This window comes from Acanthopagrus latus, chromosome 23 (genome assembly GCF_904848185.1).
Source record: "Acanthopagrus latus isolate v.2019 chromosome 23, fAcaLat1.1, whole genome shotgun sequence".
Taxonomy (NCBI): Eukaryota; Metazoa; Chordata; class Actinopteri; order Spariformes; family Sparidae; genus Acanthopagrus; species Acanthopagrus latus.
Genome location: NC_051061.1, coordinates 7,787,485 through 7,926,485, shown reverse-complemented (window position 1 = coordinate 7,926,485; position 139,001 = coordinate 7,787,485). Strand labels below are relative to the sequence as shown.

The following is a 139,001-nucleotide window of genomic DNA, read 5'->3' as shown; positions in this document are numbered from 1 at the left end:
GGTTGCCAGGAGAACGGTACATTTCAGATTGCATTGTGCCAACTGTGAAATTTGGTGGAGGAGGAATTATGGTATGGGGTTGTTTTTCAGGAGCTGGGCTTGGCCCCTTAGTTCCAGTGAAAGGAACATTGAATGCTTCAGGATACCAAAACATTTTGGACAATTCCATGCTCCCAACCTTGTGGGAACAGTTTGGAGCGGGCCCCTTCCTCTTCCAACATGACTGTGCACCAGTGCACAAAGCAAGGTCCATAAAGACGTGGATGACAGAGTCTGGTGTGGATGAACTTGACTGGCCTGCACAGAGTCCTGACCTGAACCCGATAGAACACCTTTGGGATGAATTAGAGCGGAGACTGAGAGCCAGGCCTTCTCGACCAACATCAGTGTGTGACCTCACCAATGCGCTTTTGGAAGAATGGTCAAAAATTCCTATAAACACTCTCCTCAACCTTGTGGACAGTCTTCCCAGAAGAGTTGAAGCTGTAATAGCTGCAAAAGGTGGACCGACATCATATTGAATTCTATGAGTTAGGAATGGGATGGCACTTCAGTTCATAGAATGAGTAAAGGCAGGTGAGCGAATACTTTTGGTAATATAGTGTATATATGTATGTATGTGTGTGTATATATATATGTATATATATATATATATATATATATATATATATATATATATATATATATATATATATATATATATATATATATATATATATATATATATATATATATATATATATATATATATATATATATATATATATGTGTATATATATATATATATGTGTATATATATATATATATATGTGTATATATATATATATATATATATGTATGTATATGTATATATATATATATATAATATATATATATATATATATATATATTATATATATGTATAATATATATATATATATATATATATATATATATGTAATAATATATATATATATATGTATAATATATATATATAATATATATATATATATATATTATATATATATGTGTATATATATATATATATGTATGTATATATATATGTATATGTATATGTATATGTATGTGTATATTTATTTATTTATTTATTTTACTAATCTCTTCGCATGTCCGCACGTCATCTTTACTATCACAGTTGTTTCTTATTCATTTTGTTGTGTGTCCCTCCAGAGCTCCCACAGCAGCATGTCTGTAAGGAGGAGGAGGTTCTCACTGAGCAGCAGCTCTTAAACCAGGAGAGGAACTCCAGTCTGGACCAAGAGGACCCAGAGCCTCCACAGATTAAAGAGGAACAGCAGGAACTGTGCACCAGTCAGGAGGGAGAGCCGCTTGAACTGAAGCTGGAGACTGATGCCTTTATGTTGACTCCTGCTGATGAGGACAGTGTCCACAGTGAACCAGAACTACAAAGTGACCACCAGCTGCTCTCTGACAACTCTCATGTAGCTGAGAGTCAGGACCAGAGAGGAGGCAAGCATGGAGACTCAGGATCAACTAGAGATGCAGAGCCAGAACCAACGAAGAGACTTGACAGCAGTGAAAGTCACAGTGACAACGAGAACAACTTCAAATTGTCAGAGATTCAACAGAGTACTCTAACAGACATTAACTCTTTCAGATGTGACACTTGTGGAAAAGATTTTAAATACAAGAGCTATCTTAAGAAACACATGAGAGGTCATACAGGTGAGAAGCCATATTCATGTAAAACATGTGGAAAAAATTTCCGCGATGGCAGTGCATTTAAAGTTCATATGAGATTCCACACAGGGGAGAGACCATATACCTGCAAAGTATGTGAGAGTGGTTTTGTAACCAGTAGTGAGTTGACAAGGCACATGAGAGTCCACACCGGTGAGAAGCCGTACACATGCAAAACATGTGGAAAAAATTTCCGAGATTGCGGTGTGTTTAAAATTCATATGAGATTCCACACAGGTGACCGGCCATATACCTGCAAAGTATGTGCGAAGGGTTTTGTATCCAGTAGTGAGTTGACAAAGCACATGAGGGTCCACACAGGTGAGAAGCCGTATTCGTGTGGAATGTGTGGAAAAGATTTCAAAGGAGCCAGTACGTTTAAAATCCATATGCGATTCCACACCGGTGAGAGGCCGTATCCTTGCAAAGTGTGTGGGAAAGGCTGTATATCCAATAGTGAGTTTACAAAGCACATGAGAGGCCACACAGGTGAGAAGCCGTATACATGTGAGACGTGTGGAAAAGATTTCAAAGACGGCAGCACGTTTAAAATTCATATGAGATTCCACACAGGTGAGAGGCCGTATCCCTGCAAAGTATGTGGGAAAGGCTGTATATCCAGTAGTGAGTTGACAAAACACAAGAGAGTCCACGCACGTAAGAAGCCACAAATGTAGCTGGGCAAGCCTCTTGGGAGGACAGTGAAGTATACCGTTGAGGATTTGAATCATTAGTCATATGTACATGTTTTGACACATATGGTCCAAGGCTGTCCGCATATTCATGCAAAACATGTGGGAGAGTTTGCACATATAGCTTTGACATGAAAGTCCACATGGGAATCCACACAGGTGAGAAACTGTACATGTTTATGGAGAAACCAGCTAGTGTTCATCTACTGAATCAGTGATTTTTTGCAATGCAATGTTAGCAACAGTATTTCTCTGAAACTGCAATGTCCCAATTGGAGGAAACATGTCAGTCTGACAGTGCGAACTGAGTAGTTTCTGTCAGAGTTATGATGTAACATTGATGGTTGTACAAAATGTGGACTTTTGAAGCATTTCAGAATCACTTTTCGTGTCAAAGCCTTAAAATCAAACTGTGATAGTTCTGTATGTTGCATGTTTAAACAGAGTCAGATTTTGCACTTGATAGTGGCATCACTGTTCTATTTCACTATGTGAAGTTCTGTTAAATGTGGCCTTGATTTGTTTTTGCTGTTTGTACGCACAACCTCATTTCTGCATCCGAGTAACAGAATAAAAGATCATTTTTTTTGGATCAGTTTTGCTTTTTTCCTGTCATTACTTGTCAGACACCATAAAAAGTGAATTATTCCTATTTACGCTAATTATTGATTAACTATACCATTAAGTATTCATATGTGGTGTTAAATGTTCACTTTTTGTTCATTTTTTCTACTTCTCTGTAACAAACTCTTACATCATGCAATTATTATCATTAGCATTAGATCAACAAAATGTGGACATGCACACATTTTCCATTTGAAAGAGAGATTTACTTTAATGAATCATCTAAATTTGAGGGATGGATTGAAAACAATTTCATAAAAAAAATAAAAAAATATGTCCATCTGACGGTGGTGGCTCAACCTTGATGTTGTTGATGTATTCTGACCTTTGACCTTATATCAAATCAGTTCATTCACAGATTAGCTCATTATTATCTTTGCATAGTCTTCCTGATGCCTTACTCTACACATTTACATTTCGCTGCAGCGGAGAAGTGGAGAAATCTCACCCCCATATCACCTCCAAAATGAATAAACTCTGTTTATATTATTCTGACATTTGACCTTAAGTCAAATCAATTCCTTCAAAGGTCAGCTCATCATTTTCTTTGCAATCCAAGTGATTGTTTACTCTGATGTCCTCCTTAATGGTATTAAGCCCAATTATTCCCACTGTACCTGTCTGTTGAAATTTTACAATGGAACACTCTTCGTTCTGTAGGGGGTGTGCTGTTTCTCATATTTTATTTAGAGGGCTTCATATGGGTGGGCTTGTGGTTGGCAACTCCAAATAATTCATTAATGGTCAAAACCAAGTCAAAAGATCTCTATGTTATTCTGACTTTGACCTTTCACCAAACTAATTCCTTCATAGGTTAGTTCTTCATGATCATTCCATCTTCTTCCTGATGCCTTACTTTACCATAGGTTCACATTTGGTTACATTTCACTGCAGCAATGTGGAGAAAACTCATCTCAAGATTTGTGTGTGCCTGCAGATATAGTGTAAGTCACTGGGGTCACATTCATGTTGGGTATACATATGTAAGGCCTGTTTGTGTTGGAAATCAAAGAGAAATCAAATATATTAAATTACAGGAGCCACTTTGTTTTCTCGGCTGCTTGTTGTCTCTGGCTTCTATTAAGTAGAGTTGAACAGCAATTAAATTACATGTAACTATGTGGCACCAAAAGGGTCATTCTGCATAATGATTATTTTAATACTACTACTTATTTTATACCTATGTATTTATGTATGTATATACTTGTATATGTGTGTGTGTGTGTGTGTGTGTGTGTGTGTGTGTGTGTGTGTGTATATATATATATATAAACACAAACATATATGTATATATAATATATAATGACATAAAACACACACATTTGATTCTTGATTCTTGCACTAATTTCCTCGCATGTCTGCATGTCCTCTTTATCATCAAAGTCTAGGGTGACTGGATCCCAATAAGCCATAGGGCAAACAGTATGTGTGTGTGTGGGATAATGCTGGATTAATCACAATTAGGCTGATTGGCTGACAGCTGCTCCTAATTGTCAGCTGATGTCACAGCAACCGCTCTTGGTTACCCAAAACTAGTTTTTGGTCTATAAAATGTAGCTGAATCTGATCAAAAATGTTGATCAGTGTTTCCTGAAGCTCACAAACATGTTCTCACAAGCCTTGTTTTACCCAAAAGCCAGAAATATTCAGTTGACTATCAGAGAGGAGTAAATAAAACAGAAAACCTTCATATTTAAGAAAATTTAATCAGAAAATTATAACTATAAAAATAATCAGTTTCTCAATTATCGAAATAGTTAGTGATGAATCAATTATCGTTGCCGCTCTGTTTGCCAGCAACAGTCTCCATGCTATTTTCTAAAATGAACTGCCATCAAACAGCAAGCAATTTATAAAATCAGTTCATCCTCTAAATCATTCATGTGGCAAAACTGGGAAACAAAAAATGACTTTTATTCTGTTGGTCAGATATATAAATGAGGTTGTGTATACAAATAGCAAAAACAAGTCAAGTCCACATTTAATAGAACTTCTTATATAATAAAATAAAACAGTGATGTCTCTCTCAAAAGTAAAATCTGACTCTGTGCCAACATCTTTAGTCAGCTTCATACATAACTAACATAGACTGATTTTAAGTCCTTGTTAAACTTTAACTAAAAGTGACTCTGAGATGGTTCAAAAGTTGCCATTTGGTAAAACCATCTACACACACATCTCACACTGTGACCTTGACAGCCAACACTGAGCTCTCACTGTCAAACAAATATTTTTCCTCCATTTGGGAGATTACAGTTGTTTCAAAGAAATACTGTTGCTAACAGAAATATCAGCGAATCATAGAACATCACATCTCATCTTTATGGAAACATTTTACATTCAGTTACAGAGACGAAGCCATTGCAAAAGTGTCTATGATTCAGCAGATGAACACTCGATGGTTTCTCCTGTGTTTATGATACTCAGTTGTTTCTTCAAGTATGTGAATAGAATATACATTTTCCAACAAGTGCTGCAACTGTGTGGCTCCTCACCACAAACCACTGGAACCAACCGTCTCACCAAACTAGAAAATAGTCTTATCCCACACACTTGACAATGTAGGGCTTCTAAATTGTATGGGTTGTCATGTGGAATTTCCAGTTGAAGTTTTGTTTGAATCCTCTCCCACATGTGTTGCAAATGTACGGTTTCTCCCCCGAGTGAGATCTCAGGTGACTTTTAAACCCACTTGTAGATTGGAAGTCTTTTCCACATGTTTTGCACGAATACGGCTTCTCTCCGGTGTGACTTCTCATGTGTATTTTAAGATAGCTCCTGTATTTGAAATCTCTCCCACATGTCTTACATTTGAAGGACTTTTTGCCTGGGAGAGGATTATGTTGGATCTTTGGTTCTGGTTTGCCGTCATCGCTGGAATGAACTCTCATGTGGTCTTTTGAGTTACTGTTCATTTTAAAATCTCTCCCACATGTATTGTAAGTATACCACTTACTTATGTTGGTTTTCATATGAGTTTTCAGTTGTGAGTGAAATTGGGACTTACATTTTAAAGTTTTCCCAAAAGTGTCACATCTGAAAGACTTCTTGTCTGTAAGTGTACTCTGTTGAATCTCTGACAAGTTGGAGTTGTTCTCGTTGTCACTGTGACTTTCACTGCTGTCAGGTCTCTTCGTTGGTTCTGGCTCTGCATCTCTAGTTGATCCTGAGTCTCCATGCTTGCCTCCTCTCTGGTCCTGACTCTCAGCTACATGAGAGTTGTCAGAGAGCAGCTGGTGGTCACTTTGTAGTTCTGGTTCACTGTGGACACTGTCCTCATCAGCAGGAGTCAACATAAAGGCATCAGTCTCCAGCTTCAGTTCAAGCGGCTCTCCTTCATGACTGGTGCACAGTTCCTCCTGTTCCTCTTTAATCTGTGGAGGCTCTGGGTCCTCTTGGTCCAGACTGGAGTTCCTCTCCTGGTTTAAGAGCTGCTGCTCAGTGAGAACCTCCTCCTCCTTACAGACATGCTGCTGTGGGAGCTCTGGAGGGACACACAACAAAATGAATAAGATACAACTGTGATAGTAAAGATGACGTGCGGAGATGCGAAGAGATTAGTAAGAAATAAATACATCTAAGATTCAAATGTGTGTGTTTTGTGTCGTTAACAGAGTAAAGTTCACAAACCTATCCTGTGTAGCTTTATTTCAGGTTTCCAAACGATGTCCAGCAGTTTGCGCTGACGGTCGATCTCTTCCTCGTACTCGACGATAGTTTGTTTAAAAACTCTGAATATTTCTTCAGCAGCAGCTGTTAGTCGCTCGTTGACAAACTCTCTCAAACACTCAACTGAAGACATTGTTGTTTGTATGAAATTCAATAATTAGCTGCGCTTTCACTACAATATTTTCACCCAGCTCATTCACTGCATGGACGTAGCTAACGCTACTAGCGTTGGTTTTGTTTACTTCCGCTGGATGTCACGCTTTAAAGGTCCGACGGTGGAAGTGCGGCAGCTTTTTGTTCCGCTTTCAAGTGATATTTTATTCAAAACTTGTGATTAAAATCACCTGCTTATTTCACAAAGACATTTACGTCTCCTTGCTACACGGTAGATTCCTCATCATGTCAGAGACGTAACAGATCGGAAGTATTACTAAAATATATCTGAATCAAGAATTATTAAAATAATCACTATGCAGAAAATGACCCCTTTACTGCCACATAGTTGATTTTAACTACTGTTCAACTCTACTTAAAAGAAGCCAGAGGCAGCAAGCAACAGGGAAGAAACAATATGGCTCCTGCAATTCAATATATATGATTTCTCTTTGATTTCCTACACAAACAGGCCTTACATATGTATACCCAACATGAATGTGACCCCAGTGACTTACATTATAAATGTAGCACCATTTCATGGCCATGTTATAAAATATAAGCAAAATCTTTGTAATTAACTTCATAGTCACTAATTTTGATGTGAGATTTCTCCACATTGCTGCAGTGAAATGTAACCAAATGTGTACCTGGGATAGAGTAAGGCAACCAGGAAGAAGTATTAAAATAATCACTATGCAGAAAGTGCCACATAAATATATATTTGATGGAGCTCAGTTTCACAAATATCAGAGAGCTGAACAAAGCATCTTATTTTCTAATGTTTCAGGGTAACAATTTAACAGTACGTGCTCCTGAAAGTGGTGAAGAATTCATTCAAATATTGCTCACATGTTCATAATTATATGACTACAGAAGTGAAACTATTTTCACTTTTCAGTCTTGTTTCCTGTCAGTGAATCTGAATCTAGATCAGTCTGTCAGTGTGTGGTACTAACTGCACACTAGAACTACTGACAAGAACCACAAGACGCTGCTCTGTTAAAAAAAATGATCATTTATGACATTTGGAAAATGTTCTTATCTACACAATCTGTCATCCACATCTCACCAGCAGTTTGACAGACAGCACAGTGTGAGACATAGAGTTTTAAGACTGTGACTGTTCTGAGACATATTGCTCAAATATAAGTTAATATACAATATGTCAATACAAAAATGCACCAAGTGAAGTGAAGCGGAGGTGATAACAATAATTCTGATAGTTGATTCATTTGTCGACTATTTTCACAATTTATCAACCAGTTTTTGGTCTATAAAATGTCAGAAAATGGTGAAAAATGTTGATCAGTGTTTCCTGAAGCCCACAAACATGTTCTCACACCTTGTGTTGTCCCCCCAAACAAATAACCGAAACAGTTTCTTGATTATTATAACAGTTGATTAATCGCGTCGTTGCAACTGTCTGTCAGTAACATTCTCCATGCTATTCTTAAAAATGAACTGCCACCAAACAGTGAGCAGTCTGATCAGTGATTCCTGCTGTGTTTTGACCACAGACCACTAGAATTCAGTCCTCTCCAACATGGTCTGCCGACACAAAACAACCTGCCTGTATGTGATCTCATATGCCTTGCCAAACGAAGCTGGCCTTTTCCCACAGACTTTACAAAGGTACCTCTTCTAACTTAAATGGGTTGTCATGTGGAATTTCAAATTGAAGCTTTGTGTGAAGCCTCTCCCACATGTGTTACAAATGTACGGCTTTTCCCCTGAGTGAGATCTTGTGTGAACTTTCAACGCACTGCTGGATTGGAAATCTTTTCCACATAATTTGCACGAATATGGCTTCTCCCCTGTGTGTCTTCTCATGTGGCTTTTCAAACTGCCATTTTGTGCAAAACTTCTCCCACATGTTTTGCATGTATACGGCTTCTCGCCTGTGTGGATTCTCATGTGCATCAGCAAGTGACTGCTGGATACAAACCCTCTCCCACATATTTTACAAGAATATGGTTTCTCACCTGTGTGAACTCTCATATGAACTTTCAATGCACTGCCATATCGGAAGTCTTTTCCGCATGTCTTGCATGTATATGGCTTCTCCCCTGTGTGAATTCTCGTGTGCATCAACAATTGACTACTGGATGTACAACCTTTCCCACATATTTCACAAGGATATGGTTTCTCACCTGTGTGAACTCTCATGTGAACTTTCACTGCACTACTAGTTTGGAACTCTTTTCCACATGTTTTGCATGAATACGGCTTCTCTCCCGTGTGAATTCTCATGTGGACTTTCAAATTAAAGCTTTTTGTAAAAACTCCCCCACATATTTTGCAAGCAAATGTTCTCTGACAAGTGTGAATGCGCAGGTGTCTCTGCCATGGCAACCTCTGCTTAAAATATTTTCCACAACTGTCACATCTGAAAGACTTCTTGTCTGTAAGTGTACTCTGTTGAATCTCTGACAAGTTGAAGTTGTTCTCGTTGTCACTGTGACTTTCACTGCTGTCAGGTCTCTTCGTTGGTTCTGGCTCTGCATCTCTAGTTGATCCTGAGTCTCCATGCTTGCCTCCTCTCTGGTCCTGACTCTCAGCTACATGAGAGTTGTCAGAGAGCAGCTGGTGGTCACTTTGTAGTTCTGGTTCACTGTGGACACTGTCCTCATCAGCAGGAGTCAACATAAAGGCATCAGTCTCCAGCTTCAGTTCAAGCGGCTCTCCTTCATGACTGATGCACAGTTCCTGCTGTTCCTCTTTAATCTGTGGAGGCTCTGGGTCCTCTTGGTCCAGACTGGAGTTCCTCTCCTGGTTTAAGAGCTGCTGCTCAGTGAGAACCTCCTCCTCCTTACAGACATGCTGCTGTGGGAGCTCTGGAGGGACACACAACAAAATGAATAAGATACAACTGTGATAGTAAAGATGACGTGCGGACATGCGAAGAGATTAGTAAGAAATATACATCTAAGGATCAAATGTGTGTGTTTTGTGTCATTAACAGGACAAAGTTTCACAAACCTATCCTGTGTAGCTTTATTTCAGGTTTCCAAACGATGTCCAGCAGTTTGCGCTGACGGTCGATCTCTTCCTCGTACTCGACGATAGTTTGTTTAAAAACTCTGAATATTTCTTCAGCAGCAGCTGTTAGTCGCTCGTTGACAAACTCTCTCAAACACTCAACTGTAGACATCGTTATTTGTATGAAATTCAATAATAAGCTGCGCTTTCACTACAATATTTTCATCCAGCTCATTCACTGCATGGACGTAGCTAACGCTACTAGCGTTGGTTTTGTTTACTTCCGCTGGAGGTCACAGTGTAAAGGTCCGACAGTGGACGTGCGGCAGCTTTTGTTCCGCTTCCAACTGATGGCATTTTATTCAAAACTTGTGTTTAAAATCTGTGTTTAAAAAACGTATCTTTGCTACACGTTCATAATTATATGATTACAGAGGTGAAATTAGTTTCACTTTTCAGTCTTGTTTCCTGTCAGTGTGTTGAACTGACTGCACACTAGAACTAAGAACCACAAAACACTGCTCTGTCAAAAAATGATCATTCATGACATTTGGAAAATGTTCTTATCTACACAATCTGTCATCCACATTTAGGGTACCAATTTAACAGTACATGCTCCTAAAAGTGGCGAAGAATTCATTCAAATATTGCTCACATGTTGATAATTATATGATTACAGACGTGAAACTATTTTCACTTTTCAGTCTTGTTTCCTGTCAGTGAATCTGAATCTAGATCAGTCTGTCAGTGTGTTGAAATGACTGCACATTAGAACTAAGAACCACAAGACACTGCTCTGTTAAAAAAATGATCATTTATGACATTTGGAAAATGTTCTTATCTACACAATCTGTCATCCACATCTCACCAGCAGTTTGACAGACAGCACAGTGTGAGACAGAGATTTTTAAGATATACAAGACTGTGACTGTTCTGAGACATATTGCTCAAATACACTTAAATGTACAGTATGTCAATACAAAAATGCACCAATTAGAAACCCGTCAAGTTTTACGTTTGAAGTGAAGTGAAGCAGATGTGATAATAATTTTGATAGTTAATTTATTTGTTGACTATTTTCACAGTTTATCAACCAGTTTTTTGGACTATAAAATGTCATAAAATGGTGAAAAATGTTGATCAGTGTTTCCTGAAGCCCACAAACATGTTCTCACGTCTTGTCTTGTCCACAACCCAAACTTATTCACCTGACCGTCAGAGAGGAGTCAAGAAAGAAGAAAACGTTCATATTCAGGAAGATTGAATCAGAAAATGTTGCCCCCCCCCCAAATACTCAGAACAGTTTCTTAATTGTGAAAACAGTTGGTGATTAATCGCTTGTCGTTGCAACTGTCTGTCAGCAACAGTCTCCATGCTATTTTTAAAAATGAGCTGCCAATTCATCTTTTAATCATTAATTAAGGAAAATTGGCTACACAAAGACTTTTATTCTGTTGTCAGATATATAAATGAGGTTGTGTATACCAATAGCAAAAACAAGTCAAGTCCACATTTAATAAAATTTCTTTTATGATAAAACAGTGATGTCCCTCTCAAATGTAGATGTTACTTCAAGTATGTGATTTGAATAAAACTTTTCTAACAAGTGCTGCAAATATGTGGCTCCTCACCTCAGTGACTCCTGCTGTGTTTTGACCACAAACAACAAGAACTCAGTCCTCTCCAACATGGTCTGCTGATACAAGGCAACCTGCCTGTATGTGATCGCATATCTTATACTGCACATTTTACAGTGTATGGTTTCTAACATATGTGGGCTGTCATGTGTAATTTCCAATTGGAGCTTTGTGTGAATCCTCTCCGACACGGTTTACCAATGTACTACTTCTCCCCTGAGTGAGATCTCATCTGAACCTTCAACGCACTGGCATAATGAAAATCTTGTCAACATCATTTCCAAGAGTATGGCTTCTCCCCTGTGTGTCTTCTCATGTGGCTTTTTAAACCGCCATTTTGTACAAAACTTCTCCCACATGTGTTGCACCTTTATGGCTTCTCACACGTGCGTTTTCTCATGTGCATCAGCAAGTTACCGCTGGATATAAACCCTCTCCCACACATTTCACAACAATATGGTCTCTCACCTGTGTGAACTCTCATGTGAACTTTTAATGCGCTGCCATATCGGAAGTCTTCTCCACATATTTCGCATGAATACGGCTTCTCCCCCGTATGAATTCTCATGTGGACTTTCAAATTAAAGCTTTTTGTAAAACTTTTCCCACATGCTTTGCAAGCATATGTTCTCCCAAGAGTGTGAATGCGCAGGTGTCTCTGCCAAGGCAACCTCTGCTTAAAACCTCTCCCACAAATTTCACATCTGAAAGACTTATTTTCTTTAAAAGCACTCTGTCGAATCCCCGACAACTTGAAGTTGTTCTTGTTGTAACTGTGACGTTCACTGCTGTCAGGTCTCTTCGTTGGTTCTGGCTCTGCATCTCTAGTTGATCCTGAGTCTCCATGCTTGCCTCCTCTCTGGTCCTGACTCTCAGCTACATGAGAGTTGTCAGAGAGCAGCTGGTGGTCACTTTTTAGTTCTGGTTCACTGTGGACACTGTCCTCATCTGCAGGAGTCAACATAAAGGCATCAGTCTCCAGCTTCAGTTCAAGCGGCTCTCCCTCCTGACTGGTGCACAGTTCCTCCTGTTCCTCTTTGATCTGTGGAGGCTGCTGCTCAGTGAGAACCTCCTCCTCCTTACAGACATGCTGCTGTGGGAGCTCTGGAGGGACACACAACAAAATGAATAAGATACAACTGTGATAGTAAAGATGACGTGCGGACATGCGAAGAGATTAGTAAAAAAATATACATCTAAGAATCAAATGTGTCTTTTGTGTGATTAACAGAGTAACGTTTCACAAACCTATCCTGTGTAACTTTATGTCAGGTTTACAAATGTTATCCAGCAGTTTGCGCTGACGCCCCGCTGGAAAAACTAGCATAGACCAGCATTAAAACACACCATATGCTGGTCTTGCTACTGACTGGTCACCAGCAAGACCAGCATATGGTGTGTTTTGGTGCTGGTCTATGCTGTTTTTTTCCAGCAGGGGGTCGATCTCTTCCTCGTACTTGTCGATAGTTTGTTTAAAAACTCTGAATATTTCCTCAGCAGCAGCTGTTAGTCACTCGGTGACAAACACTCAACTGAAGACGTTGTTTATATGAAATTCAATACTTAGCTGCACCTTCACTACAATATCGTCATCTGGCTCATTCACAACACAGGGTGGTTTTCCATCTGGTTTTGTTGACTTCCACTGGAGGTCACAGTGTAAAGGTCCAACAGTGGACGTGCGGCTGCTTTTTGCTCTGCTTTCAACTGATGACATTTTATTCAAAACGTGTGTTTAAAATCAGCAGAAAAGATTTACACCTGCTTCATTTCACAAGGACATTTACTTCTCTTTTGTAAAAGATGGATTCCACATGTCAGAGACGTAACAGAGTGGAAGTACTGTTATCAGATTATATTTGAATTAAGTAGTATTAAAATATTCACTATGCAGAAAATGACGCTTTTGGTGCCACATACATATAAATTAGATTCTAATTACTGATGCCTAATGTGTAACATTTGTTTGAAGAACTGAGTGAAGATGGAGCTCAGTTGCACCTGTTTCAGAACCATCGCACAGCTGAACAAAGCATATTACTTCTTATCAGTGTTTTTAAAATAATTCATAGCTTGCAAAGCTGTTGTAAATTAAACTGTCATATGAATGTTTTGGGGTAACAATTTAACAGCACGTGCTCCTGAAAGTGGTGAAGAATTTGTTCAAATATTGCTCACATGTTCTTAATTATATGATTACAGACGTGAAACTATTTTCATTTTTCAGTCTTGTTTCATGTCAGTGCATCTGAATCTAGATCAGTCTGTCAGTGTGTTGAACTACTGACAAGAACCACAAGACACTGCTCTGTTAAAAAAAATGATCATTTATGACATTTGGAAAATGTTCTTATCTAAACAATCTGTCATCCACATCTCACCAGCAGTTTGACAGACAGCACAGTGTGAGACAGAGATTTTTAAGATATACAAGACTGTGACTGTTCTGAGACATATTGCTCAAATACACTTAAAAGTACAATATGTCAATACAAAAATGCACCAATTAGAAACCTGTTAAGATTTATGTTTGAAGTGAAGTGAAGCAGATGTGATAATAATTTTGATAGTTGATTCATTTGTTGACTATTTTCACAATTAACTGATTAGTTTTTGGGTCTATAAAATGTCATAACATGGTGAACAATGTTGATCAGTGTTTCCTGAAGCCAACAAACATGTTCTCACAAGTCTTGTTTTGTCCAAAACCCAAAAATATTCACTTGACTGTCAGAGAGGAGTCAAGAAAGAAAAAAACATTCATATTCAAGAAGATTGAATCAGAGAAGTTTGCAAACGTGTAGTCGGCTTCATTATGACTGATCACAGATTGATCCTCACGTGTTTCTTGTATGTTTTTTGTGTGTTTTGACCACAAACCACAAGTAAATCAGTTGCCTCCAACATGGTCTGCTGATACAAGGCAACCTGCCTGTATGTGATCTCATATCTTATACTGCACATTTTACAGTGTTTGGTTTCAAACTTATGTGGGCTGTCATGTGGAATTTCCAACTGAAGCTTTGTGTGAATCCTCCCCGACACGGTTTACCAATGTACTACTTCTCCCCTGAGTGAGATCTCGTCTGATTTTTTGACATAATTTCCAAGAGTATGGCTTCTCCCCTGTGTGTCTTCTCATGTGGCTTTTTAAACCGCCATTTTGTACAAAACTTCTACCACATGTGTTGCATGTATACGGCTTCTCACCTGTGTGGATTCTCATGTGCATCAGCAAGTTACCGCTGGATATAAACCCTCTCCCACACATTTCACAACAATATGGTCTCTCACCTGTGTGAACTCTCATGTGAACTTTTAATGCGCTGCCATATCGGAAGTCTTCTCCACATATTTCGCATGAATACGGCTTCTCCCCCGTATGAATTCTCATGTGGACTTTCAAATTAAAGCTTTTTGTAAAACTTTTCCCACATGCTTTGCAAGCATATGTTCTCCCAAGAGTGTGAATGCGCAGGTGTCTCTGCCAAGGCAACCTCTGCTTAAAACCTCTCCCACAAATTTCACATCTGAAAGACTTCTTTCCTTTAAGAGTACTCTGTCGAATCCCTGACAACTTGAAGTTCTTCTTGTTGTAACTGTGACTTTGACTGTTGTCAAGTCTCTTCGTTGGTTCTGGCTTCGCATATCTGGTTGATCTTGAGTCTCCATGCTTGCCTCCTCTCTGGTCCTGACTCTCAGCTACATGAGAGTTGTCAGAGAGCAGCTGGTGGTCACTTTTTAGTTCTGGTTCACTGTGGACACTGTCCTCATCAGCAGGAGTCAACATAAAGGCATCAGTCTCCAGCTTCAGTTCAAGCGGCTCTCCTTCATGACTGATGCACAGTTCCTGCTGTTCCTCTTTAATCTGTGGAGGCTCTGGGTCCTCTTGGTCCAGACTGGAGTTCCTCTCCTGGTTTAAGAGCTGCTGCTCAGCCAGAAACTCCTCCTCCATACAGACATGTTGCTGAGGGAGCTCTGGAGGGACACGCAAGAAAACGTTTAAGATAACTGTGATGGAAAGGAAGACATGCAGACATGTGAGGAGATAAGTACAAAATAAATACATCTAAGGATCAAATGCGTGTTTTGTGTCATTAACAGAGTAAAGAACTTAAGATGTTTAATGTGAAAGTTAAACTGTGGCTCAAGCAGCAGCAGAAATGTGCAACATTAACTTCTCTCGAGTCATTGTCCATACAACACTTTATTCTATGTTGAATGCTAAATTTAACTTGCGTTTTAATCTGAAATATATAACTGCAGCTGTGTTTATTTGTACCTATTCACTGTATCATCCACTGCCTTTGTATAATTGCATTTAATGTGTTCAGCATATTTTATTCTATTCTAAGCCTGACCAGGGACAAAGACTACAAATTAGCTGAAGCTAGACGTCTTACATGCATCACATTTTCCCAAAAATAAGTTTCACAAACCTATCCTGTGTAGCTTTATTTCAGGTTTCCAAACGATGTCCAGCAGTTTGCGCTGACGGTCGATCTCTTCCTCGTACTCGACGATAGTTTGTTTAAAAACTCTGAATATTTCTTCAGCAGCAGCTGTTAGTCGCTCGTTGACAAACTCTCTCAAACACTCAACTGAAGACATTGTTGGTTATATGAAATTCAAGCTGCGCTTTCACCACAATATCGAGTCCGGGCTCATTCACTGCACGGACGTATCTAACACTGCTAGCGCTGGTTGTTTATTTCCGCTGGAAGTCACACTTTAAAGGTCCGACAGTGCGGCAACTTTTCGTTCCGCTTCCAACTGATGGCATTTTATTCAAAGCTTGTGTTTAAAATCCGCAGTGAAGATTTATACCTGCGTCTTTTCACATTTACTTCTCACGTGGTGGATTCCACATATCAGAGGTGTAACAGAGCGGAAGTATTGTAATCAAAATATATCTGATGTAAGAAGTATTAAAAATAATCACAAGCGAGAAAAGGACCCTTTTACTGCCACATAAATATATATTTGATTTTAACTACTGACGCCATAATGTGTAACATTCGCACATAGTGCCGAGTGGAGATGGAGCTCATGTCTACCTGTTTTACATGGCTCGGAGAGTTGAACAATGCATCCTATTTTTTATCAATGTTTTAAATATATTAAACTGTTGTATCTTGCATAGCTGTTGTAACTGTAGCTGTCATAAATGTTTTGGGGTACAAAAAATAAGTATAAGGGAATGCGATATTATTGTGATTGTAAACACACACACACACACACACACACACACACACACACACACACACACACACACACACACACACACACACACACACACACACACACAGATCCTCAGCTTATTCCAAAGCAGAGTCCCCCCCTCTCTGATTTTAAACACACGTTTGGAATAAAATGTCATCATTTCAAAGCGGAACGAAATGCTGCCGCACCTTCGCTGTCGGACCTATGCATTGTGACCACCAGCGGAAGTAAACAAAACGAAGGAGCTCTAATACGATATTGTAGGGAAAGCGCAGCTAATTATTGAATTTCATACAAATAACAATGTCTTCAGTTGAGTGTTTGAGAGAGTTTGTCAACGAGCGACTAACAGCTGCTGCTGAAGAAATATTCAGAGTTTTTAAACAAACTATCGTCGAGTACGAGGAAGAGATCGACCGTCAGCGCAAACTGCTGGGTGTCATCAGGAAACATGAAATCAAGTTACACAGGATAGGTGTTTGAAAACTTCACTTACATACGTGTGTGTGTGTGTGTGTGTGTGTGTATGTATGTATTTGTGTATATATATATATATATATATATATATATATATATATATATATATATATATATATATATATATATGCGTGTGTTTATGTGTGTGGTTGTGTACACACCTTCTCATTCAGTGTTCAAATTATCATATTCTACATTGTAGATCAATACTGAAGACATAACTATGAAGGAACACATGGAATCATGCAGTAAACAAAAAAGTGTTAAACAACCCAGAATATGTTTTATATCTTATATTCTTCAAAGCAGCCACGTTTTGCTCTGATGATAGCTTTGCACACTCTTGGCATTCTTTCAGTAGACTCCTCATAAATCACACAGTCTTGAAGGAGTTCCCAGAGATGCTGAGCACTTGTTGGCCCTTTTGCCTTCACTCTGCGGTCCAACTCTCCCAAACCATCTCAGTTGGGTTTAGGTCGGGTGATTGTGGAAGCCAGGTCATCTGACGCAGCTCTCCTCACTCTCCTTCTTGGTCAGATAGCTGTTACAAAGCCTGGAGGTGTGTTTAGCATAATTATCCTGTTGTAAACCAGATCGGATGGCTTGTCGCCCCAGAATTCTGTGGTAGCCATGTTGGTTAAGTGTGCTTTGAATCTTGAATAAATCACCAGTGGTGTCATCAGCAAAGCACCCCCACGTCCTCACACCTCCTCCTCCATGCTTCACGGTGGGAATCACAATCAAAAACATTCGCTTACCTTTTCAGCGTCTCACAAATGATGAAATGGTGGGTGGAACCAAAAATCTCTAATTTGGACACATCAGACCAAAGTACAGATTCCCACTGGTCCAATGTGATTTCCTTGTGTTTTTGGGCCCAAGCACTTCTTTTTCTTTTAGTTCTTCCCCAGGAGTGGCTTCTTTGCAGCAATTCAACAATGAAGGCCTGATTTGTGCAGTCTCCTCTGAACAGTTGATGTTGAGATGTGTCTGCTACTGGAACTCATGAAGCATGTGAAGCATGCATGTGGGCTCTAATCTTAGGTGCTGTTAATTTGTGGTTTCTGAGTCTGGTAACTAATGAACTTATCCTCTGCAGCAGAGGGAACTCTCTGTCTTCCTTTCCTTGGGTGGTACTCGTGAGAGCCAACTTCATCGTGTGTTTGATGGTTTTCACGACTGCACTTGAGGATACATTCAACATATGTGTTCCTTCAAAGTTTAAAATGTCTTCAGTATTGATCAACAATGCAGAAAATAATAAAAAAGTAAGAACAACCACTGAATGAGGAACAAACATTTGATTGGTAGTGTATATATATGTAAATGTGTGTATATATGTACATATGTATTCATGTATTTATGTATGTATGTATGTATGTATGTTTTACTAATCTCTCCGCATCTCCGCACGTCATCTTTACTATCACAGTTGTATCTTAATCGTTTTGTTGTGTGTCCCTCCAGAGCTCCCACAGCAGCATGTCTGTAAGGAGGAGGAGGTTCTCACTGAGCAGCAGCTCTTAAACCAGGAGAGGAACTCCAGTCTGGACCAAGAGGACCCAGAGCCTCCACAGATTAAAGAGGAACAGCAGGAACTGTGCACCAGTCAGGAGGGAGAGCCGCTTGAACTGAAGCTGGAGACTGATGCCTTTATGTTGACTCCTGCTGATGAGGACAGTGTCCACAGTGAACCAGAACTAAAAAGTGACCACCAACTGCTCTCTGACAACTCTCATGTAGCTGAGAGTCAGGACCAGAGAGGAGGCAAGCATGGAGACTCAGGATCAACTAGAGATGCAGAGCCAGAACCAACGAAGAGACCTGACAGCAGTGAAAGTCACAGTGACAACGAGAACAACTCCAACTTGCCAGAGATTCAACAGAGTACACTTACAGACAAGAAGTCTTTCAGATGTGACACTTGTGGAAAAGATTTTAGGGCTAGATTGACATGGCGGAGACACCTAAGGACTCACACAGGGGAGAGGCCTTATTCATGCACAACATGTGGAAAAGATTTCCTAACTAGCACTGCGTTGAAAGTTCATACAAGAGTCCACACAGGTGAGAAACCATATACCTGCAAAGTATGTGGGAGAGGTTGCACAACCAGCAGTCAGCTGATGATACACATGAGAATCCACACAGGTGAGAAGCCGTATACATGCAAAACATGTGGAAGAGTTTTTACACAAAGCTTTCATTTGAAACTCCACATGCGGAGTCACACAGGTGAGAAGCCTCATTCTTGCAAGACATGTGGAAAAGATTACCGATCTAGCAGTGCCTTGCAAGTTCACATGAGAGTCCACACAGGTGAGAAGCCATATCCTTGTGAATTATGTGGTAGAGGCTTTGCATCCAGCAGTCACTTGCTGATGCACATGAGAGTCCACACAGGTGAGAAGCCCTATACATGCAAAACCTGTGAGAAGAGTTTTACACATAACAGCAGTTTGAAAGTCCACATGAGAAGTCACACAGGGGAGAAGCCGTATTCGTGCAAAACATGTGGGAAAGATTACCGAACGAGCAGTGCGTTGAAAGTTCATATGAAATGTCACACGGGAGAAGATGTACACTTGTGAAACATGTGCCAACCCATATAAGATAGGAGCCCTACATTGTAAAATATGCGGGATAAGACTATTTTCTAGTTTGGCGAGGCATATTAGATCACATACAGGCAGGTTGCCTTGTATCTGCAGATGATGTTGGAGACGATACAGTTCTAGTGGTTTCAATAATCAAAATCAAAAACATGTATAAATATAAGGCGCCAACAGAGGCCCTCCAGTGTAATGATCAATTTAATCTCATCAATTTTATCTCTTATTGTAAATTATTTTTCTTATACTATTGTATTTAAACCTTCATTAGGTTAATAACACAAAATTGTGCCTTTAATCCATCTCACTGTCCTGTAGATATGGTTTAAAGGCAGAATGGGAGGTCATAACCCTAACCCTGCAACAAGGAGGTGATGCTTACACCCACTGACATAACCGTGGAAGATTACATGAACTACAAGCAACAACAAACCATGTGGTAGCAGTGCACAACGTGATTGATTGATTTTTTTCAAATCTTCTGTATTCTAACAATCAAGCTTTGTAAGTGTTATATAAATGGAAGGTTATACCATGTACATGTGCTTATGAAGGTATTGATTTCTACCTTGAAAGTTTTCATTAAAATGTAACATTACCGGAAAGCAATTGTTCATAAGTGAAGACCCTTCTGTATCCCTTCAAGAATCATTGTGACTGATGTTTATAATAACAACTCTCACCAAAGTATTGCATTTATGTTTTTATTGAGTGTAAATTCCACAGATATGAAGTCTCTGATGCTTAAAATTTGTTGCGTGAGAACAGGATTAACTGAGCTAACTTTTTAATTTATTGTATTTAAGGTGAGCAAGGTAGTTTTGGTGAGCAGCTTAGCTAACAGCCATGCATATAGCTTGCCATGGACGTTTTATCTCAGACCAGATCAAGTGTGAAGACGAGTCCTTTGACGCTATTATCTGTTATTTCCTCCAACCATTTATCTTCACCGACTTATCTGGGGTTGGTTGCTGTGGCCCTGATCATTGTAGTGTTTTTTTCTGCTTGGGCTGATTCATTCTGACAGCAACATCATGGGTTAAACATAATCCACAATCTGTGTTTGTGTAAATGTTTTAACCTCACATATAATTGTTCCTCCCCCTTGTGTAGTATTCCTATTCTTTATACACTTTACCTATTGAACTACATTTTTACTTTGTATAGTATTAATCCCTTGTGTATGTGTGAATAGGACCTGATCTGAGAGACCCCAGCTGATTAACAGGAAACTGTGGGGGCACATACCCCTGTGTTGATTACATTCTCAGGATGCTCACCAGTCCTACATGGGTGCTGCGATACTTTAGAGGCTGTTGGGACATCTGGTGTTTCACTCCCCCGTTTTGTCTTGTCCTCCTAACATCAACTGTGACTTTCACTGTAGCTCTATGTCAGATTCTGACCTTCTGAAGCTGACCTTCCAGTTCAAATGGATTCACTTTGCTATTCTCTATTTTGCTATTGTACTATTATAGTAAATAATATGCAGACAATATTTTGTCAATTCATCTTTAATTGTTCACATCTCTACAAGAGAATTTCTAGCTCAGTTAGCAAAGCAGCTAGTGGTTCGGACTGGGAGCTCGGGATCAGGACTGGCTGGCGCTAGCTGGTTAGCGTGTTAACTTAAGAAGATTTATCTGCAACACAATACATGTCTCAATGTCCGAGATGCTGCTTATTCACATTCTGTTAATAATTATAGGGGATATTTGAACATTTTCAATTAGAATTCTTACATATTGCCCCCTTGTGATAAAGTTTTTCGCTTTCATGTACAATTCTGAAGTAAATACTGATTGCACAGTGTGATAGCTGTAGAAACATGACACCATTGATTGGTTTCCTATAAGCCTCACCTTCACAGGTGCCTCTCAGGTGGGCATCCCTGCACACCTTTATTCCTACCTTTATTCGGCTGTACAGCAGGGGAGGGTCAGTCACTTCTGACCCCTCCTACCGCCTCCATCCCTGCTGTCTAGCTGTTTGTGTTGCTGTCTCCAACGCTCCAAGGCACACTGACCAGAAAGTGCGGACTCCTAGCCAATGCTCCCTATTCACTCACGCACACACAAGCACAATAGCACCATTAAATATTCACAAGCATCTCTTTGGTCCAGGAGAGGGGGACTGAGTGGGAGTCTTTATGAGGGAGAGAGAGAGAGAGAGAGGGGCCATGAGTTGACACTGCTGGCTCTAATGATGCCTTAAAGATGTCCCGCCAGAGTGAACCGTGGATGGAGAGATTCTGCTTTGGAATAACCTGAAGAGGAGAGGAAGGATGGAGGGATAATACTGTGGAGAAAAAGAAGAAAACAAAAAAGGTACGGCCGACTGGGTGTGTATTGTGTGGTGCAGGCATGACACTTGATGCTGCTTGGCTCCATATGGCATGGCTAGGTGTGTGTGTGTGTGTGTGTGTGTGTGTGTGTGTGTGTGTTTGTGGTGCCAGGACACAGAAGCAAGAACAGGATGTTTGATCAGAGTCCTCATTTTCATGCAATTTGGTGCCTTGAGCATGTTTTTTTTTTTTTTTAAAGCTGGCGGTTGAATTTCTTTTTTTAAAGCAAACTACAACAAAATAATAATAATAATCTTCATTCAAATGCAAAGATTTCCTCCTTTTCTATGTTAACTGAATATCTTAGGGTTTTGCACTGTTAGTCGAAGAAGAGAAACCACAGAAGTGGAAAGACCTTAGACACTGCATGGACGATTGTCCCTTATTTAAGTGGACAGTCTCTGCTACTGTTGGGTTAAAGGTGAACTTTGTAAGAATTAAAGTTAAAAAGTTCAACACTTACTGTATATCACATTTTCCCCATGTGCAGTATGTACTGACTGCTGGATGATGAAGTATGGAGACCTGATAGATGATAAAATGAGGCCATATGACTTTAAGAGTCAGCAATGCCTCCATGACTTTTAAGTGCAGCCCCCTGTGGTTAACTGACCGTAACCTAAGAGCCCTTGTCCTTTTGTTTTAACACTAATGATTACATGTCAGTTACATGGTCTGTATCCTAAACCTATAATCCACTGGGACACGCTTATAGTAATTGATTCCCATCATGCATGACGTTTTGTCATGGTTTTGGGTTTAAGATAAGTTGTTACCTTTTAATTTTGAAGGCGTTATTTTCAAATGTCTTGCTCCTTTTTTGTACACTTCCTGTGTTTGTGTTTTTCCCTGTCGGTTGTTAGTCAACCCTGTCTAGTCTATCTAAACCTGTGTTAACATCCCTCCTCTCAAATGTCGATTGCTGCTTGTGCTCCTTATATGTTTCTGATTTGTACTCAATTTTGGGCTATTGCTCTTCAAATATGAGTAATTTAGTTGTCTTTCTCTTTCAGTTTTTAATCTGAGTTTTGCATTTGGGTCCTTATTTGTAAACTGTGACACATTTTTGTCAAAGTAAATATCAGTAATAAGCAGAGTTATAACATGTAAATAACACATTCGGGAGACTGTGAAATCAGTTTAAGAAACAGATTTTGATCAGAGGAACGAGGCACATAGATTTAATCCCTTCTTAAGTCATGTATTTAAACAATGCCACCACAGTACAAAATATAGCGACCATATTATCACTTATGAGTTATTTTACCTTAAAATGAGTATCTTTGCTGAGTACTTCTCTGTGCTCACTGGAAAACTATTGATAACTTCCCACTTTATAATCTCCTTTTTGCAGAATTAACATGAACAATTCAACATTTTCTGGCTGATAGAATAGAAATCAGTCAGAGTCAAACATCACCAGCACATGAGATGTATCAGGACTCTAAGTCTCTTCTGCCCTCTTCTGCTTCAGCCTGCTCATTACACAGAGCTGTTTACCAGAGTTGTAAATCAGGTTACCATCCAGTGTAGCCTGAGGAGTAAATGGATTCGTGGATGCATTTATACATCTGACCAACCCTCTGATTAGTGGACTACCTGCTAAGATATGTCAACAACTAACGATAGGAAGTAAATGTCTGATTTACCTTCAACTAACTGAAAATGATCTAAGAGATTTAAATGTCAAGAGTAAGAATTTAACGAGATAGAGCTGAACTGAAATTGCTGATGCATTCAGCTACCTCCTAGCTAACATTAATGTCTGCGAGACTACAATGTACACAGTACCTGAATGGTTAGGCTCCATTAGCTAACAGGTGTCAAATATGGTGATTTCATTTTGAAATATGTCCCGATTTCTTTCCAGATTTTTCACTGTATTACCATACAGCTGCTGACAAATCAGGAGGCAGTGAAATTATCACAATTCATCAGATTCTCCATGATTATATCATTTGCAACCTGGAACACAGCAACTTAACATCCCAGCATTCAAGCTTCTGTGATGCTGGAGGAAAATGTCTGCTATGTGAACGTGGCAAACCATAAATCCTTAGTGCTCAAAACGACTGGCTTCATGGTACACTTCTAATGATAATAATATCCCAGGAAGAATCTTTCAGACACAGTAACGCAGGTCTTGTCTGACTTTTAATTTGGTGCAATGTGGAGGGAGGATTTAATTTGCTGGGCCTGGTTCTCCTCTCCATCAAAATACGATTCATAGACAAAGAGCAGATTGTTTACTCAGCCTATTTACAAGAACACAGACATGTACCGAGCGTACAGTATATTCTGTAAGCAAACAAGGATTAATAGTCTTGATTGTGCTGTGTGGACAGAGCTCACGGCTGACTGACTTAGGTGTATACAGCATTTGCCTCTATGTTGAGCTAATCTCTTGTTAGGCCCTCAACAAATGTTCTCCTCCATTCTTATCCACTTTTTGTATTTAGGCAATACATAAGCCCATTGACATTAAGGAAGAAGCCGGGCTGTGCAGAGAAAACACTGATGCACCTATCTATCAGACATTCAGGTCTGAAGTGCAATCAGACACAAAAGAAGACGATTGGTTTATCACGAAACATCGAGACATAACCCGAAAACCAAACACGCATACATCATTTTCTGTCACATGCTTCTGTGAATATGCTGTGTGACAAATACAGTACTGTATTTGGTTACTGTAAAGTTATTAAAGGAGTTTATTAAGCTGTAAGGTTAACAAGAGGTGCACAAATTCTTCTTTAAAGGTGGACTATGTAGTTTTGGAGAAGATTACACATGTTTATATGTGGCGGACCCTGCCACCTTCCTAGCATCAAATATTAAAGTTTTAAAATTCAAGAGTGCCCTTCTAACGAGACTATACTTTTCTTTATTAACTTTGTAGGTTTCCCCCTGGGTTTTGTGATACTTTTTCCACATTAAATACATCCTGCCTCTATTTTCTTTTGCACAGCCAACTAAAACCTGCAAAAGTTGTAATTAGATAAAAATCTAATTAATCAGATCAATGCAAATTAGAACTAAAATTACTGCAGAGGAACACGGAGCAGTCAAATAATGTATGATGTATAATGCGAAATGGACGAACAGCATTAATTTAAGCATTTCGGCTAATCAGAACTAAGCTCTATCACAGGCTGTGTGCTTTTTGTGGTGTGTGTGTGTGTGTGTGTGTGTGTGTGTGTGTGTGTGTGTGTGTGTGTGTGTGTGCGTGTGTGTACTGATATCACTCCCCAACACACACAGAAATACAACCTATTGTCACTAAAGCGTCTTCTCCATAAATCTATCCTGAAGGCTCTGACGTTAGAAAGCCAATGTGGGATGATGATAGCGTGTGTGTATGTGTGTGTGTGTGTGTGTGTGTGTGTGTGTGTGTGTGTGTGTGTGTGTGTGTGTGTGTGTGTGTGTGTGCGTGTGTTTAATCCAGCAATTAACGCACAATGGATCTGCACAATTGTTTACTCTGGCACTTATACAGAGGGAGACATGGTTGCATCACACACACAACATGTTGTACAAGTGCTGTACGTATACAAAGAAACCTAATCGCTGCGCTACTAATGATGCATGGATCGATGTAAAGAGCCTTAAAGCTGAACAAGCTCTCTCTTTCTGTAGATGTACAGGTAATCACTGAAGCTTCACTGAAGTAACAGAGGGTGTGTTTACCATCGAAGGTCCATTGTGTTTGTCCAAATGGGCCGTGCAATTGAAGAAAAGGTTTGTTTTGTTTTGTGTGTGTGTGTGTGTGTTTGCGCGTGTGCAGAAGGCTATAAAAAAGGGTCCAGAAGAGGACCAGGAGTCTGACTTATATTTTGTGTTCATCAGGCATTTCAGTGCATTTATTTGGAACATAAGGGATCGGCAGCTCTAAAACACAGGCGAGGTAAGCTCACTGTGCTTATAGAAATAACGGATGTTGTCATGAGAGGGTGTGTCAGTTCACACACCCTCCAGATTTTGTCTGACTGCTGCTGAAGCTGTCTGCAGGTCTGTGCAGTCAGCTTTGCTCCATCTTTTCCCGGTTGACCTGCTTGTTGTCGCTCATGAGGGTTTTTATTACCACCAGTGATGTTGAAGCAGCCCAGCGGCCTTCTGGGGAAAAAGAGAAGGGGAGAGTCTTTATTGCTTTTGTTGCCAAGCGCCTCTGTCCTGGAGGACAGTATTGGCGAAATGACCACAAGTATCCTCTGTGTAGAAGTAGTTTTCGAGTCATCAAGAAATTGAAGGATGTGGCTCAGCTTTCTTGCCATTATTTTGCATTAGCCCACATATATTTTGTATTTGATTGTTAGATGTTGCCACTACACACTGGTGAATAAAGATTCACCTGTAACTGAGTCATTGTGTCTCGGACTGGAATCAACTCAATTCACAGTTTTCTTACCAGGGGAGAAGATATAAGGGGAGCTCGAAAGAAGGAAGTGTTTTGAATTGACAGTAAATGTATGGAGAGTCAGCGTGGTCTTGGAAGATAAAGAGTTGTTACTTCACTTGAAATGACTTGTCTGTGTTTTCAGTTCAGTTTTTCAGTTTTATTATAATCTGGCTGCAGTTATTGACAGATTAGAAGTGATGGGGAAGATGTTTGGGGGGATTGAGAAGAATTTAAGAACCACATAAGTTTTACATTAAGGTCCAAGTGAGCTTCTTATTTTCAGATCTATTAATAGCAGCCCCTCCAGAGAGTTTGATCCTGTGTGACAGGTCTTCACTCTGTCAGCAGCGTCTCTTCATTGTCAAGTCACACGGTAATCTGGCAGTAAAGGTTAAGACCTGAATGGGGCTTAAAGGCTTACAGGAAACCTGAGTCCAGCCTCCTCATCCCCCTGTCTCACCTTCTCTGTCTGGAAAGATGCTCTTTCTCCTCCGTCACTCAGTCTTTTGTTCTGTCTGTCATTTTCCTCCATATCTTACATATATTATTCATAATCAATCAAATGTTTCCAGGAGCTGTGTAATAGACAGTGACTGTGACCCTCATACCATATTATACATATAACTGTCAGTTAAAGCTTTTTGTCATGCTACTGGTATGACTCTCTGCAGTGGGAAAAAAAGTAACATATTACATTTAGTCAAGTCTGATAATATTGAGGTACTTTACTTGAGTATCTAAATTTTCTTTCAACTTGGAAATATTGTACGTTTTTAACCCATTTCATGTAGTTGGCAGTTTTTGCGACTAGTTTTTTATTTTATTTTAAGATTCAATTCATCTGTAATATCTAACATAAAACACTTTAGGCATCATGGAAGATTAAGCTGGTGTTTTCTCACCTTTCAGGCTTTGAAAACAGTGAGAAATTGTGGCGTCTCGTCCTACAGTGCTACAGGCAGGTCAAAGTTTGAATATTTCCTGTATGATATCCTTGTACCATTCTTGGAAGTTTATATAAAAGTATCCTAAACACTTATCCCAGTCTAGCCCAAAGTCAATTCAAAGCGTTTTTTGAACCATCTGGAGTACCAGTGTACCATTTTTCTCATCTAATTGTGTGAGCGTAAAAATATCATTGCAGATGACCTGGAACTGCCCCTATTAGCTGGCAAACACAATGGTTCCACATTATATAGTCTTACACGGGCCAAGTTCAAATTCAGTAACAATATCTATGTATAAATATAATAATATATAAAAAAGGAGTGGGTCAGCAAGTTTTTTTACGGCCTTATGTGACTTATTACTCATGGAATATTGTGTAGACTAAATATGTTATTAAAATGGATCGAATGAAAAATTATGAATAAGAGAGAACAGAACAGTTTTTGATAGAGTTTGATGAGCTTTTAACAGGATATGTTTAGTTGAAATTAGCGTGCTGACATGCTTAACTGAGATGGTGACCTGGTTAAATATTTACCTGCTAAACACGTTAGCATCGTGATTGTGAGCATGTTAGCTTGCTAACATTAACGTTAGGCTCAAAGCACCGCTGCACCTCCAGGCTACACAGTCTCCCAGAGCTGCCAACATGTATGGCTGTAGACTCTTGCTGAGTGTTAGCTGATGAGGCAGTGTTCTACCATAAACACTGACCGCATCAAGAGCAGTTGTCCTCATGGAGACCAAACACAGTTCTTAATGCAGCAAAATGGGATTTCTGAGGTCCTGGTTAAGTGTAGGCGTAAGGGTTGAACTGAGGTTTGGTCAAGGTTAGGCATGAATTGGTTAGGGTAAGGAGTTAAAGTTAGGCTGTGCATATAGATGGAAGTCAATGTAAGGTCTTAGCAAAGACTGTTGTGCAAAGCTGTGTGTGTGTGTGTGTGTGAGAGAGAGAGAGAGAGAGAGAGAGAGAGAGAGAGAGGGAGAGAGAGAGAGAGAGAGAGAGAGAGAGAGAGAGAGAGGGAGAGAGAGAGAGAGAGAGAGAAACTGCATAAAAACTGTTAAGCTGATGTTAAGTATATGACAGTATCTGGTCCTCACCCTGAGTGAGTGTGGTGTAACTGTATACATTGCCTACATGTGAATGTCCATCTCTTATGATTCAGAGTAGATCCTGCATTCAGTGATCGAATGCAATCTCCATTATGAGACCTGTATGTGTGTGTGTGTGTGTGTGTGTGTGTGTGTGTGTGTGTGTGTGTGTGTGTGTGCGGCCACGGTCATTAAATGAACCTGTTGGCGTGGCTCTGCTCAGGTGATCTCCTTTATTAGTCTCGTGTCGCTGAGTGCGTCTGCTGAAAGCATGTTGTCAATGATTGGCACGTAGATGAAGAGACTCTCCCCTTCCTCTCTCATTCTGTCACTCACTCTCCCGTGTCTATATCACTCACTCTCTCTGTCTTCTTTTCTCTTCTCTTCTTCTCTTTGCATCTTCTGTTTCTCCCTATAACCATCTCTTTCTGTCTCTCATTATTTCTTTTTTGTTTCTGTCGCTCCCCTGCCCTGCTTTCCCTCTTTAATTTCCTGTTGTCAGTTCCTCTTGCGGTTCATCTGGCTCTTCCTTTTCACTTCTTTTCAATCCCACTTCTCTCTGTTCATCTTTTCAGCATTTATGTAATCCGCGGTTCATTCATCAGCAGTTCATTGATGCACCTCTGTCTCCTTTTCCCTCCTTACCTTTGCCCAGCTCCCTCTCTTCTCTCTCCACCTCCTCCATCTCTGTCATCTGCGCTCTATTCATTACCAGTTCACTTAGTCAATGGACCACATCAGCCAGACAGCAGATACATATCACACATATCAAATAGATCTCTTTGTGCATCTCTTTACCTGTTAGGTGACCAACAACCTTCACCATGTGTGGACCTGATGAGCAGCAAGGAAGTTATGAACTTTCCTCTGTGCCCACACTCTGTCTGTATGCCCTTATCTCTGTCTGCAGTTAGATGATACCAACATCTGCTGTTGTTGTTATTGCTGTGTAGCCTGCAGGCTAGAGTTTTGTCATGCTCACTACCCCCCGGGGATACGTGATACAGATTTCTGCTCAGATCTTATCTCAGGTCAGGACTATTAGTCAGTCTACAGTGAGTGAAAATAAAACTTGGAGGTGAACCTGCTAACAGTAATTGAAAAAAGTGATAATTCTTCTCCTTCTGCCAACAAACTACTTAACTATTTCCGTATAAATACATGTGTAAATGTTAGTGTCTATTTTGTGGCGAGTTATCTGAGAATGTTTACTTTTCTTTCTTTTGCTATTTGCTCTCTATCCTCTGTCTGCACTGTGGTGTCTGGCTGTTAACCCCTGACACTAGCCCGTATGTATAATATATTGGCTGGTGAGCAGGCGAGGGTGGGGTTGACCCTTTGTGATATATTTAGAGCCGCTTGCGATGAATGTTTTATCCATGCTGCGTAGGCAGAACACAGGGCAGTCATTAATCATTCATATCTGCCACTGAGATGACCTCCTGGAATATCAGCCCGTCATCAATGAATTAGCATCAGGCCATCATCAATGAGCTGACATCAGACCATCCTCAGTGAACTGATCGTTTATGTAATGCTGTCACACCTCAAAACTTGAAGATGTGACTGTGTGTGTGTGTGTGTGTGTGTGTGTGTGCTTGATGAGGAGACAACTGAAAGTTTTTTTCTCCTGATTATCCGTTCAGTTATTAATTGAGGTTTAATTACTATGGCTATTTATAAGATGACGGCTTTAAATGGCCACATTACGATCATGAAGCATTATATCTAGAGGATCATGGCAGTGTGGAAGACAATCTTCAAATCAGATTTTAGTGTATCACATACTTTAATATTTAAACTCAGACTTTAATATATGAATTATCAGGGAATTTGTCTTACTGAATTGGAAAATTGCTGTAAATTGATAACTTTAAGGGGCACTATGTTGTTTTGGAGAGGACATTAAAACTTGGAATTTTAATATTTACAACATTAATGAGGTAATAATATGAACTCAGAAACATTTATCTTTTCCATAACTAATTAAACAAGCTGTTCTCAGAGGAAAATAAAGTCCCCAGAACACTGTTTGAAGCTAGTTATTTTATATTCTCCAAATAAAATTAAAACAGTATGAAACTTTATTCATTTTTATCTAATGTTTATTCAGTTTATTCTGTCATGGAAACAAAACAAGTTTATAAATTAAGTTTGTTTAGGTAAGATCTTTCTCTTATGATTAAAATTTCTTCCCCAGAAATACATAATGGACCTTTAACGCTATCAGAAACTATAGGTACAGCAGCTAATAATTAATTTTAAATCCCTGGTTTAATGGGATAAACAAAGTAAAGTTAACAGTGTATCTTCCTACGTGGACATTGTATAGACATTCTAGCATGCATCACTCTCAGCTGTGGTCTACGATGCTGCCGCTGGTGTGGTGTGTGTGTGTGTGTGTTTTGGCTCTGCATGGCTTCGCCTCTCAGACACAGTTTAGCAACAGCTCAGCCAGACTGCATTATTCATACAGGAGCGAGCCTGCAGATAGGGTTACCCCGAGGCAGTATAGGTGGTACATTAAGGTGCCCTTTGGAAATATAACTTGGGATACACTCACTGTGATGGATATACAAACACACAGACATGCTCTAAATATGCTCATATGTGTGTGCACATGCGTTGAGGACATGATGTGGCCTTTAACAAACAATGGATGGATGGAGTCACAGTAACCAGAGAGAGATGCAGAAGGTTGCAGGAGGTCACAAAGGCAAGCTGACGTGGATGTGGGAGGATACAACCACGATCGCAACACACATACGTACTCACTCTCAGACAAAGAGGAGGACACCCCTGAAGGCCGAGACTCACAAAGATGCACGCACATCGGCTCTCCTTGTTAGGGGGACGTCCTGCCAAAGTTGGTGCGGCGGCCAAGATGAGGATTCATTGCCGGACTCACAGGACGCACTAACAATAGGAGACACACAAAGGACTACACAGACTCTGTCACTGGGATAGCAGGGTCTTTTATTCATCGTGTGACCCTGGGAAGTTGCTTACAAACCTATAGAGAGGAACATGACCTGGAATTTAAAAGTATTTTTGCTATGGTGGATGGACTCAGTAAGCCAGAGGCAGCAAGTGGGTAAAACTGAGAGAGACTATAACCAGTAAGATGATTTTTCTTCATTTGTAACATTTTGAATCAGATAAAAAAAAAACACTCAAAGACAGATTTCTGTCTCTTTTTGCACCCAAAGAGACAACAGCTCCTTTGCAGAGGCTTGAAGACGTACTGTAATGCGAGCGAGCACTGATGGCTGAGATTCCGACTCCATTACTAGATCGTGTTTTGAAGGACTGTGGTTTCTGTTTGTCTCAGTGTGCATTATAGAACAACTGACGTGGGACAGAGTGTGCCACAGTGTGTTTTTCTGGGGTGTCACAGGGACGGATCAGATGGAGGAAAAAGGAGAGAAGACGTGAAAACAGCTGAGAATGAGAGGATGTTGCTGCTATTTGGACTCTTCTTCTCCTTCAAGAGTGCACATCAACATTGACATTAATACTGACGTGCTCTAGCACAATTCGGAAACATGTTCATCCTCACCTTGTTCTAGAATGATTTGAGTTAGGAGACATAATGCCACCTAAAAAAGGGGATGCAAAATCAGCTGCCAAGAAAGGCAAGACAGAGGAACCAAAGAAGAAGGATGATAAAAAGGGAGGAAAAGATGACAAGAAAGGGGGAAAGAAAGCTGAGGAGCCACCAGCTAAGGGAAAAGGGAAGGATGATGGGAAGAAGGGAAAGGGAAAGAAACCTGTCAGTGAGTCAGAGGAGGGGTCAGAGGAAGAAGAAGAGGAGGTGATGAGTGAGGAAGAAGAGTCTGCGGAGAGTGAGGAAGAGGTAGTTACCAAGAAGGGTGATAAAGGGAAAGGGAAAGCTGCTCTGAAAGGTGCATCCAAGGCCATGGCTGTGAAGGGTTTTAAACCTCCAAAACAGTCACCTACATCTGATGATGATGAGGAGGGGGGAACGAAGGGGAAGCCTCAAGTGAAGAAAGGGATGGGTGCAGTTAACCTGAAAAAAATGAGTGATGTCCACATCAAAGGAGCCTCCAAAGCCATGATGGGCTTTGCTGCAGAGGGACAGAAGAAGAACGTAGCTGCAGCAAAAGCACAAAAGACAGCAGATGCCAAGTCTCACCTCAAAGGAGCCTCCAAAGCTCTCACAGGTCTCACAGGGAAGGCCTCTCCTTTTGGCTTTCCCTCCAAACAGCCAGAGAAAGCAAAACCAAAGAGAAATCTTAAAAGCACCTCCCGTCTCTTTCTACGACTCTCCAAGAAAAAGAAACCTGCTATTGGTGGTAAACCACTTTTGGGTACTAGCAAGCTTTTTGCAGGGTTTGGGGGTAAATCACCTTCTGACAAAAAGCCAGGTCTGTCTGGCTTCAGCTTGTTTAATAAAGATAAAAAAGATACTGCAAAAGAAGCCACACCACCAAAAAAGACTATAAATCTATCAGGTTTAGGGGGCAAGGGAAAAATGGCAACAGAGGCAAAGGGACTCGGAGGGAAGTTCAAAGGTATGTTTGGGAAAAAGAAAGCAGGATCAGGGTTTAAGAGTAAAGGCTGGATGTTAGGAAGGATAGCTGCAGCCACTAATTGGTTGACTGGGAGGTTCCTGACTTCTAAGGGCCAAGGCCGGCTGGGGGGAAGAGCAGGAGGACGAAAGCGTCTGTCATTTGCTAATAGGAATGCTGGAGGGAGACAGACACATTATTACAATGAAGGCTATGAGTATGATGATGATGAATATGGATATGAGGAAGATTATTATCATAGGTCCAGACATAGAGGCTTCCAGAGACAACCCATGGCTTATGACCCATATGACCCTTATGGAGAGGAAATGGAGTACTATGAGGATGACGAGTGGGAAGATGAATACGGCTATTATGATGATGAGGGCAATTTTTATCATGATGATGAGTATTACTATGAGGATGACATGGATTATTACAGTTACCCTTATGGTTACTACGATGATGAGTATGAAGAGTACTATGATGATGAAGGGATGGAGTATTACTATGGTGAAGATGGCATGCTGTATGCAATGGAGCCAGAGCAATACAATGGTTTCTACAACCCATATGACCCTGAGCTGTATGGAGATTACTTTGACCACAATATGGGTTATAACTATGGAATGTCAGACACTTATGGCATGACGAGTACTGGTTATGATGTTGTTTCATACCTATATAATGATCCAATGTTGGGATACACAGACCCTGCTGCTATTTATAACCCCTATCAGCAACCTCTCTATATGGATGCTGGGATGGATCCAGCTGAGACAGCACAGATGTTTGGACAGGAGCAGCTGTCTTACCCTCTTGCTGAGCCATTTAGGGTTCCCAGGCCCCAGGTTAGGCTATTTGGAAAAGACAGAATAGAGGTGGAAACCCTGCCACCCCCTCCTCCTCATTCACTGTTCCCACAGTTTCCCCCTCCCTCCCCAGCTATTGCCCTCAACAATCTGGAAATGATGTCAGATTTCCAATATGAACAGCCCCTCCCAACATATCTTCCTACACAGCCCCATTACCCCATGGTCACGAACCAACAACAAATCCCCAGTCTTCCTCGACAAGCCCCCTCACCAACAGCTATGATGATTCAACAGGAGCATTACTCTCTCCCTCAGTCTTTTCACCCTCCTTTAGCTGTTCCTCCCAATCACTTGTCTCAATCTCCCCTTCAGCACCAACCACTTATCCAACAAGACCCAGTAATGTTCCAGATGGGGCAAATGCCCCAAATGGGCTCACCATTACAGCCACAAATGCCCCCATTGATGCATTCACCACTGGCCTCACCTAGGCCAGTGCGACGAATGAGTCCCCTTTCATCCCCACAACTATCACTAAGGCCAGGATCAGTAAGGGCAATGGCACCTCCATCACCCCGCTTCTCACCACATCAAATGGACTTCCAAACAGGGATCCAGCCAGACCCCTACCTCTCCCCTCACTTACGTAGAAGGGGGACAACTCACCGGGCCTCAATTGCAGGCCAAAGGCCGACCTCTATACGGAGACCACCAAGCCCCCCTTCTCTGCCACACCAAAGAAGAGGGATGTCAGTGAGAGCGCAGCCATCCCTGACAAGAGGAAGGGGGGGCATTGGGTTGCGTAGGGCTCCATCAACTGTTCGACCCCAATCACCACTTTCGAGCCCTCTAGCTTCACCCCGTGGATCAATGAGGAAGAGAGTGAGCCCGCCACCTTCTCCAAGACTATCTTTCAGACAGCATCCCCCTCCGGATGCAGTGCCGTTGCCAACCACCAGACCGCATTTGTTCAAAGGGAGAAAACAAACATCCAAAATGAGACATTCCCCCTCTCCTCCCCTACCATCACCACAAAGATGGAGCCCCCCTCTACCTGAGAGATCTCAGTCTCCTCCCCATACCTTCCGCCCCACCTCCCCCCATCGGCCTCCCTCCCCCTCCCCATCTCGTATCAGCAGTCGTCCCCTCCCCACCCGATCCTCTACTCGTAGGCTAAGAGGTGGTGCTGGAGGTCGCAGTCATGTGCCCATGGGAGCTGTGAAACCCTCTCCAGCTAACCCCTATTTACAGAGACGCAGTAGGCATGGGCCCCCTGTCACTCAGCATGTAGCCCCATTCAGGTCCTCTATCCATAGTGGCTCAGCTCCTCCCCCAGGACAGATAGGGAGTGTAGCTGGAACACCTATGTTAGCCAGGACAGGCTCCAGGCCTACAGGTGTAAGGGATTCAAAGAGAATTGGTACTCCCCAAGGAGGTTTCCACAGACCTGTAGGTAGGGGCCAGCCACTAGTCCGCATGCCCAGAACCCAGCCTTCTCTTCAATCTAGGCAGTCATTCAGAGCACCTCCCCTAGTCCCACCCCTCTCTCCACAGCCTTCTTTAAAACAGAGTGGCCCCCTTTCCCCACAACCATCAGTGCGTAGGCTGCAGAGTAGACCTCCATCTCCACAACCACTTCATCGTCGATCTCCTCTGCCTTCCCGCTCAGCCTCTCCCATGCACCATATATCTCACCCACCGTCCCCTTTTCCCAACAGGGCTATGAGTCCCCAGAGTCAAGGGCCAACATTTTTTCAACCTCCAGCACCTCATCCCGGTTATCCTCCTGTGACTTTGCCACCATCTCAGATTATCAACCAGTATGACTACACAATGATGGAGCCAGGCCCATCCCCAATGCTTACTAATGCTTTACCAAACCCTCAGATTGTAGGTGCTACCTTTCCTCCCTCTTCTCTTCCACGAACACTCCACAACCCTTATCTGCAGAATGCAAGCATCACCACACCTTTACAGAGAAGCCCTTCCCCTGTACCTGGAGGGCAGGGGGAGATACCCACTGATACACAAATGAGCCAAGAGACAAGCCCGTATGCCTCTCTTGGTTTATCCAATGCTTTGATGCAGAACTCCCACCTTCGCAGTGCCTCCTACTCATCTCCTCTACAGCGCAATGCTAACTTATATACAACAGTTCTCTCACCCACTGAAGTAGCAGCCCCTCCTGCCCCCTCTGTACCCTCCTCGCCGTACTTGTCCTCTGCTATGCTAAGCTCCCAGCTACGTAATGCTTCCTATGCCTCACCCCTTCAACGACATCTCTCCCCCATGTCCGCTGTTTCTGCCGCGCCTCCTACCACTGCTCCTCAACAGGAGACGATAAGAGGTACCTCTTCATTTCTCTCTGGTGGACTGCGGACTGCTCAAATCCAGGGATCCATGTTCAAGCTTCCGGGTGGCACTTTGACAATGTCCCAGCGCCCTGGTGAGCCTACAGTTAGCACTAGTGGTGGAGGTGGTGGGATGCTGTCACCCTCGATGCTCTCCAATGCTCTGCAGAACCCAGGTCTACGTCAGGCCACATATCGACTACCTGATGGCTCACTGGTCATCAGGACTGAACCTGCTGCTGAACCTTCTCCAGGTCCATCACCCCTCTCATCCTCTATGCTGTCCTCTGCCTTGCTCAATCCAAGTTTGCGACAGGCCACGTATCGTTTGCCTGATGGCTCATTGGTCACCAGGACTGAACCTTCTGCTGAACCTTCCCCAGGTCCATCACCCCTCTCATCCTCTATGCTGTCTTCTGCCTTACTCAATCCAAGTTTGCGACAGGCCACATATCGTTTGCCTGATGGCACTCTTGTTAGTAGGACAGAACCTGCACCCTCCCCTTCCTCATCAATGCTTTCCTCTGCACTGTTGAACTCCAATGTCCGTAAAGCTACATATAGGCTGCCGGATGGAACTTTGGTTACGAGAAATGAGCCAGCTCCTGAGCCTGCCACCCCTTCTATGCTCTCCTCTGCTCTTCTCAATCGAAATGTTCGTGGTGCCTCTTATCGATTACCAGATGGATCAATTCTAACAAAGCCCGGAGGTGAGACTCAGAATGCTGAATCATCACCAGGGCTATCTAGTGCCCTGATGAATGCTAACCTGCGTAAAGCAAAGTTTCAGCTTCCAGAAGGATCATCATTATTTGCTCGGAACCAACCCCAAACTCCCACCTCTCCTCTCATTTCTGGTGCCATGCTAAACACTGGCCTCCGCGGTGCCTCCTACAGACTCCCAGATACATCACTATTAAGGCAGCCTGGTTCTGCTGATGCCTCTGAGTCACGCTCTCTTGACCTTTCCAATGCACTCCGTAATAAGAACCTCCGATCTGCCAACTACCGTTTGCCTGATGGAACTCTGGTGACCCACTCTCAGCCCACTACTGCATCCAAAACACTCGACTTGTCTAATGCGCTATCAAAGAACCCAAACCTTCGTGGGGCAAAGTACCGTCTCCCTGATGGAAATATCATGACAAGACTTGGTGCTCCTAGCACCCCAGAACCTCGCTCACTAAACCTCTCTGGTGCCCTGCAGAACCCCAACCTCCGGGGTGCCTCTTTCCGCCTACCCTCATATGCAGTAGTGTCACCCCAGGTACAGGGATCTGGCCCTGATCAGCACTGGGCACAGGGCCATGGAGTAGAAGGTCTGGGACTGCAGCAAGATGTGGATGTGTGGGGTGCAGAGAGATTACTGCCTCATGGAACAGTGCAGAACCTCAATAAGTGGTCAATGTACAGAGATGGGGAGCTGCTGGATCCCCACAGTCTGATGGGGCAGGGACAAGTGGGACATGATCGAGGGGAGTGGAATCTCAGCAGGGAGGGGGAACCACAGGGACAATGGTATGACAAGGTAAAAGTTTTAAATATATCACGTTACAAGCTGGCACAGTTGGGCACTATACTGAAGTCTAAATGTTAATAAAGTCATCTTGCAGTTAGAAATGTAGTGAAAACCTGAAACAGTAGACAATTTTCAGTAGAGCGGAGTAATCGGAGGATACTTCTGTAACTTCATGATATGTTGATGCTTTTGAAAGAGCAGAATAATGAATAGGTAATGACACAATGAAACATATTTCTTTGGTGAGTTGAGGGGCTCTGGATACAATCAAGAAAAGAATAAGTTCTGTGTGAGTGTGTGCACGCTTCAGTGCATGATCCCGTTGTGCACCTGGCTATGTAAAAGCATCAATTCTTCATTTCTGAGTGAGTATGTGCATGTTTCAGATGTACTCTATCAGAAGCCTTCCCACTGTGGCTCAGCATGAGCAACGAGAGGAAGATGGAGTGGAAGACATGACACAGCTTGAGTGAGTCAAAGATCACATACACCTGAGTTAACACTGTGTCAGTGAGAGAACTACATTCGAGTGTGCGACATTAAAATGTGTAAAAGAAAAAAGTCACATTCAAGGCATTTCATCACTTTTCTTGCATATGGTTTATCATGATTCAAAGTAATAAACTGAAGTCATAATTGCCTTAACCAGAGAGGGGCAAAATATTATATCATGTTCTTGGTCTTACACACCAATGTTTTGAAGTTACAAACAATATTCTGGAAGGGCTCTTTAATTTGAAAGTTGTAGAGTTGCAATGACATGACAGGCCTTAAAGGGGTACTCTGGTGTAAGTTTAATCCATGGTCTAACACACCGTGACACCGAGTAAAACCCCCCCCCCCCCACTGCAGTCTATGCCTCCACCAAGAAACTGCCATCAAAAAGCTACTCATAGCCGCAAATAATTCTCAGAACAGCACCAAACTTTGGCAGCAGTACAAATAGGGTCCCAGCACATAGTTCGAGGCATTAAACATCTGCTATCTTTGCCAGGTTTCTATTGAAAGGAGAACACAACTCCTCCAGCAGCTTGCTTGTTGTAGGGAAGCCCTGACAACTCAAATACCAAGTGCAGTAGAGTTCCGCAGCTCAAGGATGAAAATGTATAAAATGTATTAGTCCATGGAAATACAATCAGAGTTTGTATGTGTCTTGCCTACCAGTTTCTAACAGTTATTGTCAAGAGCTGACAGGCAAAAGAACAGAATTGAGCATTTCTATTTAAACTTACGCTAGAATACCCCTTTAAGCTTAATCAACACAGTGCAAACATGCAAAAGTGGTCTAGATGGTGGATTTATTTTAGAAGTTCTCTATTCTTTGTCCTCAAATGCTACTGTTCTATCGCTTCTTTCAAGGGAAATGCATGAGGGGGCTGTCCTGCTGAACCTGAGGCAGAGATATGAGCGGGAGCTTATTTATGCAAGTATCTGAGCAAAACACACATCCAACATACAACCATCTACAGAATGAGTTCAACCTATTCATCTAAATGTTGTGTATGATTATGTGTTGATTTGAATAACCTATATATTTTTTTCTTTTTTTTTTTCCTTTATATTTTTCTCATTCCATGTGTTCTTTCAGACGTACATCGGTAGTATTCTGGTGTCTGTAAACCCCTACAAGATGTACAACATCTACGGGACGGACGTGGTGCTGCTGTACAAGGGTCGTGCTCTGGGAGAGAACCCTCCGTAAGTCATGTTCAAACTTAAACTTCAGGGACAGTGAACCAAAATCAATCTGAAGGTAGCAGAAGGGAGTCATTGTCTTTAAAATGAAAAAAAAACAATAGGTTAATTTCTGAAGTGTCATCTGTATTATGCTCTGTTTTTAAGCTTTTTGTTCATTGATTGCAATGAAAGAAAAATGAAAGGTAGGAAGGAAGCTGACATGTCAATAAAGCAAATGGAAGGAAGGAATGAAGCTGGTAAATAATTACAGCAGCAAAGCTGTGCTTATAGTTTCAGTTCACTGTTTTCACCCCTGTAGATCTCTCATAGTAGCTTCTCTTTCTGCTTTAGGCATTTGTTTGCCATAGCAAATGCTGCTTATTCCAAAATGATGGATGCCAAACACAACCAGGTCATAATAATCAGGTAAGAAGCTGAGCCTCTGTAGTCCATACTAAAACCCTCTGTCATTTTTTACCTGTAAATCTGACATTAAGGTTCATTCATTATTACACGATTTATCACTTCATATGTGATTGATGTATGGAGTTAAAGAAGGAACATTTATATTTTGAGCTTGTGAAATGATATTCAATTTGGCTTCCTCTGATTGGATGGTCAGTGTGCAACACGCTCAAAATTTTTGCTCATAACTTCAATGTCACACTTACAGAAAGCGTTTTGTGTCTGACCTCACTATTGAAAATATTCCTGGACAAATTTAAAGTACATGTGCACTAAACATTTGCAACAAAACTTTTTTCCAAATCCACAAACTTGAATTTGTTAATTTTCTTATTATTCATTATGTATTACACATGTTTTAGACATTTTTGAAATACAAAAACATTTGGTTGCATTTCATTAGTAACTTTCCAAAGTTTTGTAAAGGTGTAACCTTGGTGTACACAGTGTACATGAAGCTTCTTAGACAGTCAGGTTTCCATCTCCAGTTGAATTAGTGTTTGTAAATTCATGAGTGTCTGTCTGTGGTTTTCTGGCCAGCAGACTTAAGACACAGCCATCCTTCGCTCCTCCTCTGCTCCGCCTATCCGTCATAGGCGCCTCGCTCCGTGTCAAAACTGATCTCCATAGGCAAACACGCATACGTTCACTGAGCTCATTTACATCTAACTTGGATACACATGTGTTCAGTGCATCCATACACTTGCACAAGCGTGTGTGCTTTTAGACACGGCCAGAAACACGCATAGGAAATACACAAAACACCTCACGTGCACACCGTTGCACACACCTGGAACACTCTAGCCGTATTCGGAAGGAGACACCTGTAAGGAAAGCCCAGCCAGGTCTGGGCCAGGAGCAGATTATCTTTCAGGGGTTTGTGTGTCCAAGTGAACGTGTGCGAACCCTGTGTTCGTGTGGGAGTCACTGAGTGCGTGTTAACGGGTAACTGCGGTCTGGTGTACAGTGACCGGTAATGGCCCAGGTTTTTAGCTAACCAGCCCGTTAATTGAAACCTTATGCTGGAATGTGGTCAAGGTGCTGGTGTCCCTAAACACACACACACACACACACACACACACACACACACACACACACACACACACACACACACACACACACCTCTGTCCCCATGTGGTCAAGCCTACATAATGGTGGTATTTAGAGCTAATCTGTTGGCAGTGGTGAGGCGCAGTGTGTCTGTCTGCGTAAGAGCGTTTCAGGTGGTTTAGCGCAAAAGTGGAATGGAGGCCTTGCCGAATACGAGATTAGCCCGGCCTCACATCACTTAGTGAATTGAGTCAAATGCTCCACACACACACCAGAGGGAAGGTGAGAGGGATTGAATAATGGACGGTCTAAGTGATTAATAAAGCTGGGTGTAGTGGTGCTCAAAGTGAGGATAATGTTCACTCTTTGGCCTTGTCATCAAAATGACTGTTTTCCACTGTTTTATTTATTTATTTATTTATTTATTTTTAACCTTTTAGCAATTGAATTATCACAGCCCAGTATGCAAAATGAGAAAGTTCAACCTGCTCCCATTAAAGACAACTCAGTATTACCACTAATTTTGCCAAGGAATCCGTTAAATATGTGCATATAATTTTAAAAGTGAAAGAGTTAGAAAACGTATGTATTTGTTCCTTTTTTGTAGGAGTTTTTTATGCTACTTAGCCGGTGTGACTGGTGAGCCAAAATAGCTCATTTAGTGCTTGATGTTATCATAAGTGTGTAATTGTCATATTAAACGGTCCCATATTGGCTGTTTATCTGCGTCTTGTTGCTTTTATCAATACAGGTTCCAAAGGCACCATGTGAGTTACTGACAGATATAGTTCATTTTAAGGTATAAAACTTCAGTGGAAATAATAGAAAAAACAATGAACAATGATGATTAAAAGTGCTTATGAGAAAATTCTACACTCACAGGAGAAAAGACACCAGGCGATGTGAAAAAATGTAAATTCTGACTAAATGTACCTGCGCCATTCTGTTATTTTCCACATCAATAATTAGCAATGGGCAGTTATGTGGAGCACATCCTCTTCACATTTAGCTGGAGTGAAGGTGTGTGGTCATGTCAGGATTCTGAGCTAGAGAACCACATATCTGTTCATCCTTCCAATTTCCAACATATTTTCTCATATTTAACCACAATGCACTTGGGTAAAAATATAAATTATCACTTTATTTAACATTTTCTTAACAGTAGAGTTAAGAGAAATGCTGTGGCCTCATACATGGAGCACTGTGTCGACTGCTGAGTCATATCAATGTGTGATAGTGTATAGTAAAAATCTGACTGTGTTTCAGTGGGGAGAGCGGATCTGGGAAAACAGAGGCCACCAAACTAGTCCTTCGCTACCTTGCGGCAATAGATCACAAATGCAATCTTTCGCAACAGGTACACACACAAACACTCACACACACACACACACACACACACACACACACACACACACACACACACACACACACACACACACATACACGCTCACACACATCCTAACCAACACAAAATGCTGCTAAGACACACATGTTCCTGTCTTGAAGAATGACTAAGTCTGTGCGTCTTCTCTTTCCATGTTTCTCTGTCTCTGGCTCTTCGTGGCTGAAGATTGAGGTAGTGGGGTTCCCTGCATGACTTGTGCTTTACATTTTACACCTCATCTTCACATATGGCCATAAGAATAGCAGGTTGCTGTGTTTTGCTGTGGTGTGTGACACTATTCATTAGGGAAATTTTGTTTTCATGTGAATTTTCTCACCAAATATAATCTGTTTAACATCCTTTCACCAGTCTGATTGATCAGGATCTGAAGTAACTCATGTTTATTCAGAAACATTTTTTTTCTGCTATTTTGTTGAGAGCAAGAACTACAAAACAAGGAGCGTGTTTTGCTATAGACCAGCTAATACTGTCAGGTCAAGACATTTTGAGCATATTTGTCACCTAGCTGACAAAGGATGTTGATTTACTGTGTTTGAATGCCTGGCAGATACTCGAGGCAGCTCCTCTCCTGGAATCCTTTGGAAATGCCAAAACTGTACGGAACGATAATTCCAGTCGCTTTGGGAAATACATAGAGGTCTTTCTGGAAGAGTAAGTATGCAATCAAACAGACAAGTTCTAGTGTCATGCTGCCTCCTCTCTGATCGCTTGTATTTGTGTTTCTTCTTTCTCTTTTGCTCTGTGCCGTTTCTCTCTGTCTCTCCATCCAGTGGTGTAATCAGTGGTGCCATAACCTCTCAGTATCTACTGGAGAAGTCTCGTATCGTCTTCCAGGTGAGACTCACAGAAGATGACATGCCACGTTTTCACCCAAAGTACCCAAGATTGAATTTTCCATGTACTGAGGGGTTCCATCAGCCTGTTGATGTCTGCATTTACTGCAGACTTAAGACGTATGAAGATTAGGCAAATCAATCTGCTGACATACGAAAGAGCGGCAGCTGCCTTTCATGTTATTTTTACATGCGACTACACGACAACTATGACGATGTTACTGCTGCCACAGCTATAATGTTGTGTGCCTCCATCTTCATGTCCATGTCCATCAAAATGGTTGCTGAAATAAAATGCCACATCCCTCAACCAATCACAATTGTTCAACAATGCAAGGGGGGGGGGGCGTTAATTTTCACAGAACGTAATCTGGATTCTTTCTGCCATGTCTGAAACACACTGAGCTCCTCCAGAGGCTCCCAGTGTCTGAGGAAGGTTCCTGCGGTGGACACGCGGTCTTATACTTTCCTGTATCTCAAAATGTTAAGCTTATGTTTCCCCTTCAGGCCAAAGATGAGAGAAACTATCACATCTTCTACGAGATGCTGGCAGGTCTTCCCTCGCAGCAGAGGCAGGCTTTCTATCTCCAAGAGGCTGAGACCTACTATTACCTCAACCAGGTAGAACCACAAAGTGCAGCACGATCATGAGTCTTTTCTGGACTTTGAGGAACATTGTGTGGAGATACAGACCACATTTGGAAGTGTCTCTTTCTCCATGCAGGGAGGGGACTGTGGGATAACAGGAAAGAATGATGCAGATGACTTCCTGCGTCTGCTTGCTGCCATGGAGATCCTCCACTTCACCCCTGAAGACCAGTCGGCCATCTTTAGAGTTCTTTCTTCCATACTGCACCTGGGCAATGTCTACTTTCAGAGACATGAGGTAGAGATTCAGGCAATTCTTATAACAATGCACATTATGTGAAATACAGCATATTTGTTGTCTTTTTGGAATATTTTGGAGGAAATATAATTAAACAAATATAAGATATTAATTTAACTTCATCATGACAATATAGAATTTTCTCTTCCTGTGTTGCACTATAGGCTGATGGCCAGGAGGTGGCGTCAGTGGTGAGCGCTCAGGAGATCAGAGTTGTGGCAGAGCTGCTGCAGATCTCCCCGGAGGCACTACAGAAAGCCATCACCTACAAAGTCACAGTCAGTATCTCAGTGGGGAATTACTCCTTAATTACATTTGACATATTGTTGAAAATAATTAAAAACAAGAGCTGGTCCAGGATTATAACCAATCCTTCTCAGAATGGGTGGTTCTGTTCAGTACGTTTACAGTTGCGTTTGACCCCATGATGACAGGCAAGTAACATGGCAGTGTGCCAGTGCCTGTCTCTCTCACTTGCCTCTGTACACATACAGTACGTACTGACATTAAAGACATTGTATCGCCTCTCAGTGTCGTTTACCAAGGCATAAGGGGGGTACTCAGTTGATCCCACACACAGAGGGAGAGAAAGATGTACTGCTGTCACTGGTCTACTTGTGAAATTGTCTTGACGTGACTTGACCCTTGCTATCTCCATAAATGAAAGGTTTGTGTGATATTGGTCTCTTGGCAGTGTTACTTCATTTATAAGCAATCATCCACGTGGCCCCAGTAGATTAATAGCTATAGTGCCTCATGCTCACATATCTTGGTGGAGCCAGAGAGACCGCTAGAGTACACTGTGTTTCCATTTCACCAAATCTGAGTTAAGGGACGTTTGGGGCATCAAGTAGCAGTTTGTTTCAAAATCAAACCAGAGAAAGACTATTTGTATCAGTAGACAGTAAAAGGAGTAGCTAATTAAATGTCTGTTGTTGAGTATCTAATATTACATGAGAAAGCTGTAAATTTAAAATTATTGGTTCTTTTATTTTGTATATATTATATATATATATATATATATATATATATATATATATATATATATATATATATATATATATATATATATATATATATATATATATATATATATATATATATATATGCAGCAAGTGCAGCATGTCTCCTTAGCCCAACAGATGTGCCATATACTGTATAACTGATTGGTTGGAATAGGACATTTTGCAGATCCTGGCAGTGAACACTGCAGGAGCACCTCTCAGTCTGTTCAAGCATACAAACATAGTCTGTTGAACCACCTGTTTAAGCCCTATTCAGTGATGGCTTCCTGTCAATGCACCACTGGTGGCTGAGTTGGATCCTCAATATATTTGTGTGCAGATTTATTTCTTCGCTTGACTTGCTGAAAGGTAAATGAGGCTCAAGCTGCTTTTCTTCAGAATTGTGTCACCTGCTTCATGAAAACACCTTTCTCCACAGTTGGTGGAAAGCAAAGTCTTAAAAAGTTTGAGAAAAACAGAAAATAGATTTTTTAAAAATCTATAAGATGATCATCACCAATTGTAAAGTGTTCATTTATTTTTGTATATGCAAATAGACTTACAGTTTTGAGATTAAAGAGTCTTAGCGGTAAAGATTATTTACTACACTTAATTAATTCCATATTGCATCACTGTGTGTCTTTGTGCCTTTGACCTCTGACCTCCATGAGCCTTCATTCATTCATTCATTCATTTATTCATTCATTCATTCATTCATTCATTCATTCATCATGTTTTGAAACACAAATCTCAAATCAAATCTGTCCTCATGTCGATCGGCCGGATTAAGTTTCTATGTGGAAACAGAATCGCTAAACAATTAAAACATAGTGTGGCTATGGGTTTGTCTACGATTACAATGATGATCACTTTGTTCACTCGACACCTGTTGTGCAAAACACAGCAGGGTAAACACACGTGAACTCATCCTGCATTCTATGATAGGACGTCCAGTACTCAGACATAAATAGACACAAACAGTATATACACATGCTTTTGAGGCACTCTTTGTAGAGCCAAGCTTCAGGCAGAGAAAGCATCTCTTTTGTTTACAGTGTGTCATTTGGATGGCTCATATTTTTTATAAATAGCCACACTGAGCAGAAATGAGTGCGCTGTAGCTTGAGGGAAGAGAACCTTTCAGTTGAATTCTTTTGGTGGGATTTCAACTTAACCAGCTTGTTCCAAATATCACAGGATGAGTGTCCCGCTTTTTTTCTCCAAAAACGGCAGCTTTTTGTTTGCCTGAGCATTTCAAGTTCAAGTAAAAAAAAAAGGAAAAAAAAGAAATGAATACGAAAGACATCGCCTTGTCACACAGAGTTTGCTGGTGGTATCCAATGAGCTGTTGTTGTTAACAGGCGGGGTGTTGAGAGACGGACTTCCACAGGACTTGCATAAACAAAACAAGACAAAAAAGAACGGCATTTGAACAACTTTAATGTCCAATCCTGACTGCAACGTACCTTGCACCCCCTCTTATGACGCACATTCAGTCCTGAGCTATAATTTACCACAATATCCTTGAGCAAAAAAGGCACTGAATCCTTCCCAGCTCCATGCGCTTAACAGGAATGACCCCCGCTGGCATTAGTGCATCACAAACAGAAAAAGAAAGAAACTGGCTCTACAAAACAAAAGACTATTCTAGTTCTCCATCCACAGGATTTGCCCTGTCGCTCCATTTACAGTACATAAGCTCACAAAATGGATATATCCCGAAAAAAAATCCTTGTTCTCTTGGTAGATCTTTTGTTTTTTATCCACATTCTGTCATATTCCAGTCTCATGAAACATCCTGTTTTACTAACTAGTTTAAAAAAGCTGAAGTTGTCCTGAAGGGCTCGTGATGATTCCGACAGGGAGGAATACATTTACACAGGTACATCTGATCACGAGGCACCTTATGTCCTCCACACGTACTCGCTCTCATACAACACACTAAGAGCCTTGTGTATTATTGATTTTCTAATTACCGAGGTGGTTCCTATGGTTCCTATGTAACGGGAGAGGAGTCAGTGGTATCCACTAATTTCCTCTGGCTGGATGAGGTGTGTGTTTGCCTGTATGTTTGTGTGTGTGTGTGTGTGTGTGTGTGTGTGTGTGTGTGTGTGTGTGTGTGTGTGTGTGTGTGTGTGTGTGTGTGTTTGAGACGATCTAGTGCGTTTAAGGAAGACGTGTCAAGTTTCCAAGCATGCAGACCTGAAGTCCCATACATACTCACATCAATGAATAAGAGAATAGAGGACAGAAGAAGTAGAAAAGTGTGCAAATGGAATGAAAGGAGGGAAGCAAAGGAGAGGACGTCGGTGAGGGAGAAAAAGTAGGAGACGAATAAGAAGTGACTCACAGAGGAGGAGGTGAGGCAAAGGTTGGGTCAGGGGATCCTCACCTTGATTTGAAAAAATGCAACACCGTCTCCCTTAATATATATCTAATACAACCTCTTAAATCATAAAAACCTAAAGGTGAACTGTATAGTTTTGGAGAGGAACAAAGAAAAACAACTTCATTAACTGTTTTTTTTTCAATGCCAAAAAACAATCTAAACAGATGAACTGAATAAACTAATAAAAAAAACTGACCTTAAAGGACGACACAGTTTCAGACTGTACTTTGTTTATATGTGGCGGACCCTGCCACCTTTCCAGCTTCAAACTTTGCTCTAGGAACCTTATTTTCCTCTGCGAAAAAGCTTGTTTAATATTTATTATCTAATATTGTAAATATAAAAATTCTTGAATGTATTTCGTGGGGGAGATATGACAACAGGTAGGTTGAACATTGAGGTAAGAGTCACTTCACTGACAGGGGAGTGAAGGAGCTCTTAATCAAGCACACATCCATAGAGTCTCAATAAGACGTTGAATCAGGTAAAATAAGTGAAAACAGCTGTGTATAATACGGTCTTCAAATATTGACGTAGTTCAAATTTGGTATATGTTAGATTTGCCTTGAATTATGAAGCAGGTGCCAGGATATTTTTCCACCTTCACTCCTCGTAAATCGTGTTGCTTAAATCAACCTTTGTGTCGCCTCTACAGGAGACAATGAGGGACAAGATCTTCACGCCATTGACCGTGGAAAGTGCTGTTGATGCCAGGTGACAGATAACTACATACCCAACATGCACTGCTTTGTTCTTCCTCTAGATGCAATTCACATGAAGTTTTTTGAAAGGAAAATACTCACTGAATAAGCCATTTGTTCTGTTTAAGATCAGGGGGGAAAAATATTCAGATCCCTTATTTATGTAAAAGTATGTAAATATTTCCCTGTCAGTGTTTTACGGCTATATCTGACTAATGCTTTCACACAAACAATCTGTGTTCCCCAGAGATGCTGTTGCCAAGATCCTCTACTCGCTGCTCTTCCACTGGTTGACAGAGAGGATCAACGCTCAGGTGTACCCCCGCCAACACGCCCTCTCCATCTCCATCCTGGACATTTACGGATTCGAGGTGAGCGTCTCTTCTTTATCTTGCGTTGATCCTCTTTCGCACAGGATGGATGCAGACGGAGCATCTCATCCCGCCTCTCATTCCATTCTGTCGCATATCAGAGAGACTGCAGGATAATCACTCTTTAGACATGCAGATGAGACATAAAGAATTATACCAGATGTTTGTGCTAATGTGTGTGTGTGTGTGTGTGTGTGTGTGTGGGAACAACAGGATCTGGCCTTCAACAGCTTTGAGCAGCTTTGCATCAATTATGCAAACGAGTACCTGCAGTTCTTCTTCAACAGGATCGTGTTCAGGGAAGAACAGGTGAGTCAACATCACACCTGTAGGGTCCACTCAGGCCTTCCCTCCAAAATGTTCTGTACACACAACCTTAGCTTTTACAAAATATCTCTGTGCAAATGATTCCAAACGCTCAAATAAGCATGGAGCATCAAGTAGTAGGCCAGACAGTCAGCTATATGTCAAAATTGATTCAAAATTGTAGAAAGCTGCTGCAATTATAAGTTATAAACTTTTAATAACCTTGAGAGCTAAAAAATAACTTATATTGGTGCTTCTGAAGCATAAACAAAGCAGTAGTTCACTGCTGTTACTGTTTTAGTGCATGTTCATTATGCAGAACACTAGAAGGGGTGTGCAAATTGAGATGAGGATTGAAGTTCATGGAAGTTTTGACAAATTTTTTAATTTAGCAAAACATCTGTGTCGGTATATAACGAGGACAGCGACTTAATTACACGTATGCACACACATTCTTAACATTGCAAATCCATACACCTAATAAAACAGAATTTTTTAGACAAGGGTACGAAAAGCTCTCAGCAGTGATTTAATAAGTCTATATCTCGACAAAGTTGTGTGTTAAATTGTATCACGTGTGATTCCTGTGCAGGAGGAGTACAATCGGGAACAGATCCCCTGGCAGGACATCCCATTCAGTGACAACCAGCCCTGCATTGACCTCATTGCTGCTAAGCCTCATGGGATATTGAGGATTCTGGATGACCAGAGCTGTTTCCCACAGGTGGGGCAGGAGAAACCTGAGGAAGACATGAAGATACTGACTCATCCCTCATACATTAAATATATTCTTTCTTGTCTTAATTGTCTGTTGATTTGTTGCCAGGCGACAGACCACACTTTCCTCCAAAAGTGTCACTATCACCACGGCAACAACCCACTGTATCTGAAGCCAAAGATGCCCCTCCCAGAGTTCACCATCAAGCACTTTGCTGGTCGGGTCACCTATCAGGTACACAGTGATCAAGTGATTTCTGCGAGTTTTTAAAAAGATGTCAATGTCAACGATCCATCCTGTACTTTTCGGGACAAATCTCCTAATAATTTTTCATCTCACCGATGCAGGTTTACAAGTCCCTCGATAAGAACTATGACCAGGTTCGTCAGGATGTCCTGGACCTGTTCATTCAGAGCAAGAACAAGGTGAGAGGAGGGGGCGTCATCAAGTCAACATTTGTTTAGGGTCATGTATTCTAATTCATGTGAACACTGTTCATTTCTGTAAAAACGTGTGTATGTTGTGAATGTTTGTGTGCGTATGTGTGTGTGTCTAGATGGTGTCAAAACTGTTCCTGGTTCACGCAGAGGTGACGGGTCAGCAGCGAGGTCACATGAGGAAGAGCAGCACGGTCACGAGGAGATACCAAGCTCCCACCGTCAGCAACAAGTTCCAGCAGTCGCTGCTAGAGCTGGTGGAGAAGATGGAGAGGTTAAACTTAATAATAATAATGATAATAATAATTCATAGCACACAGTTGCTCCTTAAATCTCCTTAAATTAGAAACACATATGAGCTGATTACTGACTGATGTTCTTCTATTTCAGGTGCAACCCTTTTTTTGTTCGCTGCATTAAGCCAAATAATATGAAGGTAGGTTTTTAAACAATCTGTGTTCCTACTGATGATCACATTAGCATGCATTTGCACTCAGTTTCACTGTGCCCTGTAGGTCATGACAGCCATTGTTGCCTGAATGCGCTTACACATACATTTGCGTCTAGCAACCAGGTGTGTTTGAGGACGACCTGGTCAGCAGCCAGCTGAGACACTCAGGCGTCCTTGAGACCATTCGGATCCGTAGAGAGGGGTATCCTGTCAGAATGCCATTCTACGTCTTCCTGTTCAGGTACCAATCAATAGATGGTGGAAGGCACTTTGGTGGCTTTGTGACCATACAGCTCAAGATTGAACCAAAGTAATTTGGCAAATGGAAGTTGACACAGGGGGAGCTGTACGATTGGCCCTTTGTTTGTGTGTTTAATGCTAATTGGCAAAATGTTATCAGACTAACACACTAAATTAAGATAAATGAACACGATAAACATTGTACATGCAAAACACCAGCATGCTAACACTGATATGTCAGCATATGAGCATGCATTTACTGCTAACTGTTTCATCTGTTGTCTAAAATCCGAACAAGTATCTGGTAGATCTTAGTCAGAAAAATTCAGAGGAGTCACATTTTGATTTGCAGCAGAGGCATCAGCAGTTTGTGTGGTACAAGTAGCACAAGCAGCCGGTGGATGTTACTTCTTTAAAAAGTGAGACTTTTTGTGTGTGCTCGTGTGTCATCACCAGGTATAAGTCCCTGGTGGGCATACGAGAGCCTCCAGCGGCTAATGGAGAGAACTGTGTGATCATGCTCAGTAAACTCTGTCCTCTGAGACCAGGAGCCTTCCATGTCGGAGTCACAAAGGTGAGGTGATGTATTCTTGCTAACCCTCTAGCAATGCAACCCCTTTGATGGTGTTGAGTGACAGATGTTATGTTGGGCTGTACCTCTAACTACTGATGTTTTGTGTGTGTGTGTGTGTGTGTGTGAATGGCAGCTCTTTCTGAAGGAGGACATCTACCAGCTGTTGGAGTGTAAACGGGAGCGCACCCGTACACTTGCCGCCCTCACCCTGCAGCGTTACACCCGCATGTTCTTCGTGAGGAAACGCTTTATAGCCTTCCGCAAGAAGATCATCGGGCTGCAGGCGCAGTGCAGAGGCTTCCTCATGAGGTCAGCGTCTCTGCTCCTGCTGGCCCCATAAACATCAACTGATTTGTGTATTTTCTCAGCCCGATTTAACTGATGGACGAGCATTTATGTAAAGAAAACGCGGAGCTCAAAATGTGCAAAGACAATCCTGTCCATTTGCTTTTACTGTTTTCACTGTGGCAGTGTGAAAGACAGATTAAGGGTCTACACTGATGAAATAATTCAATAGGAACACAGAGATTTTAACATCATGGTGCATTATGGGAATATTCATATGTCCCATATTGCAGAAAGTTAGATTTCAGTGTGTAATGATTAAAAAGCAAGTGCCATATATATGAAATGTTTATATAGCACTCACTGGGTTAACAGTGAGATGTTTCATTCTGCCATTCAGGAAGCGCTATGTGAAGATGAGGGAGAGTCTGGTCCGGTTCCGCTCTCTTGTCCACATGTACGTCAACCGCAAGCGATACATCAAGGTACATGAGGTTGTATTTCAGTGGGCAACATACTGTATCTCCTTTCTTGTATATTTGATTTAACCTCTAATGCCTTACATCACTCGTGCATATTCCTGCATTAGCTGTGGATAAGTCTGTAAAAAGCTGGTCACGTTTGCTCCAGTATTATTTTAGAATCTTATTTCCCTGGACTGAAGTGAAAATGTTAAATGTGTGATATCTGTGATCTGCTTGCAGATGAAGTTTAATGCCCAGAGGAAGGCTGAAGAGGAAAGGAGGAGGAGAGAGATGGTAAGATCGGTGTAAAGACAGAATTTACATGGGAATTGAAAACACTTAACCATTATCACTTTTCCTTTGCTTACACTGATTTGATTAGAAACGTCATCATTACTCCGCAGATTGATTAAAAATACAGTACCTCTTTCAGGAGCTGACCAAGAGGGAGGTGGTGAATGTCACACACTTGGTGATCCCTGCAGAGCTGGGCGCATTACTGCAGACAGCAGGAGGTCTGTAAATGTCTTTTTTGAAGACAACATTAGTGTTCACCATACATATTCATGAACTAAATGGCTGAGTACTTCAGCTCTTTGAATTTGTGTCATCTCATCATTACCGACACTGACAGATCCAGATCCAGATCTAGATCCAGAAATGATGTGGATAATTCTGATACAATACCATCGACTAACTGAATGTTGTTTAGAATTCATTTCATACAACTTTATGGCATAAATATGTCTGCTTGGCTTCAACAGTAGTCATAAAAAAGTAGCACAGTATGCAACATTATTTTCTTTGAAAGACTCCCTGCTCCCACTGTACATTTATGCTGGTTGATTTTGCGTCTCTCTTTCGCTCATTCTAGTCAGGAGGGAGTTGCACTCGGACTGTTTGGCTCTGCTTCAGGCGCCTCACATCCAAGAAGACGCTCAGCTCACTCTGCCTCTGGACATCAACAACTACCCGTTCTACCGCTACGTACAGATCTACTTCAGGGTGAGCTGTGCATCATTTGCATAATCCTGCAAATTACAGTCAGCGTCCCTTTCTACAAAATGTGTTTTGCCTTTCTAAGTCAGGGACGACACCACTGTGTTGCAGTAAAGCACTTTGAAGTGGAAGTTGTTGCTGTGAGGATTCATTTCGCTCACCATGTTGCATCTTCCGTTGCTGCAGGAACCAAAGTTTGGGATGCTGATGGCACCTCTGGAGTCACCGCTGACCCGTGTAGAGGACGACCTGAGAGAAGAAGCTCTGGAGCTCTTCATCATGGTGGGCTGACTTTTCTATACACCAGATTTCAGTAACTTTTTTTTAAATATAAAAGTTATATCATTTTTAAGGTGATACAGAGTTAAATTATGATCAATAAAATAGTGGTAATGGTAATTTAATATAGCATGTAATAGATAAGGCCAGGATGTGGAAAATTACATTTTCACGGCATTTCTCGTCTGTCTTTACTTCTCCCAAAAAAATGTTGGCTGCAAGACACAATTTAAAGGACAGTGCAGTTGACTTAATTCTGCTTTCAGGTGTTACGATTCATGGGGGACCCTCACCTGAACGGAGCACAGGAGAACATGTTTGGGAATTACATCATCCAGAGGGGCCTGCTGTCTCCAGGGCTACGGGACGAGATCCTGGCTCAGGTTGTCAACCAGGTGTGGAGGAATGTGAACACTGACAACGCCGAGCGAGGCTGGCTGCTGCTGCTGGCCTGTGTCTGCAGCTTCGCCCCGTCGCCCAAGATGGACAAATATCTACTGAAGTAAGACAACCATTCCAAGACTTAAGTGGTACATTTCCAAGAAAAAAACGGAACTATTGTTGGAGATTATATGGTCATAAATTTGCTATGAAACAACTTAGAAATTCAGATATTTTTTATTGTATATTTGTGACTTTAACTGTTAAGAATTTGAGTTTATTATTTCACAAAAGTGAAATTGCTCATGTCATGTCAGTCAGGTTTCAGAATTCTATTTTGATTGATTGGTCACAACACACATGCATGAGCCAGTGGCTCTATCCACTACAAAGCAGCTGTGCAGAATCCGTTCTTATGTGCCAAACTAGCCTCTGGGCATCTATGATGCACATGTGCAACATGGTGACGTAGTGTGATGTCACAAAGTCACAGAATTAAAGGCGGGACGACTGAGGAGGCGTTTCAGGACCAGTGTTTTCTGTGGGAGAGAGGAGCTGCTTTCCATTTGTTTAGACTTTTTAACTTTCACATGCACAAGAACATATATAAAACATGACAGAAAGAATGAAAAGGCATAATAGGTCTCCTTTATGTTTCCATTAAGAGAAAAAAAGAAAAAATAATGAAATTGATTAGAATACATTGCAGGGTTTGGGTAATAACATGGTCCATGTTACAGTTTTAATTACACAGTAAGCATAACATAAAAAGTTGTTTTTTTTCTGTTTCATCATTTAATATAACCTCAGCTGTCTTCCCTCTCCAGGTTTGTATCGGACACCGGCCCTCCTGGCTGCCAGGCATTGCTGCAACACAGACTCATCCAAGCCAATCAGAAGATGCAGCTCGGCTCAGGCTCCGTCTCTGAGACTGCGCGGACCTATCCACTATCGCTGCTGGAGTGGACGGCTAACAGGAAAAAGGCTAACATGGTGTTGCACGTGCACTGTTTTGATGGTGAGATACAGCTATCCATATATCATTGCATTATGCAGTCTGAACCATCCTGGGGTGTAACATCAGTACAAATCAGAAATATTCACCAAATGTATTGGTTTTAATTTTTTCCTTCACGATCAGCTGAAAAACCTACCTCTCAATTTATTTTCAAATGAGCAAGGTGAAAAAAACAACTTGTAAGTGTCATGTAAGTCATCACTAGCAGTTTTAAATGAGCACATGCCTCAACATAAGTGCGTGGCAGGGACAGCTGGCATCGCTTTTATTGAGCGGGATCAATTACAGCCCTTGATCATTGATTATTAATTGCCAGTCAGGATCAGGTAATAGAACCATGCGGCTCTTGGGCCGAATTAATCGCCCAATTTATTGCATTTTGCTTGTTAACAGCCTAACAATCTGGCGGACAACATAAACAGTTAAAGATGCAGGTTTTTTTTATTGATTCATCTCTCTCTCTGAAGGAGGCTCCTTCCTGTGTCCGGTCCACTCCTGGACCAGTGGAGAGGATTTGGCTGGAAACATACTGCGCCACAGGTGCTTATATCTCATATAAGAAAAAAAAACAGTATTTACAAGGTACAGGCAGGTGTTTGAAGTGTGTGGTCTTGCTTGTAGGGGAGTGTCCGACGGGTGGAGGGGGAGTTCAGTCCTGATGAAGGAGCACGGCCAGTGGGTGGAGTTAGCGGGTCACGACTACGTGATGGACCTGATTTCAGACCTGGAGCTTCCGCCTGAATTCCCAAAGCAGAAGAGCTACTTTGTCATCAGCACCGACGACCCTTCCAAAGTCCGAGCTAACGCCAGCCTGTCAGTGCACAAAACACTCAAACACATGCACGTGCAACTGTATGAAATGCAGATATTTGCATCAAAGATATGTATTTAAATAAATTACTCAATTCCTCCTCTCCTCTCCTCTCCTCTCCTCTCCTCTCCTCTCCTCTCCTCTCTCAGTGCTTTGTTTGGCAGTGGTTTTGACTCAGATGAGGAGCTTCCTCACGCCTTACCTCTCAGTAGCAGCAGCAGACCAGCCTACAGTCTGCCTGACTCTGACGGCTACTTCAGCCACGGTACACACACATACTTACTGTACATACCGTATATGTGTAAATATACGTAAGTATAGTTCAGAGTCATGAATATGAAGTGTAACGGCCATGTGTAAAGTTACTCTGCTGCCTGTGTGTGTCCAGTAGAGTCGGATGCGTTCAGTGACGCTCAGAATCAGAGAGGGATGGACCGCTACCTGGACAGTCTGTTCGACCCTGTGCTGTCAGACAGCAGCATGGTGAGCACCGACACTGATTCATGAGAACAATCAGAAAACTGTCCCTGTCTTCTGCTTTGGAAGTACATTAGTATGATTAGTGAAGCATCACAAGCTGATGTAGGGACTGAATTTACTCACTTTCTTTGTGGTTTGCAGTGTTTTCATTCTTATCAGAACAACTTTATGCTTGCTGGCACACATATCAAAGCTTTAGTTATTCGTTCCTTTTCAGATGATATTTTCCATCTGTCTGTCACATAACTCCAGATTTGATGATTTTGAATTTGAATTTGTCTGATGAACGCGAGGATCAATTGCTCCTTTATGAGCTGAGAGAAGTCTCCTACTTTTTAAGATAACTTAACAATTTAAAAAGCCCGCTTAGAATAATTACACAATGCATCGTCACAAAGCTGAAGACAGTGTTTTTTACTGAGCTTACAATAAGTGATAGAAGATAAGATTCCACTATATTCCCATCGGATGTTTTACGTCCTGCAGTTTACTGGTTCCAGCTTCGAAGTTTTGTGAATTTGCTGTTTTTCTGTCTATTGCTCTGTTTTATTGCTTTGGTTTGTTTTATTGTTGACTGTACGTCCAGATTAACATAAGCAGTTTGTACGCCATACATTTGACATTTTATGACATTTTTATAGGCTCATCAATCAATCAAGCTCTGAAATGTATAGAACAGTCTCGTCACGCTCCGTCCACCTGACCTGCCATCACACTGGAGGGGAGCGTTGATGGACGGCTGGAACATGTGATCCACTGCTTCTGTTTGTGTATGAATGGGGCAGACAGGAGGGAGGATTAGGTTACCGAGCGACCTACCGTATTTGACTGTAACAGCGGGCAGCACACATGCACGGTTCTTTTGGGAGTACTGTCCCATTCACAATTCACTGTACTGCTTTAAAGTAAAACAGACCCAAAACAAGACATAAGGCCCCGTCACAGGGAGAAAACAGGAAGAAGGTCACTTCTCAAAGACACTAGTTCAAAATAAAACAACATAATATCTGTAGTTGGTATTTTGTGAGCAAGTGTGAAATTATGCATGTTGGACCTCATTCTTTAACTCATCTGCGCTGTAAAGCGGTTTTACCAGGGAAAACAAATATGTGGTTTCACTGTATTGAAATTTTTGAAATCCAGATTTTGTTGGAGGAGCATTCTCATGCTGGAGCTTCTCCTCCAGGGTGTACGGTACTCCCTGCAGAGTATTCAGTTCCCATCGCTCTACTGACGCACTCACAGAGGGTCTGAATCAACCAATACAATCCACTCCCCCTCTCCCATTCACGTTGACTACACACACACATGCACACACTTCTTACCCTCCTCTTCATGTCTCTCAAAGTCCACTTTCCCAGCATCTCTAGCTGTCCTTTTCCATTTGCTGAATATCTGCTGCCTGCTTCCTTCTGGCTACCAGGACATGGAAAAGACTGGAAGTTTGTCGGCCAGGATGAAGGGAGGAGGAGGTATAGGCATCACAGGAGAAGGAAGAGGAGAGGGGGAGAGTCATTCGGCCCCCAGTCGGCCTTATCCACCTGGAATACACCCCGGAGGTAAAACACTGAAACAAGTGTCTGTTTATCACGTTATGTTAAGAACAGTAGTTTTTCTTCAGATTTGTATTTTTGTTGTTTACTTTTGTGCGTTTCATGCAAGTCATGTCTTTGGTCATTTTGAAATGTTCCTGTCTTTCTTTTGTCCTGCCACTCAGGCCTCTCCTTCACTCTTTTCTTGTCATCACTGACATCAATAATTCATCTTGTTCTAAGTTGATTCTAAATCCTAGGCATTAGCCTCAGGTGGATAAACAGTTCACCCTCTTTCTCGCTTCTCAGCTTCCCCTGAACATTGAAGACACTGCCAAGTTTCAAAATTCAGTTCAGTTCAGTTTTGTTTTGGGATTTAAACCTTCATTTCCAAAGTGAATACATTTACTTTACATCAGCACATTAGTAAATAACCAACAGACAAACAGAAATAAAAAGGCAAGTAACTGGATACAGTTGAACACAGTTACTGACTAAGGAGGTGAAAATATATCACAACAAAAGATTATTAGTAATATACTGTATTTATCATCGTCTTTATTTGATTTTGTTTAAAATTGAGGGCTGAAGTGACATTGAACATGATGGAGGTGTAAAGGTTCAGGTGTACAGTTCACCAAGCTTAATCTGTCGCTTAGAGGCTGTAATGAGCAGTCTGCCCTCATAGATAATGCATAGAGGGCCGTTCACTGTAACCACAGATCACTCTTCCACCCTCTCTCTAGAAAGTTGTGTAAACTCTTATATCAAGAATTTCTTTGCTGATAAAATATTGGATACATGTTAATGTGTAGTTTCAGACACATTAATATTTTGAAAAAACAAAATGCCAAACAATAAATTGGCACCCCTGCTGTTACTCTAGAGACACCCTTGGAGTCCCAGACCCCCTGTTGAAGACTTATGGTCTAGATGATTATGTCTAAAATAAAAGTCAGTGGATCACATCATGTGGGGTTTTTAGTGTCTCCACAATATTTAATGCCAATCCATCTCATAGTTTTTGAGATAATTTTGTCTGGTCCAGAGGTCGTAGTTTGACCAACAGACAGACTTAACGTTTCCATCAGTAGGGGCGTACATGACAGCCTGGTCAAAATGAATAATTAAATAATGTGCTTTCTCAACCATAGCTCTGTTTAATGAGCAATGATATTGATATTATAAGGTATATAGTGTTAGAATATACATCTGTTATAAAATGTCAGAACTCGCCCATTCACTGTCTGCTCCTGCTTCCCTGGGACAAAGATACAAATTAAGTCTTTCCTGGAAGCAGCATTGTTCCCAACTCTGACCCTGTTACCTGCCTGTTGCCCTTCAAGCTGTGCCAGTGCTCCCAGTAGCAGGAGGAATGATGCCGCCCGTTCCTGCCATGCCAATCCCCTCCCACCACCACCATCACGAGCAACACCAACAACAACAGCAGCAGCAGCAACCTCAACAACCTCAACAACCTCAACCTCAACCGCAGCAGCAGCAACACTACCACCAATATAACCGCCCCACTCAGCCCTATCAGCAGCTGACTTCCTCCACCAGCCCCCCAGCCACACGTGTAGCTCCCACCCCGTCACCATCTCGCGCTCCCCCTGCTGCCCCCGCAGTCGACAGAGATGCTAATGTAGCCTCCCATGTCACAAGTGTCCCCGGCGTGCCCTCCCTCCCTATCACACCCGTGGTTCCAGGCTTGCCTGTGATGACAGGTGTGCCAGGTACAAACAAAATCGGGTGTGATTTAGGTTTTCCAGCATGTTTGGCCTGAGGCGTGTGGGCATGGTGGGGTTACAATAAATTAAGTTTTGAGAAAAAAAAGCCATGTCAAACTTTTTTTTACATTTGTTACATGGAACAATTTCTCCTTTGTGTGGTTGGTTTGAAGCAGAGTGTCTACGAGGTGTGTTGCGGTAAACTGTGTGTGATTCTACTGTTTTTCTACGACAAAATGATCTCATTTTACTGCATGGTAGTAATGTTTTATATGTGTGTACCTCTCTAGGATCAGAGCAGACTGTACTGACTCAGCAGCAACAGGCCATCATCAACCAGCAAGCGATCATTCTGGTTTGTCACATATCTTTCCCCTGAATAACTGATATTGATGCTATTATTGGTGTATTTATCTGTGTTGAAAATATACAATATAGTAATTAATCTGGCCTGTCAAAATGATAAAATGCATGTTAATGTGTGTGTGTGTGTGTGTGTGTGTGTGTGTGTGTGTGTGTGTGTGTGTGTGTGTGTGTTGGTTTGTGTTACAGGCCCAGCAGATGACCATGCAGGCCATTGCGATCCAGCAGCAGATGTTGTCATCCTTCCCCCCCGTCGCCCCGGCCCCCCAATCACCCCCCTCACAGCATCACCACCCACCCATCGCTGTGAGTTAACACACATATTTACAGTCAGGCATATCGGAGTTCCTGCCAGCATGTGTATAAATCAGAAGTCTTGTCTCGGTATAAAAACAGATTCACTTGTTATCACTTCCTGTCTTTTCCTGCAGACCAGAGATAGTGAGCAGTCGCCATACAAGCCTGCTGCTGCTCAACGAAAAATAAGTATGTTTTATACTCTCTGCTCAAATTAACCTGTAGGTTTGCTGTGGCAGGAATATCAAAACACAGTTTAAATGTGAACTATTTTTAGAAGTATCAACGCTATTCTAATTTAGTTAAATAATTGGTCATATGGTTGATGAAGCAAAATTTCACCCAACAGCTGCTGAGTTAAATAGTCAAACATCTGCACTTGATCGAATGAAAATGTGACATTCCAGGTCCGACACGTGGCCCCCCTCCTGATGATGTTGTCCGATCCAGTCCGACGAACACGGAGCGCCTGGATCCCAGCCATGACATCAAAGACACCATCAAAAAGCACCAGCCTGCCGCCGCGACAACTTCTTCGGGAGCTGCAGCGCAACGGTAACGCGCTCATTTCCCTAAAACTAAATATTGGTTCTCTCTGTCTGTTTATGTGCTTCTTATGGTGTGTGTTTATGTGTGTGTGCTTGTAGGAAAGGTGATGGAAAGATGTTTGCGAAGAAGCCAGACCCACATGATGAAGCAATGGAGATCCTTAAAGATCAGATGGCGAACCCACCACAACCGGTATGGTACCCAATCTCTGCACCGACCACGCACACACACACACACACACACACACACACACACACACACACACACACACACACACACACACACACACAAATAAAACACAATAACAAAACTAAAATAATTTCTGACCTCAATAATTTCATGTGTCAGAGTCAAAAGAAGCCTCAATCCTTCCATCTTAAAGAAGAAGGAGGACTCAAGGCCTCCAAGACCATCAAGTCTCGCCCTCCGGGGCCAAATAGCTCCAACATAAGCCCCGCCCCTCCTCCAGGTGAGCATTTCGCACATAAGGTGATAAAGTAATAAACACCAGGATGACAGAAAGCTTTTTACGCTTTTCACATTTGCATGTTTACATGTGTGTGCATGTGTGTTGCCAGTCTCCAGAGAGCTGCCTGTAGAGGAGGAGATCATTCAGACTCAACTCCACAGCAGGACCAGTGATGAATATTACACCTACTCCAACGTCCCCTGGAAGCTCTACATGAGGAAAGAGGTGTGTTTCATGAGCACGGCTAAACATAGATGGTCAAAAATAATTAATATTGCCCCAAAAAAGCACTGTAAGAATGTGTGTATTCTTCATAGTGTATTCTTCTTATAGTGAACATTGAACAACATTACAATGCTTTAATATCATCATATTGTATAACTACGACCCAAAATAAATATTTGTCTCTCAACAGGTTTTCTATCCCAAAGAGACCTTCAACAATCCATTGATCCTGGATCTGATCTTCAGACAGGTTGATGGTGTTTTCATTATTTATTAATACTTTAGTTTCTCTCTAGTTTTTTTATGTTAAGTTGATTTTAATTTTATATCTAAGTAAATCAGGTTTGGTTTTCAATCATAGCAAAGATTGTGATAACAATGCTAATTTTGAAGATGATTTATTAGGAACGAAAGGGTAAAAGTAGTGCTTTTGACAGAGATTATCTTTAAAGTGACAAAATACATCCAATATTACACTTGTAGGTCCGGGTACAGTGACTCCTACCAGCACATTGTTATTCCTGAATGTTTTTGTGTCCCGCAGATTGTACATGATACCTTCTCAGAGGCCTGCATCCGCATCACACAGGAGGAGAGACAGAAGATGAAAACTTTATTTGGTATTAAAAAGAAAACACATATCTCCGAATGACTTAACTCTGTGCCCATAGACCAACAGTTCTCCTCTTATAATTGTGTGGAAAAACGTTCAAACTCAGGATTTTATCACCTAAATTCCTTTCTTTCTTCGTTGACAGCTGAGAACCAGGTGGATCAGGTTTCAGGAACACATGATGAGAACGTGAAGAAGAAAGTGGCCGCCATGGCCAGAGACTCGTGGGACATTTACTTCTCTCGTCTCTTCCCAGCCTCTGTGAGTTCTTGTCTCTTTTTCTCTTGAAGAGGGGTTCAACCGAAACCCAAAGCAGCTTCCTTCCTCACTCGGATAAATAGACTTTTACTTACCTATTTTCACATGTGCCTGTACTCTGTTTCATGTGTTTGTTCCAGGGCAGTGTGGGGACCGGAGTGCAGGTGTTATCTGTGTCTCATAAAGGCATCAAGCTGCTGAAGATGGTGAGGAGCAGCTCTGCCGTTCCAGACTACTTCAGAGTTCTGAGGCCTTACAGGTGAGCCTGTGGAATATTTCCACCTTTGGACGCCTTCATGTCTTATAATTGCAACTTCAATTTAAAAAACCTGACAAGAAGTGTCTTTCCATTGATAGCTGTCAGAAAAGTCAGTCAAGTGACTTTTTACATTCTGTGGGGTGTCACAGTGGTTTGACAGGCACCGTTTTCTCTTTGTCCTGTCGACCTCCTGGTTTTTCATATCACTTCCTGCGCAGCTACTCGGACATCCTGTTTGTGTCGATCCCGTCCAAGAACATGCTGGAGTTCAACCTGACCAACGAGAAGCTGATCCTGTTCTCGGCCAAGGCCCCGCAGGTCAAACACATGATCGACCACTTCCTCACGGAGCTTAAGAAGGTGGGCGTCACTGTGACATTATCCAGGGTATTTATCCAGAGACACAGAGGACATTAAGCAGCTGTTTTCAGGACAGGTATTTATTTATAAAATTGGTCGGGTGCACTTCAGTTTTCTTTTTTAAAATCCATTTAAAGATGGCAACATGCAAGCATGATTGTTTAAGCTTGTATGGCTGCAACGTGAGCCCAATCTGTAAGTTGTGCACACAAAGTAACACCAGCAATCACATGAGTGTAAATTGTAAGTCGCGCAGACACAGAGGGTTATCAACTCCTCTGGGGATTTCGCAGCATGTCTGTGTCAAACATGTCACGTCTCTGTCAGGACTCAGAGTATATGGTGGCGGTGAGGAACTACATCACTGAAGATAGGAGTCTGCTCAACTTCCACAAAGGAGACATCATCAGGCTGCAGCACATGGACGGGCTGGAGGCCGGTGAGATGCACAGAAAAAAACAAAAGCTCACGCACATTGGACCTGCTGTCTGCTTCTCTGAACCATGCACTGTATGTCCCTGCTTCTGTGTGCTTCATGCCGTGTCTGTCGCGCTGTGTGTTCGTACATGTGTGTGTTCAGGCAAATATTACGGCTGCATAGTGAGGAAGAAGGTCATGCTTCTGGAGGAGCTGAAGAGAGACACTCCTGAGTTTGGTGGGTTTGACAGCGCGTGTCTGAGTGTGTGTTTGCTTTGCTGTTTGCTATTTAATTTGCTGGGTGGTTTGGACTTTAGGAAAAAAAAAAGTTTAGTAAATTTCCTGCTATTTTTTTTTAAGGAGGATTAAATATTGGCCTCTTTTCTTTGTCTTGAAGGCTGAAAAACATAAACTTGAAAAACATGAACTGTTTGTCACTGTTCTACATGAGACAGTTTGGTGTTTGTTTGTAACATCTTATATCTCTCTGTATGTGCATATGAACCTCTCAGTAACTGTATCCTCTGTCTGTGTGTGCAGGCTGGCGGTTCGGGGCCGTGTACGGAAAATCGGGAGTGTTTCCCAGCGAGTATGTCCGTCCCGTCGCTGCCCCTGACTTCCTGGTTCTCCCCGCCGAGCGCGTGGAGCCTCGAGACAGACAGGGACGAGTCGCTGCATCTGCTGCTGTCGCTGTGGCGATGGGCTCGGCCATAGCTGCCCATGAGCTTGACCTCTCCACAGAGGTGCAGATCAGAAAGTTGTTTCATTACATTACTGCAGTGTTTTTCCAAAAAAAACCCTGTCCAACAAAGATACACAATGCTTATTTCAGCCTCTACAGTACCTCAGGGAAACCATCAGGCCCAGAGTGAGAATAACATTGAGATTTCAGCATGAAGTACTGTATACCCCTATATTATAGTATCAGCTGCTGTTTGTACAGTATATGTTGGAATGTTTTGGTCAGCAGAAATGGAAATATTCTGTAGGTAATTACATCTCTGGTGTGTAAGTGGCGCTGATGCATAGCTTTTTTCTGCTGTGTGCGTGTGTTTATGTGTGTGTGTGTGTATCAGGTAGTACATGAAATGTATGGCGACAGTGTGAGCGTCGAACTGGATGAACTGCCCCTGCACGGCAGCCAGTACCACATGGCTGAGTTTGCCAAGAAGTACTTCAGAGAGGCACAGAGGAGCAGAAGGTCACACACACACACACACGCGCTTTTGTCAAAATGTGTCCACTTTAAATGTCAACAGCTCACGTTATTTGCAGACCGCCTCTCGTATTTTCTTCCACAGTGATCAGAAAGCCAAAAAGGGGAAGGAGGGGAGGGACCCCGTTGACATGGTCAAATTCTCTAAGGTAAAAAGTGGGATCAGAGTCAAACATGTCCATCTCTTTTGTATTGTTATCGTATGTTATCTCAGAGTCCCCTACAGTCAGAAAGTGGATGTTGTTTTTGTTTTTCTATGTTTGAGTTTAACTGTGTAGAAGATCCACGTGCAGAGTTTGACCCTAGAACGCTGCTTTCATATTTATTTGCTGGAAATGTAAATGTTTTGTGTGCTAATTAAAAATCTGATTTCAAGAGGCGGTTTTACCCACAATGTTGATTAGCCACTGAGTGACATCGGGCTATGGTCAGGCTGATCAGATTGCATGCAGCTTCCTCTGGAGCCACAAAAAGCTTTTTACTACTCTTTTCACATACACAAAAGTACTGCCCTGATGGCCTGTAAACACACGTTTCTTTTTTTTCTGCAAATAAAGGTGTCAGACACATTCATCATCATCACTTTTATGCAGCCCTTGAACACATTTGTGGAGGGATCTTTGATTGCTAATGATATTTATTGTTATTGTCTCTCCAGTCTCCGATCCAGGAGTCTCTGATCGACTTCTCCGACAGCGGGATGAACAGAGTGGCTGCTGACATCTTCTTAGGTGAGAGGAGAGGGAAAAGATAGGAGGTGGAAGAGAATGGTAGAGAAGTAATCAGTGGCTTAAGGTTATTTTACATGTATGCTCTGTTGTTGTTGAATAAAATACATGTCTTAAGATCAGATTCATAAAATCCTTCGGTTCCAGTGTTGACTGTGTTTTTTTGTTGTCCAGCCATAATGAAGTTCATGGGAGACTTCCCACTGAAGGGTCAGACTGAGCAGGATCTGGTTACAAATATACTGAAGGTACAGGCACATGTTTCATAGGTGTATAAAACAGTATGATGATGAGTGATTTACACTTGATGTAGTGAAGTTCAATTGTAGGGAAATTACAACAGCCTGAAGCAAACTTCAGTATTTGTGTATTTGACAAGCTTTTTTGAAATGTGCTCATCGATGTAGTTAAGTGGCGAGCACGGCCTCATAAAGGATGAAACCTACTGCCAGGTGATGAAGCAAGTCACTGCCAACACCAGCTCCAAACCGTAAGACTCCTCTAGATTTTAAATCAAATGCTGATTAAGGAGTTGATCAGGAATTGGGTCTTAATCTGGGTATATTTCTGTGCAGGGACAGTTGTCAGAGAGGCTGGAGGCTGTTGTACATCCTGACGGCTTTCCACCGCTGCTCCGACGTCATGAAGCCGTTTCTGTTGAAGTTTCTGCAGGACGCCTGTGAAAGCCCCGGGATGCAGTACCAAGGTGGCTGATCCAGAAGCAACCCAACAATTCACACTCATCAATTAATTACAACCAGTCAGACTCTGTTTTTAGTATCTGCTGATCAAGGTGTTGATTGGCTGCTGCTCTTAATTGACAGGTATTGCCAAGGCGTGTGAGCAGAATCTGAGGAGGACTTTTCAATATGGCGGACGCATACAGTATCCAAACAGCATGGAGCTCAAAGCGATGCTGGTCAGTGTCTAATTCAGCCACAAAGCCTTTTAATACGGTTCATATAAAGCTTGTTTAAAGTTCAAATACACACCAAACCAAGTTTAGTATTTACCTCTTATTATTTATTTTCTACTTTCTCTTTGAATCTGTACTTTTTTCCACCTTTGTGTTTCTGCAAGAATTGAATTTTCCCCTTCTGGGGATCAATACATGCTTATCTGATCTTATCTTACCTTATCTTAGAAAATGTAATAATTGCTGCATGATGGCATACTTTGTTAAATGTAAGAAAAATGTTCTCTGAATACATCAAACATGGAAATGGAAAAAAAGACATTTGTTAGACTGTGAAAATGATATAAATAATCTGTGATCTCAAGAAACCCGTTTAGGACTTCTATACAATTCAGTAGACGTTATCACAACTATGTCTTTATACTTTGAGTTGACTTTATCTTTTTTTCCTTTATAAGTCATTAGAAAATTGTGGCAATATAGCCAATCTATATTGTATTATACACTAAACAAGTGTTGTTGAAAGTCTGACTCTGTGAGCCTCCTGATCTCCTTTCAATAATGAATGTAATATTTTCCCCTTTCATTCACCAAACCTCTCTTAAAACCGCTGTGAGCCCCTGTGTACTCCTGCCTCCAACTTTGACCTCTGCGTGAGACACAAATGTTTAGAATGGGTTCAGGTTTAAGATTTGTGTTACTAATACTACAGTTGTCTTGATAGTTTCCTACTCAAGACATCTGTCATGTTAAAGTGTGGCTTTACTCAGTAGGTGCTGTCCAGCCCTCGGTAACAGCTGTATGTTCCATGAGGGTGTTAATTTCTGTGACGTTTCCCCTCTGATTGTTTTTTTGTGTGTGCAGGCTGGGCGGAGCTCCAAGAGACAGCTGTTCCTGCTGCCAGGTGGGATCGAAAGGCACTTGAAAATCAAGACATGCTCCGTGAGTTGCACTGACTGCGGCTTTTATTAAAACAAGACAAAAAAAACCCCCCAAAAACAGATGCTGCATTCAGGGGTGAACATGATAAAGATTTCTTTATTTCAGGTTGCTTTGGATGCCATCGAGGAGCTTTGCTATGAGATGGGGCTGCAAAGGGCGGAAGCTTTGGATGAATACGCCATCTTTTTGGTCACACACAGAGGTGACAAGGATCTAGCTTGATACAGCAAAGAACTACAATGAACACATTTTTGACACAAGGCAATACAGTACACAGGTCTAAACTGAATGTGTGTGTGTGTGTGTGTGTGTGTGTGTGTGTGTCTACATAGGTCAGAATGTTCGCCCCCTTAACAAGCGTGAGTACATCCTGGACATTGCGACAGAGGCAGAGCCGGTGGACACCAACTACAGTCTGTGGTTCAGGAGAGTCATATGGAGTCTGGCTCTCAAACTTGACAACGAACTCTATGTCACTATGCACTATAATCAGGTAGAGATCTGCTGTATGTTTATGCTGAAATTCTTTCAGTTTCTGATGTTTTGGCTAATAATCTGCTTTTATAGTAGATGTTACCTCAGTTGACCGTGGTGCAGGTCAGCTGCCTCTTGTTCCCACTCATAAGTGAAGTCCAGATCCACCTTCTTGTCTTTTCCAATTCATGGGTTTCTGAAGGGAAGCAGCTGAAACCTGCATCTGTGTGACAGCAGACTCAATTAGTCTGAGAAGGAAGATGTGTCAAGATTTTAAATGTCATGTCAAAAGACACACAGACTGAAACTGTTGAGACTTCTTTCTCTATAATTAGTTATTGCCTACTTTAAAGTTCCATTACGCAGGAACTCACACTTGTTAATCTTGATAATCTTCTCGTGGCTTGTTCCAAACAAACAAAAACGGGGGGTTCAGGGGGTTCAGTGTCTTGCTCAGAGATACCGCGACATGCAGCAAGGGGAGGGGGAGATTTGAAATCAGCATCCTTCAATTTACTGGATGACCCGCCCTACCTCCTGAGCTCATGTCTTTTTATTTTCTCCTAGTTCCTTCGTTGCAATTGCTTGCGGTTGAGAACTATTGCTCGACAGCGTTTTCATGCTACCGCCTGCACCTAATTCTGTTAATTGGCCAGGATGAACAAACCATTTGCTCTCGTATTTTCATTGCCAACCTTTCACCCGCAGGTGGCATTATTTTTTTCTAACATCAAAGCTAACAAAACTTAACCATGTACCTCTGCTCAAGGTGTTGCCGGACTACCTGAAGGCCTTGCTGAGCGTGGTTCCTCAGGGTAAGGCCAGTGACCAGCATCTGCAGCAGATTGCCAGACTGGCTGCCCTACAGCACCGTGCCAAGGACACCATCTACCTGCCTACCCTGTAAATATACACAGACATACAAACACTCTTCCACATTGGCCACTTACACAGAAAACACCAGCCTATGTATAACATGCAACTGCTGGTTCTGAGATTTGGTTGTCTGTGTGTGTGTGTGTGTGTGTGTGTGTGTGTGTGTGTGTGTGTGTGTGTGTGATTTTAGTCGTGAGGTGCAGGAGTGCGTCCCCCCACCGTTCTACGGTAAACAGGGCTCACAGCCGTGGCTGAATATGACGACTCAGCACATGCAGCAGGTGCAGCCTTTAAACCCACACCAGGCCCGCGCACAGTTCCTCGGTAAGACCACGCCTCTGTGCGAGTGTATGTGTGTGTGTATTTCAGAACGTGACTCACAGTGTGAATGTGTAACAGTGGCCTCTATAGACACCAATAACATTTGTCAGTATCCCAAAAGTAATTCAGTAACCACATTCATATCGTCTCATATCTGTTAAAGTAACTGTATGTGTGTTTCTGCCCAGGTCTGGTCAGTGCCTTTCCCATGTTCGGCTCCTCCTTCTTCTACATCCAGAGTTGTAGCTCCGCCTCCATCCAAGCTCCCTGCATCCTGGCTGTAAATCTGAATGGGCTGCACTTTCTCAACAAGGATACTCACGTACGTCACAGACACGCACTGAACTATGCAGTTCTTAGTCCACTCAAAGAGAGATCCAGACTGTGTAATGTTGCCTTACATTCCAGGACCAGCTTTTAGAATATGGCAATGGGCAGCTAAATGTGTCTAACAGTATGATGCAGGACATCTACTCATTTAACATTGATCTTTATCTGCAAATACATACAGTAACTATTTGAAAACAAGGAATTTGGCTCCCCCTGCTGGTTAAGAAAAGTTTGCTGTCTTCTGTCCATCCTTCCATTTTATCATCTAAAGAAAAGTAAAGAAATATAACATTATGTAGATATTAAATGTTCAATTTTGCATCTTATATGGTTCTTTTAATATCTGTTGGTCAGAATATGTGTGGGAGTATGTATTTTCATGGCTGTTTGCATGTGTATTCTTTCATATATTTAGTTTTGTGTGTGTGTCTGTGTGTCATTAGGAAGCCATGGTGCGTTTCCCCTTGAAGGAGGTCCAGTCAACTCGCACCCAGAGACCAACCTCAGGCTCCAGTTATCCATATGTGGAGATCATGATAGGAGACCTGCTCAACCAGCGCATCACACAGCTACAGCTGGAGCAGGTGTGTGTGTGTGTGTGTGTGTGTATGTGTGTGTATGTGAGGGAGAGACAGACAGGAAGAGTTGATCTATATGTAATTTTTTTCTGTGCATTTCACTAACTTACATGCTCTTTCTGTATATGTATGTGTGTGTGTGTGTGTTTGTGTGTTTTCCAGGGCCTGGAGCTATGCCGAGTCATTGCCATGCACATGGAGAACATGTTGTCAGTCAGAGAAAAGAGACTCACTTTGCCACCAAGTGAAATCACCCTGCTATAGCACAAACATGCACACACAGATAAATCCCACTTTATTAATGTACTGTATCTACCTCTATTTTAAAAGCAGAATATTTTCATATGTAAAGGTAATGTTTCTGTAATGTGATGAATGTATAGCGATGATGTTGATGACACAATTCGGGATGCATTTAGCGACAGTTATCTTCTTCATTAATTGTTTGGCCTATAAAATGTCAAGGAAGACGACAAAATCACACATTTCCCACAGCCAAGGTGTCATGTTCAAATTACTTTTGTTCAAACAATATCCCAAAACCCAAACATATTATAATAAAATAAGCAAATATTCACTATGTCAGTGCAGACCTGCACATGTGCATACAACACATACCACTGAACTTAATGCATTCATGTGACCATGATGCTATGTATGAGGAACCTGAGAATCAGATGTAAATAAATGTCCTTTCACAAGGAACTCATTAATATTTTGACCTTTTTAAGCCAAAACTGTTCAAGATCATGCATGCCATGGCTGCTTTACAGGGCCGGGACTATTATGCCTCTATAATTTACTTTAATTTTCCCAGATCAGAGGAATTCTGTGATTTGATCTTATGGCAACATTAAAAAATGCGGTCTTGCATTGAGGGTAGGAACCCCTGCTGTTGCTGGCTCTGTGCAAAGTGCGAAACTGAAATGAATATAGAGAAGATTTAACTATAAACTTATTGGCCCTGTAACATTAATAGATGCTTGTGGTTCAACATGTTAAATTGTTTTTCATTTGGCTTGGGCTTTCGTGCAAGAGTAGCCTAAATGAATTATTTGTGCACCCATTAGATTTCTTTTCAAATTAAGTATTATGACCGTTTAAAATGAAAAGAAGAAGAAAATAGCCACAAATTCAACTGATGTTCTTATGTTTCTCATGTGGTGAAGCTCAATCTGTTATCGGCCACATCACATCACCGAACACTTTGCACTAATTATGCTGATGGTTTATACAATGTATATATGTTTTATAAATAGCTATTGTACATAACTGATGCATGTGACTAAAGTTGTATATTAAAGTTTGTAGCGTAAAACATATTGTGTAAATTTGTTAATTACAAAAGGAAATGTATTAACAACACTAACAAACACGTGTACAAGCATGACTTCAAGTGCAGCAGAGAGATGTAGATAGAGTAAGTCAATGAATACAAAAGACGTTTTTGAAGACAATAATAGATAAATACAAAACAAATACTACTACTACTACTAATAATAATAATTATAATAATAATAGCAGTGAATGCGATGGGTTTTGAAACCGAATAAGGTCCATGGACAGTTTCGACAATTGTTTAAGCCTTTTTGTTTTCGATCAAATTCATGACAAAGGAAATAGAAAGATAAGGAATCATGGTCTTGTTTTCTGAAGTATGTGTGTTTCAAAACAATTCACCAAATAGCCTGTAATCACAGCACTTAGGATCAGTTCATGTCCCTTCTTTGGATGCTAAAGTGTTTTCCAAGAAACCTAGAAAACAACCAGCAATTAGCATCATCCCATAATGTTTTACTATAATTACAGTCGTAAATTATTCACGACTTTTCAACAAAAAGAAGGTGAACAAGTTCACTTGCATTGCCTTTATTAACTCTTACAAGCTATTTACTGTCTGACACTTGGATTTCATGTGAGGGACTCACCGCTTATCGCCTTGTATGAGCGGTTGCATGTGCGACGTTCACCCGGCGCGTCCTGTGTCACAAACCGAGCGCACCCCTCCAGGGCTCTTGGCTGTGTAGGCGTTTCTGTGTAATTGCTCGCAGATTTCTTCGCCCTCATTGGTTCACAGCAGCGGGGTCCGTGTGAACCGGGAAGAGGAGGGGGAGCTGTGGTCAAACCCTCCGCGACCTAAACAGCATCAGGAGGGAGAGAGGGGAGGAGAGCCGCAACCCGCAGCAGCAGCAGCAGCGTCGCAGCCCCGCTCTCAGCCTGCATGGGCTAGCTGGTCGATTAGCTAGCTTTAGCATCGTCCGACTACGCCGCACCGCCTCTCTCCTGCCGCCGAAAACCCCGGGGTTGTTATCTCCGTGTTTTCCTCTCCGTCCCCCCCGCCGGTCCTGCCTCCCCTCCCGCCCGGCTCCAAGATGATGAAGTTTAGGTTTCGTCGGCAGGGCACCGACCCGCAGAGGGAGAAGATAAAACAGGAGCTGTTCGCCTTCAACAAGGTAAAGTAACGGGACGGAGGAGAGCGAGGGAGACGGAGAGAGGGACTACCTCCTCTTCTTCTCTCCTCCTCTGCTGCTCCCTCAAAACTATCTCCTCTATCTCGAGACGGGACCATGTTTTAAGTCGAGCACTCCGCAGCGTCGCCCCGGCCGCTCCTCTAGACACACAGAGAAGAGCTGAGAACTGCAGCTGAGGGAGGATGGACTCTTTGTTGATGTGTGTTTTTCTGCTGTTTTCACGGCTTGTTTATTGGCTTTAACCCCAAACGAGGCCCGCGTTCAGAGCGACCCGAGGCAAACTTCTCCCCGCAGACCCAACATCGCTTTAATTAACCACCAACAACAGATTATGTCAGTGATAGGGATTATCAGGCGTCGCAGTAACGAGATTAGTTGTGTTGCGCTGCAGCACTTTGATGCTTCGTGTGTGTGTGTGTGTGAGTGAGTGTGAGTCGAGTGACCCATATTTTCATTCAGATATCGATCAAGATGGCTGTCAATGTGGTGACAGTCGGACCCCTCTCAGAGCCAGTGTCGGGTTTCATCCTGGCACCTCACACCTCCACATGTACAGTAAAAACCTCAACTTCCCGAAGCCTGACTGCACATGATCCGAGCTGCATGCTGTCACCCTGGCTGCTGGAAGCTGCAGTAACAGGGTCCACATGCCACACGGAGATGCAGGAGCCAGTTGAGCTCTGCTGTGGCCCTGAACCCAGGTTAGGTGAGGCTGCTGTGCTGTCTGTATGCACACTGTGTCACCACTCACAAAGTAGAGCAGAGTGTCCCAGGGGAGCAGGGCTGACCAAACTTTATGATGTTGGAAGCCACGATTTATCACGCACACCATGGATGACAAGGTGGACCTCGCTCTGCAGGATTACTCAGAAAGGCATAGCAGATGCATAGAAGAACATGAATTGACTGATTTCCCTAGGTTTGTGTCCTGTAGTTTCACTTCATCTTGGACCTGTGTACAAAAGGTTGGGAAAAGCTAATGCAGCTGAGAGATAAACAGCACGCTTAATGATATAACTTGCTTAGGAAGTCCACAGAGGATTAACTACAACCATTAGATCTGGCAAAAGCCATTTAGTTAGTTGTGATGCTCCGTGCATTGATCGAACATTTGCTTGCTGGACGGGTACTCTGAAATTCTAGTATCTGTTTCTAAACCATTGGTGCAAGTGAACCTAGAATTTTTTTTTTATTCAGTAAATTCTTCACTGAGAGTTGTGAAAACACACAAACTAGCGTGTGATGTCAGATCAGCTTGTCATGGCATGTAGGCTTGCAGTAACCTGGTTAATGAGTAAGGTCCATTCAAAACCTGAGGTTACTTGTGTATCCCCGGTTCTCTGATACCCCTTTTCCACCAACTTGGCAAGTATTCCATTCTGGTTTGCTTAATATTTGTTTTCATCAACAACCTTTTTTTAATGTCTTGCTGCCAAACCAATCACCCTTGACATCTAAAGTTGAAAGTTGTTAAAGTTTTTCCTTGACCTCATGGGCATGTCATCTTCTACAGGTTGTAAAAGAGGATGGAGAAGTCATACACATCTTCTATGTCTAATGGTAGTTGGTCCATGCTTGTTTTGGATTAAAAAAAAATAGCTGAAAAAAAACATGCAGGCAAGTAATGCAATCTGCCATCTTTCTACGACTGTTTACTTCCTGTGTTGTGCATCATGCAACACCCTCTGTTGATTACACATCCTTGATCACAGTGGTTCTGCTCAAAACGGATGGAAAGGCAGGCTGGCCTGCTCGATGGGCACTAGTATTCTAAGAATCCTGACCAGAACCAGAACTAATTTGGTTGAATAGTTGTATGAGTAACTAGTGAGATGTCACATTATTGACTGCATGTTAAAATGAGTGCTATGAAGGAAACACATTTTCAAGTTTGAACCTTCAAATGCAAAGATTTCTGTTGTTGTAAAAATGCAAGAAAAGTTACAGACCAGAGATAAAGGCACGATAAACTGTCAGTCTCATAATTATATATACTACACTATATTATGTACTATAATATACTATACTATGTTATTTTGTTTTAGTATGTGTTTCATTTTTAGAGAGATGGCAGAGAAGAAGAGGTTAGAAGGGTGCAAACTAAATAAGGTGGTCTCCTCTGGGAATAGACTGCAAACTAATTAAAATGTCCATCAGAAGTTTCCCAGAGGCCAGTGTGACATATTGAAAATAGTGTGTGTGTGAGTGAGAGAGAGAGATACTGTATATGATGAGGGAAACCACTGAATTCTTATATTTGTGAAGCTGTGAAAAGCAAATCTGTGGCTTTTTCAGCGTGAAATATTTTTAAGTTAATCAATAATCAACAGAGTCGTGGAGCCACATTTTTTTTTTCCAACTAACCACTGCAGCTCTGTATGAAGATATGAATTTATTAATTAGCTGAAAGAGAATTAATTGGCAACTATCATTTTTCAAGCAAAAATATCAAACATTGCTGGTATTAGCTTCTTAAATGCAAGGGTTTGATAAGTTTCTTTGTCATTTATCACGGAAAAGGCTTTGGGTACTCTGGGCACTTGTGATGAGCATTTTTCACAATTTTTCTGGCATTTGATAGGCGAAATGATTAAATGAATAATTGTGAAAATGATGGACATGTTAATTTGTAATGAGCTGTCCATGAACGCAGTGTGACAACCAGACATGTTCTCTTAAAGGTTTGGCACCAGCTGCAGCAATTATCACAGAGGTGGTCTCACAACAGGAGTGTTACTTTGATGTGTGAGATCAGACTGGTACTAAGAAACAAAGAGTTAATGTTTTACCTCGTATCTGAGCTCCAAACGAAATAAGTCATTGCCAAATTTCTCGATCACAGAGGCCGGTCAGAGTTTTTTGGCCACAAAACTTTAAAGACCCCCTCGACCTCTTTTAAAGTGGGTTAAGATATCTACAGAGTTTCTGTTCTGTTTTTCCCTCTGTCGATCTAAATACTTTCCCAGATGTCTCGCCTTCTCCCGACATGTGTGGAAGGAATAGCTGTGAATTGATGTTAATCCCATTTAACAAAGTCTGCAGAGCATTTTAATGAAGCAATGCTGCTGCCATCAGTGTTTTTTAAGAACTTTCCTCTTACTTTATTAAGGGGATCCTCCCTTTAAGACGCCTCACTGACTGTGCAGACACTCACACACAAAAACAGAGCGTGGAGTTAAAGGAAATAAAATAAATCTGAGTGTTTTTCATTGTCTTTCTTGTGTCTCTCCTCTATTTGCCTTTCCCTCATCTTTGCTCTGTCTGTTATTCTCTCTCAGACTGTGGAACATGGCTTCCCTCATCAGCCCAGTGCTTTGGCCTTTGACCCAAAGCTGCAACTCATGGCCATCGGGACAAAATCAGGAGCCATCAAAGTGTATCCTTTTTATTATCATTTTTTTATTTGCAACATCTGTCACAGTAAGACCAAGCAATAAATGCTATTTTTTGAGTTAACCACATTTTTCAGTGTTTTACATCATCTAGTCCAGTTCACATATCTAAAAGCTCTAAAAGTGGTTTTCAGAACACAAATGAGCCATGAAATATGGCAAACTAATTGTAAAAAGTTAAAACACATCATCACAGCTGACTATGCATCTCTCAAAATCCAGCCGACTACGACTTGCAAGACGAAATCAAAGAGAACCCTGAGCGGCGACTGGTAGGGTACACAAACAGTTTTTCTTCCACCGCTGTCAGTTCACATCTTTTGAAGTGCAGCGCTGTTTATCTGTACATCAGCTCTGCAGTGCAGCTACAGGCGGAACAGTGTTTCTTGCACCTGTCAGGCTCTTCAGTGTCATGTTATTGAGATTTTGTTTCCTGTGCGGGTTGTACTGCTCCTTTAAATGCCTGTCATTTGTAAAAAACAAAAAACGAAACAAAGGGTTACGTGTCTACACAAAGGGTCCATGCTATTTTTGTGCCTCTTAAAGCTAATTTAACTGTTTGCTTAAAGTCTGTGCTGCTTTTTTCTATGTTGCCGTTGGTTGTCTTGCTCTCACAATGCCTCGCTGTGCTTTTACGAATGTTGAGGAAATAACTGATCAGATGTTTCTGCAGCAGAGTTGTTTATATAACGTCACTTCAGCATGGCAGTGCATTGCTGTGTGTGCTGTCTGTCTCCGTGGGTAGCTGCACTGTCTGCAACCCTGAAGTGAAGAAGAGTGATCTGTTGTTTCCGTCTGAACTGACGATATTGGAGGAAAGTTTAATCATTCGTACGATCAGGGTTTTATTTTCATAGTTGTGGCCATCACTCTTTTGGGTCATAGCATTTTTCTCACCTCAGCTACTAAATGTCAGATATTTAAGAAATAAAATTATCACCCAAATGCTGATTACCGTTTGCCGCCTGACTTTCAATACTTACTGGAGGAGTAAGTACACACTTTCTCTCCGCAGATGATGTTTCAGGTGCACTCACTTTCAGTGTAATTTCAGTTTAAGTGCTTTAGATGATCTGGTCAAAGTGACGGTTTGTGTGACCACTTGTGCTCCTGCCGTATTTTACTCCATTGAAGCACTGTCACCGCCTCCAAACCACTGCAATTAACTTGGTGAGTAAAATATAATCGTAGCTGTGAAAATGACACTAAGTGAGAAAAACAAACCGGCACCATTACATACACTATCAGGCGCATATTTGTTAGAATAGCATAGATGCTTTTTTTTTTTTTATTTTTTTTTTATTTGCGCTTGCGGTCAGTTGGGAATCTAACCCCTGACCTATGACAGTGTCCGTGATTGAGCAACACAGAGTTAGTTTGGACACACAGAGTAAAGCTGTACTGGTTTGGCTTGTGAGAGGCATTGCAGCAAAACCATAATTTGGTTTAGAACGTCAGCAACTCGGAGGCTCATGCAGAGTCCACATGACGAAACTCTGACATATTATTGATCTCGCTCATCTCTCTATGGCTTCCAACTCTGTTATGTTCACTAAGACCGTTCTGTGGGTTAATAGCAGGCTGACATCAGTCTGTTGCGTAGTCGTTGGGTTGTTTACTGGTCAAGCACCATCATCTTTGGAAAATAAGGAGGTTAAGGGTGTTTTTGTTTTGCCTGTTTGCCTCACATGTTTCACGTTTGTCTTGCATGCTTCTTTGACGAGCTGCAGTGGAGAGCATATAACAGGATTTATCAACACAAACATGCCAGTGTTTATGTTGAGTGTAATCACCGCAACTGTTTATGGTTATTTTAACAGTATGTGCACATTTATCAGTGTGGTTGTGTGCAGATGCATCAGACCAGAGAATTGACTCTTTGAGATGCAGCTTTCAGAGAGAGCGCGAGAGAGAGGGAGAGAGAGAGAGAAAGAGGCTGGCGGTGCCAGGCACTTGCACCCCAGAGGGAGATGGATGGAGGGAGAAATGGAGGAGGGGAGAGATGGAGATAAATGGAGGCAGCGAAGACAAGGGAGTGTAAAAGAGATGGAAGAAGGAGGCAAAATAACTTCACTTCACGGTTATACCTATTTGAGCAAAGTGACTGATACCGCAAAGCTCAGTCATCCTGCTTTTTAACAAGCTCCCAGCTGCTGTTGGAATTTCTGGAAAGTCAGCATGTATACCCTCAGAGAATATCTGGGAAGTGTAGCAAGAGTCATGTTGCAGGAAAGAAAAGAAACACTGTATCTTTTTTTACACTGATTGCATTAGATCGGTGGTCTCTAACCCCCTGAGGGTCTGAAGGTAGCCTAGGTTGGGTGTAATTAAAGGGCAAAGAAAGAACATTAAAAATGAATTGACACAAATTATGTTAAATATTTTAATTTTCTCAGTTTTTCTTTATGAAAAACATTTGGATAAAAGTGTTCTCAGTAGATGTTGCTTTATTTGTCAGGAGGGTGAGGATCAAAAAGGTCTGAATAACTGCATAAAATCACCCTCTGGCTGGTTTCATGCACATTAAAAGCAAAATTAACTGTAAACCATCTTTAACGCAACACAAACCAGGCAGAGGGAGTAACCTTAGTTCATGATTTTCAACAAGTGATTACTTTCATTATCATTGATCAAATTCTGCAGATTATTATTATGTTTTAAATTGGTCGATTAAATTTCCCAAGACAGAGCTGAAAATCCTCAAATTTGCTGGTATCTGAAAAAATTAGTGCTGGAAAAAGTCCAGAAAAATAACTAAAATGATTGATCAGTTATCAAAGTAACTGCAGGTTATTTGTTTTTTGATTGATGCATTAATCATTTCAGCTGTAATGCCAGGGTGCTGAAGAGGACTCAGATTTGGTTTAAAAAAAACATTTCCGCGTCCAGATGTCCTGATAATCACACAGACTCACTGACTTGGGTTTGACCTGGACGTGCCTGCCAGCATACCTGCCTAGTACTGTAGAACACGCACACACTCCCAGGTTGTAATGCCAGATGTGCGCTTTGATTCTCACACACTGACGCCTGGGCAGCTCAGGAGTAAAAGACTGAACAGAAAGTTCGGCCGATCAGGGTTTATTGACTCAATTACAAGGATAGAGTGGAAAATTGCAATATTTGTGGAGTTTTTTCCCTTTTCTTTGAACTTCTGTTCTCCATCCTGGCATGATCTCCCGTCTTGTTCACATGCGCGCTTGTTCAGCCTCTCGCTCCAGTTTCTCACTTGTTCTCTCCTTCTTCCTCGCTCTCTCTCTCCCTGCGTGTTTAGAAAGGCAGAGTCATATTACGCCCTGAGAGTTTCTGCAATCGACCACAGACTGGGGCTCGGCAGAGGGAAGGGGACAATGTGGTGCGGACTTTTTTGTGTGTGTGTATGTGTGTCAAGAGAGATCATGTGTGGGGGTGGTGAGCCGATTCTTGGGGAGTCTGTCTCCTGTGAAGAATGCATGTTGGGCTGCCCTGGGTTAACCCTCCCTGTGTGTGTGTTCGTGTGTGTTTGTGCGTGTATTGGGTGAGTAAGAGCTTTGTTGCTGAGTCTAGTCTTAATAAAGGAAGCTTTTGAATCGGTTTCCAAGACAACCAGCGCAGTTGCTGGGGATGAGAAGTACTCGCAGACTGGAGGGTATTAAAAGTCTGCAGCTCAGCGCGTCAGACACCAGTTTGCTGGTAGAAATACATCAGTTATGGGTAAAAAGAAAAAGTCGAAGTACTGCACACAGTATCACTGTACCAGTATGAAACTGTCGGCTTATCTGTACAATCCAGTACGTGCTGAATCACACTGAAACTTTGTGACCAGTCTGTATTGACAGTCCTGCCGCAGAGGACAAGCTAATATTTACACACACATACACACACACACACACACACACACACACACACACACACACACACACACACACACACACACACACACACACACACACACACACACACACCGGCAGAGCTTTGATGTGTGTGTGTTTGTGGGTGTGCTCCTCCAGCTGTCATCTCTCCCTCTGTCTGTCTGGCATCCTGTTGGTCACACACACACACACACACACACACACACACACACACACACACACACACACGCTGCGTCATTGGATCTTGTTTCTTTTCCTGGCATTTCTTCATATTTAGAAGTAGGTGACCAACATTGTTTGCTGATGTCACAGGGTTACGGTTTGATTCTGTGTACGGGAATTCAGTGTTTTAACACTGAGTCACACGCTTTTGCAAGACATGGTGGAGACATGTATTACATTGAACATGAATAAAATTTACTTAGAACTTACTTCCTGTTGTGTAAACCAAATATAAGACAAGCGTTTTGTTTTTGCTCTGCTGTTTCAAAGCCTTGAGTTTGGTCTTATTGACTATTTTCCACTAAATGCTGTGCTGAATAAGACTTGAAACTAGTGATTGACACCATAAACTCATTAGTAAGCTGTTTACTGAGGTATTAAATGAAGTGTTGTTGTTCTCATAAGCTCGTATACAATTAGACTTCTTTTTGAAACCAGTCAAGTTGCCGCCTGCTGACCTTTTTAGGAATGAAGGTTTAAGCCACTTCTGCAGTGCCTTCACTTTTGAGATCTGGAAGCTCCGTCCATATTTTATGCTTCCTACACATTGTGGCATGAGACGTGGACTCTGACAGCTGTTTAAGCTCAATGCGAAGGAATACTGGCGTGTTAATCCATCCTTCAGGTCAACCAACTATTTTTGTAGTATGTGGTGAAAACGGTAAATTCACCATGTGCTTGTTTGTGCCACAGAATTTCCTTTTAATTTTTACACAGCTCCAGATTTTCCTGCCCCTTTTTATTGCCTGCTTTTTATTTGTATCAAGTCCCATTAATTTGTTTTTCATGTTTTGCTGCACATACTGTGGTTTGTGTAATCTGTGGAGAAAATACTACGTTATGTAACCTGTGTTCTTTTTAGGCGTTTGCGTTTAACAAATCAATAAGTTGAAGATGCGGACTCCCTTTAACATTCCTCCCACCCGTCACCTCCTCCTCCCTCTCACCCACACACTACCTACTCTCTGCTAACTGTCATTACTTTCTACCATATACAGTACAGTGCCTTTTTCGCTTGCAGTTCACTGACTTTTTCTCCTCCCATCATGTCTCTTTTGCATCGTTTCCCTCCCACCACTATCTCTCTGTTTCTCTTTTTGACTTGACTATAACTTGTTCCTCACTGATATTCCTGAAGAATGGCAGGACATTTAAACAGCCCCCCATTCTACTTTCTCTGTCTCACTCAACCTCTCCACCCTCCTCTGTCCTGGTCTTTTGTCTGTGCTGATCCTCCTCACCCCCACACCTATACAGATGAATGGACACACACACACACACTCACCCAGTTGGCAACAAGTTGGAGGGGGCCTGTCTGTAGGGATAAAGGGTGTGTGGTCTCACCGAGTGGAACAGAGTGCAGGAGTAAAAAAGAAAACATTTACCCGAACTGACAGATCAAAGTTGAATTATTGGGACGGGTGAATTAATTACAGTGAAGAAGAGAGAAAGAAGAAAGAGTGGCGAGTAGTGGTACTGTGTGTTAGTTTTGTATTTGCCAGCTGTATCTTCAAAAATTGTAATGCTATTGCCAGAATACTTCCCAACTCTATCGGCAATGGATAATGATAAGCCTAATAATCTTATGTTAAAGCAAATCAATATACTTGACAGGGACTTTGACTGAAATAAAAGATGTTTTGCTGGGATCTACCTTCTTCATAACCTCACATGCCAGATGGTCTGTTACACAGAACCATCTGGGATGAAACTGTTCGGAAACGTTCACAAAGTACTCTGCAGGCAACTGGACTAACCTTTCATGGACTATCACGGGCTAACTTCAGATTATTAGATCAACAATAACACAAACTCTTACCAAAGTCAGACAGGAGAAGACTAAAAATATCTTTTCGGTCGAGACAAGCCTTCAGTGCCATTCTTTGTTCCTCTTTCAATTAAATAACATCTTCAGTTCTGTTATGACTGATGCCAGCAGCATCTTTAGTAAACCCCTTACAGTAGTAATAGTAATGTGATGCTGATTGCTCCGAACCACTGTGGTTTGTTAGTGTGATAACATGCTAACATTTGCATAAACAGGAATGTTGAACAAATTCTACCTCCAAGTCGTACAGTGATTACAGTTCACATGAGGGGTGCGTGATTTCAGCGTGGCATTGATGAAAAATCATTGAAGTCAGTAGGATTCGTCCTCTGGGGATCATGAATGTTTGTAGTGTTGTAGTTAAAACTGTTTAAACTGTTCTGTTGCTGATTTGACAGTGAAGCATGTCTTCAGATTTCACTGCTGCTGTGTCAGGGGGAGCGTGCGGGACAAAAGAGGGGAGGTGTGGGAGGTGGAGAGGTACTAGCTGAGGCAGTGGATGCAAATGAGACAGGATTGTTTCAGTAGTGAGTGGGTGGAGTTGTTTGGCTTGTCTCGTTGTAGACTGCCTTTTGCCAGACATCTGAGGAGTTTGTGATTGTGTGTGTGTTTGTGTGTGTTGCTATGTGTGTAGGGAAGAAAGGGAGTTGAAGAAATTGCATGCAAATGATGCCTCCAGAAGTTGGGAACTAAAACAATTAGTTGGCTGAAGTCTGTCTGAAGTTTTCTTTTTAGCGTTTCAGAATGTTTTTGCTGGCATAGATGGTCTAATTCTCCTTTCTGCGTGTGGTCAACTTGCACATTCATCCTTGGGTCTAGCGATCCGTGCTTCCTGTCCATCCCTATCTTCTGTCACATTCGTGTGTATGTGTGTGTGTGTGTGTGTGAGAGAGAGTGTGCTGGCTGTTGTCTGTGTGTCCGCACGGAGGACAATGCCTTCTGTTTGTCTGTATTCAGACCGTGAAATCGCTTTATCCCTGCTAACGCTGTCTCTCTGCATCACCGGGCAGTCGTGTGTGTGTGTGTGTGTGTGTGTGTGTGTGTGTGTGTGTGTGTGTGTGAGAGACAGTGATTCAGTGATTATGAGTTACTGTAGGCCTCCATTGTGTGCATTTCAGGGTTCTCTGTCGAGCAATTGGGCAAATCTTTGCTTGCGCCACTCCTACCATGCAGTGCTGATGACCGGTTTCTTTGCACTGATCAGAACAGTGAAACCAGTACATCATTCAACAGGTTGCTCAAAGTTTGAAGTCTACCATGCTGAATTATTTTTCCTGAACCTTTGATGTAACTCTTAGACCATTTATACACAGCTTTTAGTGTCCCTTCATCTTGTCTCTATGCTTTTTATGAGTTTCTGTGGTTTATTTTATGAATGCTTTCGATTTCATATCCAAATTGGATTGCAGGGGCCTTTTGAATAACTGCTTTGAGTCAGTGTTTCCAGCTCTTTACCCAGTATTGACCTGATTGGTTTTACACCCTGGTGTATGTGTCTGTGTTTGGATTGTGGAGGACGCCTCTGATCTTCCATGTGAGGCATCCTGAGAATTTGTGGTAGCTTCTTTCATATCTCTCTCTGTCTCTCTCTGTCTCTCTCTCTGTCTCTCTCTCTCTCTATCTCTATCTCTATCTCTATCTCTATCTCTATCTCTATCTCTGTCTGTCTGTCTGTCTGTCTGTCTGTCTGTCTGTCTGTCTGTCTGTCTGTCTGTCTGTCTGTCTGTCTGTCTGTCTGTCTGTCTCTCTCTCTCTGTCTGTCTCTCTCTCTCTGTCTGTCTCTCTCTCTGTCTCTCTCTCTGTCTCTGTCTGTCCACATGATTCATCAGCCCTTGATGTTTATCACAAGTGTAATCGGAATAAGAGTTTTTAGTCACTCGGCGGCTTGGTTCCAGGAATGGTAATGTCGGTCGGTCCGCTGCATTGATCCAGACTGAAATGTCTCAACAACTATTGGATGGATTGTGGTTTTTAGTTTAATTTAGTACACACATTTGTATCCTACTCGGGATGAATTATACTTTGGTGATCCATTGACTTTTTCTCCAAATATCTGCAAAAACGATTAGGGCATTCAAAGACAAATTAGCTGCCAACTATTCTGTTAAGCAATTAATAATTCAGGTAATTTTTCAAGCAAAATGTCAACATTTGCTCATTGCAGCTTCTTAAATTAATGACTTTTCTACTTTTCTTTTCTAACCCTAACCTAACCCTCTACGTTAGTATATTAGGAGTCTAACCCTAACCGGACAAAAGAAGCAGTTTTATACGTCACTTTGGGCTGTGGCGATAAGCATTATAATTTTTAATGGCAGCCCAAGAGAGCATCCTAACATGCTAAATTAGACTGAGACTGCGTGTGTGTGTGTTCATGTGAATTTAACTTCTCAGCACACTTATGTATCTGTATTTAGCACAACAGCCTGGCTGCTGCAGAGGGAGGGAGGGTGACACATTTATTATCTGCCCACTACTATTGAGGGCTTGCAATATTGGCCAATGAGCAGATCCCATGGGGGGAGGGATTACTCAGAAACATATACACACATTTATAATGAGGTTACAGCAAGAGGGTCTACATCTACAGATGTCCCTAGTGAGGAGGTGATGACATCATCACCGGGAATCCCTCTACCAGCTGTCCTCTGACATCACCAGGACCAGGAAGTGTGTGTGTGATCTGTGAATCATGTGCCACAGTTGAGCCTTTTTTTACAGTTGTGATCACACTCTCTTTGTTTGTCCCTCCTCATAGCAGTAAGAACTTCTCTTATGCTTTACAGTACTTCATCTGCCTGTCGGACACATTTACTTGTGTCGAATGACAAGGTTTGAAATTGGAGATGGTAGAAGCCTGTCAGAGGTACTGCAGACCAGCCAAGTGTCAAGGCTCTGACACAGTCTCAAATAGTCATTAGTGGTTGTATTTTTCTCTCTCCTTGCACTGACAGCTTTCTGTGCAGTCTTATTTTGCACAGCCAGCTTAAATTTGTGTGAGATGATGTGCAGATCTGTGTGACGAATGAGCTGTGGTCATCGTCGCATACCTGGGATACACACGCAAACCACTGCCGTCCATCTGTCTTATACAACCGTGGAGCTCTGATTTTGTCTTCTGACAGTTTTCTCACAGCAGTCACAACTGTTTTCATCTCTGTTTCATCACCTTTCCTGTGCTGAAGTGTTTCCACTCAGTTTGCCGACCTTACTTTGCTCACCCTGTCTGCGTTTAACACAGCTATTTGACGTATTTTGCAGTTGCATGTTCACTCTCACTTCAACAGTCTTACTTTGGTTGCATGAGGCAGTGATTTCTTGCTGAGAATGAAGGCCCTGACACACTGACAATGCCCAACGGGCTGATGTCAGGGCTGTTGGTGACCATCTGTGTAATCTGTGACCAGTTGGTGCATTGTGTCTTGAGGCGTTGGCACTGGACAGCACTTGTTGGTAGTGATTGAGCCTGATAGATGAGATGTACCTTTAGTGATCCCCCGTAAGATAAATTCAATTGAAAGTGTTTTTGTGTAGCCCATAAACCACTCATTTTTACTCTCAAGCTTTTCTGGAAGGAAGTCACTGCACCTGGCCAAGTACCTAATGTAATTAGAGCCTGACTGATACTCAATTTTCAGGGACAGTATATATGTTAGGGAGTAAAATATTACAATGATTTTCCTGAGGATTTCAGATTTATGAATTACCCCTAGCATCATATACTGAGTAATAACATCTAAAACATTTGATTTTCATATCTGCAATCATGGGACAACATATCTTTTATAAGCCCATATTGGGTGATAATATCGGCCAACCGATGTATTGGTCCTGCTCTACATGTAACCTAACACAATGCTGCAACTGGACATTTTTGTTCTTCAGTTTTTGTACTTATTAAACAAATGATATGATGTGTCAAATGAGTTATCTTGGTGCTCATAGGCAGATTGTGAAACCTTTTGGACAGAGCCAGGCCAGCTGTTTCCACCTGTTTCCAATATTTATACTAAGCTAACCAGCTGCTGGCTGTAGCTTCAAATTAACCATACAAATATCAGAGTGTTATCAGTCTTTTCATCTTACACTCTGCAGGGAATTTAAAAATTAGGAGACTGTATGCATCTTTAATTGCGCATTTCTCTCACATAGTCTCTCTCACATAAACTCTGTCCTGGTCTCTCTGCCTCTTTCGTTTCTGGACTGGTGGTTCATGACCCAAGAGTGAATGTTCCTCTCACACCTCCACCTCCAGCTGTCTTAGGCATGTGTTATTGCAGCGAATAAAACCCAGGGACAGGAAGTGACAACACTGAAGGAATGCTAGTATAACACTCGGTCAGCCCTCTGGGGAATTTGGATAGGGAGGGAGCGAGAAAGGAGGGATTTATGCTGGAAGAAGTAAGAAGAGGGCAGGTACCTTTCTTTTTCTTTCTTTTTTTCCTTTTCTGAGCCTGAGAATCAGAGTAGAGCTGAGAGGAGTTAGAAGAAGACGGTTACCAAGAATTGAAGGAGGGAGAAAGGAGACAGTGGAGGAATGTTGGTATTAAAAGTCCACCGGACCCCCACAGGGAAAGCGAGTGGTTTAAGGCAGAGATGGGAAAGATGTTCAGAGGAAAGAAACAAATTGTAATGACCTTTCCTGTAATCAAAGAGCTAGAGAAGGAGCGGGTTAAAGCAAGTTAGGAATTGGGGATATATCATTTGTTTCTTGAATAGAACAGATGGGAGAGAAAGGAGGAGAGTAGAGATGAAGATATTGAATTTATACAGTTCTTCCTGGGCATGAAGGGAATATGACAAAAAAGACCTGTGCCAGTGGAGTAAAGATATGAACAGGAATGAAAAGAAGAGGATATTAAATGTATCTTGTTATGATATGGATCATATCTCACAAAAAGGATGGATAATATAAAACAGTGGTGGTAGGAATAGAGAAAAGCAGCTCAACTGCAAACATGAGAACTCCCCCGATTTCCTCCTATTTTTCTGCATTTTTAATCCACATTCCTACAGGCTTATGTAAGCAGTGTACTTAACTGTGTCAGTATTGCTCACAAGTGTGTATGTGTGTAGCTGCTAGAGTGTGTGTGTGTCTGTGAGTGTGTGTGTGCTAATTTGCAGTTTAGCCCAGTTTAGCCTAGTCCTGTCTACGGCGTCACAGTTCCTGAGTATAGCTTTTATTTTATCAGCTCTAGCTTCATTTACTGGACGAACAAAGATGGGGCTCTGTGTGAAGACTGTCGCTGATTACACACACATACAGAGTGTTGGTTTTGGGCATCTGCGTCATCTGGTGTTGGTAATTGCTATGAGCTTTGTTATAGCGTTCTAATTTCTCCCTTACTATTACACTTTACCAGAGTGTTTCTTCTGGTTTACAGCTCAGAATCGCTGGTTTAACTGTTCATGGCGTTGCACCCTGTCCTCCCAGTCACAGATTTTAATTCAGTCTCTATTTGAAAACTGTGAAACTATCCTAACTTGCAAGTAATGCATATTTGAATAACATTATTGTTGCTATTGTTTTTCTCTTTTGGATTCTATCTAATAAGCGGAGGTGGTGAGCACAGTGTGACAGTGGCTTGTATACAGTATTTACTGATATATAAATATTGATCCTAGGTCTGTAAGGTGCTGCATTTTGTTAATGTGTAAAATGAACAATAAATGCCTCCATCTTCTCACACATGATATTCACACATTGATTTCGATCTTTTTCTTATTGGACACCACATTATCAGAACTGATGTATTAGGCCAAAGATTGTATGATAATAGGCAATATTTCGATTATTATTTTATTTTTATTAAGTGTTGGCTTTTCCTGGTTTGAAAGGCTGCATTGCAGTAAAGTAATGTTATTTTCTTACATCCAGTCTTGTTCGTCCATGGGTTCTTGGACTGTGCATGAAATGACACTCAGTGGGAAAAACTGTAGTTGTACTACTGAGCACATCTTTCATACCTCCCTCCATGCTCTACACACCAGACCTAATGTGTTATACTTACCTCAAATCTCTTGAGCAGTATCTTGAATAATGCAAATAGTCTTTCAATAAAACTTGGCCAATATTCTGCTCATTCCTGCATAAAACTGTACAGCTCTTACATTTATATATTTATTGACTTTCTGTACTATGAAATTGTGTATACTTGTACTGTGTTTATTGTTACACACTGATATACCAGGGCAAATTCCTTGTATGCAAGAACCAACTTTGCAATAAAACGTATTCTGATTCTGGAACAACTACTCTTGTAGTGTAGAAGTAGTTTGACTAAGTTATTGCAAAAGAAAAAAACATTACATAGACAAGAATAAGCCCCCACTATCTGTGTTTGTTTCTGCCATGTGGCACATGTTGCTCTAGTGGTATGCTGGTTGTGGAGTCTTGTCAGTGTACACTGTAAAAGTCTGCTTTGGTATTTCCTTGACGGGACCCTTGCAGCTACGGAGCCCCTGGTGTGGAATTCACAGGACTACACAAAGATACCACTGCTGTCACACAGATCCATTTCCTGCCTGGACAGGTGAGCTCCATACCTATTAGGATTGATGATGAGTCAAAGATAAGAGTGATGTTGTGATGCTAATGTCTGCCTCACTCTGTGATAGGGCCGCCTCCTGTCCTTGCTGGACGACAACACGATTTACCTGTGGGAGCTGGTGGCTGGTGCCCCAAGAGAGGTGGGCGGAGTAAAGAAAGACGGCGTGGTCTGTCTACAGGAAGTGAGCAGCTACAGCCTTCCAGGACGACCTGGCATTGAGAGCTGCAGGTATATTAAAGCCTTTTAATTCTGTTTTTAGATTTTCATTATATTTTTGCTTCAAAGTAACTCTTCTTCCCTTTCTTCATCCTCTTCTTCTTCTTCTCAGTGCCACTCGGGTGACTGTCCTCCTCTTGCTGAGGTCATATGACCTGCTCTGCATTGGAACCGAGGGAGGGGGCGTGTACTTCCTGGAGTTGCCCAGTCTCACGTTGAAAGACAGCCAGACGCTGCTCCAGGATCAGATCACACAAAGGTGAGGCTGTCTTGTAAATGACTTCATAAAAAGCAAAGTTTAAATCATGACTAGAAAGGTGAAATAAAATAAAATATAGAGCCAGTTGGATTGAACGGTAACATTAAGGGCTTCCCTTTGTTAATCATGTGTGGTTTCTCCCTTTTTCTGAGCTAAAACTCTCTTCTTGACCCAGTCTTCTACCCTCCTCTCCATCCTTCACAGTATGTCTTCCTTTAAACATTAAACACTCCAGTTTCCTCCACTCACGGCTCCAGCTGAGCAGGTCGGGCACACACATTCATGAAGGAGTAAATATCCCTCTTGACCCCGGCAGCAGCAGCAGCAGGCATGTCAGGGTCATGTGGTTCAGGGACCATGAGAACGGTCAAATCTCCTGACCAGTGTTTGGAGAGTGGAGGAAAGACAGCAAGAGACATCACGTACTGTGAAACGGAAAAATTATATTCTCAGCGCAGTTTGACAAGTCACAATAAATAATAGAAGTTTTTGTATTTGGTTAGAGTGAGCAACACTGAATCAGTTGAAGATAATGGTGCTATTAACTGAAAATTGGCACAGAAAGCATTAGATATGTACAATAAATCTTGGTAAGAATTTGAACAGATGTTTTTGGGAGGAAAAACGGGTGGAGACGATAAAATACCGTTTAGTACAAGGCAGTAGATATCAGTGAAGTTGACCTTTAAAAAGCAGCATTGTCCTCACCTCTTTTCTGGCGTTGTTGCCATCTCGTTTGCAACAATGTTGACTTCTTTTAAGATATTTGAAAACCTATTTTCTTGATCAGATTCTTACTTAACGTGATGGGGCGCTATAGCTGTTTTGGTTCTTTCACATGAGAGATTTCTGTGGGATATTTATGTATTGTGCATCTGCTTTCTCTAGTGTGAAGTGGGCAGGGCTGAGTCGCATCGTTCAAGTTCATGTCACATATCTCTGTCCACCAGGATTTAGCAACATTTGACCAGAAATATGTTGATCGACATCAGGGCTGCCAATCTGATCAATACACACCCACACAGTCCTGAAGTAGGAAGAGTTTCAAACGTAATGAATAAGAGCTAATTATATTTTTTCTCCTTCAAACATTACCTTTTTTAGAATGTTTCTTGTTTAGAAATGAACATTAAATGTAATTTAAAGCAAGGCTAGTTTTAAAGAACCTTTCAAAGCAATTCAAAGTCCATAGAAATACACAAAACCAATTAAACAAGACACAAGCAATGTGATTTAGATGATTTGCATATGCTGAGATCAAAAAGAAATATATTTTAGAAAACAATAATGAACCCAAACATAAGTTTTAAAAACCTATGACTTTAAAATCTCAGAAGCTTTAAAGCTGATTCATGAGGCTTAATCTGAATCAATCAGCCGCCACTGTAAATACCTGCGGGAATTGCTGATGCAGCAGTTCTAAACAACCTTATATAATGAGGCAAAGGGGAATGGCTCATAATTCATAATAGTCCAAAACACTGGAAAACTACTTAAACAAAGAAGAGCTGTGGTAACAAATAGATCAGTATCAACATTGATTGAAAGATATGCAATTGTATTACTACAGTGTGGCGTTTCTGTTATTTTGTCCAGTCCCTCAACAATCGTGCAGTGTAGTGTGCAGCCATGTATGAGTTCAGCAGTGAACTGGAGCAAAACTCAGGGTGAGAAGAGACACAGATCTTTAGGACAAACTGCAGTTTTGTGTTCATTAATGTGATGACGACACATCACCATGATGATAAAATAATCTGCATGTAACAAACGTGCGCTCTGTAGCCTTTCTTTATTCTTCATGCTGCAGCCTTCTTCCTCTGCATTCCTGTGTCGACGCACTGGCAGAGCATCACAGAGCTGCTGTTGTATTGCTTTTTCGTTCCTCTGTGACTGTCTGACTGGTCGGCCAAACCCCTCATTAACTGGGCTTGTTTAGGGAAGTGGGCAGAACTGAGGCCTAACGAGAGCCCTGATAAGGCTTGTGTGTGTATGTGTATGTGTGTAAAAGAGGGGAGGTTTTAGACAGTGAGGCTTTGTACCGGCTGCCAAAACACGGTGTTCCGGTTGGGGAAGTGTTTCAGCTGAATCTCCAACGTGCACACACACAGACACACACACATAGACACAGACAAACACACACATAGAGGCTCATCACCAGGACTCAGTAGCAGGATGCTGGATTCCCTAAAAATACTTGTGAATGGAGAGATGGACACAATGGAATGCTTTGTCGGTGATGTTTCTGCCTCTGTGCTTCCGGAGAGGATCTTTCTCAGTCAAAGCAGCCAGAAGAGTGTGTGTCTGTGTGTGTGTGTCTGTGTGTGTGTGTGTGTGTGTGTGTGAGCTCGGCTATCAATTTTGGGACGATCTTTTTCTACCTCATCAGCAGCAAAGAGACCAGGAACTGCATACCCCTCTCTCCTCCATCATTCTTTGTTTGTTTTATATTTTCTCCATCTCTCTCTGCTGATTCCTCTCTTCTCTTCTTCTATCTTCACCCCCTCTTTTCCCTGTCCTTCATTGAGGGAATCCTCTGACATCTTGAGGGTGTGTCCTGCTCTACATTCCTCCGCTGCCTCAGAGGAATGTCTAGCAGCTCAGCTCCAGCTTGATGATGTTGTTGTTGTTGGAAGAGCAGCCTGTGGTGATATTATAGTTTATACAGATGGTTTGAGCTAGGTGTTGATTATATTATACATACGGTTAATCACTTTTGGAGTTTGGCTTTGGGTTGTTTTGTGTTTTGCCCTCCAGTCCCCATGTTCTTTTTATCAACTAGTATCAGTATGCACCGATTTTCCTTACACTTCTTGTATCATCTCTCTAACTATTCAAACAGTCTGAACGTGGGACTCCTAGTCCATGTCTAAACCAGGCATTTAAACAAACACGGCTAATTTGAACATTAAACGCACTACCTTAGTCATCACATGACCTAAAGTACGTATGTAACTTCGTTCTTTGTTCACATAATATCAGATGTAAATGGGGGGGGGGGGGTGATCATAAACAATGGTTCAAAGTGTTGCTCCACCTTCAGTCTGTTGGCATTAATAATTTTATGCCCCGTCGAGGTGACGGACCCCATTGCAGACAGTTCTTTCACCTCGCTCTGACCCACAGACAAGTGTAATTTATAGAATGCCGAGTTTCAAACAGGCTACAGATGTGGGATAATGGGTAGTGTTTTGTTTTCCCAGCCTGCCAGATGATTACAGATGTGGGAAATCCCTGGGGCCGGTGGAATCTCTACAGGAACATCCCCAGCAGCCAGGGAAGATTCTGATTGGCTACAGCCGGGGCCTGGTGGTCCTGTGGGATCTGAGCACACGTCAAGTTGAGCAGCTCTTCCTGGGCAAACAGGTACCTGGTTAACAGAGCAGAGTGTAGTTGCATGGTGATTTTTGATTTTGATTTTTCTGGTACTATGAAGAACTTTTGCAACCTGTTCTGATGTCTCCATATATACTTGTCTTTCTGTGTGTGTGTGTGTGTGTGTGTGCGCGCATTTGTGTGTCTGATTTCTCCCCCTGCAGCAGCTGGAGAGCCTGGTGTGGGAACGTTCAGGAAACTTGTTTGTCAGTTCTCATAACGATGGAAGCTACTCTGTGTGGGCTGTTACTAATGGCAACACCTGCAATCAGCAGCCAGTGTCCTCCACCATCCCATATGGTGAGAAGTGCATACATCACACACAGACACACGTCTTTTGTTCTTCCCAGCTGATGTCTGTTTGAGGCATGGTTAAGTATGGTGTCATTGAGGTCTGGTAGAGGTCGGAGTCTCCTCCACAATGACGGAACTCCATTGACTGACAATGGCTTAATGAGCCATGACTGCTGACATATTGTGACTCATAATAACTCGTTATTATGGCCAGAATTTGTGTGATTATGATGAGCCAGAATAAAGGTAGAAAAGTTGAAGCTTTAGACATTTCTGATTTAGATTTTTCTCTCTAATCTGCAATGGCCCTGTGTTTTGTGAAATGTTGTGTTTTGACCTTCAGGGCTTCCAAACTAAAGACTTGTTTTTCTTTTTCTTTGACCCTCTCATTTTAGTCTGACCAAAGTCTCTGTGATGTTTCTTGTTCATGCTTGTCTGTCACAGGTCCATTTCCCTGCAAGGCCATCAACAAGATCCTGTGGAGGACAACACAGACGGGGTGAGACATTGATTAATTTTGTCTTTTTCTGAATGCATTTGATTCTTTCATTTTGGATCACAGTGCTAATGAATACCAATGCTTGTCTTTTTTTCATTATTTGCAAGATGTAATTTTCACTGGGATTTTATGTACCAGGAAATTCAGAAGTTGTTGTGTGCTTTACAAAAAAGCTTCACTAAGCAATGTACTATTGAATTGATTAAAAAATGGCTTCTAATCAAGAACTCATTCATGTAGTAGTTTACAAAAGAAAATAAAGAGATTTTCTACTGCTAGTGGCATTTTTAGTGTCTAAATTTCATCCAGATTTTTTTATGATTGAAGTGTAGTCTTAAAAATAGACCATGAATATAGAAATGTTAAATTATGATTCATGATGTTCTGGATAAGATATAAAATTGACATGAATGAAAATATTTTTTGTGTGCCTCACTACAGATCTCCAGTGTTGTTATACAGTGGAGGGATGCCCAGAGCTAGCTATGGTGACCGCCATTGTCTGACCATCCAACAGGACAAGGAACATGTCACTCTCGACTTCACATCAAGAGTCATTGACTTCTTCACTGTCCACAGCATAGAGCAGGAGAAAGGTCAGTAGCTGGGCAACATTCATTATAGAATCTGACAGGGTTTTCTCTCTTTTTTCTCCCTAGCTCTTGTATGAAAGGTTTCATACACTCTAAATGTTTTAGGGGCACCAGCATTTCATATTCTGTCTTGTCTCTCTTTTTAAGAGTTCGATGAGCCGTCTGCTTTGGTTGTGCTACTGGAAGAGGAGCTGCTTGTGATAGACCTCCAGACCCCCGGTTGGCCCTCTCTGCCTACTCCTTACCTGGCTCCTCTCCACTCCTCAGCCATCACCTGCTCCTTCCACATCTCCAGCGTCCCTCCCAAACTCTGGGAGAGGTTGGTAAACGCTGGCAAAGCACAGCAGGGCCGACAACATGCACACGGGGTAAGAAGCAAGCTGCCATCACAGTTTAAATGTTTGATTAAATTCATTATTCTGTAGCTATTGGTTCTCTTTAAATATGTTTGAATCACTCTTTATTATTTATCATGAAATTTAACAATACAAAAAACACAAAACAATTAAAAGAGAATCATTAAGAACACACATACACACTACATCTTTGTTACAAGCTTCATCTGCACAAAATGTTGGAGAACTAAACAAAATGAGTTCTTCCAGACAAAGTAACACAATGTTAGGGTATTGACTCTAGCTAGAAACTAAAAATTAACCAAAGATACAATCGTTCTGAGTGAGTTGGGCAAATAAATCGAGTCTTGAGTGTAAAAGCATGTCCTCTAATATCTTTAAATCCATGGCACATTAAAAAATGGCTGTTTTTTGGGTGTCTCTTGCTTCTCAGCTGCAGCATCTCTTGATACCTTGTTAATGGTGGTCGATTGTTTGCAGGACACTTTGAACGACGAGATTATTCTGTAGATTGGTTTAGTCGTGCCAGTGGGTATATTTAATGGCAGGAAATCCAAGATTCGTCTAAGCAGCTTAACCTGAGAACAACTTAAACGGAGTATGGCCGCCAGGCTGCTGATGCTTTAAATGTAACACTATCAACTCTAATCAGCGTATACATACATACTGTACATAGCAAAACAGACATCTTCAGTGGCTGGAGTGTTTTATTTGGATATCTGTCAAATGCCTGTTAGGTGTCATATCATGGCTCAGCTGCTGCCTTCTATAAACTGTAAAATGAGTGATGTTTTCAAATTGATCCAAGTAAAGGATATTGCAGTTAAATGGGTGTTATTACTCACAGGCTGGCAGCTCAGAGGAGACCGACAGGAGTGTGACCATCAGCCTGCTGCTAGTGTTAACTTTAAGAGCAGGTGTAGGCAGTTAAAGGCTTTGCAAAGGCTTTGTAGCCTAGATCAGCTGTTTGATCAGTGGCAGATTAGACACACACACACACACACACACACACACACACACACACACAGTTGGCACACTCGTAAATCCTCTCTGTCTGTCTGTCTGTGTGTGTGAGGCCAGACCAGAGACACTGGCACTGCAACAGAGCAAAGCCAACAAAAGCGGGTGTAAGTCGAATGTGTACAGTCTTATCCACGAGGGCATGCCTTTGTGTCGGGGCCAGTAAACTTTAAGATGAGGTTATGATCAGATGGAAAGGGTTAGGGAAATGTTTCTCTCCGCGATGGAGTTCTAACTTCTCCCCAATATTGGTCTGGTTTGTGCAGAGTTGGCCCATATGCGGAGGGAAAAACCTGGCACCTCCACCCAGGCAACAAGAGCTGCTGTTGACAGGGTATCTGCACACACACACATTTATAAACACACACAGGCTGTGTCCACACTGCAGGTGGATCCAGTTATTTTTCTTTCATGACACAAACCTGGCACAAATCTGTTACTTTCTAGTAAGTGAAATGACTAAAAGCTTCAGCTTTCACCTCTGATGTGAGCTGCATGGATATCCTGTATGAAACTGGATCTGCTTGTGACTCGTTCTGAAACTGAAGCCAGAATTTGTCAGCATTGCCACGGAAGCAAGGAAATCCTGTGACAGTTGGCAGAATGTTGCCGTCTGCGGATGTTTAGCAGTGCTAGTGTTGGCACAGAACACAATAAGAAACAACAGTGTGAAGGAGGTGAAACAGCTGGATTGACTGGAGTTTGGGGACACAAAGTTTAAATCAAACTTTATAGAAGTTAAGCTGCTGTAAGTGACATTTTTATCAAAATAATATTTCTTTGAATTTTGCGTGTTTACAGGCATGAAGACGGCACTGTGCGTTTCTGGGATGCCTCAGGTGTCGCTCTTACCCCGCTGTACAAACTCGGCACGGCCAACGTCTTCCACACTGACTGTGACCCTTGTGACGATCCCCAGGATCCTAGCAACGACCCTGACATGCAACAGGAAGAGGAATGGCCACCCTTTAGGAAGGTGAGAAATGAAGAGGTGAAATGAAGTAAGAGTCTGTCCTCCAGACATCAGGCACAGGATCGTATTTTACAGGCTGTGGGAATTAAAACAATCTGTGTTTTACACACACGCACAGTCAGTCCTGTAACGGTACATCTGTGGCCTAATTTTCTCATCTGGTTGTTTTCATGTGTTTGGTTTGCAGACAGACCCACCCCATTGTTCCTGTTATTAAAACTTGACTCTGAAGTAACCACAGTCTGATTCTGTTGTAGCGGCCCATTTTCTGCACTGATTTAAATTTAAATGAACTGATTCAGTGGCACAATGTCACGTCAGGGGGAATCTGACTGAGTGGTTCGGCTTTGGTAGACTGCTGACAGGACGAAGAGATGTGTCACGAAAACGAAACACTCGATGAATATTTAAATCCATGGGATGACAAAGATAGGCTGGGATCAATTATGGATAAAATAAGGGAACCTAATCTTGAGTGATACCTTTAACAGAGAAAATTGATTAAATTAGCGTTGAGTCTCTCATTTTCTCCTCTTAAACGCGTCTTTTCCCTCTGTACACTCCTTTGCTCCCCCCACCTTTCCTCATGTCTCCTGTGGTAACAGAGCTGCATGTTCAGGAATGTGGCCCTCATATGGGATGAAGAGCCTTTCTCTTTTTTTTTTCTCTCTGTAATGAAAACCAGACCCATCAGCCCACTCTTTCTGTGCATATGTGTGTGTTAGTGACCAACTTCTCCTACTCCTTGTTCTGCCAAGACACAACTCCCATATGAGAGGGATTTCTATTGGCATTCCTGCTGTGTGTGAGAGACAGATTAATGCACATGTTTTGCTGAGTTGGGAAAGGGGGGATTGTCAGAGCGTAGAAGAGGGGGGGGGGGCGTGGGGGGGGCTTCAGCAGGGCATGTTGACATCAGTGTGCCTCGAAATCATTTGTTTGGTCAGTTGACTACAAGAAAATGAGACCATATCCTAGAGTGTTTCTCTTTATGTTTGTCTTTGCAGTATCATCTAATGTTTGTGTGTGTGTAGGTGGGCTGTTTTGACCCATACAGCGATGACCCCAGGCTTGGCATCCAGAAGATCAGTCTGTGCAAATACAGCAACAAGCTGGTGGTGGCTGGAACTGCTGGACAGGTAAAGATGTACACACAGCAGCACACAAGCAAATGAATTGAGCTTTGTCTTATGATACACCTTGGGTCATTTCTAAAAGAAACAATACACTTATTTATATGAGAAATGCTGTTTTATATTTGTAGGTTTTACATGTTTAAGAGTGCAAGGTGCAAAGGTGCAAGAATTAGCCAGCTGATGGAAGTAGAGGATCAGGCCTGACAGTGGTGCTAGAAGAAAAGTTAGGGGATCTGAAACATTAGCATTTATCTTCGGATGACCATGAATAGGGATGAATATCATCCATATTCATGTAATACTTGCCTTTCATGCACTACTGCACATTTAGGAAATCCCATAACTACTTCCTAGTAAGGGGATATGTACACTCTTTGAGCAGTATATAGAGCAAAAAGTACAGCTCACTGATAAATACATTTCCAGCTCTGACACTGTTATTTATATCCTCCTGTGTCTCTCCAGGTGATTGTTCTGGGTTTGAGCGACGAGCGTTCGGATCACATGGTGGACGTGTCAGTGGTTGATCTGCTGCAGGACAGGGAGGGCTTCACCTGGAAGGGCCACGACAGGCTTGAGCCGCGCCTTAAACCCGCCCCTTTCCCTCCAGGCTTCCAGCCATTGGTGCTGGTGCAGTGCCTTCCTCCGGCATCTGTCACTGCGGTGGCGCTGCATGCCGAGTGGAACCTGATCTCCTTTGGGACGAGTCATGGATTCGGCTTGTTTGACTACCACAGACGAAATGCTGTGCTTGCCAGGTTATTTATTCATTTATTTATTTATTTATTTATTCATTCATTTTTTTGTTGTATACAAGACAAAGAATTAAGGTTTTTGGAACAGAGTATACACATTAGTATATGAAACCCCTGCTACTAGCTTTTTCACTGGCACAAATAATCCTAATCCTAAAAGCGTCACCTTGCTGCTATTTATGTCCCTCTAGGTGTACCCTGCACCCAAATGATTCCCTGGCAATGGAGGGTCCCCTGTCCAGAGTCAAGTCCTTGAAAAAGTCCTTACGACAGAGCTTCAGACGCATCCGGAAGAGCAGGGTGTCAGGGAAGAAACGCACCATCACCACACCCACCAGCAAGGTCAGTGACGGTCTCTCTTTGGCAGTAAGAGCTCCATACAGAACATCCAGACTGAATTAAGTTGTGTGTTTGTGACTGTGTTATGTGCAGGTTCAGGAGGCCAACGCTGCACTAGCAGAGCAGGAGGATGTGGCACCGGTACAGCGGAGGATTGAACCGCGGTCAGCTGACGACTCGCTGTCGGGAGTGGTCCGATGCCTCTGCTTCGCTGACACCTTTTTACGTGACGGTGTGTTTACTGACTCATGAGAATATCAAATAAAAGTGGAAAAATGCTACCTTGATTCAGCATTTTCCACAGCATTAACTCCATTCTCTGTATTTTTTGTATCCACCAGGTACGCACCACGGCCCCACGCTTTGGGCGGGCACCAACTCGGGCAGTGTGTACGCCTACGCTCTGGAAGTGCCTGGTGTAGGATCGGGACGTGCATGCGAGCGTGGCGGAGCTGGCGAGAGCAGCGTGTGTGTGGAGGCGGTGCTGGGTAAAGAAATCCAGCTGATGCACAGGGCCCCCGTGGTGTCCATCTGTGTGTTGGACGGCCGGGGGAAGCCGCTACCAGACCCATACGAAGCTTCCCAGGACCTCGCCATCGCGCCAGACATGACCAATGCTCACTCTGTGCTAATCGCCTCAGAGGAGCAGCTAAAGGTAAAGATAACCTGTATTATAATGTATGTTTCTTCATTTTACATCCTACATCTACTGACTGATGATATCACAGATCTAAATCTTTCCACTCTGCTTTTTCTCCAGGTGTTCTCTCTTCCGAAGGTGAGCGCCAAGACCAAGTTCAAGCTAACGGCACACGAAGGCTGTCGGGTGAGGAAAGTGGCCCTGGTGGCCTTCAGCTCCACGGCTCAGGAAGACTACAGCGAACACACACTGGTCTGTCTGACCAACCTGGGCGACATGCACCTCTTTAACATACCTCCCCTGCGACCACAGGTAAGGTTCATGTGCATGTGTGTGTTGGGAAAGTCGAATCTGGATGGTATTTGTTATTTTTTAAGTGATCTTTCATGATATATTGGGAATTAACATCTGTTTTGTGTGTGTAGGTACGCTACGACTGCATCCGTAAAGAAGACATCAGCGGCATTGCATCCTGCGTCTTCACCAAGAACGGACAGGGTGAGGAAAGCATTCTTGGAAATGTGCTGAAAATTTCCCATATGGCACTTAAAGTCACAGCAAGACAGTTTGATATTTTAACTGTCTAAATCTCTTGTTTTCCCACACAGGTTTTTACCTGATCTCTCCTTCAGAGTACGAGAGGTTCTCCCTGTCTGCCAAGGTCATCACTGAACCGCTCTGTTCTGTTCAGCTGGACCGGCCGCTAGAGCCCACACCTGCCAGGTAACACACACTCACACACCTTACATCATATAATATCAAGTTGATTGGACATTTTATTAAAACACATCTTCCGTTCCTCCATAAAGATTACAAGTAGCTGCAAGTAACTCCTGTGCTTATTGCCCACTACAGGGACATAGATTGCTTGATGTGAGGAGACAAATAGAGATAAAAGTGTAAACAAAGTTATGCGATATCGTTATAATCCTCCATCACAATATATGGAGTAAAATAAATCTGTTGTTGGCTAATCTAGTCAAATAAATGCCTTAAAAATCAATTAACTTGATCATATTGATTCAAAATCATATAAGACCAGGTTTGGCTCAGGGCTCACTGATATGCCACATTTTCCAAAGACCCACTGTAAGCTTGTCAAGGACTGTTGGTGGTCCCTGGACCCCATGTTGGAAACCACTAAACCTACTGTTCATAACGCCGTCTCCAGGGAAACCCCCGGCTTGAGGCCCTAGGCAGCTTGTGAAACCAGAGAAATGATACTTTCACTGTTATTGCTTTAATATTACTCCAACTACTGCCAAAGCAAATGGTGCATGCTCGTATGTTTCCTCAGTGATGGTACGACGACACAGCCACAGGCCAACGGAACCCACAAGAACCAGATGGGTCAGGCTGAGGGTAGGTCTCAACACATACACATGTAGACACACACACACACACACACACACACACACACTCCTCCCCTTCACTTGTTATTTCTCCCCCTGTCTATTCTTCCTCTTCATCACTCTCTCGTCTCCCTCTGAACCTCTTAAACTGTGAGGAGGCCTTGCAGGGGTCCCCCCTCTGGTCTCCATGGTAACCATTCAGTATGCCCCAGTTGCCTCTCCTGCCCAGCACCTCCTTCCCTGGCAGGAAACGATGGTTGTTGTGGAGACCAGAGTAGGGTTTGTTTATGTCCTATTGGGCCATTCACCTGACGCTTGCTTTGATGACTTCTCATGAAGAAAACACAGAATGTTTTTTTTCCATGTTTTCATTTTAGAATATTAATATGATATAAACATTAATGCACCATCAATAATGTCTGTAGGAGAAAACCCAGATTTCAAAGACTTACAATACGCCTCCTTTGATCGTTAATATTTATTTATATTTTCAAGTTGTTGGGTTCAACAGAAGGGAATTCATAGACAAGATTTGTGCTGACTACTTTTGAAAATGTGTTTTTAAAAGATTCATATTCCTTTAGCTCTCCTGTTTCAGATAACAAAACAACACGTAATACAGTGCTACTATGCATGTGTATAGAGTTGCATTAAGCCTGGCTCCAGAAGGAGCTGTAGTGAATCTGATGAATTGCTTCTAGGTGTCCACCAACTCCTGAGGGTAAAAGTCTGAGTGTTTAGCTGCAGAAGTTTCACCAGCAAGTTTCTCACTTCGCTTGTCTGCAGTTTGCTGAGCAGGTAGTGTATAGTTGGGGGAAAAAAATGTACCTGTGAAAGCCATGAGAGTGAAGTGCAGAATTAGGTGATCCTTTTCCGTAGGTTTGTCACTACAACCTTTTGACCTATTATTGATACAAGTATTGTTTTAAAGCAACTATAAGTGATCGAAACAGGATTTTTTAGGAACAGGCTAATGCAAGACATGTGGACTCTTGAACTATGAGAGCAGATGAAAACTACAGAGAGATTTCAGTCTTCTTTATTTGTTCTCCATGTGCAGCTCAACTCTTTGCTTTTGTTCATTTTTATTACATTCAGATACAATGTTTGGGAGTGAAAGATGGCTCCGCTGAATCCTCTGTCTAATTAAATTGTGATGAAGTGTTTTGAGACTGCCTTGCCAACATTGTATTCACTCAGTCCCACATTATTTGGAAATATTATTTGGAAACTTTTCAGAGCCAATTAGCCGAACAGTCAGTCACTCAGATGTAGAGGCCTGCTGCAGCCGCTCACTCTGTGGCTTTCTCCCCCTCACAGGGCAAACAGAAGAGCCTCCCAGCGCCCTGTCCTCTCCCATCCTGGACACCCCGCTGGACTCCCCCCTCAGCTGTGCTGACCTCACCCTCGACTCCACCGGAGAACTGACTGTGGAGGACGTCAGGGATTTTCTAACGTAGGCACAACACTTTTTAAAAATGTCTCGAATATACTCCCCGCCTTGTTAGACAAGAATTAACCTGTGGTTCGTGTGTGTGCGCCGTGCAGCACTGTGGACGAGGCAGAGAACAACCTAAAGAACATTAAAGAGGAGGAGGGACGCTCGACCGGCATCCTCATCAACTGAGCAGGTGAGAAACACGCACACAAACACAGGTGAGGGACTTGAAACTGTTCGAATAGTGTATAATTCTTCTGAAGCAGCACAAACACACCAGTATGAGCAGATGCAGGCACTCAAACACACACCTGTTTCCAATGGAGCGGGTCCAGAGTGTGCAAACATCAAAGAGTTGTTCTGTGTTAGCGCTGCATTCCAATAATGAGCCCTCGGCTCTGTGAGTGCGAGCCTTCTCCATCGAGGCCGTCTCAACAGGCTGTCTTACATTTCTTTGTAATTCACTGCGATGACCCAGGTTAATTTGAGTCATCTCTTTATCCACTGAACAAGTTTTAATTCTTCAAATTCACGTCTTATGTTATTCTGTTTCTTTTAACAAGCTGTCACTGACCCCGATGTAGCACGGGCTACTTAATTTTTCAAAACTTGGAGCAGAGTTAACCTTTACTGCGAGGTTTGATACAGATCATAGCTTTTACACAGCACATGTAACCAGCGTGCTCTCTTCATAAAAGAGTTGTTCAAGAAAAAGAGAACAGGACAACTGGGGAAAAAAGGAGATTATCATCACAGATGTAGCTTGGTTTTGAGACAAAAACCAAGGAAGTATCAATCATTAAATGCAGTGAAATGTGGGAGATTTACTCTGCGTGCAGTTATAAGTTTGTGGTGCTCTGCTCTAAGTGCTCTCATCCATTTAGCTGCATGACTGTCTGAACTCACAGCAGTCATAAATCAGGAGGTAGTGGTTGCTGGTGTCTCTGCTGCTCCGTCTGTTTGTCAACACCTTCAGTTCCACAACTCTCTGCTGCTCTCTGCTGGAACCATCTGGAACTATAGATAATACACTTCTTCTGCACATTCTGTACTTCTACTTCATTGTGCTAAGTGTTAGCATAAAGCTACAGTCGGATCAGGGTGATTCTGGTGTCACTGTTCACCTACTACCTGCTTTGCTCTCTCTGACACTCTGTGTTTTTTCTCTTTTTCCTCATCCTGTCCTCTGATTGCAGTATCACAGGGAGGGGCTCAGGTGGTCTGGATGGACTGGATTTCAGTGCTGGACCACAAACATCTCTGTGCCATCTGCCCACTGTGGAGCCCCCCAGCCAATCCCTCTGCACTCTCCTGTCAGCCCGGCACAAACCTAGAGGACAGAATACAACAGCAAAGACTCTGGTTGTGATTCCTCCCGCTGGAGGAACAAAATCTTCGTCTCCTATAACCACTTTGGAAACATGACGTTGCCTCCCACTCGGAGACAGAGACAGCCTACTGAGCACAGCGTAGCGCCTGGATGGACCTGAACTGAAATTTCTGTCATCTGGCTCAACGCTCCCATGAGATCGTTCCTCCTCGGCCCCCCCCCCCTCTACATTCTGCGAAGGAGACTCCCCGTGACGTTTCTGTGGGTTTTTTTTTTTTTTTTTTTTACAATTCTATCCACAGATTTGTGGCGCACTGGGATCGGTCTGAGGTTTCCACACAGTTGGAACTGGAAGCGGCAGTCGCCAAATGTGCTCGGTGATTCCTCTCGTGGATGTGCTGGATTGTTCCACCACAGCCCTGCGAGTGAGCTGTGTTTATGAACCGAGGAGATCCAGCAGAGACTGAAAGGAAGCATTCTAGAGAGTAAATGAAGTATTTTGAGTATTGAAGGCTGTAGCATTTGTAACCCTTCTCCCTTGTAGGTGCCATTAAAGGCAGTTGAATCGCCTTACCCAGCCTCCTGTGCGAGGCGGTGCGTAAATCAACTGTTTTCAAAAATAAGTGAGGCAAAACAAGCACATCAAGAAGCTCTCTGTTTAAACTCTTGGTAAAGAAGAAAAAAAAACTGAGTGCTGGGATAATGAAGGTGCTTTATTAAAATATGTTTTGTATGGCTTTTGAAGAAAGTAAAAGATGTTTTACAAATGGAACAGGGGGACACAAGAGGAGAATTCACTTGATTTTTAAAAGGGACCCAGCTGGTGAAGAGGGGAGGCGAAGGTGGTACTGTGTATTTAGGACTAGAGCAGGTAGAGAGGTATTTTTGACACTTTTTTGAGAGATGTTTATTGCTGAATGCATGGCCTAGGTTGGGAGTACATCCATAAACTCTTAATTCTGTTTCCATCACACACACACAAAAATGCAAAACTGGGCCTTGCGTGACGTGAGGAGGAGGTGGGAGTGGAACACGGAGGTCTAATGGTACGACGCACCTGTAGTGAATTTAGATAAGCGTTTTGGCATCAAAGTTAGATTTTATCCTTGTTTTGTGCTCTAGTCTGGTTAAATCAGAGCAGATGAGGAGAGGAATAAGTGGATGAAGGTGAGGGATGTGGTGAAATGACAAGTGGTTAAATCCTCCCTCCTCTGTTAACGTCACATCATCTCACACAGACATTTGTTTTGGCGGAACTCAGGGAAGTGTGGCAAGGGAAGCAAAAGTGAATCTGAATGGTGAAGTGTAATGTACTGTGTACTACGATGCACCCAGGAGAGATGTCTTATTTTTTTTTTGGGGGGGGGGGGTCTGTGAATTGGTGCATTCTGGGTAATATTGGTTAGACGCAGAGCTTTCTCATCACCAGTGTTTTTAACCCCTTTTTTAAAAAAAGTTTTACTGTGTAAAAACAAAACTATATACAGTTATCTATACCTAGGTTTACAGCAGACAGGTTTACAACAGCGAGCCGATGATAGTACAACGGTAGAAGTAGAACCTGTCGTAGCCTAAAAACTGCTCAGTATTCAAGCTTTTTCCGATCACCTCACATAAAAACAAAATATATAAGAAAAAAGGGACCTCACTATTAACTAATGTAGCTCAACAGGTAGGAAACATGTTAATGCTTTTTTACTTTTGTGTTAGCTTCTTTTTGGTGCTCTGGTTGACACACAGATAATTAACCCTTTGATGCTACAGCTGGCACAATTTACCTTTTTAATTCCACAATTAAGATGAATTTGTTTCTACTTTGTCGTTCAGTTGTGTGTAGGATTTTAATCGGGTCGTTTAGCGTTTTTGGCTGATGAAGAATTGTGAATGTTAATAAAATTATTTACTCTCTCTATTGGGACTTGGCTGCTGTGTGGTTTGGATTGAGAGTCGAGGGAACTCCAGTGACGTAGCATCGCACTCATATTAATTGTTTACCATGGGTATCATGGAAATACTTCAGGAACATGACAGACTGTGTGATCCTGGTGCTCTTCTACGACTACACAAGAATGGATCTAAGAAGGGTCAGACTGCATTACCCACAATTCATACCAGAGACAATTCATAGAGACATCCCCCTTAAAATGCTGAATTGTTTTCACACTCAGGGCTTTGTACTGCAGAGTTATTAGGTGTAATATGCAAGACTCATCACAAAGCTTCAACAACTATAAATGAAAATGTAGTTGAAGGTTTTTGTTTTACAGTAGTGTTTACATATTGTTCTAGATTGCCATCTCGTTACGTCCTGTTAGGGCGGGACATCGTCCTCCTTCTATCAGTATAGTGGATTAATATATTGAGTCTGGTGATGCTCCACTGCAGCTCAACACCAAAAACCCAAAGTGTGTTTGGAGTACCTTAACATGTAAAATGGCAAAAGAGTGAAAAGAGTCCAGGTGACAGAACGTGTGATGTGAAATTTTATTTTTATATAAAATACATAAATAAAGCATCTGCAGGTGGCATCAGGAGCATGTGCACATATTCATATACACACATACATTATGCGTGTAGGATTCAGACACTCTACCAGGCATACGATTCACCCCACAAAATAAAGTATGAAGAAACAAAATGATGGCAGTTGTTGCAGCCGTTTGAGAACACGCAGATATCTTGGACTGATGCCTGCACGCCGCACAGGTCATGTGATCACAAGAAGTCCTGCAGCAGTCCTGTTGAACTGATCCACCACTGGTTAAACATAACTCATCTGTCAACCACGCAAACACACGACTGATATCAGATCAGTGGAACCAGAGGTCACAATATTTATTACGTCTCTCGTATGGTGCAAAAGATCTCCCATTAAAATTTGCTGATAAAGAATTTTCTTCCAAAACAGGAAACGTATTCAAAAAAGAAGGCGACACTTTAAAACTCAACATCCAAACTAAAAATGTCTCATTTTAAACGTCATGCGTTCACTCGTTCAAGGATGGTTACACCACATTTTGGAAAGAGACTTCTAGAAAAGCAAAAATAAACATTTTGACTAGTTGAATGCAGCCTGTAATGTAGAAGCACAGTCATATTTAGTTCCTGTATCTCCTGGGCTCTGCTGATTGCACATTTAAAACATCCGTCCTTAAACTTTAACATAAAAAAAAAACAAACAAAAAAAACTGTCTCACAAGCTCCCCCACCCCGACCTCCGCTCAAGAGTTCTTTGGCCAAACGCAACTAACGTTAAACTTTCACATGGCAAAGCAATTGCTAAACAAAGCGTCTTTGTATGACAATCATATCATGTTAGATTGAAACAGAAAGGTTTCTCTTTGCACCCGATCAGCAGCCGAGTTAGAGGAGGTGAGCACAGTGACTGAACAGACAGTAAAGGGGAAGCCCCCGGTTCAATGTAGGCGCATGGGGGAGAACACACAAACATACCACGTAGAATCGACAGAAAAATATATGTATAAACCGACATTCCTCAGAAAAACAATTATAGTGCTGTTCAGTCCCTCAATGATGAAAAGAAAATGATACAAACTGTAAAATTAAACTTGTATCCGACTCGAAATGCTTCAGATGAGCTGCGCAAAATGGCACCAAGCATGGAGGAGCGCCGGCTGCAGTAATGAGCGCTTAACCCTCCTCCACTGAATATTACTGACCATGCAGCGCAAGCCACGTGAAAGCAGCAGAGCAGATCGATATGTTGGGGGATTCACCTCCCTTTGGGTATTTTTTATAAAGCCTCTGTACACCATAGTCATATTTCATCGCAAAACATAATTCTCTTCTTTCATCCAGCTTTGTAGAAAAAGGCGATAATTTACTGATGACAGGAAAACGGCCAACAGCTTCTTGACCAGAAGAGCGTTCACCCATTGTAAGATATCTGTCCAGGTTTTTCTGTTTTTGCAGGCAGACTGACAGTAACATGTTGGTCAAGAGGCTGTTGAGCAGCAGCGGCGAGCGGGATGAGGGGAAGGGATTGAAGCTCAGGTAAAGCCGAGTTAGGCAAAGACATCATCATCATCTGACTGGTAGAAACTTATATGGCAGCGAGTACATTTGACGTATCTGTGAGCATTTCTGTGCGTTTGTCTATGCGGGGGGAGTTTTGAAAGCGCCCCAGGCGTGGAAGCAGCGTGTGAAGCAGTGAGGCTCGTTTCCCTTGCGCACCAGTCGAAGCTTCCTGGGGTGTTCGGCGTCCTTGGAGCGCATGTGCTGGATGTAAACCTGCAGAGGGATGAGTAAGATGTGGAGGTAAGTATATCACATCAAAACGCACAGACACGTACACACAAACGGTGGTTGCCAACTAACCTGACAGGCTTTGAGACTGAGTTTGATCTCCACCTGGCTGGTCTGAGTACCGACCCACATGTACACCTGAGGGGAAACAAGGAAGCACAAAAAAGTCATTAATAAAATCATATCTGTCTGATTCCACCGTCTCTGTTGGAACAAGTCTGTGATCGGTTAGTACCTCGTGGCCGTTGTCCAGCAACATGATGTCATCATCGGCCAAGTCGTCCTGACAGAAGTCTGAGCACTTCTCTGACACGGAGAAATAACCCTTCTCATTGGAACACCTGAGGGAGAGAGAGGCAGGAGGAGGAAGTGAACATGTGGACAAAGAGGAGAGGAGGACAGACGGGTTCAACACGACGAGTCGCACTACAGTGACTTCACTCACCTGAAGAGCCGAGCGTGTTTCATGTAATCTGCATCTTCGTCGTACTGCTTCTGAGAACCAATCCCCACCCAGAAGAAGTTCTCTGGCTCCTCCCCCTCGTTAATCACCTAGGCGACAAAGGTGATCAGTTTGACGAAATACATTTCATGCAAAAAAAGCAACTGCGCAGATGCTTCATCTGATCATATACACTCTTTATAGAGAGGATAGTGGCCAGTGCCCTTGTTTTTTGCTCGGCGTTTCAACTTATCAGTGCAGCTACTTGAAAAATGCTCCCTAATACACTTTAGTGGAATAGCTGAAGTAGTAGTTATAAACGCATTTGTTAATAATTCAAGTTGCACTCAGACTGAGAAAAGTAAAAATAGACATGAATGTTAGAATATTACTACAAAAAGATGCACATTTACCTGTTTACTGTACGTGTCATCGAACATGCAGTTCATGATGTCCTCGGCCAGTTTGGCTTCGTCGGGGTCGGCAGCTCTGCCCACCCAGGTGTACACGATGCCCTGATTGTCTGTGCTCTCAAACGGTACCTGCAGAACACACACACAGTTACAGAGATCAAAAAGAGAAGACTCTTAATAAAAGTAGAACGAGACAGGAGGAAATCTGTGGTGGGACAAATTACTGTTATCTTGTGTAAAACATAATAAGCACAACCTTGAGGATGAAGCAAAACTCTGAGTTGAGATTGCTGGAGTCTGTTCCGATCTGGATGGTCCTAAAAGAGAGATGAAAGATAAAACAAATGTTTCAAAAAAAAGGTACTGGGGGAGGGGGGAACACTGAGACTTCTCTGGAGGAAAGAAAGCTACACTGGTGTGTTTTATAAGAGAACTATATCTACCTGGTGCAAAGTGCGCTGCCATTGGTGCGTATGTGGTAGAGCGAGGGCTGAGCGGCGTCGGTCTTCTGTTTCCTCTTCCCTTTGTGGATGATGAACTTCCTCTTGAAATGGGACAGGAACTTGAGGTTCTCCTGCTGCTGGGTCATACGTACCACCTAAGAGCGAGAAAGAAGTGTTCAGGCTCATACTGCGATGACAGCATGTATATCGAGGGTCAAATAATGTGTGCAGACTCTCCCCGTACCTTCAGTTTTCCAGGGAACAGACTCTCGAACTTCTTCTGCAGGGAGAAGGTGAAGGTGAGCCAGCCCATGTTGGAGGCCTGCCTGCCCTGCCAGAAGTACACCACGCACTGGAAGTCCTCCTCGGGCTGTTTGTCATCCTCCTCGTCTGCTGCTCCTCCCCCTCCGCCTCCGCCTCCGCCTCTGCCTCCGCCCTCCTTCTTCTCCTTCTCCTCGTCCTCATACTCCACAGGCACCCAGTATCTATGAAAGCAGAGTGAGATTAGAGGACGACGGTGACTCTCTTTGACACAAAGACATCAATCAAACGGAGCCCCGTCTCTCCTGTAAGAGGTCTGGAGAGCGTCCCCCACCTGCAGAGGAAGACGTAGCAGTCCTGAGTGTGGAAGTGTCCGAACTCCTCCTCAGGCAGGCGGGCAAACTTCTTCCCCTCCAACACGAATCCTTCCATACCATCCAGATCCTCATTCCACTCCTCCATCAGCTGTTCAGCCTAGACAGAACAGATCCATAATGTAAGAGGTGAAGGCTGAAAGCAGATTTAGTTTTTCAGTGAGTGTAGAGGAAAAGAGTAACTGTGTGTGTTGTTACCTCAGTGAGAGGCATGGGGGGCTGCCTGGGAAGGAAGAGAGCCGTGAGGTCGGCTTTCATCTGGTCCTTCTGCTCCGCGTCTTTCTTCACCTGGGAGAGAAAATGCAGATGTTTGCTTTCGTGTGGCCTCCAGACCGACTTGTTATCTGACATTTCTGGTCTGGAAAAAATGCAGCTGATAATCCTATCTTCAAACGCACGAATACTTTGAGAACAATGCCCCCTTTTTGTGAACGTTTGGACTCATTTCAGGTGTCTCGGACAATTTGACTGGTAGCCCGCTATCAGAGTGTCAACAGTGAGATTTTTGTCTGGAACAAAAACACACACACAAACACACACACACACACACACACACACACACACACACACACACACACACACACACACACGTATCACTGACCTTGCCCTGTAGGTTGTCCTTCTGTTGTACAGTCTCAGCTGCTCTGGTGTAGTCCACCTTCAACACATCGTCCCAGTTCTTAAACTTGGACTTAAACACCTGAGGAAGAGAGAGCGAGTTACACTGTGTCTTTCCCGCTGCACTGGATTTGATATACACAATAAAATTTGTTTCACTGAGAGTAAAATAAACAATTTATATGGCAACTTTACACTGAGTACATTGTTTTTGTTTTCCCCTTCCTGCAGAATTGTCCACAAGTGTCTCTGTCTGTACGTCCAGCCTATTCGCGAGGCTGCAAATGGCCAGTTAAATGTATTTATATATCCCCAGAAGACAGATCGTTACAAGAGAGCAGGTAAAGCAAGTCGACGTTATTGATTTTTAAAATTGATTTTGCTGTCCTAACCTTTTTCTGCCCACAGCAAACAGTCAAATGGGAGTGCAAGCATCGTTTATCTTTCTTTTCTCTCTCTGCATTAAAAAGGGGCACTAAAGTATGCTAAATTTTAATATTAATAAGGTAATAATACAAACTCAGACATATTTATTTTTTCCATAACTGTATAAACAAGCTTTTCTCAGAGTTCCCCAGAACACTGTTAGAAGCTAGAAAAGTGGCAAATGTAAACAAAGTAAACCAGTATGAAACTGTGTTGTCCTTTAAGGTCAGTTTGTTAATTCAGTCATGAACATTACTGTTCGTTTATTTAGTTAGGTCAGGCATTGAAAATAAATAAATAAATAAATGAATAAATACAAAAAAAGATTGTGTCTGTCAAAGATTTTTCTCTTTCGATTGAAATTTCTTTACAAAAACTACAGACTGCACCTTTAATAAAATAACTTTGACATATTAGTGAGGAATGGCAACACTGAATCGAGTACTCATGACATCCCTTATCTGAAGCAATGGTATTTAAAATGCTACCTGGCACTCGGTGCCCTCCAGGTTGCGGGTGACGAGGGCGTGTTTGGGCCGGTGCAGCATGGAGCAGATCTCCTGACCCAGTTTTAAGGCGGCGGCTCGAACGAGACGCGGAGACTTCCTCCCGATCCAGATGAACACATCAGACCAGCAGTCCAGGATATAAACGCACTTTGTGTCCAGTAGGGTCTGCAGCTGAGGGGAGGGATGGAAATATGTTGAAGTGAGGCAGGAAACAGGGCGGTGAGACGGATGTAGGTTCAGCTGATAAACGTACCAGTCTCATCTCTGGCAGGGTGTCCAGTTTGACCTTGTGGTCCTTGTGCTCGACTGACAGCTTGTAGTTGATCTGTGGCAGCTCCAGGTAGCCCAGACCCAAACCCACCTGCAGGACAATGAGAAGACTTAAATGAATTGTGATTTCCTGTTTGACGCTGCTTTCTGTTATAACATTTTACAGTGGAATTCATTGTAGCAGTTGAGGCTGTCAACTAATTTAACCTGTGTGATCCAGTTACTTATAAGTCATCAAATGCTTTTAGCCTATCCCACATACAGCCCATGATTACAGGTCATTTACAAAAAAAAAAAAACAAGCTCAACATCCAACACACCTCCTACGACATGCACCAATCTACATTACACCTACACCACAGTATTCAGAAACATTCACATCGTGCTGAGGTCAGGTACAGAGCGTAGGACGAGATAAAGATTATTAAATAGAATCACCTTGTAGAGTTTCGGTCTGACAGGAGAGAAGTCATCTGGTACATGTTTCTTGATCTCCTCTGGCTGTCCTCCCAGTGACTCCCAGAAACCTGGAGGCTCCTGGTTCTGCATGATGGTTGTGATCTCTGCCTTCCCTTTACGCTCATTCTTATTGATCTTTTCTGCGAACAACCTGAAAGATGGAAAAACAACGTGCATGCAACACCGATTCAAATCGCTATATTTGTCAGCCCGAATCGGCAACAAGTTTGTTTTCTACTAGTGGCAGAAATAAAGTGTGTAAGTTCTCACCGGGCCTTTGTGGTGCCGCTCAGGGTGGCGTTGCCTCCCCTCCACACAAAGATTTCCAGCCCTGTGTCCAACAGGAAGACATAGCTACCAGAGAGAAAGACAGGATGTTATGGACCAAGTCTGACACTAAATGAGACACAGTGTACATATCCAACAAGCAGTAGGAACAAATGAGCAACAAATCAGCCTCAGGGCCAAAGTAAAGGCAGTGACTGTGTCAAACAGAGAGATGGAAAGCAGCAGAAATCTGTGAGTCTGGTGGTGTGTGGGATTTACCGAGGGTCGAGGGAGGAGGCCTTCGCAGGTACAGACTCCAGTCTGATGTTTTTCTTGCCGTAAACTCTGTATAACCTGATGAACACACAAAAAGATTTCAGACCAACACGTATGCAATAGCTTATCACACAGATTGTTTAATTAAGGTGCAAGAAGCGGACAACATTTTGAAAAACATCACATAAACTTAACCAGCTTTTCAAAACAAAATTGTCAACATGAAAAAAGCAAAATATAAAAAATATTCAATTAGAAATAGGTCTCAAAGGGATAATGAAAAATAATGGAAATGCAACAAGATGTGTTTTGTAAAAAGGGTTCCTTTCAGCCAACCTGAGAGCATAGTTTGTGTCCTCCACAGTGTAGAATCCGCTGGCTGTTCCTCCCTCAATGTACGAGATCTCATTGTTAAACACCTGCACGCAAAACAAAAACCGCCAATTGCAACAGCATGTAGAGGAAGATTATTCAGATGTAGTATGTTAAGTATGTAGATATTTTTTTTTGTGCTGCATCCAATAAAATAATACCCATTTTGAATCACTGTGAATTTACCTTACACCAACATTAGATAAAGTATCAAAAACATTTTTTCCCCCTTACTGTAAGTATGTATACCAAGTACAATTGCTTGTATGAACAGTGTGTTTCTACATACGGCACTGAACTCCTCGCTTTCGTCTCCCATCTCTTCCCGTATGGTCCTGCACTCCGCACCGAGGAAATTCCTGAGGTTGACGGCGTGAATAGCAGCACCGGCCTTCTTGTCCAGAGTGGCCTCCTGGCCAATCCAGTAGTAGATCTGCCAGTTCAGGGCACTGTTGTCGTCCAGGAAGGTCTGCAGATGCACAAAGAGGAGTGCGGGAAAGATGAGAGGAGTACAGATTTTCACATACAGATTGTACAGTCATAGCCAGAAATCAAATTTGTGTTAGGACAGTGTATGTAATGACTGTCTCCTGACAGTTTTTAACTTTGATGTGTTACCTTAAGGACGATGTAGCAATCAGCCTCATAGAACTTGCCGTGGAAAGTTTCATCCACTTGGATGGGAATAAAGTTTTCTATCTGATATACTGATATACCTGGAACCTGCAGGAAGGAGAAATACAAAAGATACATTTGTATAAATGATCTTCCAAAAAAAAGATTTTTAACACGTGCACTTTATTTATTTTTAGTTTTAGCTGAGAAGGGACAAAGTGCACGCACAAATAAGCACACGCGCACACACATTACCTGCCCTACGTCCTCCATAAAGTACTCCGAGTAGTCCAGCTGAGGTTTCTCCAGGCTTTTGTCCCAGCGTCGGATCTTTAAATCAGCATATTTCAAATCTCCATTCTCCTGCAGAATTAGCAGATTTCTTGGTCAACAGAAAACAAACCAGCCCTGTTTTATTCTTCCTGCCTGCATGGCTATTATCACTTCTCATATTTTGCCTCACCTCCATATTCTTCTTCTCCTGTGCGACGTCACTCATGCCCTTCAGCACCTGCTTGGCCTGATCGTCCTGAGAACAGTCCTTCCGCCTTCTTAGCCTCATCTTCCTCGCCAGGGGATCTCGGGGGCTGGCTCCTGGACACATCGACACATATAAGACAGTGTGACTCCTTCAAATAGTACACAAGTTGTACTGACGGCAACAAAAAGGCACCAAAAGGGTATCTCCCACTACAGCCCTGTGCAGAGTTCACACAGTTACACATACACACCTCCTCCAGCAGCAGCTACAGTGGCAGGTGAGGCCCCGGCCAGCCGGAGCTGGTTCTGCAGGGAAAAGTCGATGTTGTACCACTCTGCTCCTCTGTCCACTGGTTTAGGAGGCATCACCAGGTTGGGGTTCTCACGCACATCTAAAACCTATAAAAATATCCATTCATGGGTAAAAGTTGTTGGGTTTATAACAACAATATTAAATCAAGTATATGCATTAAATGAAAGATTATAATGTTACGGAACCCTACCTTTTAATTGTTTGCATTATCATTATATAATATTCCTACAGAGACTTGCATGTAATTTAAATCTTTTTTCTTGTTTTACTGTTTACTAACTATTTACACTATAACTTTTCTTTCTCTCTTTCCCATATTTTTGGTGAAAATTTTATCTAACCCTAATCTAATTTCTACCCTTTATCACACATCAAATTTAGGATAAAATAATTTGCGTTTTAGTCATATGCGTTCTCTCTAGCCATGACGGAGGTTATACCAAGGTTACTTTCTTTTTTCACACTTCTGCAAAGCAATCAAACCTACATTAATCCACTATTTACCTACTATAAATGCTGTTTGAGTGCAGTATTATGTGTATACAAAAGTTATTATTTCAGTGATCATTGTACCTCTAAATCAGTCAAGAAGTGGATGGCCTCCGGCAGCGTTACCAGGCGGTTTTTGTTCAGCACCAGCTTCTTCAACTTGCCACACCTTGACGACAACAACAACACAAAACCACATATTCACATTGTATGGTTACAAAATACAGCCCAGCCTTGAAGAAAAGCACATTTGATGACAGAATCAGGAACTGAGATGTAAAAAAATTCAAATTATTAGTGATGCACCGAGTATCAAGACTTATCAAGAAAGACAATATGTTATGAACATACAATTGAGTTTTACACTAAAGGCTACAAAAAATGTTGGTGTATGTTGTCAATTACAGTTCCTTTAAGAAATCAAGATTAGGCAGGTAATCAGAAAATAAAAAAAATGCAATTGATGCATCTCAAAACAGTTTCAGACTAGCAAATCTGCCCTGAATGTCAATTATATGATTTTGGCTGGTGGCTCATCCATCACAATATCATGAATCTGTAAGTTTACTCATGTGTTACCTGCAGAGTCCCTCGGGGATGAGTTCCAGGTTGTTGTTAGCCGCCATGAACTCAGTGAGGCTGGACAGTTTGCCGACACCTGGTGGAACCCCGTCAAAGTCCAGTTTGTTTGAGTTTACATATAGCTTCTTCAGTTTGGAAAGCTTACAGATTGCAGACTGGAAGAAAAAAAAAACACCACCCAATGTTAAAGATCTTAAAGATTTAAGAAAATACATCAAAACAACTACTTGAAGAACAACACATAAGTCAAGCAAGAAATTTGATCAGCTGCACATATTATCTGGGTTTCTGAGATGAAGATAGTTTTGTTCTCAATAGCCAATGTTTTGAGATATTCATCTCAGATTTGTGACACAACTTTAATAGAATTTCATGTTGACAGTTCACATTGCAACAGCTCGAGCTACAAAACTTTGTCAATAATGGAAATGAAAAAGAGATTTATTCGGGTCCTTACAGGCAGTGAGGTGAGCTGGTTGCGGCTCAGGTTCAGTGTCTCCAGCTGAGTCCACTGGTCGATGCAGAGGGACAGCTCTGAGATCTGATTACTGCTCAGGTTGAGTCTCTTCAAACTGCCTAGTGAATAGAGGCACTCTGGCACCCGAGTCAGGTCATTACATGACAGGTCGACATCTGGCGCAGACAGGAGGGACAGAGGTAACGTGAGTTTGTAAAAAGTACGAGTCCCCAGACAGAGAGTTTGAGGATTTGAACAAAGTGACACATTTATACAAAATGTATCACAGGTCTGAGTGCCAGAGGTAACAGTAAAAGGAAAATGTGTCAGGTCCCTGGATGAGTGGTGGGTGTGTGTGCTACCTGCTAAATGTGTCAGTCCCTCCAGACTGGTAGGCATGTTGCTCTGGGTCCTCTGGGTGTTCCTCAGGTGTAGAGTCTGTAATGCAACCATAGCTGGCAGCTGGCTGCTCACACACACAGGCGACAACAACAGTTAGAGCAGAGTTACAGTAACTAAATGCTGTTTTCTGTTCAATATAAACGTACCACCTCGATTGATGCCTGACAAAACTGTATCTTCTTACCGCAGCTGGGCATGCATCAGCGGGTTGTTGTTCAGTATGAGTGTCTGCAGGTGAACCAGGCGTCTCATCTGCGGCGGCAGGCTGTCCAGCTTGTTGTCACTCAGGTCCAGGTACAGCAGGTCCGTCAGGTTGATGAACAGCTGGTTGGGGATGGAGTCGATGCTGTTGTGGCTCAGATTCAGCACCAGCATGTTCCTGCTGTTCTCCAGGTCCCTTGGGATCTCTGACAGCTGATTGTAGCTCAGGTCCTAAAAGGAGATGAAGGAGGAAGTGTTCAGAAAAATAGGATCTGTTTTTTGTCACAAATACTGTATACTCCAACCAACTGTGCTTTTTGGGACAAACAAGTTTCCTAAGGTGATTGGGGTGGGGATCTGTTGCGATTCAGTTCCAACTCAGACAGTTACAATGTGACTATAAAATGTTTTTCAATGCATACTGATGCAACAACAATTTAGATTTCTACATATAATTTGCTTTTAATGCCATCCAATTGGTTCAGCCGCAAGGCAAATACAGCTTGTTCTTACAAAAAGGTTCCATGCGATCATAATGTTGACAGTTGGGTTTTGGATGTCAGATTATTGACTTTTTGGCATCAAGACATTGTCTTAAGAGAGTGAAAAACGCATGTAAATACACATTTACAAGAAAGCCTTCATGAGTGTAATAAGCAGAGGAGAGACTGCTTAAGATTATTAGGTACCAGCACAGAGAGGTCATCTAGCTGAAAAATGTCATCTGGGACTCCAGAGTTCTTCAAGTTGTTGGCTCTGGCCACCACCGCCTGCACACATATTGAAACAAATTCAGGACATTAATACCACACACTGGTTTCAATAGAAGCTGATCATAAAACTCATGTGAATTAGTCGAAGCAGTCCACTGAAATCAAAAGTACTAACAAACAATTTAGCATTGCCGTTGCTCATGTGTGGTCTGCATGGGCTTTCTATGCATTTTCTCACACATGTGGGTGTCACTTACCCGTAGGTTTGGTAAACTGGACAGCTCTCCATGTAAAGTGGTCAGGCTGTTGTGACTCACTGAAAGATGTTCCTAAAGCAGGAAAAAAACACAATCATCTTTAATCTCATAAAGATGCCCTACAAGGTCATGCAGTGTACTGCTTGCACTAATACCCAGTTGTGTATAAATAGAATAATCTAACTACAAACAGGATCAAATGAAAGCAGGTTTCAATTTAACACTTCCCAGACGCTGTGGCTCCTTGCCATAACAGCAGACTAATCTTATTTACCTACACCTGTTAAGCTCAAGCAATGCTGGCACAGATCATCTTCTTGCCGTGACCTGCTCACTACACCTTTTGATGTTAGGAACAGATAATCCCATCACAGATATTGAGAATAACAGAAGGGCTTTTAATCAGGGGAGGTTTCACCAGTAAAGTGCACCAATCAGCAGATGTGATAATCTCTGCTTCCCACACATCGAGTTAAAGCAAATAGTAAACAATGACTCATCGGCGATTAGCACAAATGCAATAACAGGTAGCAGACACAAGTGTTATGAAATTACCTACCACCATTACTACTGACAATAAAGATAATAATACCACTACTATGATGGTAGGCTTGAGGACAACAAAGCAACATTCGAGAAGAAAAATAACACGCATGCTGAGTAACAGCAACATTTATGTCAGATTAAATTCCTTCATATTTGGAGGTGTGAGGACAGCCTAATAATTGAGTGTCTCACCAGCTTCTGCAGAGAGGCCAGCTCCTCTGGGAGGTAACATAGTCCTGTCCTGTTCAGTTTCAGCCATCGCAGACTGCTCATACACTTGACATGCTCTGGGAAGTATCCACCCTGGAAAAGACAATGGGTGGTTAGAGCTGGGAGAAAAGGAAGAAGAAAATGAGAGAAACTTCTGGCATCAGTAATACCCATGCTGACTTTATTCATCTATACTCTCATTTTATAATACCATTAAATTTCAATGGAGTTGGTGGAGGGTATAAATAAAACTCATCTGGCATTGCCTGTAAAACGTAAAAAAGAAATTGGAGGGTGTCACGATTTCAAAGATCCTTGTTTGAGGAAAATGTTTTCTCAGATAGATATGAGAAACCAAATTTTGAAAATAACTTAATCTATCTTTCTCTAATCTATTTTTTTTTTTATAGTTGCATCAGTGAATGGTGTTTTTTTCTGTTGCAATTTAAGGCAAATATTATTTGACCTAACCCCAACATGCAAAATCCACCCAGATAAAGCTGAGCCATTGTTGTACAACACCCCTATCTATAATTATCTGCTGATATCATCGACTCCATATGTGACAGTCCAACAACAGCATAGCCATTGGTGTTGAAAAAAAGGTTTAAAATGGATTGCACTGTGCCTTAAATCAAAAGTCAAAATGAATATGGGTTTGGAGAATTGCGACACCTAAAAAATAAGATCATTTGAGCAGAAATGTCAAAATACAATCTTACATGTAGGTTTACAATACATCTGTTCTGTGATATGTTTGACTGCAACCAGCAGAAATCAGTAAATACAAGACCAGCAAATCAATTACAACAGTTCTGTCCCTACAGCCAGTGAGGTGAGCGGTTTTGTCTCTGAACATTATAAGTATGGAAAAGCAGTAATACACACAACATTAAAAGTTGTCAACACTGGTTGGGTTGGTTTCATTGTTATTGTGTGTGGGTGGAACAGCACAAATCAGACAACTTCTGTCATGTACAAATCAGCTCCATGAGAGAATGCAGCAGTAATCTGGCCAGCTGTTAAGTCCGGTCTATGAGCTCACAGCCATTATGATTTGGGGAACAACTGAGCAGAGGAAATGATGTCATCCCCACATTAGCTGAAATTAGATTTGAATCACAAGCCATTCACCAACTAACATAAACAAGATATTCCCAGGGAGTTTATCTGAACTACTTTCATACCCCCATTCCAATAAGCGATAAGCACACAAATAGTCTGCCAGTTCAAATACTTGTCAGATTTTCCCTGCTGTCACGACTGCCAGCCGGGCTGCTTCTCCAGCCTCTCAAAATAAGCTCGAAAAGTGTGTCAACCCCTACAAGTACGACAACACTGGATTTCAATTACCATTCAACACACCTCTGACTAAAACATTACAATAGGCTGTTGCTTTTGGTCGGGGCCTTTCCTAACTTAAACGCTGACATGTTCTGGCGCAGGGCTTATGTCTCTGACCCAGACAGCCAGAGTTAACTTAGCCGACAGAGAAGCTAAATTAGCTAGCTAACGTGACGTTTGAAATAAGAGCTGGCTACGTTATCCCAAACAACCCGGAATAACGTGACCGCTAACAAGCAAAAGAAGTACTCTTCAGTCCCATAAACAGAATTATATTAACCGCCTGCCACGACGTTTGTGGCCGACCCAAGACTGTTACTTTGTCCATGTCAAACATCTGACAACTGGCTAACGCCCAGTGCTAGCAACGCTGAGCTAAGCTAGTGTTCAAGCTTTAGCCGTTATGCTCTTGGGATCCAACTTGGATTTGCTTTAGCTAGCTAACGAGCTAACGTGTTAGTTGCTCAACAGCAACGGATCCAAAATCAAATAATATTGCTTTAATTCCTTACTTTGAAGTCGTTTCCACTCAGGTCTACCCCCCTTATGAAGGGAAGGACTCCGGTGGCAGCCATTTCTGGTTGATGTCAGCTGCTCAGCCTTCAACTGTCTATTTTGGTCCAGCAGAAGGAGGGTTGTGGCTGCTAGGTAGCTGCTCTTCTTCTTCGTTTTGAATGGAGGTTGGTTACCAGCGTTTCAAGTGCATCACCGCCACTCTCTGCTTCGGAATATGAAGTAGTGATTACAATTATCTGTTAGCGCCATCCAGTGGCCATCATCAGGGATTACAACACATCCATAAATGTGGGAGTCTCACTTTTGAATAAAGGCTCGCTAAATTAATTATATCTGTCGCAATATTTAAGGTTTTATACAATATGACCTTCATTCAATCAAATGTTTTCTTTCTCTTCTTCTTCTTCCACTGCACTGAACTGCGGGGCATTAGATTGATAACATTATAGTCTTGTGCACACAAAGACTTTGTCTTAGCTGATTATGTCATGAGTTGCTAGTTTCTCCGTCAAAAGCTCTTCGGTCGTGACACACAAACCAACCAACGAAATTGTGTCAAGTCATTTAGAGATAGCGGGTGATACCGGAAAAGATACAACGTTTCTTTCAAAATAAGGCCATCTCCGAGGGAGGCGTACGATGTACCGCGCGCTCGTTTCGCACTAAACATTTTATTTTGAAGGCGGTGGAGGCGGAAATGTTTTACGTGTATCTCAACGCGATGACATCATTTGTAGAACCGCCCAGTCAGCTGTGCCGTTAAGTGTCCCTAGCTTAGCCAGCCGACAGAAAAATAAAACACAAGCTATTTTTGGTTTTACATTATGGATAAGAGCGCCACGCGATACAATGTACAGCTATATATTTATGATTTATCGCGAGGAATGGCCCGCAGCCTCAGTCCTATCATGTTGGGTAAGTACAGGTAGAAAAAATCCGATGCAGTCTGGCCTCGGGGACAAATAAGTAATAACAACAAATACCGGGTGGTGATGCCTTCTCTGGCTTGTGACATTTTACAGCCGCCTTTATACAGTTGTAACAGTATAGAATACTGATATATGACTAAGTTATTCAGATCCTAGCTGTTATTATAATCATTTATTTTGCAAATAAACTATAAAGCGAGTGTGATTTATGTCCTAAGGAGCAGCTCAAAGGTCGTTATTGGGGTAGATCATCTTGTACCTCCTACCATCTTCTCACTACTCTTTACCTTCTTGTTACAGGAAAGCAGCTGGACGGTATCTGGTATGAATCTTTTTTTTTTTTTTTTGCTTTTATTTTGACAGATGTATTGCCTGTGACCTAAAAGTCAGACCTCCTTAGTCATGAAAACATAGTTTCTCATGTAAGTGTATGTGTGGGTCCAGCAGGTGTAGGCCTGTGACCTATTTCTGGTCCCAGAGCAGTTAACACAGGCATTAAATATCATCTTCAAAGGGGCACTATGACGTTTTGGAGATGAATTTCAAACTCAGCTGTTATTGTTATTATTATTAATGAGGTAGTATTACAAACTCAGAAATACTTATCTTATCATCAATGGGTAAACAAGCTGTTCTCAGAGGAAAATAAGGTCCCCAGAACACTGTTTGAAGCTAGAAAGGTGGCAGGGTCCGCCACATATAACCAAAGGGGAACATTATGAAACTGTGTTGTCAGTTTGTTTATTCAGCTGATTCAGTCATGAGTTTGTTTATTTGAAATGAAGATCTTTCTCCACTGATTAAAATCTCTTCCCCCAAACTACAAAGAGCACCTTTAAAACATAGGAAACGACCGAAGACAGCTGCCAGCTGAGTGTCTAATTCTGTCTAGATTTAGCTGCTTTGATTTGTTTTGTTTTTTAAAGTGATTTCAGAAACACAAAAATTAATGAATACTTAATACTTAATATAATTAGACAAAGGGACTTGTAGGATAGTGGATACTCCAAAAAAGTAAATAGCAACATTCTGCTTTAAAATAAAACATCAGATATAAACTGACAAATCTATGGCTCAGATACAATTCATGCTTGATTAAGAGCATTTAATATATTATTACTGTAATAATGTAGTCCTATAGTTCGCCAACTGATTTGGGACTTGTTATTTGGCAGAGGCACTGAGTTCCATTTTTTAAATAAATCTGAGAAACACTGAGTTGTTCTGACCTGAATTTACCCCTGTGATAATTTTGGGCTTTTTTCTCCCCCTGCAGGCACACAGCTATAGTGGCATACGGTGATGAATTCTTCTTCGGAGGGGAGGGGATCTCCAGCTGTTCACCGGTAAGTCTGTAACAAGCAGACCGACTTTCACGAGTCTCGTCAAACAAGCCCGTGAAGGAAATGCCTGCAAACCGAGCATTAGCGCAGAGAGGCCTTTAAATACCTGAACACTTCTCCCGGTTTGAGATTATGTGTTCCAGCTGTCAGTGCGCCATCCTGCCTCAGCTAAATCTCTAAAAATTCAAATGGGTTTGTGTGTTTATGAAAGCCTCATTAGAATGTTGCCATGTGCAAGACATGGTGTCAGGTTTCTAGTTCATTCCTTTGAGATGTTGCCATATACTGAGGCCTCTCAGCATATCACAGAATTAGTGATTCACATGCTCTGACATGCTCCCACGGGCTGTTTTGTGATGACGGTTTAAATTTGCCTGAATTACGCCTGCCTTAGTTTATGTGGTTTTTAAGGTTGGTGTTCTAAAGATCGCATCAAAAGATCAAAACCTACCATGTGTCTGTCACCACTTTTTGACTCCCCCCCCTTGTCTGTGTTACAAATATGTACAATAAGGAAAAGCAAAAAAAATTGCTGGGCATTAACATTTTCATCGAATGCAAAAAAGAGCAAATAGTCATTTTTGTATGCAATTTGCAGCCATGATTTAATGGTGAAATATTGGAGAATTTTATATAAAGACATTCAAAAAAGAAATAAAATCAGATTTTTAATCAGAAGGAGAAATAATAGTTTTGACGTTATACGTATTGTGATTCAGAAATATCTGCTGAATTTAGCATGCTAACCAGCTAGTCTTCCATCCTGGTCCACAGCTCCTGTCTCAGAGGTTTAAACATCAGTTTGCACCGCTAGCTGCATGGCTAATGGGGCTAAGTAGCTATTGAGAGCCACAGTTAGAAACAGTTAGCAGTTACTCTGCTGATATACAGCTTCATATTTGTTTTTTCCATTGTGACAGGTGGCCACTGTTAACAATTTGTCCCTTTGATAAGCTGGGATGAGTAGTTCTAGCAGCAGTATGGTGTGGATGCAGAGTTAACTTGAAAAAAACTTCAGCTCCATGTTCATGATAATGAATTAACTCATGTGTGTTTAAGGATTCCTTGTCCAACAATAGAGCTCTGTGGCACAGAGGAGTGATAGATCAGGTTTGGTTACACAGAATAAACTTATTTCATATATTGATGTTAGTTATAGAATAAATGCATGGTTGGTTTTGGTCTTTTGAATCAAGATAGATCAAAATGATGTACTGTACTTTAACAATCAGTGCTTACTAAAGTAGAACAGGCAGCAATGAAATGTAAGAAAACTGCCAAATTAACCTCTGACATTCATTTCTTTCTACATGATATTTGCAAAACAGCAGCTCTGCAAAGCCATCGCTCTGACATTCAGACAGACTGATAAAACCTGCTGTTTGATGTTTGAGATAGCTGAACATGTTTGAGCTGCCAAACGCCATTCCAACTGTGCTGCAAGTTTGCCCGATCACAGGGTGCAAATCAGCTCATTCTCAGACATATGAGGCTCCTTCTCACCTCTTCAGAGACGGTAATTGGAGAAACGAAACGTCACAGATTAGCTAGCTCATATATAACGGTCAGGTCTGCTGTGATTGTCAGGGTGGGACGATGCTCGGCCCTCCAGACACAGTGGTAGAGCTGGGAGAGACGGAAGTGTCAGAGGAGATCTTCATGGATTACCTCTCTTCCCTGGGAGAAAGCACATACAGGTTGAGTAGCTGTCATCAATTCCCTTTTTCACTTCCCCTTCCTTCATATAGGAAATCTAGCAGTTGTTTATACACTCAATAAGATGTCCTAAAACAGACACATGTGTTAAAATCATTAATCCATCTAATCGTTAGGATTTGTTGTTGTTGTCAAAATGCATAAAGGCTGTTATCTGATGCACCAACTCCTTCCGTTCTTCCCTGGTTCAGAGGTGACAGGTATCGTCTGTTTGAGCACAATTGCAACACCTTCACCAACGAGGTGGCTCAGTTCCTGACGGGCAGGTCCATCCCCTCCTACATCACCGACCTTCCATCCGAGGTCCTCTCAACGTGAGTGCGCCAAGCGGTGAACTGTTATGAAGTAGGCACACTGAGGTCTTTGTAGCCGTCACATGGAAGACACGAGTTCTGCCACAGAGTCAGTGCGACTTTGCTGCTTTTAAGAGAAAACAGCCACCAGTAGTTGTTGCTGTAATAACGACAAGGCCTGGAATTTATACTGTAGCTGCCGAGATATGTGTCCAAACCTGCCTTCAAAAGTTTTTTCCTCGATCCAAAAGTAGGCATACTTGGCACATGCCATATAAGCTAAACTATATACCAAATTAAATTCATGAGTATAATGATAATAATGTGGCCAAAAAAAATACAGCCTGCCTCAAGTAATCTGTCCATGTAATCCGGCCCTAGACACACCAGTGTATGGGATGTATTGTGGGTAATGTGGGCTCTGGGTTTTGAAAAGCAGTCCACTGGTAGATAGCGTTGCACTCCTAGAACTCTATTGCATTCATCAGAAGAACCAGAGATACAGCCTTTTTTATTCCACGCATCCTTATTCCTTTTCAAAATTGGGCGCCTAGATTACCCACAATGCAGCATCCAGTGAGTGACATCACTCAAGGAGGAAAGGGAGGAAATAAGTTGTAAAGAGAAAAAATATACAGTATGTTAATATGCAGTAGAATATGACTAGGGTTTCAAAATACAGTCCAGGCCTAAATAAACGTGAAATCATTGTGTCAGGATTCAGTTTACAATATCAGATCTCCTCCCTCTGCCTCCAGACCGTTCGGCCAGATTCTGCGGCCCATCCTGGACTCGATCCACATCGCCCCTCCTGGAGGTAACGTCATCAATGGAGGCAGGAACGTCTAACCCCGAGGGGGCAGCAGAGTCGCCGAGTGTTCGCAAAGGTCACTTCCATTGTAGTCTTTCTTTGTTTTATTTCTGTACATAAGTAACACACAAGCACTGAAGCTGATGGTGTTTGTAAGCTATGACTGATATCTGATCCGTTAGTCCTGAAAATTCCTAATTTAAATATAATTTCCTGCTTAAAATCCAGTTGGTTTATGAATACTATTCAGCTGACTTAAATGAATGTTGCCTTCTTAGAAATACATCTATGTAAAGTCATATATCCATTTAAAGGGGCACTATGAAGTTTTGGTAATATTTACAATATTAATGAAGTAATGATACAAACTCAAAAATATACTTTCCAGAACTGAATAAACAAGCTTTTCTCTGAGAGAAATAAAGTCCACAAAATACTGTTTTTATTTGCCAGAGCCTGCCACCTTTCTAGCTATAAAGTAAACAGTATGACATTGCGTTGTTCATTAAGGTCAGTTTGTTTATTCAGTCTTGAAAATGAATCAATAAAGATCTTTCTCTTCTGATTAGACATTCTTCTCCAAAACTACATAGTTCACCTTGAAAGAAGTTAAATGTAAAAAGATATATTTAGATTTGGTGCAACCCAACTGAATTGATTCTTAATACACAATAACATAGATATTTCACCACATTTCAAGGGGCACTGTGTTGTTTTGGTGAAGAAATTTAAACTCAAAGTTTTGATATATTTACAGTATTAATAGGGTGATAAAACAAACTTAAGAATATACATTTTTTTAAACTGAATAAACGAACTGTTCCCAGAAGAATATAAGGTCCCCAGAACCCTGTTTGGAGCTAGAAAGTTGGCAGCGTCCGCCAGATGTAAACAAAGTAAAACGGCATGAGACCATGTTGTCCTTTAAGGTCAGTTTGTTTATTCAGTTTGTACAGTCAATGAAACATAGAGAGTCTTTCTCTGCTGATCAAATTTCTACCCCAAAAACTTTCTACTCCACAGCATTAATCCAATAGCTGTAATTAAACCACATACAACATTTAAATACCTCTTGCACATTAGTGCATCCAGCTTATTTAGTACTTTTGTAGAAAATACCCCTTTACCTTTTTAAGCTGGGTCCTTCCAGTATTACAGTTTTAATTTAATCCAGATTTTAGTTCGTCACTTCAGTTATTTAATAAGGAATTAAGCTGTTGTTCATCACATATCAGGTTTCACACATGGTTTCTGCTGTGCGGCTGACTACAATGAAATTAATCTTAGCGTGCTCTTTTGCATAGATGTGTTTAATATATTCAATTCAATGGATGCTGAACGATGGAAAATATGATGGTCTTGGAGAGTCTTTTAATGTCAATCATATTTAAATTTTGCACTTTTATGATTTGTTTTAATTACATATTTTTTTGTTACTTGTCAGCCTGTAGTTTAATTTCCCATCAGTGATCCTTTTATGCCTGTAATATTTGTCTTTACTGTTTCTGTTGAACTCCTCTGTGTTCGCCTACTTAACCGAACCATATATATTATCATTCCATTTGTAATACGACATACAGCAGGTGATTGATGCCACAGAGTTTATACAATTTAGAGTGATATAAAAGTGTCTCTATATCAGGACTGGGATCAGTTCATTATAAATACAGTTATTCCTGTGTATATGAAAGTTGACATTTGTTGATTACAAAAGTGTGTGTCACAAAGGGCAAGAAGACAACACAAGGAACAGTTTCAAGGTGATATAATATCATTTTCCAGACAATCCTTGTCCTTTTATAAAGGTTTTTGACAACAAAACAACAATTTTCTTGGTTGGAAATATCCAACAATGTAGGCTCTTATATAAGTGAACTGTGTCACAGCCCTGTTATATGACATAAGTTGTGCCTCTTGGCCTGTGTTACCAGCTCCACAGGGAGATCATCTTGTTATACAATGTTTTTGAAATTTCAGTTGCCATGTGGGTAATTCTAAACAACTGCACATCCACACTTTTTTTTAAAACATAAAGTTGACCATATGCTGTACTGTCAACTTAATAACAACCTGCTTGAGTCCTTTAACAGCCACCAGAGAGTGTTTGATATACAATACACCTCTGTGCCTTCATTTCCCTCCGCTTGGCTACAGTCACACTGTTGGGAGTTGGCATGGTTATCGTATAGCACAGATGGTAACTTCCTGTGCAGTCCGCATTCAAAATCCGGTAGTTAGTTTACTGCATGAAGGTTGAGAGTGAAAGTGAAATAGACGAAAAGGCACCCTCAGCTCGCTGATATTGACCATGCGACACATGCCACGAATCAAATTCTGCAGGAAACTGTAAGAAACAGTTGAAAGCGGTTGAAAGTATCCCAGATCCAACACTCACAGCCTTTAATATAACACATTACACCCTGCGCTCTGCCAACAGAAAGAACAAATTGTTGTGTAACTTAATATAAGATGTAGCTCTCATGCTTTAGGGGTTACCTGATTAAGACAGTGTTACCCTCACAAACCATATTAAACCTCATGAGCCTGAACAGAGTGAAGTTGAAGAAAGAAGCACAGAAAAACAAGAAGTCACTTAACAAAGAACATTTTTATCATAACCAGCATTAATAAAGGGTACATTTATAGTTAATAAAACTTTGGTTAATAGCAGTTTGACTGTTATTAAACATTAAAATGCCTTTTAAACCATGTATCAAGCTGTTGTTGATGTTATGTTGCCACCGACGTTTAAAATACTTTACATTGCCTAAAGGTCCCATTTTGTAGAGAGCAGAGGTGCTATATAAATACTGTGAAACTGTCAAAACGTGGGAAATGTACAACATAGCCCGTATACAGGAAACTGTGCTTAAGCGTAGCCATGGTTGCACAAACACCGGCAGAGAAGCGCAGTGGGCGGTGCCTGCTCAGGCCTGTGAGTGCTGATCAATTGGAGCAGACCAGGCTCTTCAGGAGGGTGGGCTTAAAGAGACAGGCACTAAAGGAGTTAGAGGGTGATTAGAGGTGCTGCAGCAATGGACAGTTTAAGAAAAATAATGTGTATTTGAATATTAAACCATGCAAACATTTCCTAGTAAACACCCAAAATAAGCTGATGAACCTGAAAATAAGCATACTATGGAAACCTAATAAATGGTTTATAAAGTATTTCATTGTTTGTTAACAGTCAAATAACTATTAACCTACATGTAAGTAACTATAAATGTACCGTTTATTATTAGAGGTAATTATTAATAAGGTTATAATAAAGTGTTGCCACAATCTCAAAGAGATATTGAACCAGCATTGACTTTCAATGAGTTCTCCTGCAATAAATAAAGCTCACACACAGTATACCTGATGAGCCGTCGCCATCGCTCGGCTCTCGCAGCTCAATCATTGCTGCACAGAAATATTGGAAACATGTCAAAACTTTATTTTTCCTAGACTTTTAGACGTTACATATTTGGCTGCTTTTAGGCTAATTCCCCTTCATGAGGCTGGAAAGCTCAGGTGAATCTGGGTTCTGACATTTTGCCTTCCGCTAACCAACTAACCAACATGCTAACCAGACCGATGAAATGTATTACTGCACAAGTCACCCTTTGTTGCTCTAATATATGTTGCTGGCTGCTACCTGTACTGTGAAGATAGTTATGGATATTATTCCCTATTTAAATGATCTAATGCTAGATATGTTTATGCATATTGTTTGTATTGTTTGTGTAATTGTTTTTTTTTTGTAATTCTACCTACATATAAAGCCATTGACTGCAAATGTGAGAATCTCTGGTGTGATTCTGTTACCTTTACAAGCATCTTCTGGTTATAGATGGTTTTTAAAAGTGCAACAGGCATTTTGAATTTTTCCATATTGCACATTTAATTGAAATACACAAATTCACACGTTTGTGGAATTAAATTTGAAGGACTACTAGAAGTGCACATTTGAAGACTGACAAACTGTCTTTGGGAGAAAAGGGGGATGGAAAGGAAGTTCATTAGTTGTGTGCGCATTCATGAAACCCCAGGGGGATAGGTGGTAGATAGAAAAATAATTTTATAATAACAAATTGTAATACAAGGAGTATCCACACACAGGTCCCTTTAATTTTATTAGCAACGGTTCGACCAGCCATAGGTTTCCTGCATATAACCATGGGAGGGAAATTAAAAGATCAAAGTCCTCATTTAAACCAGAGGTGAGGTGTCGATGGATGAAGATGCAACAAAATCTCCTGGCCCAAGGGCTTCTTTTTGTGTAGATAGTTTAGCTGTCTCAAATATTTAAAGTTAACTTGAAATAATCATGTCACCCGTTCTAATACAAGCTTCCCCCTGTGCCCACTAGTATTGTAACTGCAGTTCTTTGAGTGTCCACAGAGTGACAGTGTTGAGGTGGACTCAGATCAGAGGGTTGCAGTTTCAAAACTAAGGACTAAATATGAAATTTTAACCAAATATTTTATCTTCATTGCTTCTGTTATAGCCATATTCATAAACTGCTGTCAAGGCCCCAATGAGCAATGCATGTAAACAGCTAACTGCTCCATATGACCACTAACCAGCAGTAAATGACTGATGTTGTACTGAGCAATCCTCAGTTGTGTTGTGTTTTGAAGGAAGTGAATGCTCTGCAACACTGGGTCCTCTCTGGGAATAGCAAAAGGGTAATGAGAGAGGAAACGCGTCGATATATAAATGGGGAGTAAGGCTTTCGTCTGGTTTTGGTAATGACAGAAATCAAATAATATGAATATGCATCTGCAATATGAATGTGATTTAGAAACCATCTGCTTTCAGTGTGGCCTAATAGAAAGCAGCACATCCCATTTTACACATGGATATTTCATCATTATGTCATTAAACATTCATGAAAAAATATATCAGATCTCATGTGTACACTGCTATCATGTTGTCAACTAAATTCTGTGGTATCAATCAAGATGTCAGGGAAGGCATCAGTGTTCCAGATGGTGGATATCTCACTGTGCAGCAGGACTGTTGTGCAGACAGATGTGAAGCAGACTTGGTCCATGGCCTTCAGATCAGCACCCCTCCCACGAGGCAGTGGATAATAGATGCAGACAGATCTAGCCTGTCCTTGCACCCCGCGGCTGAGTAGCTGAATCAGCTCAGTTAGTAGCACAATTATGAGCGTCCATGTGACGTTTGACAAACGTTAACCTTCTCTCCAACTACAAGGGTACTGTCAGCCTGGCCAAAGTTGTTAGCATGGCAGTACCTCTGTGACAAAACCCAGTGAGTCACACCGACCCCCCTGCTGTGCTGACGAATCCCTACATGACACATAGGGGTGACTTGGCTTCCCCGCCTATAGGCCATATTTTAGCTCTGGCACTAAGTTCATTTTACTATTACTACTGATGTCAACAACTTTCATTATTAGACGCCCTGTGCTGTGCAGCTCAGCCATTATGTCCTCAAAAGACAATTTTTTTTTTTTTTTTTTGTCTGTTGAAATAAAATAAATAAGTTAGACTTATCGTATCATAAGTGTACCACAGTCTTTGTGATTGATGGCATTATGCTATTTGCAATGTTAAATAATATAACAGTAGAATATTTGTTTGAATGCAGATGAAACATTGGATTAGGAATTGAACACACACAGATTTTTTGGCCACTTAGGTGCAGTGAAGGGACACGGACACACAACATTGATATATTATAACCTGTTAAAGTCAATATTATGATCATATTAGCAAAAGGTTGCTATTTTACAAGTGGAGCTGAATTAGAGAGCATTAGCAGTACAGCTGGAAGTCTAATACTTTTGGCTCTGCTTTTGGTCTCCACCAACTCCAGAGGGGAATAGCCTGCCTGGTTGTTTATTTGGTAAAGACTTTCACCAAGTTCACCAACTAGTCACTAAATTGTCTGTCTGCTGTTTGGTGCAGTACTGGTAGGGTAGCTGGTTTAGAGAGACATTAGTATTACAACATTAAATATTCAAATTCAAATATTTAGCTCTGTTGTTGGTCTCCACCAACTCCTGAGGGAGCCATCTGCAAATTGCAAGCAATTTAATGCTAATTTGAGCATCATGGGTGCTAATAATGACAATGTTAACATGCTGATGTTTAACATGTCAACTGTTCAGCAGTTTGTTAACACACTAAACATGCCAATTACCACTAAATACACAGGACAGTTGAAATTATTGTTTTTTTAAATGATCATTTATTAATAACAGATTTTGAGGGTGACGTTTATGTAATTGCGATCGCAAAATAGTCAGTTTACTGCCTAGCACTGGCTTTTTACTTCTTGTGATTGAATTTACACTTACAAAAATCACAAAGTGGTGTTCATCTGTGATTATTTTGTTGCACAAAATGTGTATCATAAACCAAAATCCAATTACAAAATCCAAATACAACATACCCTACAACATTATTTGGTGGTGCTTAAGTCTAGGGGAATTCATTCATTAATTAATTCATTCATTCATTCATATATATAATAGAAATAGTAACCAGCCTGGGAAAAATGCGTCAGTCACTGGTCGGGAGGTTAACCACACAAACTTAATGCATCATGATATCGCAAATTAATGGGGGAAATTGATATCACAGCAGCTCCAGTTCCATCAAAATGCCCTGGTTTCTGTTTCGCCATATGCTACATAATAGTGTCTTCATTGCGTCTCTGTGGATGTCAGAGAAGGTGAGAGACAGAAAAGAGGGATGCTTTTAACAGGTAAGTGTTTAAAAGCTGCAATTTTTGTGAGCTCTCCTGAAGGTTTTGCCGGGAGAACTACATCCCCAACGGCTTAATGTTTCATTTAGCACTGATATGCATAATTAAGGGATTCGTGTACCATTTTTGAAGGTTACCCTGCCTGTTCCCAGCAAGGAATAATTAATGTTTGCACTGCACAGTAGCACAGTGTCAGGTTCTTAGTTTTGGGATACTGAAAATCTATAATTTGTCACACTTTCGCTGCATCTGGTGTTTCTGCAGGAACACATCCCCCCTAATCTCATTTACGAATCTGCACGCTCGCAAAACACTATGCAGCGCAAAAGCTCCTAAATGGCAAAGCCTTGATCTTCAAATCTCTTTTGACGCTTAGGCAAACCAAACAAACTCTCTATCTCAGCTGAACCAGAATAAAAAAAAAAAATCCAACACTGAACCAGATTTTTCTGTGCTTGCTTTCGCCAAGATAGTAGAATAGCTGCTGTAATAATCTGTTAAAATATGCATCGCTCCCAATCACAGATACTGTCTCGTGTTGTCACGACACTCGTCTCCACATTTGATTGAGTTTTGTCTCACAGGAGTCTGGGTAAATGTTGTAAGCCACATCAGCAAGTGTGATGATTATTCTTGTCCAGTCATGCTTGCTCAGACATGGTTTCATCTCTGCTGTAGGTGTCAGTTTGAATGACTGTCAGTTTCATCGCAGCAGCCTCTTTTAGCATGTATGAAAAAAAAGGAAATCTTTCCTCGCTCGTCTTCCCCACTCGTACTGATCCCCTTCTACCTCAGCTCATCTGTCATGTGTTCAGCGTCTTTTTCCCTCACTCTGCCTTTTTCTATTCCTTCATTTCTCACCTGTTTGACCCCACTTTACCTCCCTTTTCAACCCTCCCTCCCGATTTGTCCCTTCTCCGAAATCCTTAATTACCCAGCGAGTTTTTGCTTGGCTGCGCCTCCTCCGCTTTGCAGGCCTCCTCTCATTTGTCTCCACGCCTCCTCCTCCTCTCCTGACCTTGTTCCTTGACCTCTATCATTCCTCATCACCCATCTCGCTATCTTTTTGTAATGGGCTCAGACTTTGCTGCTATTACAGAAGTACCCCATTGAGTTCTTTAGGATAAGTTTCATAAGATGCACTCATGCGAAGTTAAAGTGTATAAACAATCAGAGTTTCAGCACTTCGCTGGGTTTTTGTCTGTCATGTTCTTTTGTTTTGCCGCTTGGTCAAATGCATGCAAACACACTCACAGCCAGATAATTCATTCCGGAGCTGCTTCTGTTCTGTTTTCATCTCATGCAGTGACAGATTACTTTGTGGTGTTACATTAAGGCTTACAGCACATTTAAAAGAACATCGTAGTGTGAAGTTGCAGACCGACGCAAGATGACAAGGGTGTGACATCCTGGCTACTTTGTTCCGTACTGTACGTCTATCTGTTCCCTCAGACCACCTCTGTCTCCTTCCCGTATCCCCTCCTCTCCAACTTCTCAGCTCCCTCCACAGGCAACCGGCTGGGGACGGGTCCAACCAGCTGGCTAGGTCACTGTTTTGGAATCGCTCGGGTTCAACAGCTGCTGTGTGCTCCTTGTCTGTGTCAAGCCAAGGCCAGGATAACTGCCATGCCCTTGCATAAATACATAGATGCATAAATACATAGAGAGAGAGAGACATGTGAGCTGTCCCCGAGACCTTCTGCCGCATCAGTCACCATTTGCAGCCGTTTTCTGGAATGCCCTTGGGTTGTCCCATCTGGACAATGTGTGTGTGCTGGTGAGTCCACGTATGTCCGTCTACGTGTGTGTGCACAGTATGCTTGTTTTGTTTTGAACTTTAAGTGACCTTGACTTTTAATTGTCCTAAGATCACTTAAATTATTACTGCAGTTTAAGTGGTAGTCAGGTGAAGTAGCCTAAAGAGCAACAACACCATATCGGGAGGTGGAACAGATGATCGGTGGATTAAACGAGGACAGGACTTTTGTTCCGGAGACCGCTGTTCATATCCAGTGTGAAACCAGAAGTCAACAGCAAGCTCTTTTGACTTACTAATGTAGTAAGGTAACGTCATGTGCATAATGTACCATATATTAATTATGTTGATACATTTGTAACATAAATTACATAAGAGGTAAAATAGTAATATTAAAACAAACCATGACATTTTCCTAAACCTAACCAAGTACTTTTCATGCTGCAACTATACATCTCAAGTTGCAAACTATTCCCAGTGATCACAAAATTGTCCTGTACGATATGTATATATCCTGAATGATGTGTTAATACCACGTTGAAAAATGAAATGCACTGTTCCTTACTGAATCAATACAGGATGCGATTTATTCCTTACAAATGCACAAACCTGACTCTAGTCCACACAGAAAGATGGTCGGGGATGGAAAGTTGAGGCAAACAAGTACAAGGCTTTCCTGCAGGACACTGCTGTTTGTGTCCGTTATGAATCTAATAGTAAAAAGAGAGCTGGTTTAAAGATTAATATCTCTCCTATGACATTCTGGTCAATATGAACCCACAGCCAGCAGCTGGTTAGCTTACCTTTGCATAAAGACTAGAAGCAGAGGAAGCAACTGGCCTGGCTCTTTCCAAAGGTCACAAAATCCATCCACCAGAACTTTCATACCTCACAAATTAACATGCCATATCACTCTTGTTTAATCTGGACAGAAACCAAACCATGAAATTGATTGTGGGGTTGCCAGACTGCCAGTAGAGCCTTCAGGGAGGCACTTTTCCTGGCCAAAAATCAGTCAGGCAGTGGGTTGATTAAAACAAAATATAGTGCTAAATTACACTAACACATTTATACTAAATTAAGCTAAATAGCATCTAGCATTAGTCTAATGTTAAACACCATGGCAGTAGCCTGGTATCAATCTTCCAATCTAACTCTCTGCAAGAAAGGAAAAAAGGTAACTAAAACTGAGATGATTTCAAAACAGTGAAAGATTTTAAAAACTCCATACATGAATAAAAGTCATGTAACATTTCAAAAGTTGAAATTTTGTCTGTAGCTCAAAGTATGAGGCAGGAGAAGAGATTAAAAGTCTGCCTGTTTTGAAGAGGATTTGAAGATCTGAAAAAGCTGAAAAGTCAATAAGCTGAACACTTTCATAGTCGGATGGTTTCTGTAGCTGAATGTATGCTGAAGAAGGAGCAGAACGAAATTTCCCATCGGGATGAGTGGGAAAAACTTTGCAGAAATAGCTGAATATTTCATGCCTGCAGCATTCACACTAATTAGTGGGCAGCCATGTTGTTTAGATGTGAATCACAGAATGTGATTTTGAATGTAAACATTTAGAACAAAGGCAGAAGAAATGGAACTGTCCGGGTGAAAAAGCAAAAAAATCAAAACAAAATGGAACCTTCAATCATCAAAGCGAAGATTCCATGATGCAGGTCAGCAGGGCTATAAAAGGCACAGCAGCTCTTCAGACTGTCACATCGTTTTATACTTTCAGTCGTCTCAACAGGTCACACTGCTGACAGAGAGGGAAAGCAAAGTGAACGATCAACAGGCAGATCACTGATACAGACAACATCTGTTCATTAGGTGATATCTGTCCATCAGAAGACATCTATCAGAAGGCATTTATCTATCAGAGGAATACTGTGCATTATTCTGAGAAAATGCCAGCGAAAAACATGCTGTCTGTGAGGAACTCAAAAGGTATCCAGAGGACCTCAAAGCAGCGACTCAGAAACGGTTCTCGCGAGAGGCTGTCCAACAGGTGCCGAGCACTTTCTAAAGAAAATGCGGACCTGAAGAACAAGTTGGTTGAAGAGAAAACCAAATACATCAACGAGAAGAAATTAACAGTACAGCTTCGCCAAGAGTTGGCTCAGGCAAGAGCCCAGTTGGAAAAAGACAATAGGCTGGATGAAATGGACATTCACAAGCCTCAAAAGTACAATATACAAAGTACAAAGTACAGTGATCCAACAGGTGATGCCAACCAGGTGAGAAACAACGCAAAGAGAAAGAAGAAGAAGACAGACCTTCAAGAAGATTATATGGAAGTCGAATTTTCCCAAATAATCAACACAGACAAGTCCGGAGCAGAGCTCCAGGTGGACAAGGACAGGACCAAGCTCCTCCAAGATGAACTGGAGCAGATGAAAGCTTCACACAACGAAATCACCCTAAGGTATGAAACCGAAGTCATCAATGCCAGACACCAGGTTGACAGCCTTCTGCGTGAGCTTGAATATGGAGTCCAGCAGTACAAACGCCTTCAAACGGATTACGAGGAGCTGCTCAGCCACAAGGACAATTTCCCAGCTGCGCTCCATGCAGAGAGAGAAAAGAATCGTCTACTCCAAGAGGAACTACAAAAGACATGTTTGTCATACCATGAGATCAGCCAAAGGTATGAAAACGACATCATCACTTATGGACAGCAGGCTTACAACGCTCAGCTCCAACTGGAGGAAATCAGCGTTTCGCAGTTTGAGATAAGCCAAAGATACCAAACTGATGTCATCGCTGTCAGACAGCAGGCTGACACTCTTCAGCGTGAGCTTGAAAAGGAAGTTAAGGCTCACGCAGACACAGTGTTGGTGGCCTCGCATGTGATCAACAACTTGAGGGCTGTGCTGGACACTCTTTGCCAAAACATGGCAAAGGAGATCAGTGTCCAGCCGCAAGAGATCACAGGTGATGCGAGAACCAGGCGTGAGGAGAAGTGTGAGGAAGAGCCAATGGAGTGCGAGGATGAGTCAGTGGAGCAGCAAAATTGCTCCCTGAAGTCCACTGATAACGCACCGGCCCCTGAACTCCCCAGAGGAAGATCAAGTCCCTGAGGAGACTCTCCCAAAAACGCCAGAGTGACCCCTTTGATCAGGGTCGTGGGTTTTCCCCGGGTGCTCCGGTTCCCACAAAAAAAACAATACAAATTGAAAATAAACTTGAAAATGAACTTGGAAATGAATTTGGAAACTCATTTGGAAATAAATTCAGAGTTGAATTTGGAAATAAATCTGCAAAATAATGTCATGTCATTGTCCGTAACCGCTTATCCCTTTCCATGGGGTCATGGGGTGTTGCTGCTGGAGCCAATCCCAGCCTTGTCTCAGGGCGAGGGCAGGGTACTCCCTGGACAAGTCGCCAGCTCATCGCAGGGCCCTCACTGATGAGCAATGTGGGGTTCAGTATCTTGCTCAAAGACACTTCAACATGCAGCTCAGCCTTGCCCTGAGCCAGGATTTGAACTAGCGACCTTCGGATCACTAGTCGACCTGCTCTGCCCGCTGAGCTACAGCCGCCCCTCTGGAAAATAATTTGGAGATTAATTTGGACATACAATTGGAATGAATCTTGAAATACAATTGGAATGAATCTGGACATACAATTGAAAACAAATTTGAAAATGAAATTGAGAATAAAATTGAAAATGAAATTGAAAATAAAATTGAAAAATAAAAAATGAAAATAAAATTGAAAATCAGTCTGTGTGTTATTGCTTGGTGTTCAAGTTAATAAGGTGATTTCCATATTTGTGTTTACATCTTATTAAGGTTTACAAAACCAAGAGAAATCCCGTCAGCCTCTAAATGTATTTACTTGAGAGTGAGAGACATATTAGTTACCCTGGACAGTTTTTATACACTGAGATGTCTCTTTTGCCAGATGATAACCTATTTGAGATTTATGGGGATTAATGATTTATATTAACATGTGAAGTGATTCCATGTTTTATTAGCTGGTAGTAGTGTCACAGACATAACTGTGTGGCTTTATTTAGCATGTATCTAACTACGTAGCCTACTCAACCACAGTAGAGATACAAAAAAATCAAGAGGAAATGACAGAGTAAACACAATCTGAGCAAGTCTACAACATCAGGTAGGCCTGACACTCCGTTTCTGAAATGCTATATGAAGTACAAAACAGTGTTGCATGCACCAGGTAACAGAGTCGGCTCACTGGAACCAAGGAGGCGAGGCTGTGGGTCAGCTAGAGTTTTTCAGTATAGTACTAACATAGCAGATTGAAAAATGAGCTATGAGCATCAGAGCATCTCTCTGTGGTTGCAGAAGATGGTGGGGTGGCGTTTCGAGTCTGTTGAGTGTTAATTTCAGGCTACGTGGTGGCATAATGTTAATTCTGAAAGTAAATGAACAATGTCCCCATCTTTTACTTCCTGTCTAGACCAACTTGCCACACTCGGTAGACAGTCAACAGTCTTCCACATTTAACACAACAAAACCAAAAGCCATTCATTACTTCATCACGTCACTTTGAAAATATCCTGTATAGGTCAAGCAATCCATGAAGTCCCTGTACAGGAAATTGCCCTTGTGTGTCTATCTACCCATTCACAGACGCGCACACGCACACGCGCGCACACACACACACACACACACACATGCTCTTTCACAACTAAATCGATCTACAGGCCTATCCACCATAGCGCCAGTAGTGCAGTTGAAAAGGGACTGCAAACCCTCATTAGGAGAAGTGTGTACTCGCAGAGCTGTGGTGTCTGAGTCTACAGGGACCTGATCTGGTGCCTGTGGACCTGTAAGGCGGAGATGGGTGGGCGGAAGACAGAGAGAGAGGGAGAGAGCGAAAGGCAGAATGGTGAGCAATGTAGGAGAAAAGGAGGTTAAGAGAGAGAAAGAGCAAAGGATAAGAGAAGGTTAAGAGAAGGTAACACTAATTACCTGATTGCTGAGGGTGGGATGGTGGTCAATGGACACATGAAATGTCTTTCTACACTGCGGGCCACCCGCTGACCAAATACTTTGTGCACATTTTCAAGAAGGAACTCCTAGACGTCATATTAAGACAGTTTCAGACATGTTGGCATAGTATTGGCTGTTTTGATTCAGACTGTGATATAACTTACCGAAATTAGAACAAGGCTTGGAGCTTTAAATTCCTCAGCGGCAGCAGTGCTGCTGTATAATTTTGCATTACTCACATTTTCCACTTGATGGCACCAGCTCGGAACACATCTTACGGAGGATGAATATACAGCTGTTATGCTGTTGTATGTTTGGGGAGAGTAAAGTATAATTAATCTTGGGTTTACTTAATATAAAGCACATTTTAAACTATGAGCCAAGACACTAACACTAGACTTTTCTCAATATACTATTTTCTCCTTGAGCGTATGCATCTTACAGCATTTGATTCCAGCCCTGCGCCCTTTGACTTCTCTGTTTCGGATCTGAAGTGTTTGTGTTCGATCCTCCAGGCTAGCAGTTCCCCTCTGTTTCCAGTCTCTATGCAAAGCTAAGTTACGCGGCTGCTGGCTGCGTAGATTCATGTTTACCGTACAGGCTTGAGAGTAGTGTCAATCTTATCTTAACTTTAAGCAAAGAAATAGGCTGAACGCTCCAAAATGTCAAAGTATTCTTTTAAGAAAACACAATTTATGGAAAGGAAGCCAAAGGCATTCAGTACCACTGTCTGACTGTGTGCATTAGACAGCGAAGAGTCACGCAGCATTCTCATACACTATGTCCTTATTACAGGAAAGGAGAAGGCTGTTCTTTTGTACAAATCTTAGAGGAAAACTGCACAAGTTTACTCAATACAGCTTACACACTGTGAACTCACTGATGCGGAGGCTGTGGGAGAAACCTGTAGGGGTGTCACTACTCGTTTCGACAATGTGAAAAGATGTGACGCTGGAGCTTCCACTTCACTGCATCAGATAAGTGCACACTGGAGTGCAAGCCGTGAAGATGCTTCATTTGTTGGGGGTGGAGGAACCCCGATGGTGGAAAGAATCTCCTGCTAAATGACGTGTGATGTGCAGAGGACCACAGACCAAATCCACTGAAAAAAAAGAGCTATTAAGATGATGTTGTTTCTACAAACGAATCATATTTGTATCATTATTATTCACACTATATTTATTATTATAAGTCACACTTTTACAGACTAGTGTTGCCGGATACGACAGCCTTGGCACTGATCCTGCCACTGTGAACGTCAGTTCAGTTTCTGTTAAGCGAATCATCATATGATGTCACCATGCCACACATTTGCATCATTTATGCCTAGCGGCTAGTTTAGCACGTAAGAATTGATTCAGCACAGCTACTCTGTTGTTGTGAGTGGTTCTGGCTCAGGTGTGTGTGAGCTGACCAATCAGAGAGGATTGTGTTTTTGGGAGGGGGGTCTTAAAGAGCTGGATCTAAAAGAGAGTGTTTCAGCGGAATACAGTGCTGCAACACTGGCCAGTATGAGAAAACGGATGTGTTTTCTGTGGACCATTCACACCTCTTCTAGGAACCCATAGTAATGTTTGTGCATGACAACATTCAAAATACTGCAACTATTCTGGTGCAATAATA

The 139,001-nt window shown here is 41.9% G+C and overlaps 8 protein-coding genes and 1 long non-coding RNA gene across 11 annotated transcripts in view; 5 read left to right on the top strand and 4 right to left on the bottom strand.

The window, feature by feature from the left end:
* The window catches only part of LOC119013444 (zinc finger protein OZF-like), a 6,814-nt gene extending 3,826 nt beyond the window's left edge, over nt 1–2,988 (top strand). Inside the window, exon 2 of the mRNA XM_037087983.1 lies at nt 1,171–2,988. Coding sequence (XP_036943878.1) covers nt 1,171–2,378 — 1,208 coding nt within the window. The 3' untranslated portion in view covers nt 2,379–2,988. The remainder of the gene's footprint in view (nt 1–1,170) is intronic.
* Nucleotides 2,989–4,833: 1,845 nt separating this feature from the next.
* LOC119013446 (zinc finger and SCAN domain-containing protein 21-like) lies at nt 4,834–6,977 on the bottom strand. The gene is made up of 2 exons (XM_037087986.1): nt 6,648–6,977; nt 4,834–6,501 (listed from the first exon to the last, which is right to left on the bottom strand). Exons 1-2 carry the CDS (start codon nt 6,817–6,819, stop codon nt 5,588–5,590), a joined length of 1,086 nt encoding a protein of 361 aa, XP_036943881.1. The 5' UTR covers nt 6,820–6,977; the 3' UTR covers nt 4,834–5,587.
* Nucleotides 6,978–7,837: 860 nt separating this feature from the next.
* On the bottom strand, nt 7,838–16,176 carry LOC119013443 (zinc finger protein 585B-like). The gene is made up of 4 exons (XM_037087982.1): nt 15,898–16,176; nt 14,753–15,436; nt 11,927–12,562; nt 7,838–9,676 (listed from the first exon to the last, which is right to left on the bottom strand). The coding sequence occupies exons 1-4, from the start codon at nt 16,067–16,069 to the stop codon at nt 8,484–8,486; spliced, it is 2,685 nt and encodes an 894-aa protein (XP_036943877.1). The 5' UTR covers nt 16,070–16,176; the 3' UTR covers nt 7,838–8,483.
* A 712-nt stretch (nt 16,177–16,888) lies between these two features.
* Nucleotides 16,889–20,460, top strand: LOC119013445 (zinc finger protein 664-like). The gene is made up of 2 exons (XM_037087985.1): nt 16,889–17,156; nt 18,626–20,460. The coding sequence occupies exons 1-2, from the start codon at nt 16,985–16,987 to the stop codon at nt 19,747–19,749; spliced, it is 1,296 nt and encodes a 431-aa protein (XP_036943880.1). The 5' UTR covers nt 16,889–16,984; the 3' UTR covers nt 19,750–20,460.
* Nucleotides 20,461–37,374: 16,914 nt separating this feature from the next.
* On the top strand, nt 37,375–70,375 carry myo15aa (myosin XVAa). The gene is made up of 65 exons (XM_037088821.1): nt 37,375–37,776; nt 38,154–38,236; nt 39,127–39,190; nt 39,356–39,465; nt 39,796–39,870; nt 42,226–42,316; nt 42,530–42,535; nt 42,912–43,015; nt 43,135–43,198; nt 43,705–43,818; nt 43,922–44,083; nt 44,248–44,361; nt 48,132–48,190; nt 48,425–48,548; nt 48,762–48,857; nt 49,447–49,578; nt 49,681–49,806; nt 49,920–49,997; nt 50,129–50,283; nt 50,400–50,445; nt 50,577–50,701; nt 51,157–51,274; nt 51,408–51,583; nt 51,960–52,044; nt 52,264–52,317; nt 52,457–52,538; nt 52,898–53,028; nt 53,209–53,304; nt 53,568–53,803; nt 54,510–54,700; nt 55,168–55,240; nt 55,322–55,513; nt 55,661–55,776; nt 55,903–55,994; nt 57,415–57,550; nt 59,544–59,608; nt 59,806–59,922; nt 60,048–60,102; nt 60,321–60,468; nt 60,561–60,654; nt 60,811–60,931; nt 61,041–61,156; nt 61,347–61,406; nt 61,701–61,776; nt 61,915–62,030; nt 62,168–62,286; nt 62,505–62,646; nt 62,974–63,085; nt 63,227–63,301; nt 63,604–63,806; nt 64,140–64,264; nt 64,365–64,428; nt 64,938–65,010; nt 65,182–65,255; nt 65,415–65,497; nt 65,583–65,713; nt 65,832–65,926; nt 66,788–66,865; nt 66,971–67,067; nt 67,198–67,358; nt 68,109–68,242; nt 68,406–68,539; nt 68,725–68,858; nt 69,310–69,450; nt 69,607–70,375. Exons 1-65 carry the CDS (start codon nt 37,390–37,392, stop codon nt 69,706–69,708), a joined length of 7,338 nt encoding a protein of 2,445 aa, XP_036944716.1. The 5' UTR covers nt 37,375–37,389; the 3' UTR covers nt 69,709–70,375.
* Nucleotides 66,942–68,122, bottom strand: LOC119013915. Of its 3 annotated transcripts, none has more exons than XR_005072856.1 (3): nt 67,714–68,122; nt 67,443–67,562; nt 66,942–67,082 (listed from the first exon to the last, which is right to left on the bottom strand). It is a non-coding gene; the product is annotated as an uncharacterized LOC119013915 (long non-coding RNA). The 3 variants fall into 3 exon arrangements; XR_005072855.1 differs by having other exon boundaries at nt 66,942–67,078; XR_005072857.1 differs by having other exon boundaries at nt 66,942–67,012.
* Nucleotides 70,376–71,484: 1,109 nt separating the features above from the next.
* On the top strand, nt 71,485–104,249 carry llgl1 (LLGL scribble cell polarity complex component 1). Its single transcript, XM_037088822.1, has 24 exons — nt 71,485–71,897; nt 75,194–75,291; nt 87,660–87,741; nt 87,827–87,987; nt 88,088–88,234; nt 91,435–91,597; nt 91,771–91,906; nt 92,345–92,399; nt 92,841–92,995; nt 93,140–93,360; nt 94,635–94,702; nt 95,170–95,344; nt 96,376–96,480; nt 96,943–97,235; nt 97,424–97,574; nt 97,665–97,803; nt 97,913–98,226; nt 98,332–98,523; nt 98,637–98,709; nt 98,820–98,934; nt 99,509–99,573; nt 100,884–101,019; nt 101,112–101,194; nt 102,198–104,249. The coding sequence occupies exons 1-23, from the start codon at nt 71,817–71,819 to the stop codon at nt 101,188–101,190; spliced, it is 3,204 nt and encodes a 1,067-aa protein (XP_036944717.1). The 5' UTR covers nt 71,485–71,816; the 3' UTR covers nt 101,191–101,194; nt 102,198–104,249.
* Nucleotides 104,250–104,796: 547 nt separating this feature from the next.
* On the bottom strand, nt 104,797–119,073 carry flii (FLII actin remodeling protein). The gene is made up of 31 exons (XM_037089447.1): nt 118,849–119,073; nt 116,975–117,085; nt 116,237–116,308; nt 115,956–116,036; nt 115,250–115,497; nt 115,026–115,129; nt 114,664–114,839; nt 114,204–114,361; nt 113,709–113,793; nt 113,074–113,221; nt 112,806–112,936; nt 112,598–112,705; nt 112,346–112,450; nt 112,017–112,196; nt 111,692–111,774; nt 111,359–111,433; nt 111,083–111,166; nt 110,792–110,963; nt 110,337–110,444; nt 110,063–110,254; nt 109,132–109,230; nt 108,729–108,818; nt 108,491–108,630; nt 108,140–108,380; nt 107,896–108,050; nt 107,709–107,769; nt 107,453–107,581; nt 107,043–107,149; nt 106,833–106,938; nt 106,670–106,735; nt 104,797–106,582 (listed from the first exon to the last, which is right to left on the bottom strand). The coding sequence occupies exons 1-31, from the start codon at nt 118,909–118,911 to the stop codon at nt 106,448–106,450; spliced, it is 3,813 nt and encodes a 1,270-aa protein (XP_036945342.1). The 5' UTR covers nt 118,912–119,073; the 3' UTR covers nt 104,797–106,447.
* Nucleotides 119,074–119,591: 518 nt separating this feature from the next.
* LOC119014504 (desumoylating isopeptidase 1-like) lies at nt 119,592–126,655 on the top strand. The gene is made up of 6 exons (XM_037089738.1): nt 119,592–119,767; nt 120,082–120,103; nt 121,058–121,127; nt 122,712–122,821; nt 123,032–123,154; nt 123,892–126,655. Exons 1-6 carry the CDS (start codon nt 119,677–119,679, stop codon nt 123,980–123,982), a joined length of 507 nt encoding a protein of 168 aa, XP_036945633.1. The 5' UTR covers nt 119,592–119,676; the 3' UTR covers nt 123,983–126,655.
* The last annotated feature ends 12,346 nt before the right edge of the window (nt 126,656–139,001 follow it).

What these genes read in the sequence shown, in the direction of transcription:
- LOC119013445 (XM_037087985.1), top strand. Translation starts at nt 16,985, where the DNA reads ATGTCTTCAGTTGAGTGTTTGAGAGAGTTTGTCAACGAGCGACTAACA. An exon ending in AATCAAGTTACACAGGATAG is followed by an intron (nt 17,157 to 18,625) that starts GTGTTTGAAAAC and finishes GTGTCCCTCCAG; the next exon opens with AGCTCCCACAGCAGCATGTC.
- myo15aa (XM_037088821.1), top strand. Translation starts at nt 37,390, where the DNA reads ATGACAAGACTTGGTGCTCCTAGCACCCCAGAACCTCGCTCACTAAAC. An exon ending in GGAAACATACTGCGCCACAG is followed by an intron (nt 55,241 to 55,321) that starts GTGCTTATATCT and finishes TCTTGCTTGTAG; the next exon opens with GGGAGTGTCCGACGGGTGGA. An exon ending in CACAGCTACAGCTGGAGCAG is followed by an intron (nt 69,451 to 69,606) that starts GTGTGTGTGTGT and finishes TGTGTTTTCCAG; the next exon opens with GGCCTGGAGCTATGCCGAGT.
- LOC119013446 (XM_037087986.1), bottom strand. Translation starts at nt 6,819, where the DNA reads ATGTCTTCAGTTGAGTGTTTGAGAGAGTTTGTCAACGAGCGACTAACA. An exon ending in AATAAAGCTACACAGGATAG is followed by an intron (nt 6,502 to 6,647) that starts GTTTGTGAACTT and finishes GTGTCCCTCCAG; the next exon opens with AGCTCCCACAGCAGCATGTC.
- LOC119013443 (XM_037087982.1), bottom strand. Translation starts at nt 16,069, where the DNA reads ATGTCTTCAGTTGAGTGTTTGAGAGAGTTTGTCAACGAGCGACTAACA. An exon ending in AATAAAGCTACACAGGATAG is followed by an intron (nt 15,437 to 15,897) that starts GTTTGTGAAACT and finishes GTGTCCCTCCAG; the next exon opens with AGCTCCCTCAGCAACATGTC. An exon ending in TCACATGAGAGTTCACACAG is followed by an intron (nt 9,677 to 11,926) that starts GTGAGAGACCAT and finishes GTGTCCCTCCAG; the next exon opens with AGCTCCCACAGCAGCATGTC.
- flii (XM_037089447.1), bottom strand. Translation starts at nt 118,911, where the DNA reads ATGGCTGCCACCGGAGTCCTTCCCTTCATAAGGGGGGTAGACCTGAGT. An exon ending in ACTTCTTGACTGATTTAGAG is followed by an intron (nt 113,222 to 113,708) that starts GTACAATGATCA and finishes ATATTTTTATAG; the next exon opens with GTTTTAGATGTGCGTGAGAA. An exon ending in TCAGTCTCAAAGCCTGTCAG is followed by an intron (nt 106,583 to 106,669) that starts GTTAGTTGGCAA and finishes ATCCCTCTGCAG; the next exon opens with GTTTACATCCAGCACATGCG.
- llgl1 (XM_037088822.1), top strand. Translation starts at nt 71,817, where the DNA reads ATGATGAAGTTTAGGTTTCGTCGGCAGGGCACCGACCCGCAGAGGGAG. An exon ending in CCTGGCATTGAGAGCTGCAG is followed by an intron (nt 87,988 to 88,087) that starts GTATATTAAAGC and finishes TCTTCTTCTCAG; the next exon opens with TGCCACTCGGGTGACTGTCC. An exon ending in CAGCATAGAGCAGGAGAAAG is followed by an intron (nt 92,996 to 93,139) that starts GTCAGTAGCTGG and finishes TCTCTTTTTAAG; the next exon opens with AGTTCGATGAGCCGTCTGCT.
- LOC119014504 (XM_037089738.1), top strand. Translation starts at nt 119,677, where the DNA reads ATGGATAAGAGCGCCACGCGATACAATGTACAGCTATATATTTATGAT. An exon ending in AAGCAGCTGGACGGTATCTG is followed by an intron (nt 120,104 to 121,057) that starts GTATGAATCTTT and finishes CTCCCCCTGCAG; the next exon opens with GCACACAGCTATAGTGGCAT. An exon ending in CCATCCGAGGTCCTCTCAAC is followed by an intron (nt 123,155 to 123,891) that starts GTGAGTGCGCCA and finishes CTCTGCCTCCAG; the next exon opens with ACCGTTCGGCCAGATTCTGC.